Below are 129942 nucleotides of genomic sequence, written 5' to 3' on the forward strand. Positions count from 1 at the left end.
GGTCACTGAGGAAGCCCAGGTAGGGATGGGAACATGAGACAAGAAGGAGCTCTACCAGGGGCACCAGCAAGCAGTTGGGCATCTGGGTTCCTCTCTGAGACAGCCTCTGGTCCCACCCCAGGGATTTATATTTGTGTTTTCTGTGTCTGATACTTAAGGGTTCTCAAGATTCTTAAGCCCTTAGGGTGTGTAGGTAGATACTGAGGCATTTACAAAATAACAGATTGTGTGATCCTGTGGGAAAATAAGAATAGAAAGGTTAGCAAACTGAAGAAGCAAAATTAAGTCACAGAGACAACTAACATTTGGGTTAAAAACAAAAAAGCCTTACCCACTTGCATGGAGCATATCCATACATGTTTTTTGGGTTTTTTTAAGAGTCAGAGAGAGGGATAGACAGGGACAGACAGACAGGAATGGAGAGATGAGAAGCATCAATCATCAGTTTTTCCTTGCGCATTGCGACACCTTAGTTGTTCATTGATTGCTTTTTCACATGTGCCTTGACCGCGGGCCTACAGCAGACTGAATAACCCCTTGCTCGAGCCAGCGACCTTGGGTCCAAGCTGGTGAGCTTTTGCTCAAACCAGATGAGCCCACGCTCAAGCTGGCAACCTTGGGTTCTCAAACCTGGGTCCTCAGCATCCCAGTCCGACGCTCTATCCACTGCGCCACTGCCTGGTCAGGCTCTACATGTTTTTAAAAAGAGGGTCATATTACCTAAACTCTGCTGCAGCCCTACTTCGTTTTGCCCCATGAAACACTTTAATTTCATAAACATGGAATCGATTTTCTTTTAAAACTTAACAACATTGTGGACCGTCTAATCTACGCAGATGTCTACTAATTCACTTTGGGTTGTTCCATGATAGGGTGGATCACACTTTTTTTTTTGAGAGAGAGGCAGGAACATGGAGCTGTTCCTGTATGTGCCCTGACTGGGGAATCGAACCGGCAACCTCCACACTCTGAGACAATTCTCCAACCAACCAAACTATCCTGCCAGGGTTCAATTTTTATTGATTTTTAGAGACGACAGAGGAAGGGAGAGCGAAAGGAGGAGGAAAGGAAGCATTTGTTCCACTCACTCATGCATTTCTTGGTTGCTTCTTGTTTGTGTCCTGACCAGGAATTGAACCTGCAATCTTGTCATTTCTGGAGGATGCTCTTAAGTAACTGAGCTAACCGGCCAGGGCTCATAGTTACTTTTCTTGTTAACTCTTCACCCTTCATCCAGGGTGGATGATCCGAGTTTAGTAACCAGTCCCCTCTAATGGGACATTGGAGTTTCTTCTCGTGTTACAGTTACACATGATGTTTCCAAATCTAATTTTTACCTAGTGGATCTCAACTGAGAGTGATTTTGATCTCAACTCAGGGACACTGCGCAGGGTCCAGGAGACATTCCTGATGATTATGACTCTAGGTGGGTGCTATTGCTGTCAAGTGGACAGAAGCTAGGGATGCAGCTAAACATACAGCTGAACATTCCACAGGACACTGTCCTTATAACAAAGACTGATCAGGCCCCAGAAGCCAACTGTGCCAGGGTCGAGAATCTCTGCACCCATACCGTTCAGCCTTTTGGGACATGAGTCTCTAGAAGGGTCTTCTTTGTGGCACAAAGTAGTTAGTTTCCTTTGCTTCAAACTGTCTCCTTTTCTCTTTTAACCTTCAGGAGAGCTGCATCCTTCCTTTTGTAATGTTCCATATGTACAGTGTTAAAAATTATTTTTTATTGATTTTAGAGAGAGAGGAAGGGAAAGAGAGAAAGAAACATTGATTTGTTGCTCCACTTATTTATGCATTCATTGGTTGATTCCTGTATGTACCCTGACCGGGGATCGAACCCACAACCTTGATGTATTGGGATGATGTTCTAACCAACCAAGTTACCTGGGTATATTTGTGTGTGTGTGTGTGTGTGTGTGTGTGTGTGTGTGTGTTTTAGGTGAGAGGAGGAGAAATAGTGAGGCAGACTCCTGCATGCTCCCCTATTGGGATTTACCCTGCGACCCCATCTGGGGCCAATGCTCGAGTACCTAGCTATTTTCATTGCCTGAGGATATCATGCTCAGACAGAACTATCCTCAGTGCCTGAGGCCATGCACAAACCAATTGAATTACTGGCTGCAGGAGGGGAAGAAGGAGAGAAGGGGGGAGAGAAATAGATGGTCACTTCTCTTGTGTGCCCTGACTGGGAATCGAACCTGGGATGTCCAGATGCCAGATTGACACTCTATCCACTGAGCCACTGGTCAGGGCCTATATAATGTTTTAATGTTATTTCTAATTGAAAAGTGACTCATGTTCATGGAAAAAAACTTCAGTTGGTCCATTGGTTCATTGTCTTAGCTTGCTATGGCTGCAATAACAAATTTCCACAAATTTAGTGACTTAAAACAACGCACATTTATTCTCACGTGTTTCTGGAGGCCAGAAGTCTGAAATCAGTTTCACTGGGCTACTGTCAAGGTGTTACCGGGGCTGGTTCCTTTGGGAGAATCTAGGGGAGATCCAGTGTTCTTGCCTTTTCCAGCTTCTGAGAACTGTTGGCATTCCGTAGCTCATGACCCTTTCCTGTATCACTCTAACCTCTTGCTTCCATCATCACATCTACTTCTTCTGACTTTCATTCCTCTTGTAAGGCCTGTTGTGATTGTTTACATTTAGGGTCCACTCAGAAAATCCAGAATAATTTCCCTGTCATCTGAAGATCCCTTGTAACACCATGTGCAAAATTTCTTTTGCTTTTTTTTTAAATTAAGTGAGAGGTGGAGAGGCAGAGGCACAGACTCCCATATGCTCTCCGACCAGGAAACACTCAGCAAGCCCCCTACTAGGGGATACTCTGCCCATCTGAGGCCACCACTCCATTGCTTGGCAATTAGGCTATTTTTAGCACCTGAGGCGAGGCTGGGGAGCCATCCTCAGTGCCTGGAGGCCAACTTGTTCAAACCATTTGAGCCATGGCTGTGGAAGGGGAAGAGAGAGAGAAGAGGGAGGGAGGGATGGAGAAATAGATGGTTGCTTCTCCTGTGTGCCCTGACCGGAATTGAACCTGGGAACGTCCACACACTGGGTTGACACTCATCACTTAGCCAACCAGCCAGGGCTCTTCTTTTGCTATTTAAAGTAACATTTACATGTTCTGGGCAATAGGACATGTATATCTCGGGAGTGGTTTATTATATAATCTACCCCAATTATCCTTTAGCATAGCTGCAATTGTCTGGCTCCATTTATTATGTATCATAACCTAATTATGGTGAGAAAGAGAAACCACTTGAGGTCTTTTCACAGGGAAGAGGTTAATATAGGAAATTCACAAGGACTCAATCCTGCCCTTGTAGCATGAAAACAGCCACAGACTGAGTTGAATGAATGAATGATTGGTTGTGAGCTAATAAAACTTATAAAAACAAGCAGTGGGTCAGATGTGGCCCAGGGGCTGTAGTTTGCCAAATTCTAGTGCAGAGGAGCAGGACTTGGGTTGGCCCTATAAGACTGATTTTGGTTTTATTTTTTTTAAGATTATATTTATTGATTTAGAGAGAGAAAGAGAGAGGGATTGAGATCAGAGTTGTTTTACTTTAGTTGTCCATTGATTTCTTCTCATATGTGCCTTGACTGGTCAACCCCTGGGTTTTGAACCAGCAACCACAGCATTCCAGGTCAACACTCTGTCCACTGTGCCACCACTGGTCAGGCAGGAATAATTTTGCAGATCTGACTCACCAAGGGAACTTAGGCTCTCCACAATCATAGAAGACTGGAAGTCAAGGGGTCCTCAAAACTTTCAACTTCAGGCACATATCCCATATCTCTGATTCAGGAATAGGATCTACAACTGCATTTCTATACCCACCAAGATTGGCTGGTGGCAGAGTAAAGAGGGGGAGAAACCAAGATCGCTCCAGTTCCTTCTTCCTTCTAAAGCTGGAGGCGCTGGTGGACCCAAACACATGCCCAGCAACATGGAAGTCTGCGAGCATGGCAGCAGCTTTGCAGAAACGGATTGGGTGGGGGCGGGGGCAAGGCTGCTGTCTACCCACCACTTCTTGTTTATTACTGTACAGTATGGGGATGGTAAGAATGACTGTGTAATTGTAGGATGCATAATGCAGTAACTATTATATGTAATTGCAGGATTAAAAGCAGAGTAATTATTATGTAATGTAATTATGTAATGAAATGTAATTTTACGGAGATCACATAATTGTGTTATAACTTCTAGGAAACTGAGTGTGCGTCTTGTTGACATTACCTGAGTGATCTTGCCTTGTTGGCAGGTGGCATGATGAAAGGCATGTATAAATGGGGTGGGATTAGGGTAGACTAAGGGAATGAAATTGAGAGTGGAAGAATAGAGTGAGGCTGAGGCTGAGGGTTTGGGTGAGAGTGGAGGATGGAGTGAGGATGAGGATGGTGCTAGATTTAGCCTAAGGTTGGGAGAAGTGAGAAGTTGAAGAACTGATTAGGTCAAGGAGTTTGGCAAATTATGGTACATGGACCAAATCTGGCCAGCCATCTGTTTTTGTTGTTTGTTTTGTTTTTAAATTGAGGTGAAATTCAGATAAAATAAAATTAGCCACATTCAGGCCCTGGCCGGTTAGCTCAGTGGTAGAGTGTCGGCCTGGCGTGTGGGAGTCCCGGGTTCGATTCCCGGCCAGGGCACACAAGGGAAGCGCCCATCTGCTTCTCCACCCCTCCCCCTCTCCTTCCTCTCTGTCTCTCTCTTCCCCTCCCACAGCCAAGGCTCCATTGGAGCAAAGTTTGCCCGGGCGCTGGGGATGGCTCTGTGGCCTCTGCCTCAGGAGCTAGAATGGCTCTGGTCGTGGCAGAGCGATGCCCCAGATGGGCAGAGCATCGCCCCCTGGTGGGCGTGCCGGGTGGATCCCGGTCGGGCGCATGCGGGAGTCTGTCTGACTGCCTCCCCGTTTCCAACTTCAGAAAAATACAAAAATAAAAAATAAAAAAATAGCCACATTCAAGTGTATGATTTCATGGCATTTTGTATATTTACGTTGTTCCACCATTAGCACTATCCAGTTCCAGAACTTTTTTCACCTTCCCAGATCGAAACTCTGTCCCCATACAACACTCACCATTCATTCCATTTTCTGTCTCTCTCAATCACCTACAGCAGTGGTCCCCAACCCCCAGGCCGCGGACTGGTACGGGTCCATGGGCCATTTGGTACCGGTCCGCAGAGAAAGAATAAATAACTTACATTATTTCCGTTGTATTTATATTTGTCTGATGATGTTTTATTTATTTTTTAAAATGATTTTACTTGGCCCTGGCCAGTTGGCTCAGCGGTAGAGCGTCGGCCTGGCATGCGGGGGACCCGGGTTCGATTCCCAGCCAGGGCACATAGGAGAAGCGCCCATTTGCTTCTCCACCCCCACCCCCTCCTTCCTTTCTGTCTCTCTCTTCCCCTCCCGCAGCCAAGGCTCCATTGGAGCAAAGATGGCCCGGGCACTGGGGATGGCTCCTTGGCCTCTGCCCCAGGCGCTAGAGTGGCTCTGGTCGGGCAGAGCGACGCCCCGGAGGGGCAGAGCATCGCCCCCGGAGGGGCAGAGCATCGCCCCCTGGTGGGCAGAGCGTCGCCCCTGGTGGGCGTGCCGGGTGGATCCCGGTCGGGCGCATGCGGGAGTCTGTCTGACTGTCTCTCCCCGTTTCCAGCTTCAGAAAAATACAAAAAAAACCCCTGATAATTGATGCTTCTCATCTCTCTCCATTCCTATCTGTCTATCCCTCTCTCTGACTCTCTCTCTGTCCCTGTAAAAAAAAAAAATGATTTTACTTATTCATTATAGAGAGGGGACAGAGAGAGAGAGAGAGAGAGAGAGAGAGAGAGAGAAGGGGGTAGGAGCAGGAAGCATCAACTCCCATATGTGCCTTGACCAGGCAAGCCCAGGGTTTTGATCCGGCAACCTCAGTGTTTCCAGGTTGATGCTTTATCCACTGCGCCACCATAGGTCAGGCGATGTTTTATTATTTATTTATTTAATTTTTTTTTGTATTTTTCTGAAGCTGGAAACAGGGAGAGACAGTCAGACTCCCGCATGCGCCCGACCGGGATCCACCCCGCATGCCCACCAGGGGCGAAGCTCTGCCCACCAGGGGGTGATGCTCTGCCCCTCCGGGGCGTCGCGACCAGAGCCACTCTAGTGCCTGGGGCAGAGGCCAAGGAGCCATCCCCAGCGCCCCGGCCATCTTTGCTCCAATGGAGCCTTGGCTGTGGGAGGGGAAGAGAGAGACAGAGAGGAAGGGGGGGGTGGAGAAGCAAATGGGTGCTTCTCCTATGTGCCCTGGCCGGGAATCGAACCCGGGTCCCCCGCATGCCAGGCCGACGCTCTACCGCTGAGCCAACCGGCCAGGGCCAACGATGTTTTATTTTTTTTAAATGACCAGATTCCCTCTGTTACATCCGTCTAAGACTCATTTTTGATGTTTGTCTCGGTCACGTGATACATTTATCTGTCCCACCCTAAAGGCTGGTCCGTGAAACTATTTTCTGACATTAAACCGGTCTGTGGCCCAAAAAAGGTTGGGGACCACTGACCTACAGGGATCACCCTGTAGGAGCCTTATGTAAGTGGAATCATACAGTAGCTTTCCTATTGTGTCTGGCTTATTTCACTCCTCATATAACGTCCTCAATGTTCCTCACAGACAATGCAGAAGTCCACCTGAAGCTGGTCCATAGGTGCAGCTTTGAGACTCAGGGGATCAGAGGAAGATGGTTTATTTCTCACACCATAGCAAACAGCATGTGCCTCGGTCTCCAAGTCTCATGGTGACATGAAGAACCCCACATACTGAGGGACACAGGGCCAAGGGCTGAGTACATTTTGTAGCAAGCAGCAAGCAAGCCAGCTCCCCTCTGTCAGGGAGTGAGCAGTTACACAGAAGTCATGCTGCATGGCCCACCTGTCCTGCTGTGGAAACCACTGGGTATAGGAGAAAAGATAAGTTTTGCAGTCTGGCATAGTTACCAAGAAGATTCAGGGACATTCAGGGCCCCTGGTGGGCTGCCCCTTTTGACATCATGCAGACAGCTGTGGTTCATCTATTTTTTATAGCTGTATAATACTCCCATGTGAAAATACCACGACATCGGGGCTGCTACCAGTCTTTTTGCCCACATGCAGGTCTTGAGGGTGGAATTGCTGAGTGGTGGTCGCCTCTGTGGTTTAGCCACTGTTTGCTCCACTTTTAGTCCTTTTTTCATTTTTATTTACAAATAAAAACATGCATGAAACCCACTCCCAATAGTGGATCATGGCCATGGCCTGGCTCTGGTCACTCAAATACAGAAACAGCCCAGATCTTAGAAGGGGAGTACCTGAATTTACCAAGGAAACCCTGAGCTCCCTGATGTGATGCAGGCTCAAAACAGATATTAAATTCAGCTGTAGAAAAATAGTTTCCATTCTTTGCATCTCCAAGTTAATAAGATGAGATTCTCACCTGCTAAAATAAAACCAAATAAAACAAAAAAATCTCAGTTACCTGACCTGTGGTGGCACAGTGGATAAAGGATTGACCTGGAATGCTGAGGTCGCCAGTTTGAAACCCTGGACCTTGCTGGTCAAGGTACATAAGGGAAGCAACTACTATGAGTTGATGCTTCCCATTTCACTCTCCTCTTCCTTTCTCCCCTCTATCTAAAAATCAATAAATAAAATTAAAAAATTTTTTTTTAATCTCAGGCAAATATGGGGCTAAATAGGTTGAATTTGTGGGAGGGTGTGTTCCTGGCTTTTATGTCCTAACTTGCTTTAGCTAAGGTCAACAGTTGTGCAAAGTCCCACATTCAAATCCTGACCCCGCCACTTCCACAAAACCTCACCTATCTAGGTCTCAGTTTTGCTGCTCTTTGAAATGGGGCAATGCTTGTTGTGGATGAGCTGGTTCATGGGTGGGTAGCATGTTCAACAGCATCTGCACGTAGCAGGTGCTATGTATTTTTGTGTCTCTAGGAATGCAAAGCCACCACCATGCACCTGAGGTTGGGTTTGTTTTTTTTAATGTTTACTGTTAATAAAATATTTTACAGAGACCAAAAAGTCAGAATAGTGCAAAACATCTCAACACCATGCATTCATGACCACTTTTCATTGGTTTTAAACATTTGTTCCAAGTCACATATTTACAGAAAAATGGGGGCATCTGTGCAGATGCTGGACCAATGGGATGGAATTAAAACAAGTTTTGATTTCACATTTGCAATCACATGCTAAGAGAAGGTGTGTAGAGGAAGAACCTCCCTGGACTGCCTGGCAGATTTCATGATCTGAGGGGTGGGGTATGAATCCTTTTCCTCCCTCCCCATCCCCGGGCTGTGTGGTGAGGGATGTATGAGGAAGCTTAGCCTGTGACCTGTGCCTCAGAAGAGCCACTATGGCTGGGCAGGGGTGAGGGGATGGGGGGGTGTCTTACTCAGCATGATCAACTTGATTTCCCTCTTTAAAAAAAAATGGCAAAGAAAAGCAACATGTGTCAGCGAAGATGACTTTGGTCCTTGATAATTCTTAGGAAAGGATGTTCAGGGGGCAGACAGGTCCTGAAATAAACCAAGTCCTCAGCAAGCTCCCCTTCCTCTGCATCCCGACAGCAGAGTTTGGGGCGACTCCAGGATGGTCCTGCTCAACCCTGCCCCTCAGTGCCCCCATCTGCAAGATGAACAGAGCAGGGGATAGGGGTTGGGGTCAGAAAGGTCTCTGAGGTCCCAGCCGAGAGGTTCCAAGGATTTCTAGTTATGTGTTAAGTATTTTTTTGCATCTCTGATGGGTGCATGATAGGTTTCAGGCTCTGGTGCCTGAGTCAGAGAGATCGGGGGGCATAGTCAGGTACCTCCTTGTTTTAGGTAGATCCTTCTAGGTGAGACTGGTGATAGCCAGGAAGAGAGCAGGTCCCTTTTCCTTCTAGGTTCCTAATTTTGACTTTCTCCCCTCTCTGTGTGTCTCCCCATCTCTGAGTCTTTCTCTGTCCCCATTGGGGTGTGATCTCAATCTCCCGATTTCTTCTTTCTCTCTCTCTTCTTCTCTGTGTCCTTACTCTGTGTCTCTGTCCCTTTTGTGGAGGGGGCTGGCTCTGTCCAAGACATCCCTTAATGTCACACCCCTATACTTCATCAGGGGCCCACCCTACTTCCTTTCCCTGATCCTTGGAAAACTGGGGCCTGCTCCTGGCATGAACTGAGGTCCAATACAACCCTGAGACCCTGACAAGGTTCAGAACCCCGGCCACTGCAGGCAAGGTGGTAAAAGTGTAGAGGTGTCATCCAAGGTTGCACACTGCATACACTTGCTGGGTAGTCTTGGGGAAAGCCCTGTTCCTCTCTGAGCCTTCTTGTTCCAATATGGAAACTTCCCGATTTCAAACCCTTCTAGCTCCCTGGATTCCTCTCCTGTCTCTTCCACATCCCCTCTTGTCCTCCCTTCACTCTGTGTCTTGTGACTCAGCCACAGTCTGGCTCAAACACTTCCTGTGTGCTCAGGTCTGTGTGGGAGGGGAAGGTTGATAGGAACGCTTGGTCATGGACAGACACGCATGTGGATGTATGGGCACACACAGATGCTCCCCAAGACATAATTCAACTAGGCATGCCCCTTTTTGACATCCCTGTGTCCAGTCTTGAGAGACCTCAGACTTCAGTCTTGGGAAAATAGAGCCTGTCATAGACACCTGCAGTCCCATAGCTTCTAAGACAGAGGATGGGGATGTCCTAAGGGGGAACAGCGGGGGGGGGGGGATTTTCCTCAGGAGTAGATATTCGTGATGTTTTGAGGGATGAGTAAGGGTTCTCTGGGAAAAGAGGGAGAACATTTCCAAAGCACATGCCCAGGCTGGTGCTGGGGAACCCTACACACACACACACACACACACACACACACACACACACACACACAAACACACACAACGCCCCCCCCCCCCGAGTTTCTGGTCTCTTTCTGTTCTTTCCTCTCTGGAGAATTCTGGAAAAGGAAGAGGTGTGGGGGTGCGGGGCTGATTCCAGAAAATCCCAAATCTCACTTTTTGTTGATAAGAGGTCAAGTTCTGAGGGTATCACCCATGGGATCCCACTGAACCAGCTGAGGGCAGAGGTTTTTCTTGGCAGCCAAAGGTAGGAGGGGGTTAGTTGGAGCCTTGGCCCAGGACCCTCATCCCTTGTAAGGGTTGGGGGAGGTCCCCTGAGGAGGGTTAGCAGCAATGGGGAGCTCTGTCGGGTCATCCGATTTCAGCCCACCCTTGGATGTAGCACATAGGCCAAAGGAAGGGGGGACAAGGCTGGCACTGGAACCCTCAGCAACTCTCTGGGGCTCAGTTTTACCATCTGTCAAATGGGTGGGTTGAACTCTATGATGTGAGGACTGGGCATATTGGGGGTTAAGAGGAGAAAATAACCCATAGAGAAATGTGGGTGCCCCGGAGCTGTTCACCGGGTGCCCATGGTTTGGGGCCCGAGGGCGTGTGCTTTTGAAATCCCATCCTCCTTCCTATTCCCGGTTAGTTTTTGCACAAACATAAAATGGGACTCGGGTCCACTGGGGCAGTCCAATTACCATCCTAATCCCTCCAGTCCCCAGACCACCGTAGGGGGCGCTCGGGAATCCCTTCTCCTTGCCCAAGGCCGCCCCTCGAGGGAGCTGAGAGTTCTATACTTAGCAATTGGTCTTGGGACCCAGGAATTGGGGACCCATCTTATGGCTTTTCCATGGGACAGGAAACGACCAGCGCCACAGGATTTGGCCTCCTCCATTAGGGGTAGGGTTGTCCCATAGGCGCTGTGGGCGTTGCCTCAAGGGAGGGTTGTGGCTTTTTCCTTCCCCGCGCCCTAGGGCGTGGCTTCCCGAGGGAGCGGGGCATCATCCATTCACAATTCCCGAGAGCAGGAAGCTAAGTCCAGGGTGCAGGCACAGAAACCTCTGAGCAAAGCCGAAAGACTCGCCCTCAGACAGGTCCCATCATACAGGACCCGCCCCGCCCCGCGCTCTCCGCGCAAGCGCAGTGATGAGCGCCTGCGCGCCCCGCTTTAGGGCGCAGGCGTGGCACCGCCTTCCTCGGCGGAACGCGTGTCCGACTTGAGTTTGACGAACTCCTTGGCTACCTCGTCGTTGCTGCGCTGCGACAGGATGCGCAGCACAGTGAGGCCTGTGTCGTCCATGTGGATGCGGCGGCCCAGGGGCAGCCAGCAGGCGGCGCTCCCGCGCTGGGCCAGCTCGCGCAACTGCAGCACCGCCAGCCCCACGGTGCGGTCCTCACGTGCAAAGCAGTAGTCTTTGACGCACACCTGCAGTTCGTAGCACTCGGGGCCCGCTTCCGCACTCAGCGTGCTGTGGAGGACCGGGCGTCAGGGCAAGTCCTACCCACCGGCAAGCACAATCGTTCTATTTTCATAAGCTTTCATTCTAGGCCTGCCTGCCCCTGTCCCAAGTGACTGGTCTTACAGCACCTTCGCCCCACACCAGCTGACGACCCCCCCCCCCCCAAAGAATGCCTCTGCCATGTCTCTCTTCCCTCCATTTTGCTCCCCACCCGAAGACGTCCCATCAGCCTGGCCAAATCATGGTCCCTACCCCAAGTGACTCTTCCCCCAGAGTCCCCTGGCTAGGCTATGTCCCCATCACTTTGTGATACCTGGGGTCCACACCCTTAATCGGCTGAGCTGCTGCCTTTATCACCCTGCCACTCCAGAAAGCGCACCCAGACATCCCATTACCAGGCTTCCACCTAAACCCAAGCTCTCCCCTTGACGTGATCCCTCCCCCATGTCTCTAGTCTGCCCTTTTATCCCCTTTTATTCCCACCTGACCCTGCCCTGACTTCTCACCACTGATGTTTCACCATGATTCCGCCCTGCACCCAGGCTACATCCCTAGTGAAGCTGGATTTCTACCCCTCCAGTGACCTGCGCTGCTAGCCCATCAAGAGTCCCTCTCTTTGGTCATGCCCACACCACTTCTTCACTCTCCTCTCTCAGGCTTCACTCCTAGGAAAGCACTCCAGCTCACTCCAGGAGGCATATGTCCGCCACTAGGCCCTGTTCTTGCTCCCAAACATGTGTCAGGTAATCTACTACCCCAGAGTTGCCTGGCCCCTCATCTAACATGAGCGGCCTAGCTGTTGTCCCTCAGGGGCCCCCAACTCTTCCCAGCTCTGATGCCCTCTGCACTTCTGTCCCCCAAGACTAACCCCCAATGTCATCCTGCCCCAGTGAGGTTCACATCTCATCCAAAAATCCAACCATGTGATTCCACCCTCACCTGATCAGATTTATTTGTGTCCCCCAGAGTCTGTCCCTTTCAGACACCTAATGCCTTGATCAAGCTCACACCTGTCCATTAGGAAGCCCTATCCAGATTTGATCCCACCCCCACCCCATATGACACACACCTCCATACCCTGGACCAAACTACACTCCACTTCTGTCCCCCACAGCAGACTCATCCAGGTGACCTGCCCCAACAGACCCGACGAGGTTCGCTGCTGACTCCATGAGTCCCCATCCCGATGCCTCCTTCCCCATCATGACAACACACGCCTCTTAACGACCAGAGTCTCCAGTCCCAGAAATGGACCTGACCAACACATTCCTGTGCTCAGATTTACCCTCTCCCTCATAAACCCTCACCATAATCTTATATTACACTTGATGTCACCCCCCCCAACCTGCCTGTCCCCCAAGGTGGTCAACTCCATCCCAATGGCCTCTTACTGATGTCACTCCTGTACTAAGGTGCCTCCATTCCCACCACCTCCACCTACGACACATTTCTGCACCCAAGAAACATTGGCTCATCACATATCCCTCCTGCCTAGTAGGCTGAGATTAACCCAGTAAATGCCTCCTCCCCGGAACACCCCAGACTCACAACTGAAAGCTCTCATTGTACTTGGGGGCCCAGCTGTTATTCTTGGATTTGGTTGCAAACTTGCGTTTCTTGTCGCTGAGATGGGGCCCAATGATGTTGACTTCGATAAATGGCCGGAAAATGCCAGAAGTCTGCCATTTGAGGTCATTGGCAGCCACCACTATTGGAGGAAGTGGAGGGGAAAATTGGTTAGGTTCCTTCAGTATGGGGCTGTTTTCAAAACCTGTTTGAGAGACTACATTTCCCAGCATGCATCTGTAACCAAGTGTGGCCATGAGACTACATTCTGGCTGATGTAAGAGGAAGTGACGTGTACAACTTTCAGGTTGTGGCTTAAAAGGGAAAGTAATGCCCTAAACTTCTCTTTCCTCTAGGTGCAGACTAGGGATACTGATGTGGGCTGAGTTCTTTGGGATCCTATAGAGCAGTGGTCCCCAACCCTTGGGCTGCGGACCGGTACTGGTCTGTGGGCCATTTGGTACTGGTCCGCAGAGAACATTATTTCCGTTTTATTTATATTTAAGTCTGAACGATGTTTTATTTTTTTTTAAATGACCAGTTTCCTCTGTTATATCCGTCTAAGACTCACTGTCTAAGACTCACTCTTGACGCTTGTCTCAGTCACGTGATACATTTATCCATCCCACCCTAAAGGCCGGTCCGTGAAAATATTTTCGGACATTAAACCGGTCCATGGCCCAAAAAAGGTTGTGGACCACTGCTATAGAGGAGGGAAACACATTAGGGAAAAAAGTGCAACAAAAGATAGCAGGGACCTGGATCCCCAACACAGTGATGCCTCATTGTCAGCTCTAGGCTGTTTGTACAGGAAGTCACCTCAGAGAATAATGTATCTTGTTTAAGCCACTGTTATTCTAGGCTTTGGCTAAAACAGCTTGATCTGTGTTCTAATTGTAAAAATAAAAGCCAACAAAAGGATAACAAAGCTGAGAGGTGGAGGAATTGGAACTGAGTCCTGTAACACTGTTTGCATCCCTGACAGTCATGCCTGAAAAGTGGTTTATTTCTGGAATTTTCAGTTTTATAAAATATATATATATATATTTTTATATTTTTCCAAAGCTGGAAACGGGGAGGCAGTCAGACTCCCGCATGCGCCCAACCGGGATCCACCTGGCATGCCCAGCAGGGGGCGATGCTCTGCCCATATGGGGCGTCGCTCTGTTGCAACCAGAGCCTTTCTAGCGCCTGAGGCAGAGGCCATAGAGCCATCCTCAGCGTCCGGGCCAACCTTGCTCCAGTGGAGCCTTGCCTGCGGGAGGGGAAGAGAGAGACAGAGAGGAAGGAGAGGGGGAGGGGTGGAGAAACAGATGGGCGCTTCTCCTGTGTGCCCTGGCCAGAAATCGAACCCGGGACTCCTGCACGCCAGGCCGATGCTCTACCACTGAGCCAACCGGCCAGGGCCAAAAACAATTTTTTTTTTAAATGTTTGCATCTACTTTTTTTTTTTCTTTTTTCTTTTTATTATTAATTTTGAGAGAGGAGAGGAGAGAGAGAGAGAGAGAGAAGGGGGAGGGAGGAGCTGGAAGCATCAACTCCCATATGTGCCTTGACCAGGCAAGCCCAGGGTTTTGAACCGGCGACCTCAGCGTTTCCAGGTCGACGCTTTATCCACTGCGTCACCACAGGTCAGGCCAAAAACAATTTTTTAATGAAAAAAATTTATCTTGCTTACACCTAGCATTTGGTTTCTATTTCAGAACCTACTCCATCCTGGCTGAGGCACTTCCCCTCCCACCTCAGGCTGCTCACCTTTCACTGTAACCTTCTGTTCACCAGTTCCTGGATGAGTGAAGAGCTCAACATGGACAGAGACTTCACCCACAGGGTCTTCCACACCGGAGCCTGGGTGGGGCAGGGGAGGATGTTTGGTATCAGCTCCATTCTTTTCTACTCACCAGAAGGGACCTGGACCACCTACCACCCATGACATGCTGGCAGCACCAGGTCAACAGCCCTGACAGGGTGGCACTGAGGGTTGACTGGGGTGGTAGGTACTCTTGGGGAGGCTAAGAATCCAGGACTTTGGATTTTGATTGCCTTACTCTGTGACCATGGGCAGATCTCTTAACTTTCTGAGCCTAATGTGTCTGCCTCCGACTTTTCTCTTTTGATTGACAACCATAAAGTCAAAACTCAGTCTTGCACATCATCTCAGTTTCTCCTCTAGGCTACAATGCCACACTCTCCAAGTTCTCATTCTACACACTAGTCACTCCTCACCCTCTTTATCACTTCCTCCACCTCTGTCAATCCTCAAACTGTTGGGCACCCTATACTTCAGTCCTCGACCCCTTTCTTTGTCTTTACTTCTTCTCTAAGTACTGGAACATTAGAAGATCCTACCAGCTCTACCTTCAAAATACATCCAGAATCACAACCACCTCCCTGGCCTCCATCTTGACCCAGCCCCCATCACCACACTACTAGACTATTGCAGTAGACTCCTCCCTGTCTTCCTGATTCCTCCTCTGAGCTTCTCTCAGTACACCAGTTAGAGAAACCCTTGTAAGTCAGATCACATACCTCCTTTGCTCAAAACCTTCCCATCTCACTCTGAAGTAATTAAGTCCTTTTTGAAATCTGCAGTGTCCCTCCTGATATGTCTCACTATCACCTCTCCTGTCTCCCCTACCTCCACTGTCACCCTTGCTAACTCTGCTCCAGCCACATAAAAGAGGATTTCTTCTTTTATTTCCCTGCCCCCACACTATTCGTCTTCTAATAGACAATCTCTAGTTTCCATTGAGAAACGCTCCACCCTCACTTCAGACCTTTGGCTCCATTCCACACATCAGGTATGGCTAAATGAACCATGGCTGCTTATTCAGAGCATTCCCTGCCCATGGCTGCAGTGATTGGCTGAGGATGGTCATGTGACTCAAGCTGGGCTGGTAGGAGTTGGTCCTGGGACTTTGGCTGTAACTTTTAGGGAAGAGTCTCGCTGGTGCTAAGCTGGCAAGGCTGTTTCTGTCCAATGAGGAGAGACGCCACCCCACAGAGGTCTCGGCAGAGACCAGTAACCAGTGGCATTGTCAAAGACTTTGGATCCAGCTATTTTTAATGCCAGCCCAACCCCTAATCTTTTACTTCCAAGGTCAACAAATTCCCTTGCCTGCTTAGGTCAGGGTAAAATGCACTTCTGTTTCCGGCCTGCACAAGCATCCTAATTGGTTTTGATGAGGATCACTGAAGGGCAGCTTAAAAGCTGCTGTCCCTATCCTGTCCCTCCTTCTATGACTCTGGGAAGAGCAACCTGTGGGACCTGGGGACCTGTGACTGCCAGCATGCCCACCAGGCCCCTCCCCAGCTCCCCAGGGAGCTCCCCACGCCTGGAGCACCCCATGCATGGAGGAGGAACAGGAGGAAAGTTGGGAGTGGGGGTGGGGAAGGAGAATGGGTCAGTCCAAGGTTGATCCAGGTCACTTGTGCTGGGCAGGAAGTTAATGAGGCTCAGGGGGCATAAAAGCCTGCAGACCCCTAGCACCCCAGTACTGGAGCGTGCTACCCCAGACCACTCTCCTTATCATCTCAGGCTCTCATCCCCCCAACACCAATCACATGCTCAGCCTCACCTCCCCATCCATCCCAGGCTGATGCTTCATTGCAAGCTCAATCCGGGCCAGACTGAGGGTGCCAGGGGGCAGTCGGACAGTGGTGGGAGAGGGGAGGGTTCAGACCAAGGCCAAAGCTAGTAAGAAGGGGGAGGGGGCAGTGCTGGGCACCCCACTCCTGTGGTTTGCTGGCTCCAAGAGGAAGGGTCTTTCCTAGGCCCCTCTGTGTTTCTCCCAACACCCACCCTCCTCCTTAAGTTCCGGGATCCCCCGCATGGGAAGATTCCTTGGGCAAGTGGCTTCTCCTTTGAGACGCAGCATACTCATTTATGGAATGATGGACCCCCTTGTGTGGCAATTAGAAGGAATCTTTGCAAGAATCCTTGAGAAGTGCTTGGCACAAGGGCTGGCTTGTAGTTAGAGCCTGAAAAATAAGTTTTCTACATTTGGAAAAGTGATATCAAGTATAATAAAAATAATAACTAAAAATTGCTATGAGCTATTAAATGTCAGAAACTGCTCTAAATTTAATTCACTGCATCCTATGAATTAAGAACTTTGATTATCTTCAGCTTAGAAATGAGAAAAACTGAGGCTCAGAGGGGCCGACCCTTGCCCTAGGTGTCTAGCCACAAAGCTGGGATCTGGCATAAGAGATGCACTTAGGGAGAAACGTATGAGGACTCTAATCAGTTCTCCTCCCCACATGGAACCAGCAAGCTGTCCTTCCCCTTGTCCACCTTGGCCCCGCAGCCACAGCCGGGCCAGCCCGGACATGGTCTGGGGCTGTGGAGGTGGAAGGACGGGCCTTTTACTAGCCGGGGCTGGGAAGGGCGCAGGCACCAGGCACCGGACACCGGGCGCGGGCGGGCAGCGGAGGCACGTACCCTTCTCAGGATAAATGTCTTCACTAAGGGTAAACCTAGTCCCTTTTCCACCATGGACTAATCGTGGGGAAGGGGGGAGAAAGGAGGGAAGGAGGGGCAGAGACGAGCAATCCAGGGGCGAGGATGGAGGGGCGAGTGTGCGTGGGGGGAGCAGGGGAGGCGCGGAGGGGTCGGTGAGTGAGAGGGAGGAGAGACAAGAGAGAGAGAAACGTCAGCTGCAGACGGACAGACAGACAGCCTCCCGCTCCAGGGGACACCAAGGACACTAAAAGCAGCAGTGTAGACTGGGCACGAAGCTGAGAGTAGAGGCCTGACGCCTAAGGAGGGCAGCCTCGGGCTTACTGGGGTGGGGGAAGGTGGCCCCGAGTGGCCGCAGGGCTTTGCTCCCCCTACTCCAGCCTCCCGCTCCACTGTTGGAATTAGGCCTGGGTCAGCGGCCAAACTTCTCTCCCTTGGTTGCACTCTTTGAGCCAATTTTGAAAAGGAGAGGGCCCCGAGGAGGGGAACTAGGACCCTGGAGTCCTGTCCGTGGTGGTGAGTTCAGAGAGAGGAACAAGAGACAAAGTCAAAAGAAGAGAGATTTTGACAAATGGCAACTTCCTCTCCCTACACCCTCTCCAGGTTGGGGCCTCTTTCATCCCTGGGGCTGTCAATCATTCCTGAGCTCCAGACTTTACAGAAGTACCTCCCCAGGAGTCCTCAACTCTTTTGCCAGAGGTACCTCCCCAGAAGCTGCCAATCACTCATTGGCCACATGACGTCATAAGTCCCGCCCATGCCAGAGCTGTCAATCACTCATTCCCTAGCAGTCTCAGAGGTCCCGCCCCTAAATCTGTCAATTAAGCCGTCAGATTGCTACCCTAGAATCTGTCAATTAAGCCGTCAGATTGCTACCCTAGAATCTGTCAATCATCTTCGTCCTTGACCGCAAAGAGGTCCCTCCCCAGAGTTTTTAATCACTTCCTGGCCCTGTGATGTCATAGATTTTCCTAGCCGTCAATCATCTCCCAACCCGATGACGTCAAAGATCCCACTCCCATAAGCTGTGGTTCACTCATTGTCCTGTGACATCAAGCAGCTCAAGGAGCTGTCAATTCACCATGATGTCACAGAGATGAGTCAATGGTAGCTCGAGGCTGGGCTGGGCTATCACTGAGGGTGGCTGTTCTCCTGGAGCTACCCTGCTGCCCACCTTACCCTGGGCCGCCTGTGTCTGGACGAAGGTCTTAATGAGCAGATCAGTGGCCTGCGTGTAGAGGGACAGGGCATAGCGCAGGGACTGCAGGTCCGGGCTCTTCTCCAAGAAGGTCTTCTTGAGGCCCACACCACCCGCATGAAAGTATTGCTGTGGGCACAGGGTGGGGGAGGTGAGGTGAGAGGCACCCCTTACCAGCTCATCATGGTGGGCCCTCATGCCCTGTCCCCCATCCCTCTGCCCTCTATAATGATGCACTGGATGATCCAGTGGTCTCCAAAACACCCAAGTTGGGTGCTGCTACTCCCCCACCTCCACTCCTGTCCCAAACCCTCCAGTGAGCTCCCAGTGCCCTCAGAATAACACTCATGCCTCCAGCTCCTCCCTACACCCATTGTGGCAATAACCCTGCAACCTCCCTGATTTCTCTTCAACTGTCTTCCCTAGAACGTGCCAGCCTCAGGGCCTTTGCACTTACTATGCTCACTAGTGGTGAGGCCCTCTCTGCCCTCACCCTTGCCCTCTTTCTTACTTGGCTTATTGTCTTTCTTTGATTAAGGTTATTAGGAGGCTTCCTTGAACATCCCTCTTTCATATGTTATCAGCTCCATTTCAGAAAACATTTTTTTCAGGGTAGTTTTCATGCTTTTCATTTCATGGAGTCCACAGCCCCTTTCATGCCTCCATGCTCTTGTATGGGCTGGGCTCCTGCCTAGAGTGCTGTTTGCTTTGCCTTGTGAACTCTATGCATTTCTCAAAACTAGCCTGCCACATGTCTTCTTCTAGAAAGTCTGACACTCCCTCCCTGGGCTGCCCCAGCTCCCTTCCTCCTCTCTACTGCAACCTGATCCCATAGGGCTGGGAATGCTTGTATCCAACTGTGCCCTCCAGCCTAGGGCTCCTCAGCGCCTTGCTAGAGGGTCATCAGGGAGTGTTTATAAATTGAGTGAATTAAGGTGGGTTTGAACTTAGGTCCGTGTCCACACCATCCACATCTTCTGCTTGTCCCATCTGGAATGGGCAAGGGTGGGATCTCTCACCTTGATGGTATCCAGGGCCAGCTCAACAACAGCGCACTGCTTTGGGGTCAAGCTCTTGGCTTCCTCTCGAACCATGTGGTCCTGGAAGGATAGAGAGAGGGGCCAGGTGGGCAGAGCAGGATCTTCATTAGGGGCTTGTCAATCTATGATACCAATCCCTGTAAAACTGAGGAGTAGAATAGTGGGTCTGCCTTTTCACTATTGTGTCCTCAGCACCCAGCATGTGACTGGCACACAACAGGTAGTCAATAAATACTTGTTGAATAAATCACTTGTGCCCTTGATCAAACTGTATCTGAAGCTGAACCACGTTCATCTTTTCAACACACCAGAGCAAATTTGGCTTAAATCAGTCTGAGTAGGATTTCTGTCTCTTGCACCTGCAAAGTATGTCATTATTCTGGGACTTCTCTCCAAGAAATCCCCCCCACCCAGATCTCCTGCCCCCACCCTGGCCTCACCTTGAGTTTAGACAGCTGACCCAGCTCCTTGGCTGCATTGAAGATCATCTGGGTTCCCTGCAGGTAACAACAGACACAGCCAAGTAAGGGTATGGGTCCTCCAGCCCAGTCCCCATACCCCTGCTGACAGCCTAGCCTTGGATGTCTTCTTGGTTCTTGTCCAAAGGCTCTGGGCAGGGCAATGGTTGTGGCCCAGAGACAGAGGTCTGAGACCTCCCAGAAAATGCTGAGGAAGTGGTAATGACTTTGTCCCCAGAAATCCCAGTCCTGTGGGAATGCTATCCACCCTCCCACCTCCGCCATGACTCCAGGATTGTGGGAGAGAGGAGAAAAACAGAGAGAGAGAGAGCAGGCTAAGAGGAGCAGTGGGTGGAGGGAGCCCCAGATGATGTTTGTGGGCATGGGTGGGCCTTGCCAGTCCAAAGTCAGGGGTCTTGAAGAAACCATGGGAGGGGCTGGCTCTAGTGAAACCTCCATTCTCCACAGGACAATTCACTCTTTGGGAGGAGTTCCCCAGTAATCTCAGGGAACTGTTAATCTGATCTTTTAAAGGAAGAATCCTCTCAACAACATACACCTCAAAATACCCATCCTCTACTCCCTCCTCCCCAAAAAGGCACCAGCAAGATAATGTCCTGGTTATAGTTTCAACAAGTTTAGTGGGTCTGGATTCAAATCCCAACTCTGCTGTGTGGCCCTGGCTAAGTTGCTCAACCTCTCTGAGCCTCAGTTTTGCCATTTAGATGAGGAAAATCATATCCACTTCAAGGTTTAGCTGGGACTAAGTGTGTCTTTGTTCAAAGTTTACTGTTATTAGCACTTGGTCTCAAGGTCATGTGCTGAGGGACACAGGGTCTGGGCCTGGAAGTCCTGTGTCCTACCACCTCTATCACTGTGCTGGATGACTTGAAGTATGTCCCAGACCCTTTCTGGGCCTGAGTTTCATCCCCTGGCTAACAGGGGCACCCTCCTGTGAAATTGGGTGGGGCAGAATATCTATGAAATAAGGAGTCCTGCATTACTGGGTCCTGGGGCACTCTGGGGGTCGTGGGTGGGGCTGGGCAGGAGGAAGCCATTTATAGCTGGGAGAGTTAGAATTATGTGGACAATCTACCAGCTGGCCTGTGGAAGCGGTTAGCCTGCCACTACTAGTGTTATCATCCTGGCTGTCCCTACTCTTCTCATTCCTGGTCTGCAATTCCCTGAGGCTGTAACGGGGCACAGTTACTCAGGAGCCCATCTGTTTGGACCTCAGTTTCCCTTGCCACCCCTCCTCCCTACCTGCTGCAACTCCCACCCCACCCGCCACCCCTCACAAGCAAGCCAGACAGACAGAGGAAAAAGAGACCGACAAACAGGTTCACAGAAAGCCCCAGATGGCACGAACCACAGAGGTAGAAGGAGGCATGGGGGTGAGGTTGGGGGTGGGGGAGAGTCAGACAGACAATGAGAGGTCGGTCTTACATCTGAGTGGCTTGGCAGTTTCACCCTGCCCTGTGAAGAGAATCAGGGGGAGGTCAGAGTTCAGGTGCCAGCTGGGAGAATAGTCAGTGAAACTTCCCTGCCCCCACAAAGCACAGTCCCACTCCCCAGCCCACAAACTCCCCCCCAGATCCTGGGTCTAATGCTGAGCCCTTCCCCAACTAGACACAAGTCACTAGTGAGGGCTTGGGGCCAGACTCCCGGACCGCCATCCAGGAGTCAAGAACCAGCCCATCACCTTGGGACAGACGCCCCATCCCACAGTCAGCCTGCCCTGGGATGGGGCACTTTGGAGAGGGGGATAAAGGAGACAGAACTCGAGGTTTATTGTCCCCCAACTCCCAAGACCTCAACCTGGCAGGCTTGACTCCAAAAGAAATGTGCTAACAGGTATTACAAATTCAGTCAGCATAAAGACCCAAACCCAGACACATCCATAACTGTGCAGAAAGTTTATGCATACACACATCCAAATTGACATACAAAGACACAGACACATGCAGAACTCACACACTATAATATACACGTGCACCTGTGTGCACAATCACACACATAAACCTGCACACTCTCCCCCAACACGATGCATGTGTACAGCACCTGGCACGTTGAAGATGCCCTCGAAAACGCTGAATGACTGAGTAGAAAATTACTACAATCTATGTTCATAAAGTGGAGACCCCACTTGTATGCACACAGGTGTGATAGCTCTTGCCCGAGCGCACAGCAAGGGCAACTCTTCATGTGTTACTACAGCTCCCATCTCTTTACAACAATCAACCATTAGAACAAAAAAATCCACATAAAAACAACATGTGTCACAGTCCAGGCAGTGGTTTACTATCTAGGCCCTTCTTGAAGCTACAGAATTTTAGCTGAGCACAGGGCTGGGATAAGCCCTTTGGGTGCTGTGAGACGGCAAGAGCTGTATGTACACACAATAGCACACACACACACACACTACAACCATGTCTCTGTGGAATCACCACATGTCTGAATTCTGGTTTTGTGGGACTTGGTTAGGACCTCCACCGCCTCTACTTGTGACCCTCAGCTGACCTTCCCACCCATGCACATGGACACACACATGCACACACATGCCCAGACACCAGAGCTTGGGACCTCAGCACCAACAAGGCCCTCATTACCTTTTCTAATCCCTTGCCATGTTTTCTCAAGAGGGTGCCCTGCAGAGACAATGTCACAGGGTGATCAACCTGGCAAGCCATGTGGGGCGGGAACCCAGGGTGATCACACATTTACTTATGGGAACAGGGACAAGGGGCATCTGCACTGCATGGGGGGGGGAGGAAGACACCTGGTGACAGTTGCAAAGAGATGTATGTGTGTCTTAATGATCAATTCTTAAAATGTATGAGTCAGAAAGACAGGAAAGAGAGGAGAAATAGAAATACAGAGCCAGAGAGAAAGGAGAGAAATTGCTGCCAAAACATAATCCATTTACATTTAATGTATATATCAGGCTTTTTGTTCTTGGGTAAACAGGAAAGCAAACAGGCTCCATATTCAGACACACTTGAATTTGAATCCTGACTCTGGCATCTATTTACCATATGGCCTTGAGCAAGTGACTCCTCCTTTTTGAGTCTCAGCTTTCCTCATCTGCAAAATGGGAATAATATCCACCTTGCTCAAAATGTTGTCATGAAGACAAGCTGAAACTGCAGCTAAGAGAAGGTCTAGCATACAGGGAATCACCAAGCAACATAAACTCCCTTAGCTCCCTGCCCACAAATGCATCGTCTGTGGTTGGGTATGTTGCCAAAGACACACACTGAGCCACTAAGAAATAAATGAGATCTTGTAAACTTTTGACAAGATTAAATAATCTTGTAATTGCCTTGTCTTTCTCACAAAGGAGGGCAGATCTGAAGTGGTTTTACTGATTTCTTCCCTGGTGTGTCTTAATATTACCCCACCACCACCAAAACAACAATACTAGTTCTAATTTAGTGAACACTGCCTCAGCTAGTCATGGAGATGAGCACTTTAATGCATCATTTCACTTGGTTCTGACAATAACACACAGACAGTTGTTACAATTAACTGCTTTTTCCAGACAAAGAAACAGAAGTTGGGAGGTGAAGTGACTTTCCAAGATCATAGAGAGAGAGAGAGAAAGAGATGACTGGGCTGGGATTTGATGCCAATCTGCCTGACACCAAAGTCACAATGCCATCTCCCACCTAGGTGCTAGCGTGTGTGTCTGTATGTGCAGCAGGAGTGGGGTGGGCAGGAGTGGTGGAGGGCCTGCACTGAGCAGCTGAGTAGGGTCCCAGGTGGTGGACCCAAAAGGGGAGATCAGAGGGACTGTGTTGACTTTGAACCTCCTAGGTTCTAGGAGAGACCTAGATACCCTAATGGCATCTGAGCATGGAAAAGGCGGGTGTCCCACCTAAAGGACTGGAATAAACATGAAGGGGCTAGGTCTGGGCTTTGGGAACCTGGAGGCACTACCTCCATACTTATGGTGGGAGCGTGGCCTCCCTCCCGGCCCCGCCCCCTCTCCATGCCCCACCCCAGACAGACACAGGCACATCTAGGCAGGAAGTGGGACAGTGGGAGGGACAGTGGGTGAGGATGGGGCACTGGGTGGGGGGCTGCAGCCATGAGGTTGGCCGAGTCCAGACACAGAGCGGATGGACAGACAGACGGACAGAAGAGCCTCTACTTACGATCATCTGTCAGCCGTGATGGGGGCCGGGTGGTAGGGAGGGGGGAATAAGTCACCATGAGTCTCCCAGGAAGGCAAGAGAGAGGACGGAGAGGGCACCGAAGGGCGAACCCCGCGCCCCTGCCCAGCATGGAGGAGGCGGGGTCTGCCGCCAGAGGTCTGAGCCTCCTACACCATTGTTGCCTCTTGGGGGCAGCCCCCCACGGGCTCCCCCTAACCCCACCCTCTCCAAGCTTCCCACATCCACCCAGGAGTGCCCTCCCACTCTGTGCTGAGCCATCAACTCACATACCAAGGCTGTCTAGGGCCCTAACGCCTTCAGAGAGGGACTCACAACCAGCCACAACCCTCCACAGATGTCATGGTACCCTTGTTCCCATTCTGCAACCTGATCCCTGGGATCACCATCTCTGAGCTGTTCCCAAAAGGGTCCCAGATGGACAGTCCTTGTCTCCGGATGTCTGCAGACTTGTGCTTGACATCTCTGACATTGGATGCTCTCAGGGACCTCTACCCTACCTCTGGAAGATCTCTGTTCTATTCATCTTTGATCTTTGAAGTTCATGACCCTCTTGATTGACCCCCCAAGAGTCTCTGATAAACTCACTGACTCCTATGACCTCTGTGCCCCATGGGTGGCCTTGAGCCCCAAGCTGACCTATTTTCTGGGTAATCTCTGACCTTTGGATGATCGTGACTCATGTGACCCTAGTCACTTAGATGTCATTTGACTCTACTTGACCTCTTTGACCTTTGAGTAACTGACCCCTGAGTGACCTCTTTGACCCTTTGATGACTTTTGACCCACATGTAACCTCTCTGATCTTGGGCCTCATTGACCCCTGGTGGCTTCTATGACCTTTGGGTGACCTGTGTGCCTGGATGGCCTTGGAACCCCAATGCCCCTGGCATCAAGTTCTCTGGGCTCCCACAATGGAGGTGGCCCAGGCATCCCCTCTGACCCCTGTGGGCCTCACCGTCTGGTCAGTGAGGGGAGGCAGGACGATGGTCTTCTCCATAGTGTTCATGACCAGCTTCCATAGCTCCTTCAGTACCCTCTTCAGCACCGTCTTCTCGCAGATTTTGGCAAAGAGAGTCAGGCTGAGGGTGAGGGGCATGTCTGAGAGAGGGCCCAGCTGGCCCTGACATGTGGAACCAGGCCCTTCCCCTCAACATACAAACAAGGTGGGAAAGCATCCCATGGACATGCAAGAGGTCACAGAACCCTGTCTGGTCTGATGGAGCTCCAATGTGTGACACATGTGGAGAGCAAATGGTGCTGGATAGCTCAGCGGGTGGACAGGAGGGAGCCTCAGGTCTGCGAGGAAGGCCTGGGCCTTAGCAGGAGGGCAGTGGGGAGCCATGGAGTGTTCAAGAGAGCAAAATAGACAGACTTAACTGATAGAAAAGACAGAACGGGGATAAATTGGATTAGAAGGCTGCATGGGACCCAGGGACTGTGAGGTTGCTGGGGCCATGCTCCAGAGGGAGGGGAGGGGAAAGGTGGAAAGAGGGCTGACTTAAGAGGGAAAACAACAAAGAATTTGTGATTGGATGTTTGAGGGCAATGCCTACTATGATTCATCTAGCAACTGCCCCCATCTATCAAACCATCCCTCCTCTAACTTTCTTTAATGCCCCTTCCATCTCTTCTTCTTTCCTTCCTTCCTCCTTCCCTCGCTTCCTCCCTTCCTTTCTTCCATATACCCAACCATCCAACATCCATCACTCATCCTTCCTTCTTCCTCTCCCTCCCTCCCTTCCATCCATCCTTCCATCTATACTTCTTTTCATTTATCTTTACTCTTATCCATCCACCTAGTTGTTCATCTATCCAAATACTTACCCAACTATCCATCCATCCATCTATCCACTTGTCCATCCATCCATCCATTTGTCATCTAGCCTTCTAGCATTTATCTTTTAATTGACCCATCTATCCACCTGCCCAACCTTTATGTCATCTATTCATCGAACTGTCATTCATTTATCCATACAAATTTTTGTATGAATAATACTCACCAATCCCTCTACTTATTTACCCACCTATCTTCCCATCCCTTCATTGCCTCTACCTACCCACCTATCTAAACCATTCAACCACCACCCAGCAATCATGCCCAAATGTTCTCTCCAGGCGAGGCCTCAGTCTTTGAGGCCCCACCCATGGTCCCTCCTTTGCCAGCCCAGTCCACCTGGCCTGACTCACTTGCTGTCCAGCAGGTCCATGATGGGCTGCAGCACGTTGTCAGCATCTTGGGCCACACTGCTGCAGGCACTGGCTGGCACATTGCCTGTGCCCTTCACCTGGCTAAGGATGTCACCCATCTGTTTGACACACTCCTCAATGTGAGGCTGGAAGCTGGGGGCATAAAGGGGAAGAGCTCAGATCAGACTTCTGGACTCTGGAGGATGGGCCAGATGAGGCCATAATGCTGAGCTGTAGACATTTATCTTTTATCATCAGCATCTGGGCGCCATGGCATATAACTGAGGGGGGCATTAATAATAGCAGAATTGGGCATCAGGCTAAGACATTTACCTGTGTTGTCCATTTCATTACACAGACCTACTCAGGTACTATCATTATTATCATCCTCATTTTACAGATGAATCAACTAAAGCTTAGAAGTTCAGCGACTCCCCCAAGGCCACACAGCTAGTAAGCAGTGAAGCCATGAATGAACTCAGCTTCATCTAACTCCATGTAGTTCGCTACTACATCTGTTGACCTCTGGATGCCCCAGGCTCAGAGGTCTGGGGGCGGCCCCCTCCCCATGTTCCCAGCCCTGGAGGTGTCCTCACCTGGTAGCAAACACATGGCTGAGCTCATCCAAGACATTGTTAAGTTTCACCTGGAGCTCTTTCAAGATGTCACTGGCCTCAGCATCCAGCTGAGAAAGGGGGAGGGTCAGGTCAGGTTAACAGAGCATCTGCATGTCTGGGGCATTTTCCCACCCAGCCAGGGAAAGGGACCCCAAGGGGCTGGAGAGAAACAGAAACAGGCAGTATACCTTTTGCTTGGGTTTAAGGGAGTGGCTGAGCTGGAATTCATGCAGGTTTAGGGCCTATAGGGATGGGGGTGGCACCCTGCCTGGCCCCACCTCACCTCCTTCCCTCCCATGGCTTCGAACATCTTCTCTAGCTGAACTCGCAGTTGCTGAGTGTTATTCATGAGGATGCAGGGCTGGAGATGGGAACATAGTGGGGCGTCAGAGCTCAGGATCCCTCCCAAAGTCCCCTCATCCACCACCAGGGATCCTGGATGGTTTCAGGGTCTAAGTCTGAAGAAAGCTGGGGTCCCACAAGGTTGTCTAAGAATGGAAGACAGCATTTGGGATCAGTTTCCTGGACAGTCTCTGCGGTCTGGCAGAGGGAAGGAGGACCCAAGTAAGTGGGCTGGGCCTCTAAGAGTAGCAGGAAGGGGAGTTCTTGTCATATACCCATGTTCTACATGGCATCAAAGCTCTTCATGCTCACATACATGCACCCTGAAGGCTTTATTTGCAACAACCTTTTACCTCCAGATCCCCCAGACATACACAGTCAGACACACACAGACACAGGGCTCAGAGCCCAGGGAAGAATGGAACCCTGAGAATTCAGAATGGGTTTGGGAAGGAGGACAGGGGCCCCTGCAGGTCACCACTTTCTCCTTCTCCTTGGAGCAGTAGGAGGCGAAATCCTTGATGATGATGTCCGCATACTGGAGGAGCACATTACTGATAGTCTGGGTAGGACATAGAGAGAAGTTGAGAGGAGGGGCTGGAGCTGGGTAGGCCCATCAAGAGATCAATAGGAGGGGCTCAAACCCACTTTAGTGCCTAAGATGGACCACTGGGCTGGGCGAATTCTCTACCCAGGATGACCATCACAATCAAGGGAGACACTACCACATGAAGACAATTATTTTATGTAATCTCAGCTCTTTTTCAGAGCAATTAATTATATTGACCCAGCCCCAACCACAGATGTTACCTGATCTCAAACCAAATATCAATTCATTTCTGCATTCCCCTGTTTCAACCCAACCTAAAGCAAATCCAATTGAACCCAACCCAGGTCCAATGATCTGAACCTCCAAACTCACCTCAGGGTCCACTTAAATTCTATATAAACTCCAGCACTCATTCTAATACCAAATCAAATCCCAATCCTAACAGTAATTCTAAACCCAACTCCAACCTCAACTGCATTCCCAACCTTAAACCCAGCTCCAAATTCAACTTCAACTTTAACTACAACCCTGACCCCAACCCCAACCTCAACTCAAATGCTGTCCCCAACCACATCTCTAACTTCTGGAAGAACGAACCTCAGCAGTGACTTCAATCCCAACCTCAAACCCAGTGATGTCACCAGTTGCAACTTCTACCTCAAACTTAACCCGGTCTTCAATCCTGACCTCAACTTCAACCCAAGCCCTGGTCCCAACCTCAACTCCAATCTCAATGACATCACCAACATCAAACTCAACTCAAACCCCAACCACAAATTCTAACAACTCTAATCTCAATAACATCATCAACTCTAACCTCAACCTAATTCTGTCCCCAACCACAACTCCAACCTCTATGACATGACCAACTCCAACACAGTGGTTTGGGTTGTTGTTTTTCATAGAACTAAACCCCAACCTCAATCCTGATGATATCACCAACCCCAACTTTGACCTCAATTCCAACCTCAACCCCAACTATGACCCTGACCCCAATCCCAACCTCAACTCCACCCTAATCTTGATCTTATTTCAACCCCACCCCTCACCGGGACCCCATCTATGAGTTCACCTACAGTCCCCCACCTTGGCAAACCGCCTCATATAGTGTCCCACGATCTGGGGGTCAGGGCACTCAAGCTTCTTGATGATCTCAAAGCTCTGGTTAAGCTGGGAGAAGACATCAACCACGGAGCAGGAGAACAGGGCATGCTCTGAGGTCTGCTGGAACTGCAGGGTTGGGGAGGCCAGGAGAGAGGACAGGGGTCAGAGCCAGACAATCCAGAGTCCAACCCTTCTACTCTCCATGAGGATAACTAGAGACCAACTGCCTTTGGGTGAGATAGATAGTATATAAGGTTGATTTAAAGCCAGACACAGAGATCACTAGGTAGGTAGGTGGGGTCAGGCTTGATAAACTCACATTCATTTGTTGAATGAACAAGACTTTAAACACTGTAAACAAGACAAGATTGCGGATACCATAAAGAGACTGGCCTCATCCCAAGGGCAGTTTTTGCCCCCAGTGGACTCCAGAGGGAGTGAATCCACTGTGGGCAGATTGGGTGGTTGGTGGTGGGTCAGCCTTCTCACCCCATCCTTCTTGTCTCGCTCCAGAGCCCCATGCAGGAAATCTCGGGATACCTCCTCATTCTCGTCCAGCCACTGGATGACAAAGGGCTCAAACCACCTGGAATGGAGAGTCGAAATGGGGCCCTGCAATCTCTTGTCCCCATAATTCTCTGCTTGAACTTACCCTGTGGACTTAGGTGGTCACTCCTCTGATCCCTTCCCCTACTAGGCCTTGGCCACTTCACCTATGAAATGGACCAAGTGACTACTGACAGAGCAAGGCCCAGTCTTGTGGGAATCCTGGTTGATAAACTACCCATGGGCAAGTAGGTTTACTCTCTGAGATCTCCATGCAGCATATAGTAGGTCCTCAGTAAATGGTGGTCACCAACCCACTCTTCATCACAGTTTGTGAGTCAGCCATTCCAAGTTCAAGTCCGGGCTCTGTACTTTACTGAATATCACCTTGGGTAAACGCTTCACCATCTATCCTCTAGTTCTTCATCCACAAAGTAGGACTTGTGATGTTCCCATCTTATAGAATTATCAAAAGTATTAAATGAGACAAGACCTGTGGTGCTGCTAGCAGAGTTCCTGATACTTAAGATTATTAATGGTTTGCTATAGGAGTCCATAGGCCAATGACTAAGAATGAAGAACAATGGATTTGAACTCCACCTGTGCTCCTGATATGCAAGGAACCCTGAGTTAGTGAGTCCTCCTCTTTGGGCCTCCATCTAGTATCAGCATTATAGTTCTGGCTTGGGTTCTGGGCAGGGTGCTTACGCAGGGTACTCGGGCACTCGGTCCTTGAAAGTGGGAAGCTCTGCCACATACTCATTGTAGAGCCACTTGACCTTGAAGTGGAGGTTCATGTAGTCAGCACTCTTGCACAAGCGATGCTTGTCATGCTCTGGAGAGGGGAATAGGGGGATGGCTCAGCTGGGAGGATCTGCTACTCTCTGTCTCAGCAGTGCCCATTCTGGCCATCATTAGTGTTTGAACTCAGGCATAAAGGTACAGGGCACTCTCGTTCTTGGAGAAGACACTGAGGCACAGCTATCTGCTGTAGCCAGGCTGGGAGACTTGGAGCTGGGGGACTCACCCTCCATGGCATACTTCATATCTTGGGCAAACAGGTTCCACATCACTTCAGCACTGATTTTACCTACATTCAGCTCCTGGGGAAACCTGGCAAAAGTCATGGAAGTATGAAAACTCGGCAGCCAGAAGCCAGATGGCACAAGCTGCTTTGACCTTCCCAGCCAAAGCATAGTTCAGGACAGGCAGAGGCATCTGTATTCAAGCCCCCTCATAACCACTAACTTGCTGTGTGACTCTGCACTGAGGTCCTGCTTCTCCTGAGCCTCCACTCATATATCCCTCCACCCCGCCACCCATTAATTTACCCCCCTCTCCATTCATTTACCCATCCATCTATCCACCTGTCCTTCCATTTCTCCCTTCATTTGCCATCCATGCATCAATGCATCTATCCATCCTTTTATTTTCCCACCCACTCTTCCACCAATCTAGCCACCTATTCATCCATCTACCCACCTATTCATCTATCCATCTATCTATCTATCTATCCCTCCATTCAACCACCTGTCCATCAATTCATTTAAACATATATCCATTCCTTTATCCACGTGTTCATACTTCCACCATTTTATCCATTCACCCTCCTATCCATCCAGTCATTTATCCATTTATGTATCCATCCATACACACATCCATTCCTTTATCCACCCACTCATTCTTCTACCAATCTATTCATCCATCCATTCATCCCTGTATCCATGCATCCATTCATCCATCCATGCGTCCGTCCATCTAAAGCCCCTAATTGTAAATCCATATCTAAGTAACCAACAGAGCATGGCATCTCAGAGTTAGGGGCCCCTTTACCATTAACCTTAGGGAATAATAAGACACAATAGCTCATTCAGCTAACAGAGATGACGATTATACAGACATATAAATCCACAAACCAAAACTGTGCACACATTCATATACAATTACACAATACACAATATTGTATATTGAAGTTCATTCTACAATTGTACACACATACACAAACACACATATCACAACTATATACAAAATTATGTTCACACATGTAAGAGATAATGCAATTTAAATATAAAAAATTTAGAAGAGTATTTTGCACATAGTTTGTACTAGGACATATTATCTATGTTATTTATGAACCTACACACATAAAAAATTATATACATGTGCATGTTTTCACACAATACATATAAAATACATGTCTGATTGCACTAGTAATTGTGTACATACACACATTGTTATGTTTATGCTTGCAAATTATGCCATACTTCATGCAGGCACAACTACACCCACATTTGCTCCCACATACACAACACTTTACGTGTAATTAGACATGATTGCCTTTACACATAAGACACAAAATTGTGTACACACATACACAATGACCTCTAGATAATTAACTACATACACACACAACTCACTGGTTGAGGCAGGGAGTGTAGGAATTCTTGTCTTCCTCGATGATGGACACTATAAGAGTGATCAGTTTGGACCAGAAGTCAAGGTTCTTGATGCTGGGTCCCTGTTCCTCTGGGGGAACTTCTCCCTTCTTGGCCTGGATGGAGCAGTGGAGATATTGGCCACAAAGGGTCCAGGGTTGGGGTCTTCAGTCAGTTCCTTATTGAGGTGCAGGAGGTTGGTGAGGAATGGGACCCATTAACCTGTGTGGTTTAGGTGGGAAGTCTGCATGGAAAGGGACTGGATTCATATAAACTGGTTCAAGCAAAATCAATCGAGCCACTGGCTGTGGGAGGGGAAGAAGGTGAGAAGGAGAAGAAGGAAGGGAAGAGAAGCAGATGGTTGCTTCTCCTGTGTGCCCTGAACGGGAATCAAACCTGGGACGTCCACATGCTAGGCTGATATTCTATCCACTGAGCCACCGCCCAGGGCCGCCAAGAGCAATTTTAACTTAAGTCAATTGAATAAAAATAAATGGAACTAAACTGATTATAGTTGAACTAAACTCAATTTAACCCACTTTACCTCAACCTAATTCAATTAAGAGCAACTTGATTTCAACTCAAATGAATGTAAATGAACAGAATGAAATAAAATCTAATTTGGCTTATGTGTTATTTCCTATCAGAAGCCTACACTAAGGTATAGGCCACCTCAGGCTAATCACCCTGGTTTGTAAATTTCTAATTTATACATCTTTCCCTCCTAATAGAGCATAAGCTTCTTAAAAGCTTTTTGATAACCCTGGGACACTATGTGCGTAGATAAACACAAGTTGAAAGACTGAAAATAAATTGAGTTGAAATGACCAAAACTGAACTCTACTAAAAAAATTCAATTCAACTCAGCATTTGCCGAACAGTGATTCAATTCCAGGCCTACTGTATTATGCCAAACTCAACTAAGTTTAACTAAAACAGAATTTTTTGAGTACCTATTGGGTATTGGGTGCTAAGCATATAACTATATTTTATCAAAAGCTTGTATCTTGGCCCTGGCCAGTTGGCTCAGTGGTAGAGCGTCGGCCTGGCGTGCGGGAGTCCTAGGTTCGATTCCCAGTCAGGGCACACAGGAGAAGTGCCCATCTGCTTCTCCGCCCCTCCCCCTCTCCTTCCTCTCTCTCTCTTCCCCTCCTACAGCCGAGGCTCCATTGGAGCAAAGTTGGCCCGGGCCCTGAGGATGGCTTCATGGCCTCTGCCTCAGGCGCTAGAATGGCTCTGGGCGCAACAGAGCAACGCCCTAGATGGGCAGAGCATTGCCCCCTGGTGGGCATGCCGGGTGGATCCCGGTCGGGCGCATGCGGGAGTCTGTCTGACTGCCTCCCTGTTTCCAACTTCAGAAAATACAAAAAAAAAAAAAAGCTTGTATCTCATTGAAATCTCTTTCTCAATCCTGAGATGTAGATTAATGACCTAATCTTACAGAGAGATATACTGAGGCTCAGAACAGTTAAATCACTTGGGAAGAAGCAGATCTGGGACTCAGGGTAGGGCCTATGGTGTCTACTTCTCCCTCATCTGGAGTCCTTACAGGGTCTGTCTGGTACTCTCGACTGTAGAGTTCATGACAGTTGTTGAAGATGTACTCATAAGTAGAATTGAGGCAGGCTTTCACGCAATCCTTCACCACCTGGCTGGCTCGGGGTGGGCTCTGGAGTTCTTGCACCTGAAGGAGGAAGATGGGCATGGATGGGTCAAGCTGGGATAAGAGGTGCCCAGGAAGTGACTGCAAATGGTTCTGGGTTTAAGGAAATGTTGCAGCAGTATAAAAACAGAGCGTCACTGAGAAAGGGCACTGCTCTCCAGGAGAAATGCTACTTGGTTAGGAGTTCAAGGTCTGAAGAATCCTTCTGGAGAGCTAATGGGACTTGGTCCCCTTTCCTACCTTCATCCGAAAGAAAGTGATGCTGGTGAGAAGGTCCACAGTGGATTTGAGGTCCTGGAGTCTCTCGGGGCTGCTGGCTGGGAAATTATTCTGTTGGAAGGGACAAGAGTGGGGGAGTTATGGCAGAAGGTTAGGAGAGGATGGGAGACAGTGTTTTAGGGAAGATATAAGAGACCCTAAGTTTCAGGAGGTGGGTTGAGGGGATCAATGAAAGCACTGGGAGGTCTTCTTGGATGCACTAAGTAGGTTAGGAAGGTGTTGCTTACATATATGTACATGTTAGAGGTACATATTCTGCATGTTAAGATGGGTCCTTCCGTATGCATTGCCTCCTAGAAGCTGTCCCCTCTGGGAACACGTGTGTGGGTTTAAGCAAGTCATCACGCATTCACTGCTCACCCGATACATGGAGAGGTCAATCCTCAGGGAATTATGCAATTGGTCCAGAAGCTTCACAAATCGCTCTTTCTGGAGAAGTAGAAGAGAAGGATGGATGGAAGCAGGGACTTGGGCCTCAAGTGTAGCAGTGAAAGGTGGCTGTCATAAGGCTGAAAGCTTACTACACAGTAAGAGTATCCCATCCAATACTGAACACACCCCTCTAACATCTGTTTCCATTCCACGGAAGGGTAAACTAAGGCTCAGAAAGACATGACTGGTGTAAAGTCACACAGCAAATCAAGTCCAAATTGGAAATGCAGGAGCTGCACAGGGTTTCACCAGCACAGGTTTGGGTTTTCCCTCATCCCGCAGCCCCTGGGACTGACCCCAAAGTTGGAGGCTGCAAAGCGGTCGGAGGCAGACACGTTGGTGGAGGCGGTGGTATGCGCATAATAGGCATTGATGTTGGCAAGCAGGGTGCTCATGACGGCAGGCACCCCAGGACACATGTACTTGGAGGAGAGGCAGGCAAAGTGGCTGGTGGAAGGGAATGGGAAGCACTGAGCCTGGTGTCCAGCCAGGACAGGCTGCAACTAACTTCCCGTGCCCAGATGCCCCTAAGACAGCATCATGAGTGACTCTTCCCAACCTCCCAAGTGTTCCCTTACCATCTGCATGATTCTGTCCTCTGAGTTTTTCTCTGTCTCCTCTTTGGGTTGCCCTATCTCTGTCTCTAACTCCAGTTCTCATCACTGTCACTGCAGCCCCTAGCATTGGCACTTTCCTAAGCTCTAGTGCAGGCATCCCCAAACTACGGCCCATGGGCTGCATGTGGCCCTCTGAGGCCATTTACCCGGCCCCCGCCACACTTCCAGAAGGGGCACCTCTTTTATTGGTGGTCAGTGAGAGGAGCACTGTATGTGGCGGCCCTCCAATGGTCTGAGGGACAGTGAACTGGCCCCCTGCTCTAGTGAAATTATATAACACCCACCATGCCAACTTCCTCTTTGAATTTTTTTCCTTTGAACCCCTTCAATCCCAGATCTGCCAGTATCCACTTGGTGACTCGCTTCCCCAGTTTCCTGCACCTTATCCTGACATCCACCCCCGCCTACAGGCTCACGTCATGGCTTGGTAGATGGACTCGACGCCATAGCGCATGGCAAATTCATCCACAATCTCCTGGGCTGTCTCATCATAGTAAACCTTCCAGGCATCATCACCCTTGGCATCTGGGATCTTCACAACCCCATTGTTCTGCACATCAGTCACAAAGTGGAATAGGTTCTGCCAACAAAAGGAAGAAAGTGTCAGAGAGTGCAAGGGGGCACAAGGGGCTAGGTTTAGGGCAGTTTACATTATCCACGCATTTGCTTATTCATTAATTAATTCATCTACTCTTTCATCCATCCAGCTACCCAAAATTTCATCTATCCTTTATCCAGTCTTCCAATAACTCATTCACCTATCCACCCATCCACCTATATATTCACAATCTGCTGCCTATGCGTCCATGCATTCACGCACCCATCCATTCAACTATCTCAAAATTCACCCATCTGCTAATCAATTTATCCTTCTAATAATTCAACCACACATCCATCCATCCATCCTATACATTTACCTACAATTTAATCAGTCTACCCAACAATTCACCCTTTTACCCAAACAACCATGAATCTACCTATCCATCATCCATCTGTTGACACATTTATTCATCCATCTACTTGTCTAACTACTCCAAAATTCACCCATTACACCTCTATACTTTTAAGAATTAAACCATATATCCATCCACCCATCCTTCCTTCCACTCATTTACCCATATATCTATCTGTTTATCCACCCACCCTTCCAACTAGGCCCAAATTTATTTATTCTTCCTCCTAGTAATTCAACCACATACCCATCTATTTATTCCATCTACTGCATACAACTTAATCTGTCCATCCAATAATTCACCCATTTGCCCATTCAATTATCTACCCCATTAATTTATATATCCATCCATCCATCCATCCATCCATCCATTCATCCATCATCTATTTGTCCATCCATCTATCCAACGTCCCCCAAATTCCCTATCCATTCATCTCCAATAGTTCCACTGATTTGAGTGAGAGAGAAGGAGAAAGAGAAAAGTATCAACTCATTTCATTTAGTTGTGTACTCATTGATTGCTTCCCCAATGTGCCCTGATCAGTGGTGGAACCTGTCAGTTTGATGCTTTATCCACTGAACCACCTGGCTAGAGCCTGTTCATCCATTATTTCTTTCTATTTATTTATTTATTTGAGAGGCAAGGAGAGATAGACAGGAACATCAAACTGTTCCTGTCTGTGCCATGACCAGGGAATCGAACCAACAACTTTTGTACTCTAGAACAACGCTCCAATCAACCGAGCTATCTGACCAGGGCTTAATTTTTATTGATTTTTTTTTAAGAGAGACAGAGAGAGGAAGGGAGAGAGAGAGGAGGGGGAAGGGAAGCATTTATTTGTTGTTCTACTCAGCTGTGCTTTCCTTGGGTGCTTCTCATGTGTGCCCTGACCAGGGCTCAAACTCACAACCTTGTTGTTTCGGGAGGACACTCTTAATCTTAATCGACTTAGAAAATCGGCCAGGGCTTCATTCGTTCTTTATTCACTCATGACTCACTCATCTATTTAGACATTTATTCATGCAACAAACTGAGTTCTCTCCAGGAGCCCCCATGTAGCTGGAAGAGATAGATGCAGACACAAACAGCCCAACCTTGAGTGTTCAGGGATGGAAGAGATGGAAGACCTGAAACTAGACGGTGAGTCTTCCTGGAGGTCAGGGAAGGCTTCCTAGAAAATGGGGCCCTGAAGCTGGCCCTTGTTGAATGAGGAGGAGTTTTCCAGGCAGAGAGGATGGCTTGGAGGACAGCCTCAGAACCCAAGATAGTGTGGATGGTGTGGCAGAAAAGAGACAGGAGGAGCTGGGGCAGGCAGACATGGCAAATGGAGGCAATGTGGGAGATCCCTGTGAGCTTTGAAGGCAGAGTGGAGCCTCACCTCGTGCAGACAGGTATATTGGACATGGTAGGGGGCCACCTTCTCCTCGCCTTTGATCTCCACACTGATGTGTAGCCGGATGGCGCCTGACACAGCAGATTTGTCAGTCCGCTTGTCTGCAGGGCAGAAAGGGTTGGCAATATCAGAACTTCCCGATCTAGCCTTGGGTTGTTCTAATGTATGCATGACTGTTGCCATCCTAGACTCGCCAAAATTAAAGCCCGGGTATCTCTTCTCACACTGGCTCCCTTAACTTGCGTCTCTCCTATTAGACTAGAATGCCTTGGGCCCTATCTCTCCTTTCAAAGTAGGATGCCAGACCTTGTTTCCTCACTCATATTAAATTCCTGGGCCTGCATCTCCATCTTTATTTTTTATTTATTTAGTTTTAAAGATTTTACTTATTGATCTTAGAGAGAGGAGAGAGAGAAAGTGGGGGGAAGGGTGGGAAGCATCAACTCATAGTAGTTGCTTCTTGTAGTGCCTTTACCAGGCAAGCCCAGGTTTGTTTGGGTTTTTTTTTCAGGGACATAGAGAGAGTCAGAAAGAGGGATAGATAGGGACAGACAGACAGGAACGGAGAGAGATGAGAACCATCAATCATCAGTTTTTCGTTGTGACACCTTAGTTGTTCATTGATTGCTTTCTCATATGTGTCTTGACCGCGGGCCTTCAGCAGACCAGGGGTCGAGAACCTTTTTGGCTGAGAGAGCCATGAATGCCACATATTTTAATATGTAATTCTGTGAGAGCCATACAATGACCCATGTACGTTACACATTATCCAATAAAAATTTGGTGTTGTCCCAGAGGACAGCTGTGATTGGCTCCAGCCACCAGCAACCATGAACATGAGCAGTAGGAAATGAATGGATTGTAATACATGAGAATGTTTTATATTTTTAACGTTATTATTTTTTTTTATTAAAGATTTGTCTGCGAGCCAGATGCAACCATCAAAAGAGCCACATCTGGCTCGCGAGCCATAGGTTCCCGACCCCTGGAGTAACCCCTTGCTCGAGCCAGCGACCTTGGGTCCAAGCTGATGAGCTTTTTGCTCAAGCCAGATGAGCCTGTGCTTAAGCTAGCGACCTCAAGGTCTCAATCCTGGGTCCTCCACATCCCAGTTCGACACTCTATCCACTGCACCACTGCCTGGTCAGGCCAAGCCCAGGGTTTTGAACCAGTGACATCAGTGTTCCAGATTTATGCTTCATCCACTGAGCCACCACAGGTCAGGCAGCATCTCCCTCTTTAGACTAGAAGCCCTAAGTACTGCTTCTCCCCTAGACTGAACTCCCAGGCCCTGCCTCCCCAATCAGATCAAGCTCCCCAGAGCCTACTCGTCTTGTTAAACAGGCTTCCTGGGTCTGTGTCTCTCTCCTGAGACTAAGATCCCCAAGTCTTACTTCCTGCATCCCCCATCAGAATGGGATATCTAGATTTCTTCCAACTCAACTGAGGAAGTTCCTAGACTCTGCTCACTCCTCTCAGACTGGGTTTTTCCTACACCTTCATGCTGAGTTCATAGATACTGCATCCCCTATCAGATTGGGCTCACAGATTCTACTCTTCCTAAACAGGGTTCTTGAGTCTGTAGCTCACTTCTCAGATTAGGGTGCCCAAACTATACCTCCTCTTTTAGATTGGATTCTTCTTCTTCTTCTTCTTTTTAAATTGATTTTAGCAAGAGAGGAAGGGAGAGAAAGAGAGACAGGAACACTGATCTGTTCCTATATGTACCCTGACGAGGGATTGAACCAGCAACCTCTGTGCTTCAGGACAATGTTCTAACAACTGAGCTATCCAGCCAGAGCTTAGACTGGATTCTTAAAGTTTATGCTTTCTTCTTAGGTTGGATTCCTGGGTCTGTGGCTCTCTCCTCAAAATAGAATCCCCAGGTCTTATTTCCTGCCTCCACCGTGAGAAGTTGGGTTGTGTCCCTCCCTCCGGGAGGTGGATTTAATGGTGGGCGCACTGGGGGCGTGCTCAGGGCCCCGACTTCTGAAGGGCCCTGCAAAACCCAAACTTTACACTTTTTTCTAATAACACCAAGTTTGGTTTCATATGTGCTGTTTTAACATTAATAGTACATAATATTTATTTATTTTAAAATATGGTTAGCATGTATTTTTATTTTCCCTGTCTCTCTCTCTCTCTCTCTCTCTTTTTTAAGGGATCCAATATTTTCTTCTGCACCTGGGGCCTCAACCGACCTTAATCCACCTCTGTCCCTCCCCCCCTTCCCAAGCCAGACTAAGAATTTCCTAGGTTCTGTTCATCCTCTCAGTTGAGGTACTTCCTGCCACCATCAGACTGTGCTCATAGACTGCCTCCTTAGCCAGATTGGGGCCCACAGACCTGCCTCCTCCATCAGATTTGGCTTCTAAACTGACTCCTCCTGACACTGTCTATCTCCCCTCCAACTGGGTTCCCACTTTGGCTGACTCCCTGATGCTCCCCCCTGCCCCCAGCAGATACCCCCTTGCTTACCCAGGTTGTACCACACATCCATCTCGCCACTGAGTGTCCGCACCTCGATGATAGTCTGCCCCAAGAAGTCGTCGGACTCTCTCTTGAACCGCTGCTTCACACGGGATTTGATATCATCATCTTCATCCCAGACACGCACCTTGATTCGATCTGAGGAGTTGTGACATTCACTACAGGGGAGAGATGGGAGCAAGGGTCGGGCAGTTTGCTTGGGCTGGTATTGGAGCCCCTTCTGGCTGCCCCAGCAGGGAGTTCTGCATGGAATACCAGGGACCCAACCAGGCACTTACAAATGGAAGTTCTCCTCCCACACAGGGTTCAGGTTTCCATAGATGGTTTTTGTCCGTTTCTTGGTCTTCCCAACCTGGACGGTGACATAGGGGTCACTGGATCCCGTCTTGTCCTTTGCCTGCAAGCCCTGAGCACAGACCACTGGAAGACACATAGGACAAATACAAATGTGGCTCAAGGAAGGAGGTATGCTGATTACAGTCACTGCCAGCGGCTCTAAGCTGCTTGCTGGACATTCCTGTGATTTGGCCTGAGGGCTAGGTCGGGCCACTGGAGCCTAAGGGCGCACTGGCCTTGCTAGAGAGTTAACACCCAGGGAATCCTCAGCCAATGAAAGAGCCCCAGGGGCACCTCTGAGGTTGGGACATTCTCAGGTGTGTGCTCTACACTGTGCCCCTGAAGTTCCCTGGTAGGACTGCGCCTCCATTGATTACAAAGTCACCTGCTCACTGGTGCCCACCTGCAGGGCACCTTTCCTCTTGCTACTAGATTTCTGTCTCCACCCCCCCACCGGGGCTTCCTGAGATCACCTCCTGGACACCCGCCTGCCCTGAAATCACCATGGAGTCTGTCTCCTGGAAAATCCAAGTGAGGTTGGGCATGAATAAACACCACAAGGGCCCTGTTCCTAGGATAGGACCACTCTGCAGGGGGAGCTCAATCCTGTCCTCCAGTGGTCCCAGGGTGGGGACTGAGCTTCATGTATCCATAGCATTGCTCCATCTCTTCCAGTTTCACTTCCAAACTCATACAGTGCTTCCTGGGATAACCTCTCAGATAAACGATGTGCCCTCAACTCCTTTTCTTGCTATCTCATTCTAGGGGCACTAATCAAGGCGCACCCAGATAGAATGTCATGCACATACGTTTGCAAGCATACATGTCCACCTGTGGGCATAAGCGCACACATACATGGACATGGGAAAGACATGGATATGCTCAAGTATGCGCAGCAAAGGGAAGTAAGGGCCTGGAGGTTTGAGAAGAAGAGACCAGATGGCCACCCTGCGGGCCTCACCAGTAATGCTGATCTTGGCCGACCACTTGGAAGTGCCATCCAACACGCTCTGCTTGACGGCCTTCATCTGCTGTGTGTGCGCAGCCTTGGACACAGCGAAGATCTCCTGGATGAGCTCGAAGATCTCAGGTTTGTTGCGCTCCCGGATCTTCATGCGGTCCTTGAGCACCATGATGATGTTCTGCGTCCGGTCCTCAGCCCCGTGCTTGGAGCTCTTTTCCGCCGCCCCTGCGGAAGCGGATAGCTGGCACTGACCAGGGAGCATGCCTCACCGGAGCCAGCACCCTGACTCCCACTCCAGAGCTCCCTCAGCGACTGCCAAGGGCACTTTAAGCTATGGGTGTTCATGTGAATCACCCCAAAAGCTAGAATTTCCTACTTATTCTCTGAATTACCCCTCCAACCAGGTTTTTACTCTTCAGAACCCACCCCCTCTGAGTCCCCTGCCCTCTCCAAGATTCCACCTCTTCTCTGACATGTTTCCTCCACTATGAGCATCCTTCCTGCTCTGAGCTAACTCTAACCCATTTTTCTCCAGGGGGATGAATGCATCTCGTTAACTGCCCCACTCTTACAGTTAAGCCGGTGTCTGAGTCCCGTCCCGCCCTTCCTCACCTCTGGCACACTTCCTTTCACCTTCTTGTACCTACACCAAAAGGAGCTCCTCCCCATAACCCCGCCCCCTTTCGTGTGGGAGGAGCCTCAACTCGCAGACGCTTCAGCGCCCTCTTCATGCCCCGCCCATCTCGCCATGTCCGGCTGGTTCTTGCCCCGCCCGTCCTGACAACTCACAGCCCCACCCCTTTGTCCCTGCCCAAGCCCACGCCAGGGCTCACGCTGCAGGCAGTCGGCGTTGAGCAGGTCCTGGCACTTCTCGTGGCACTTGACGCCACACTCGGTGCAGCGCATGCCCTGCCGAGCGATGCCCCACAGCAGCCCCTCGCACTCGTAGCAGTAGGTGGGCGTGGTGGCCGTCCACACCTCGAAGTTGTGCGGCGTCGTGCAAGAAATGGGGTAGATTAAGGCTTGTAGGGTCTTCTTGTAAACGTGGTTTTTCTGCGGGGAAGGAGGGCGTGAGGCATGGGACGCAGGGCCTCACCTGCGGGCCCTGTCCTGCCGTACCCTTACCCTGTGAAGACTATAGTCCAGTCCCAGTCCCTCCCCCACTCCTACGCTGTTGGAATCTACAGGTTCCTGTGTACAGAGGAACCTGACCCGATGCTGAGCTATCCAACCCTGGAGAGTAGGGAATGCCTGTCTCTGCCACACCCTTTCCCTCTTCCTCCAGAAGCCCCCAGCTAAGCCCACCTGACAACCCCACGCACCAGCTCCTCGTTGTTCAAAGTGCTGGAGGCCAAGGCTGATGTGATGCCAGCTTTTCTGGACTGGACCAGGGACTAAGGCAGGGAAAACACCAAGGGAGTCATGGGGTTGATTTGACACCCATGGGATTGTCACCAAGAGCAGAATCCACAGCCAAGGTTTGGGGCCACCAGCCGCAGGGTCAAGCCAAAGTCACAATGAACAGGACACATGTCACAGCAGCAGGAGCAGAACCAGAAAAGAATTGGGAAATGACAGGCTCAGATTTAGAAGTGATCCTGGAAGGTGAGCAACCCTACACCCCTAACTTACCCCACCCCCTCACCACCATGGGCCAGACTTGGCCATGGTCACCAGCCACACTATGAACCAAGGCAGGTATTCACCTGCTTTCTTCCCCACCCATGAACTGTATGACATGGCAAAATTCTCTCCTCAGAACCCATGGTTTGGGGGCCAATTGGAAGATCCCAGTGGAGGGGTCTGGGAAGGACTCAGGGGCCCAGGTTACCATCACTCACTCACCATAGCCTGAAGTGTCCATGCAGCACATAGGGCAAAAATCAGATTACATTAGTCTCAGAGAACACCTTGCCAGCCCACAGCTCTGCCATGGGCAGTTGTACAGGTTGAGCACTGGGGGAAGGGAGGGCCCAGGCACTTACCAGGTCACTCACGAGTGGGATGGGCTTCCTCTTGCGAATGTCAGGCATGCTGTCAATGATGATGAGACCACCCCCTGGGCTGCAAGACACACACAAGGATGTCAAAGGCCCAGGGAAGTCCCCCTTTCTCCTACAGACATTACCTGAGGCTGCAGCAAGACACGTGATTTCCCTAGATATTAAGAATTTAATGGTATCCCCCCAAAAGGTACATTCAAATCCTAATCCCCAGGTCTTCAAATTATGACCTATTTGGAAATAGGGTTATTGCAGAGGTAATTAGTTAAATTAGGTCATACTAGAGTAGGGTGGGCCCCTATGCAACATGACAAATGTCTTTTTTTTTTTTCTTTACAGAGACAGAGAGAGAGATAGACAGGGACAGACAGGCAGGAATGGAGAGATGAGAAGCATCAATCATTAGTTTTTCGTTGCGCATTGCAACACTTTAGTTGTTCATTGATTGCTTTCTCATATGTGCCTTGACCATGGGCCTTCAGCAGACTGAGTAACCCCTTGCTCGAGCCAGTGACCTTGGGTCCAAGCTGGTGGGCTTTTGCTCAAACCAGATGAGCCCACACTCAAACTGGTGACCTCAGGGTCTCGAACCTGGGTCCTGGGCATCCCATTCTGATGCTCTATCTACTGCGCCACCGCCTGGTCAGGCAATAAATGTCTTTTTAAGAAGAGAAACACACAACCAGAAGACAGTGGTGCGACAATGAAGGTAGAGAGATTGGAGTGACACATTTACAAACCAAGGAATACTAAGGATTGCCAACAACTACCAGAAGCTGGAAAGGCAAGGAAGGAATTCTACCTTACAGGTATCAAGGGAGTGTGGCTCTGCTCACACCTTAATCTTGGACTTTAGGCCTCCAGAACAGTGAGAGAATAAATTTCTGTTGTTTAAAGCCTTCTGTTTGTGGTCATTTGTCACAGGGACCCTGGGAAATGAAGACACTGGTCCTCAACTTCCTCATCTGGGAGATGGGGAGATGAGGCAGGTGTCCATGTTTAATGAAAATTTGAATTAAGGCAAATCTAAATAATATATAAAAATACTGATGAAACCTTTCTTTATGCTCAAAATTAGAAACATATGTGTCTGTTGAAAATTTATACTGGAAGGAGTGACTTCAACTCCCATGGGCAACTGTGTTTGTGTTCCTGTCTTCTGGCAGTTTTGCAGTAGCTGGAGGATTGAATGAGCACTGCAACAGATGCCATGGTAGCCTGTCTGAATTCTCTTTACTGAGAGGTGTATTCATCCCAGAGAAGGGTCAGCTGTGGCTCCTCTCCGGAAGGTTCTCACTGGCCAGTGAGAGAGATGCTTGGCAGCCAATGACTCTTGGGCAAGCTCTGGGATACAATTCATGCTCTAGTGCCCCCTGCAGAATCTGGCAGAGCCTGTCCCTGCCTGACCAGGCAGTGGCGCAGTGGATAGAGCGTCTGACTGGGATGCGGAGGACCCAAGTTCGAGACCCCGAGGTAGCCAGCTTGAGCGCGGGCTCATCTGGTTTGAGCAAAGCTCACCAGCTTGGACCCAAGGTCAGTGGCTTGAGCAAGGGGTTACTCGGTCTGCTGAAGGCCCACAGTCAATGTACATATGAGAAAGCAATCAATGAACAACTATGGTGTCGCAACAAAAAAACTGATGATTGATGCTTCTCATTTCTCTCCCTTCCTGTCTGTCTGTCCCTATCTATCTCTCTCTCTAACTCTCTCTGTGTCTCTGTAAAAAAAATAAATTAAAATAAATAAATTAAAAAACAAACAACAAAAAACCCCCACATCCCTGTTCAAGCGACTTCCCAGGCCTGATCCTGCCTGCCACACAGGTGTCTACTGAGAGATTCCTCCATCAATCTTTCACACAGGAAGCCCCATCTCAGTTCCTGCTTTTGGGGCTCCCCACTCAAACACACCTGCTTGTCTGGGAACCACAGCTCCTGCCTCTGTTTGCAAAGGACCTACAAAGGAAGGAGGTCACTCTCCTGCTGCTATTTTAAAAGAGTAATGTAATTTAAAAATATCTTTTGCATCCTTCCATCCAAATGCTAAAAAACCCAAACAAACAAACAATCAACAAAATGCCTGAAAATCAGTAGCTTAAGAAGTCAGATGTGATAAATTGCTCTATTTAAGACCAAATGACTATTGTTAATGAAAGTGTCAGCAGCTGTAGTAACAATCTGGGAGATTTATTTTTTTGTATTTTTCTGAAGCTGGAAACGGGGAGGCAGTCAGACAGACTCCCGCATGCCCCGACTGGGATCCACCCAGCATGCCCACCAGGGGGTGATGTTCTGCCCATTTGGGGTGTTGCTCTGTTGCGATCAGAGCCAGTCTAGCGCCTGAGGCAGAGGCCACAGAGCCATCCTCAGCGCCCGGGCCATCTTTGTTCCAATGGAGCCTCGGCTGCGGGAGGGGAAGAGAGAGACAGAGAGGAAGGAGAGCGGGAGGGGTGGAGAAGCATATGGGCACTTCTCCTGTGTGCCCTGGCCGGGAATCAAACCTGGGACTTCCACACACCAGGCCGACGCTCTACCACTGAGCCAACCGGCCAGGGCCACAATCTGGGAGATTTAAAAGCAGAATTAAAGTAAAAAGTGCACTACAGTGTGGCAGATGGGCAGTTCAGGCAAAGGGGTTTCTCCTTTATCTCACGTTTATTTCTAGGGGGAAGCACTTTTGAGTTATGTGAGTGGCTTGGGCAAGGCATTTACCTGTCTGGACGCAGTGTCCCCATCTGTAAAACAGAGTAGTTTCTCCTACCACAGGTTTGTTGTGAGGGTTCAACATTTTACTTATTTTTGGTTCCTGAGTGCCTTATGACAGTGGTTCCATTATTTTGCCCATGCCCAATCTGTGCCCTGTTTAAATGGAACCTCTTCCTACGCTCACTGGGCTGAGACTATGGTGCAAACCAGCCTCAACTCTAGGTTCAAAACTTTCTCCCACCCCCAAAGCTCCACTACTCACCCGCCTTTGAACCATAGGGATTTGGACATCTCTCCTTCTCCCCGGGCCTGTGGAATAGATAGACAGATGTGGTCAGTGTCACTGTCCCTCCCCAAGGCTAGTCAGGCTCCACACCTACTTCTGTCTCCCCTTTGGGCTGGAAGTCAGGAAATCTGGGTCCTAGTTCTCACTGTGTGTCCTTAGGGAGTTCACTGGGTTTCTCTGGGTCTCAGCTTTTCCATCTGTAAAATGGGGAGAGAGGAACTCCTCTCTGCCACTAACATTAGTGGATGTTAGTCTTCCCATCTGTCAAACCTGGGGATGTGTTAGCATCATTCCAACAAGAGCTTATGTTATGCCTCTTGCCTGACCAGGCGGTGGCGCAGTGGATAGAGCGTCAGACTGGGATGCAGAGGACCCAGGTTCGAGACCTCGAGGTCGCCAGCTTGAGTGCAGGCTCATCTGGTTTGAGCAAAAGCTCACCAGCTTGGACCCAAGGTCGCTGGCTTGAGCAAGGGGTTACTTGGTCTGCTGAAGGCCTGTGGTCAAGGCACATATGAGAAAGCAATCAATGAACAACTAAGGGAGGGGTCCCCAAACTTTTTACACAGGGGGCCAGTTCACTGTCCCTCAGACTGTTAGGTGGCCGGACTATAAAAAAAACTATGAACAAATCCCTATGCACACTGCATATATCTTATTTTAAAGTAAAAAACCAAAACGGGAACAAATACAATATTTAAAATAAAGAACAAGTAAATTTAAGTCAACAAACTGACCAGTATTTCAATGGGAACTATGGGCCTGCTTTTGGCTAATGAGATGGCCAATGTCTGGCTCCATATTTGTCACTGCTAGCCGTAACAAGTGATATGACGAGCTTCCGGAGCTGTGACACGTGCGTCCCGTGTCACCAGAAGTAGTACTGTATGTGAGCGACCCCACTCTTTGCGGCACCGCCACATACTGTGCTCCTCTCACTGACCACCAATGAAAGAAGTGTGGTTAGGGGCCGATAAATGGCCTCAGGGGGCCGCATGCAGTCCGCGGGCCGTAGTTTGGGGACCCCTGAACTAAGGTCTCGCAACAAAAAACTGATGATTGATGCTTCTTATCTCTCTCCATTCCTGTCTATCTGTCTCTGTCTATCTCTCTCTCTGTTCCTGTAAAAAAGAAAAAAGAGCTTATGCTTCTATAGTCTCCTGGGATTCTCAGGGGCTGGTTTAAATACTTATAAGAATTTATCTTTTTTGTTGTTGTTGTTGTTGCTTCACTTATTCATGCTGTCATTGGTTGATTTTAGTATATACCCTGACTGGGGATCGAACCTGCAACCTCTGCATGTGGGAACAACACTAACCAACTAACCAGGACCAAAACTATTTTAGTCTTTAAATTCTCTCTAACACAAATACCAATTTACTATTACTACATAGATTCCTATCTGCATACCAATAATCACTAAAACATTTATCTATGTATTACAAATTTTGTGATTATTGTTTATATATTAGTTTGCGAGAGCTATCATCACTAAGTATCACAGGCTGGGTGACTTAAACAGTTCTGGAGGCCAGAAGTCTGGAATCTAGTTGTTTCACAGTTCTGGAGGCCAGAAGTCTGGAATCTAGTTGTTTCACAGTTCTGGAGGCCAGAAGTCTGGAATCTAGTTGTCAGAATTTATCATTTCTTAAACTCCCTGGAGCCTCACCTGCTTGTCTGTACCACCTGTTTGCATGTTCTCTCACCTTCTGAACCCAACCAGTCTCCATTTATCATTCAGTTCTCAGTGTAGACCCATACAATTAAAAGTGGTGTGGGTGGAGGCAGGCTGGGAATAACTCTTCTGAAATATTATTGAAGGATGTTGAATACTTTAAGTGTCACCTCTACAAATCCCAAAGAACCTGTCCACATTTATTTTTCTTATCATATCACTAGTTCTATTATAAGGGTAGTAGCAGCTGTTTTTTCATTTAATTTGCTGATGTCATGAAAGGTATTCAATAGACTTTTCATTGTATATTCTTTTCTACCTTTTGAATTTGGAACCATATACATATAATATTTAGTGAAAAAATAAAATTCTTTTTTAAAACTGATAAGAAATGTAATCTGAAATTTCTGTGGCTCTGATATTGGATAGTTGAAGACTTTGGGAATGTGATTAGGATCTCCTCTTGCCAGCCTCACCCAAATTTGGAAGGACCCCTGGGTAATAACACTGCTCTGACTCTAGCCCAGAGAGGGTTGAATGACTGAAGGAATAAGTAAATGGTCTCAATACTGCTGCCCATCTGAACAGTCATCACCCCGACCCTGACACTAATTGTATCTTTCACTGAATTTCTTCTCTGATATTGACCCAACCTCAGACCTTTTCCCAACTCTGACACTGACACCCAATATGATCCCAGGCACTAATCTTGTCCCTTAATATCAATTCTAACCCTGATTTCTGACCTCTGACTGCTGCCTTATTCCTGAACTCTACCCCTATTTCTAACCTCTATCCCTGTCCATGAGCTTGTCCCCTGATATGGCTGTAGACATGAGCTAGCTCCGGGTTACAGCTCACCTCTCTTTACCTGCTTGGATATACCAGGTTGGTGTAGGGGAAGCTGGGCTGGGTCTTGGTGTGAGAGATAGGGCAGGCAGGTGTGGGTGAGGCCAGGAATGGTGGAGCCAGTGCAAGGGAAGAAGAGAGTGGGGCCTAGGGACCTCGTTGGTATGGGTGGAGCCATGGAAGTTACCAGGTTGTACAGAGGCATAGGCATGGTGGATGGACTAGGGAAGTGGGCATGGTGAAGCTGCCCATGGGGTGTGGCATTGACTGGCATGGGTGGGGCCATGAAAAGGACGAGGGTGGTGGGGACATTAGAGGAATGGGGAAGAAGCGAGTGTGGCTAGTCTGGACATGGACATGGGTAGGTCATGGGTATGAGTTAGCCAGGGCTCCACTCACCTCCTGCAGCTGCAGCCGCACTTTGTTGAAGGCTCGTAGCCAGTTGGCCTTGGCCCTCAACGTGGAGTCCTGACCCTCTTGGCCTTCCTCATCTTCTTGTGGCCTAAAACTGAGGCAAGGGGCATCCTGAGACTCCAGGGCCAGCTCTCCCTCCACCCTCTGCCCTATGAGTGACACCTGGCTCATCAGAGACACTATGACCCACCTGCACCTCTTCTGACCTGTCTCAGTGCCCTGCCTCCTTTCCACATGCCCATCACCTCTCTGACACTTCAGGTCACTGGCTCCTACTCCATCCTCCTGGCCATCTGGCCCTCTGTAATCCTATCTGTGCAAGGTCCTCCCAATGCATTTGTGACTTCTCCGACTCCAGCAAGCTGTCCAGCCCCTCACAACCTCTAAGCCTCCTTCATGACCCAGTTTGACTCCCTCTGACCCCACTGAACCTCTTCTGACCACCAGACCCATATTGATATTTTCAATAAACCCATGCTCCTGTGACAACTCCCCACCTCCCCCAATTCCCCAGGTCCATGTTAACTCCATCATGGCACCAGTGATCCCTGTCTACGGTGACCTTGTGGTCACTGTGGGCCCCCGGGGCCCCCTCTCATTACCTCTCCTCAGCTTTTGGGGGCTCAGCCTCGGGCACTCGCTCAGCTGCAGGCACCTCCTCAGGCAAGACTGGCTCAGGGAACACCTTCGCCACAGCAGGGGCGTCAGCGGGCATGGCTGGAGCCTTGTCCTCTTCAGGGGCAGCTGGCAGAAGACTGACGTGCTTGAAGTCCTTGGGTTCAGCCACAGCTGCCTCTTGGTGCTCAACGTAGCCATGAATGTCTTCAGGCACCTCCTCTTCTTCCTCCAGCTCCTCTTCATCCTCAGGCAGCTCTTCCTCCTCCTCCTCCAGGAAGTCCTCCAGGTCCTCATCCAGCTCCTCATCCAGCTCCTCATCCAGCTCATCTTCATCCTGGTCCCAATGGGGTGAGTCCTTGTGGTAGCTGACTGAGCTGTGGCAGGAATGGTAGGAGTCCCGGTCCCGCTCGTCCTCCATCTCAGAGCCCTGTAGGCTCTGCTCATCTGGGTCAAAGTCCTCACTCAGCTGTGAGCTGCCCTGGCTCAGCTCCCCTGAGGAGGCATAACGGCTGCTGCCTGTGGGGCTGATGGGACAGATGGGGCTCAGGGGCTGTGTCCCAACATCCACTCCTGTCCCCAACAGTCCCATGGAATCCTCCTAGGCTCCTTAGTGCCCTTGGAATAAGACTCATGCTATGCCCTGCATCCCTATGTGGCCCAAACCCTCCAACCTCCTACCTTAGTCTCCCTCTCTGTCCCTCTCTTACTCCCCTTGCTCTAGTCATGTTGGCCTCCTTGCCATTCTGCCAACATCCTAAACTTGTGTTCACTTCCCAGTCTTTGCACTTGCTGTGCCCTCTGCCAGGAACACCCCTTTTTGCTTGATTCTCTTCCCACCTCTGTTACTAAATGTTTTACCGTGGATATGTTATTTCATTTCCTTTGGAGCTAAAAAAAATAGAGGCTAGAATAGATACTCAGTGTTTTTAAAAGTTCTTTCCAAAATATTTCATCTATAAACTATCCAAGCTTTCTATGGTATATATAAAGTATAGAAAAATTCAGAATAGAAGTTGTTCAAATACCTGCATTGGTATTGGTTGATGCTAAAGTTTGAGTAGAAAGTTTTTCTCCAAATTATGTTTTACCCAAACTCTTTAAAGTTCACATTGTCCAATAGAAATTTCAGCAAGGATGGAAATGTTTTCTAACTAAGTACTTTACAAATATTCAACATGTTTACCATCATGTTTGTTATTATTCTGTTCCGAAGCCAGGACTGGGGTGATCAGGTCAATGAGGAGGGATGTAGGCTCGCGTTTCAGCCTCCCAGGCTCAAGGACCAGCACCCTGCACTGGGCAGTGGTTGGCCCACTTGGGCTGGGGACCCTCACCTATTGGGCAGGTTTAGGAACAGCCCACTTCAAAGGAGTGTTGATGATGGCTGGACAGAGTAAGGGCAGCTCTCAAATCACTGTGCCCATACTTGCTGGTGAGGAACACAGGGTCCACGGCTACCAGGAGGGCTAGGCGAGACCCCCCTGAAACCACCAGATAGTTACTTGCTGGAATTTTTCCAATGTCACTATGCCTCACATCTCCCACTAATAGTCATCTGTTCCTCCACCCACTCCCTCCCTTCCCAGTTTGAGAGTACATGGGGACCAGTGGCTTTTTAAAGGAGTATAACAAGCCCCTATATTTCAGGAGGATCTCTCTGGGGCCTCTGGAATTTTCTCTTCATCAGCCAAACCATACCCAAGTTTCTCACTCTTGTGGAATTTTTTTTGCAAAATTTTAGGTGAAGCAAGGGCTTTATTGCCCTACAAGAAAGTATGAATGCTGCATTTCTAGACCTACTTACCTGTACCCCCTGCTCCTTCCAGCCCCCTACCCCTCTCTTCATACCAGGAGACAGGACTGGGGACACACACACACACACACACACACACACACACACAGACTTCAGTTCCATAGTGGCTACCTGAGGGCCTGCGGCTCAGAGAAATCCTCATAACTGTGCATGGAGTCACTGTAGGATTCGCGGGAACCCAGGGGTGGTGGGCGAACAGAATACTGGTGGACCGAAGCATTGGGCTGGGATGTAGTATAATAGGGTGGTGGGATGCTGTTGCTTGTCTCACTGCGATAGTCACTGTCACGATCATCCACTGCACTGTCAGGGTCATCATCTGGAAGAGAAAGGAGGTGAGGGGAAAGAATGAGGAGGAAAGGGAGGGAAAAAGAGAAAGAGAGAGAGAGAGAGAACACAGTGGGGGCCAAAGCAGTATCTCAGACTCCGGGAATCTTCATTGGCTGCTAACCCAAGAAGAGTAAGCCTTATCAGAATGAATAAAGGATATTGGGTCATGTAAATAGAGGTACAAGCTTTAGAATAAAGGAGGTGAAAACCTTGCTCTGCCTATGTGGGTCAAAAATGGACCTAGAGTCTGGGGTCTAGGGTAGGTCCTACAGTGTGAGGACAGTGGCAAATTGGAGGATGTGCTTCAGCTCAAACATAAGAATAGACATTTCTGAAGTCCATAATCTCTAAAAACAAAATGGTATTTTTGTTCTCATCAGGCAGTGAGCTTTCCATAACAGGATTCATGCAAACACTCAAAGAAGTTGGGGGAAGATCAGGAGAACACATTGGAGTACAAATGCCCTTTAATCCCCAACAGTTCTTGCTATCTGAGAATGGAGATGCCAGATCTGAACCCACATGAATGGGAACACAGAAGGGGCTCTGACAAGGTGCCATCTATCTCAAAAAGGATTAGATCCTTAGGTTGGCAAGACCAACACAGACCCCGAATCTATCACTAAACTGGAACAGGGTAGAGTTGCCAAACTTCAGGTGTTACATAAGAATTAAAGGATGTTTTATTTAGTTTGGTTTGTCTTCCCTAGTTAAAAGAAAACAGCTTTCCTTTCTAGTAAAAAGAAAATAGCATCAAGCAATGTTAGATTATTGTGGGACAGACTGTGAAAACAAAAGAACACTATACCCCTGATTGGGTGGCCCAACAATTTACTGGTGATTTCTTTTTTTATTCTGGTGTTTTTTCCAAAGTTAGAAGCTGGAAGGCAGTCAAACAGATTCCCGCATGCGCCCGGCCGGGACCCACCCGCCATGCCCACAAGGGGGCGATGCTCTGCCCATTTGGGGCGTTGCCTTGCTGCAATTGGAGCCATTCTAGCTCCTGAAGCCAAGGCCACGGAACCATCCTCAGTGCCCCGGCCAACTTTGCTCCAATGGAGCCTTGGCTACAGGAGGGGAAGAGAGAGATAGACAGAAAGGAGAGGGGGAAGGGTGGAGAAGCAGATTGGTGCTTCTCCTGTGTGTCCTGTCTGGGAATTGAACCCAGGACTTCCACACACTGGGCCAACACTCTACCGCAGAGCCAACTGGCCAGGGCTAATTTACTGGTGATTTTAAACACCATGGAGGTGGCTTGCCCCTTTTTATGCTTTTAAGTATTTTTGTTCATTTCCCAGATGTTTGTCTATTTTTCTTTGTTATTTTAACCTTTTACTTCTTTTCCACCTAATTGTGTGTTTCTATATATTCAACAAATGGTCTAATTTTTTTAAATGTGGTAAATTTTAAAACTCAATTTATACTTTACATAAAATGCTATTTGATTCATTCCCTAAGTTATTTTGCCTTTAGAAAAACCTTAATTATTTTCAGCTAGAGAAGCTGGTCCTACCAACGTATCTAGTTTCCTGGTTTCTTGTCTGACTTGGGCCACTATGACCTACAAGCTTTTTGTCCTGTCCCCATCATATACTTCATGCTGTCAGCACTGATGCTGTGTAGACAGAGGCAGATGCAAATTTCCACGACTTAGATTTGTGGGTTTCAGGGTGAAACTGTAATCCTATAAATGCCTAAAGTCGGGGATCTGAAACCTGGATGATCCACCTGAACAATTTACCAATGACACCAAATTGCCCTTCTGACCAACTGGTTTTCTACCCAATTATCTGGGTCTTTGGCCAAATTGGCGTTCTTTTTACCAAATTGTCCTTGACCAAGCCAAGATTTTTTCAAACAAATCACATGAGGCTGTGTATAAATTTTATGTGTTCACCCAATTATTTTTTTCTGATAATTTTTTTTGTGTGTGTGTGTGTGACAGAAACAGAGAGACAGAGAGAGGGACAGATAGGGACAGACAGACAGGAAGGGAGAGAGATGAGAAGCATCAATTCTTTGTTGCGGCACCTTAGTTGTTCATTGATTGCTTTCTCATATGTGCTTTGACTGGGGGGGAGAGCGGGGGGGGGGGCTACAGCAGACCAAGTGGTCCCTTGCTCAAGCCAACGACCTTGGGCTCAAGCTGGTGAGCTTTGTTCAAACCAGATGAGCCCACGCTCAAGCTGGCGACCTCGGAGTCTCGAACCTGGGTCCTCTGCATCCAGTCCGATGTTCTATCCACTGCACCACTGCCTGGTAAGAGAATTTTTTAAGTTTTCTAATAATTTGTCTGGTATTTTTTTAGGGGCAAATTGCTTTTGATTGTGTTCTTTCTGTTTTTACCCAGACTTTGCTTTCTGATCAAATTGCTGCTTCTGACTTTCAGACTCTTGTGTCCTGACAAAAGGGTCTGCTTTTGCCTCAATGGTCTTTGCTCTTCACCCAATTATCAGCTTAAGCCAAATTTGTTTTAACAAAAAAATTGTTTTTGATGGTATTGTTTGTGGCACACTGGTTGTTACCAAGTCTTCTTGTTTTACCAATGCCTATTCTGGCCAAATTGATTTCTGACGGACTTATTTCTGAAAAATTGTTTTGGACCAAAGTATGTGTAAACAGTTTCCCTGGTCCTAGAGGGAGGTGGGAGTGGAGCGCGTCCACCAGGGGACAGATGGGGTTGAAGGGTCCCCCAACAGGACAAGGTGATAAGGAAGCTCTTCCTTAGGGAGGAAAATGGGCATCCAAATTAGGGGGATGGCTTGTCTCCTTCCCCTAAGAGGAAATTGGGGGCATGTATGTGAGGGGGCTTTGGAGCTGAGGTCTCTGAAATGATACCTGCCTGGGAACCCTGCTCTGCTGCTCTGTCTGAGACCCTCTTTCTCCCCACCCGCTGCCCCCTGAGAGATGTTTTCAGGTGGAGGAGGGAGCTGGGAAGACAAAGAGGAAGGAGTCACAGGAGAGGACATGAGGTTATACACAGAGAGTAGGGGGAAGGGGTCACAGCGCCCAGCTGGAGACAGGCAGGTCTCCTGTCTAAATGCCTGTCACTCCCAGCTAAATCCTTCCAACCCAATGGCAGTGCCTACGCCCCACCAGACAGAGCAGCTAGAGAAGGTGTTAATGGTCAGGGGGCAAAGGGGTACAAAAGGGGTCCTGCCAGTCCTCTGGCCCCAATGTGCCAGCCACGGGCTCCTCACTTCCCTGCATGGCGGGGTGAGGGTCTCAGTGTTGCCAAAGCGCCCCCTCCCCGTGGCCTCCCAGAACATCAAGCTGAGTACTTACTCTGCTGCTCACCCCAGCCAAAATAATTCCAGTTGCCTACAAAGAGAAGGGGCAGAGATAATAAAAGGGAGCAAGCAGGGGGACACAGGAGGGAAGCTCCCCATCCTCATACTCCCCATCTCCTTCTCCCACCCAGGGCCCCGATCACCTCCTAAACTGAGGAGCTTCCCCAAGTATCATTTGAACCACTGACAGTTGTTCTGCCTTCACTCACCACCTTGGGAGGAAGGCAGGATCTCTTCATTTTTTTTGAGGAGGCCACAGGCTCAACCAGGAAGTAACAAAGGGGACATTTAGGACAAGGGTTTTCCAACTCTGAAGTCTGGGGTCAGCACTCCCCTTCCTCTCCCCTATTTCATGCATAAGGAAAGAAATATTGAATTGGAAGTCCTAAATTTTGAAAGACCCTTGTTGGGTGGGTTTTTTTTTTTATCATTATGCTCATTGTATAGGTTAAGAAACAAGGCTCAGAGTGGTAAGATGAGCAGCCTAAAGTCACACAGCCTCTGAGCTTCAGGGCCAGGAAGAGAACCACATCTCCCTCCGTAGCTCCTAGTACTTGGCATTGTGGGAAAATGCCTTGGACTAGAATTCTAACTCCTCTGAGCACTGGCTGACTCCTCCATAAAATGGGAGTAATGAAACATTCCCAACATGACTTGGAGGTAAATGCTGAGAGGTGGGTCTCCAATCTCAAATTGAGCCCACCCTTCACTTCAGTCCACCTGCCCAGGTACTCTTTGTCATCTGCTTCCACCTCCACCTTGCCTGGCCCTTTCCCCGCTGCAATCTTCAATGACCCCATTCATGAGGGAGGGGCTTATAATTCCTTCTGGGAAGTGATGACTCCTGCCAGGCAGGGAAGTCAAGAGACCTTCTCAGTAACATACCCCAAATTAGGGCAGAACAGGGTCCCCCAACAGCAGTTCCCTAGCACCTTTCCCACTAGATTTCATCATCACCATCCTGGGCATAAGCAGGGTGGAAAACAGGTACAGGGGAGACCATGAAAGAGGAGGAAAGGGGGACAAGGAAGCAGATGGAACAGGAAAAGGAGGTTGAAGTGTGGGGTGGGACAAAATGTCATAGGTTCGGTTTCTGCCCTGGGACTCTGTGATTTGTCACTTTGTGATTTGTCACTCTGTGATTTGCCAGCCACCGGGCTCCTCACTTCCCTGCATGGCGGGGTGAGGGTCTCAGTGTTCCTCCCCATTCCAGGAAACTCAGAAGGAACTTTTAGGAAAGAGACATATCTCTTTGTCCCGTGGAGACCTAGTCTGGGTACATCTTGAGTGTTCATAGAACCAAGGAACAGAAACAATCTTGCAAACTCCAGCCTTGATGGAGGGGCAGTGGGCAGAGGAACATGATGGTCACCAGCATTAATAGATGCAGTGCAGTAGAAAGAGTCCCACGGACCTAGGTTCACATCCTGGCTTTGCTGCCTGCCATGTGTGTGACCTTAGGCAAGTTGCTTCTCTTCCTGGACCTGAGTTTCTTTATCTAAGAAAATGGGCAGTTGAAACTACCTTTGTCTATTGTACATGCATCTGTTGAACAAGTGTTGGTAGGACAGTTAGTATCTGTCTACCCCCTCTGACTGTGGGCTTCAGGGGCCTGTGTTGGCCCACAAAAGAGGTCCTCATCTAGGATTTGATTAATGGAATTAAAGAGTCTGGAAAATGTTTTTTAAGGCTCTAGATATCCTGGGCCCCCTCAAAGTGAAGGGCTATCAGAAGCCCTGTCTCAAAGAAAGTAACTCCAGTGATCAGAGAGGAACACTGGCAGGCCTATGGCCACATAGCAAGGCAGAACTCAAACTCAAATCCCAGATCTTTTCTTCTTTCTACACTGTGAACAGATACTGTCCACTCTTAGGATCCATGTCTCTGGAGGGGAGCTGACCTGTCACACACAACAGCCATGGGGTAAGGAAGGGATGCCAGGAAAGAAATCAAGAGGTACTTACAACATTGGTTGCTGGGGACAGGGAGAGGCTTGTCTTGTTCATCTTGGAATGAATACTGAGGGGAGGGAAGAAAAGAGAGTTCATCTCAGAGGGAGCCAGAGGCCAGGGGACCAGGATGGTCCTCTGTTGTGTTCCATCCTGACTCCCCCCTGGCTCCAAAATCCTCTCCTTCTAGAGAAGGATATAGATGTTCAGAGTGGAAGAGAGATATGCACAGAGATAGTGAGAAACAGATGTAGAAAAGAGAGAGAGAGAGAGAGAGAGAGAGAGAGAGAGAGAGAGATGAGAAAAAAATAACAGAAAGAAAAGAGAGAGAGAGCCTGACAAGGCAGTGGTGCAGTGGACAGAGTGTTGGACTGGGACACAGAGGACCCAGGTCCGAAACCCCGAGGTCACCAGTTTGAGCGCAAGCTCATCCAGCTTGAGCACAGGGTCACTGGCTTGAGCCCAAGGTTGCTGGCTTAAAAAAGGGGTCATTCAGTCTGCTGTAGCCCCACAGTCAAGGCACATATGAGAAAGCAATCAATAAACAACTAAGGTGTTGCAATGAGGAATTGATGCTTCTCATCTCTCTCTGTTCCTGTCTGTCTGTCCCTATCTGTCCCTCTCTCTGACTCTCTCTCTGTCTCTTTCAATAAATTAAAAAAAAAGAAAGAAAAGAGGGAGAGAGAGACACAGAGAAATGAGATTGGACAAAAATTACTCACATGTGAGTACTGCCCCCTTGCACTCTGGGGATACAGAGCCAAGAATGAGAAGAAGGGTAGGGATGGCATGGAAGAATGGAGGTACAAGGGCTAAGGCTAGTGGGGGAGAACTTTTAAGAAAGTCTGAAAGTGCGACTTGAGGGATTGAGGGGTGTGGGGTAGAGAGAGGGTCTGAGGACTGCTTCAGGGCCCCTGCATGTCCTTGAGGGTATTTAGCAAATGCAGACCTTGAGTCCACTGAAGTCGTCATTACATTATTAGTAGACTGTATGTTCCTGGCTGACATCCTGCTTGAAGACTGGACCACATGAGTCACTGACTTAGTTGTGCTACAAAGTTAGAGACACAGAGATGGGGAAAGACAAGCGAGAAGAAACAGAGACAAAAAGCAAAAGATATGGGGAGAGAAAGAGCCACAGATACAGTAAGAAGTAAAGCCACAGAAAGAAGTAAAGAGTCCCCAACCTTGTCAATACTCACCTCATCCTGGTCCCGCATGGCATTCAGCTGCTCCAACTTCTTGGCCCAGTAACGCGCCTCCTCCTCAGGAATGTCTAGAAGGGAGCCATGGCTGTGAGCCTGGAAGCCCCTGCCTGCCCCTCACCATCCGCCCCTGCACCCTGCAGGCCTGCTGGTCTGGTCTCCAGTGAGTAGGGGGACAGGTGGTGCCCCTGATCCCTGCCTGCCCAGCACTGCCTTGAGGATGGATGGAGAATGGAAGGGGAGAGGCACCAATGGTGGAGGAATTCTTGGAAGGATGATGTGGGAAAACCAAGTTGCTTCCAGGAAAGGAGGAGTGGCCTCTTTGTGTCTCTGCCTTTGTTTATCTCTATTGTCTTTCTTTGTCTCTGTTTTTTTTTTGTCTCTTTGCCTCTGTCTGTCTCCCTTCTTTTTTTTTTTTTTTTTTTTTGTATTTTTCTGAAGCTGGAAACGGGGAGAGACAGTCAGACAGACTCCCGCATGCGCCCGACCAGGATCCACCCGGCACACCCATCAGGGGCGATGCTCTGCCCACCAGGGGGCGATACTCTGCCCCTCCAGGGGCGTCGCTCTGCCGCGACCAGAGCTACTCTAGCGCCTGGGGCAGAGGCCAAGGAGCCATCCCCAGCGCCCGGGCCATCTTTGCTCCAATGGAGCCTTGGCTGCGGGAGGGGAAGAGAGAGACAGAGAGGAAAGAGGGGGGGGGGTGGAGAAGCAAATGGGCGCTTCTCCTATGTGCCCTGGCCGGGAATCGAACCCGGGTCCCCCACACGCCAGGCCGACGCTCTACCGCTGAGCCAACCGGCCAGGGCCTCCCTTCTAACCCCAGCTCACCCCTACAGCAGAATATCTCACCAAGGACCAGCCAGGACAGCTCAGACCTGAGTCTCATAGGTCAAGAAGCATTTGCTACTCATTGGTGACCTGTAGGAGCTCTGTACACGGCAGGTGCATATCTCAGCTGACTCGCCAAACCCAGAAAACTCCTCTAGGGAGGGGGAAACTTGTCCTCAGAATAAGGATTCTATGGACCTACTTAGGACTGGCCATTCTCTTAGGACTGGACAAGGATCCTGCGCCCCCCACACTCACCCAAGGGCAGCTCAAAGCGGGTGTCAAGCAGGATGCGGTGGAAGGTGGGGTCCTTGGTGCCACAGATTTCACTGTCTGCCATGATGACCTGAGAGTCCAGGGTCAGCCACTCTCCAGGGCCTTCCTGGGTATAGGGAGGAATGACAGGGTCAGGGTCCCTAATGAAGCAAGGTGGATCAGGCATCTGCTCACATGAGATGTCATCCTCACCCCATTGCACGCAAGGGCAAGGGCCGCACTCCCACTTTGCATATGAGGAAACTGAGACTCAGAGTGAAGGTCCCAGTACAGGGCAACATAACGGGTCTAGGGAAGTCAGAGTCAAGGACCCAGAGAGAGGGCCCTGTGGGGTCAGCAGGGATAGTCCTAGCATTACACAACCACTCCTCATCCCCGATAGGATTTACGCAGCCCTAGCTTCATAGAAAAGCCCTGATGCCCCACAATCCAGTAAGAAAGCCCCTCACTTTCAGGGACATCAGCCCTTCAGCCAGTGGGGTCCACTCTGAACCTCAGTTTTTTCATCTCAAATGAGAATGATGTTTTGTGAAATTTGCTTTCTGAAACCCCAGCGAGAGGCTAGTAGGGGTGAAAGCAGTAGTCCAGGGTCCTCTGCACGGGCCATTGCTGTCACAGGTAACCAGGCATTCCTCACATTCAGAGGGTTTCACTGAGGAAATTTTGGGTCATCCTCGGTGTTTCCTTTTGGACTCACTTGCCTAGACTATTGTACTAATTTCTTCCCTCTCCATTCATTCATTAAAATAATGAACCCTTTGTGGCTCCTCCTCTATGCCTACCCCATGCTGGGAAATTTTAGGACCCTCAAGAAGCCCCCAAGAAGTTTACAGTCACAAGAGACAGAGGTTGACATAAACAACTCCTCCTGTGAGGTTAGGGTGAAGTCAGAGGGAGGGAGGAGGACCGAGGGGTCCAGGAGGGAGTTTGGAAGGGCTTTCTGGAGGATAGGTCATGGGAACTGAACTTAGAAAGTGATGGAAGGAACTCTGGAAACTCAAGAAACAGCATATGTGAAGTTTAAGAGGCCTTCTTTGGGGCCTATAAAGGGTGAAGTTTGGGATTTGGAGGGAGATGAGGCTAGCAGTGTGGGTAGGTGCCATCAAGAAGGGCTCCCAAAGGAGGTAGGGAAGGAAGGCAGGAAAGGGTCTTGGGGTAATTAAATGCTCCTGGGCTCAGCATGGAGGGGATGGAGTAGAGGGGGAAACTTCAGGCTAGGGGGCCAGTGTTATTGTCTAGTACTTTCAGGACTGGTATAGCCTCCTCCGGCACAAAGTGTTAATTGCTCACAATATCCCTTCCCCTCTCTTCCCCAGGAATGAATACATTTTTAGCTGGCCCTGGGCTTGCAGCTTAATAGTACATTTCCCAGACTTCCTTGCAGCTAGATAGGCCCACATGACTAAGTTCTGGCCAATGGGATGAGAGTGAATACCAAAAGCAACCTTCAGATATAGCCCTTAACTTGGAGGGCAAACTTTCTCCCTTGCCACTTTTCCCTCCCCAATGGGAATGCAAATGTAATGGTGATTCTCTAGCAGCCATCCTGGGCCATGAGGTAGAGCATATGGGAAGAAAGAGCAAATAAGATGGAAAGAGTTTAGACCCTGGTGACCTTGGAGCTATCACTGCGAACCCAGACGTTTACATGAACAGTGTCAAGGGACAGAGATAAATGTGCATCTTGTTTAGGCAACTGGCTTCTGTGCCCCTCCCAGGCACTCCTCCCCAACCCTCAGCCCACCACTCACTTCATTGGACTGGCGGATTGTCTGCAGAGGGATCCACACGGTGCCCACCATCGTGTCCCAGATGAGACCCTTGTTCCACACCTCTACTGTCAGCCCTAAATCTAGGCGGTTAATCTCACTGTGGAGAAAAAGGAGGGAACAGGAAAGGGCAGAAATAAGGGAATGGAGATTCAGAAAAGTCAGTTCACTCACCTTAGAATGTATGGCCAACTGGAATTCAAACCCAGGCCTGGGTGAGTCCTAGCCAGGAAGGTAGCACAGGGGTTCTTGTTTTACAGGTGGGAAACTGAGGCTAGAGGGCTAAATTACATGCTCAGCATCTCACAGTCAAACCAGGATTACAAGCTGGGATGGAGAATAGGACAGATATCACATACCTCCTGTAGCCCACTTGCCTGGTCCTCCTCAAGCCCTTAGACTCTGAGAATGTAGCTAAGTGAGGAAGATGTCTGAATACCTTTATGGCTCCCTATAATCCCAAGATAAGGGTGACTCCATCCTTCATAGTATCATTTCTAAGCAGTCACCTGGGAGCACCCCTGAGCATATGAATGATTCTATCCCTGAGCACTTTCCCTGCAGGCTCCACTCTAGACATAGGCAGATTCTGGCAGCAACCTAGTGAATGTCCAACTTGCTGAATTTACCAACATGCCAAAGATTTATCTTAAGGAGTGTTCTCCTTGAATATATCTGTTGACTATGACTTGGCCATTCAGTGACTGGCTTTCAGGGAGTTAGGGACTACCTTATCCCTCTTCTACATATTCCCAAGAACTGTAGGGCCAGCTCTTCTCTCCCTCCCCCAGATACTCCTCTGCTCCAGGATCCTAACTGGGTTTTCTCATTGCCTCCACCACGGACAGTCTCCAGCCAGACTTTACTCAGGGGTTGAGGTCTGAGTGGGTCCAAATCCCAGCTCTGCCAGGTACAGGCTGTATGATACTGAGCAGGTGGCTTAGCTTTTCTGGCCCTCTGTCTCCTCATCTATAAAGTGAGGATTATAGTCGCATCCTCCATCCCAAGGCTGTGGGCAACTGATTTAATCAAAGCCTTAGCAGAGAGTATGGCACATGCTCCCAGTAGGCGGGACGTAATATGAGGCCTTGATGGTCATAGGTCAAAAGGAAGATCCAGGTCATGAATTCATTCAGTGATTAGGCAAATATTTATTGAGTGCTGAGACCTGTACTTGGCATGGAGGTCAGAATAGTTACAGAGATGACCAGGACCTATATTCCTAGAGCTCAAAGTCTGGGGTCAGGGGCCATAAATATGTTCAAAATTCACACAAATGACTAAAATAACAATTGGTAGCAAAACATGAAATACTTTCAGTTGCAGTTTGGGGTAGTGGTCAGGGAGGGCTTCCCTAAGGAAGTGATATAACTGAGACAGGAAGAAAAAGAAAGAGCCTGCTGTAAGGGGGAGAGAAGAACAAGTACAAAGATCCTGGGGTAGGAGCAAGCTGGTCATGTTGGAGGAACCTTGCAGAGGTGGTTGGGGCTGAGGCAGGTGAACCAGAAAAGAATGAGGGAGATACTAGTGAAGAGTCACAGGGACCAGGCCTCCTCGGGGGCTGTGGAAGCAGTGTGGGTTTTATTCTGAGGTTGATGAGTTATGGGCAAGTTTGGAGAGTCACAGGATGTGATTTGCAGTTTTTAAAAATATCCTTCTGGCTGCCTGGAGAACAGATTGCGGGAGGCAGATTGCAGCAGGAGGCCAGGGCGGAGGCTGTGGCACTGGGGACTTGGCTGGTGACACCGGAGATAAAGGGAAGTGACTGGATTTGGGGAGTGCTTTGGAGGCAAAGCTAATGACTGAAAATAAGGCAGAAGGAGAGGAAAGGGAGACCCAGATGACACTCAGGTGTTTGGCTATGCCCCGTGGGACCAGCAAGGTGCCAGGGGGTGAGGCTGTAAAGGACCAATCAGACTCACAACATGAAGTCCTGTTCCCAGCTGGGCTGGCTGCCCCGCACAGCGATGGTTGTGCTCTTGACATTCTGCACTTTCAGGGTCACATATGTGTTGAATTTCTCTGTGGTGATGAGAGCAAGGGTTAGCACAGGGGCTCAGGCACTTCTGGTGCCCCTTTCTAAACTCTAGACAACCTGCTGTGATCCCCAGTGTTGTGTGTGCCAGGTCCAACATACTGCTCTGCTTCTGTGTGTCCCCCTCCCCTCCAGGCCAGCTCCCAATGTTTCCCTTATGCCCAGTCCCTCAGAGCACAAGAGAGGGCCCTTGGTGCAGGGTGACATGGGGTTTGGAGATTCCTAATTCTGCTGCTTAAAAATAGTCCAACAGCCTTTATTTTTAGCTGGAAAGATTGATTCCCCAGATGGGAACAAAGGTGACTATAAGAAACTCCTTCACCTCTCTGAGCCTCACTTTCCCCACCTGTAGCCTGATCTGAGTCCCCACCTTATCTCTTAGAATCCTGGGAAGGGCCATTAGTTCAGGGTGAGCCCCACCCACCCGGGGTTTTCAGGGGATGGCTGAGAAGATTGCTGGGACCACAGGCCATGTCTGATATTTCCCATGAGGTTTAGCACACAGAGCCCAAGTCCCCCATCAATGTCGTAGAACTCCTTCCCAGTCTCTCCAAGAGATGGATAGACAGACATACAACACAGGACAGGACAGGTATAGAGGCCACTTACCTTGGGCGCCATCAAACTTGGCTTTTTTGACTGTGGAGAGAGACAGAGATAGGGAAGGGAGATGGGGAGAGAGGTGGGGAGGAGAGAGACAGAGGCACAGAGAGAGACACCAAAATAGAGATATAATGAGAGAGAGAGAGAGAGAGAGGAGAGAGGCACAGAAAGAAACAGAGAAGACAGAGACAAGGATAGAGAGCAAAAGAGACAGAGGCAGAGACCAAACAGGAAAGAAAAAAGAGATAAAGACACAGGTGAAATTAGAGTCAAAGACAAGGAGAGGAGGGAGGCAGGGATAAGAGGGAGAGAGAGAAGCCATCAGACAGATGAGCAGAGGCAGACCTAAGGGGTGGAAGGAATCTGGGCCCTGGGGCAATCCCTGTCCCTCCTCCCTCCCTATCAAATTTCCCTGAAGTGTCTCCCATCCAGCTATGCCTTTACCCTCAATTGAACAAGATTCAAAAGGACATGGGCAGGTGGCAGAAAATACCTCCCACAGGAAGCCCTCCAGGATTGCCACAGGGGAGAAAGGGAAAGGGGAGGGAGGAGAGACAATTTCCAACAATCCAGTCCGCCTGTCAAGCTAGTAAGACTTCTCCCACAGTTGTCCAGTCCAGTCTGTCCTACCAAACACTCCTAAGGTTTGGGGTTCAATATTCAAAGGGGACTGAAGAAGGTAAAACAGGACATCCCAGTCCTGGCTGGGAAGTTATTAGAGTTTGTCCAGTCCCACTCAGCTGTGAAAGGTTTAACCTGAATACATATGTCAGGGTCCCATGTGGTCCAGTCTCCAGAGTTTACTTAACCCAGAGCCCTAAGTGATTCAAAGCAATTTCACTACTCACTGGCTTTCCTCACAGGATATTAAACTTTTTCTTTCAACATCTCTTGCATCCTGAGGCTGCCCCCAACATCTTTCTCTATCATTCTCTCTCCACCTCCACCTAAAACCTGTTATCAAACTGAGCCTCTCTCCTCTTTCCACACTTCTCTTTTCATATTAATGTTTTTGCTTGGGGAAGCAATACATGCACATTTTACAAAATCAAACTAGTAAAAAAAATACACAATAAGAATAAGGTTCTTTTTACCCCAGCCCTCACTCTCCCTCCTAGGTGCAGTCAACATTGCCAGGTACTGGAGACAGATAGTCTGATGTCAGCAATCACGAGCACATGTGCATTATTTCATTTCCTAAACAAACAGTAGCATTCTACACCCTCTGTAGAACCTTTGTGTTTTTCAGTATGTCTTAAAGAATGTGTGCAAGCAAGTTGAAAAATAAATTCTTAGTAACAGAATTGTGGTTCTACTCTTCTTTTTTAAGAGTCTAATTTTGCCTTTTTCTGAGCAAATGCAAACAGTCTCCCATATTGTTCATATCTCTGTTTCCATCACTTGAATTTCTGTCATGCAAAAGCAGTTGAATAGAGCCAGTGAAAAGAGAACTCCCATGAAGGGCAGAAGTAGGGTTGTTCAAAACACTTGCCAGTACACACTGCTCTTGTTGGGGGTAGGGTGCAGTGCTGGGATTGACCCACAGAAGTACTGAGGGAGCTCCCTAGAGATGCAGAGCAAGAGAGGGAATGAGTGCCTTTCCATGACTCCAAAAGACAGACTTTAAATGCATATGGTTGGGCATCATACCCTAACCCCACCTGGATTTGGGTTTGAAAGGTAGAGTGACCATGGAGCCCTTGGCTGGGCATTGGGAGAGGTAAGCACCAGTTCAGTGTGGAGTCAGGTTCAATTTACCATGCTGTGTGATCCTAGGCAAGTGATCCCCCTTCTCTGGGTTTTCATCTCTATCTCATTTCAACATAGTCTCTCCCTGTTTTTCTAGATCTGGCTCTCTCTCTCTCTCTCTTTATCTCTATCTTTGTGTGTGTGTCCATCCTTCTGTATCCACTTGTATTTTCTGTCTCTTGCCCCCCCCATGCAAAATCAGTCACCATGTCCTATCTTCCTCATCTTTCCACTCAAGGCACATGACTGCTTGGTGCAAAGGCCCCTCTCTTGGATGCATGCTGCCCCATCCCATTGGCCCCCTCCTATACCCAGCTTACAAGGAGCTTGCCCACCCAGCCCCTTGCCCTAGGGCCTGAGGACTGTGCTCAGGGGCACTTAGGACTGTGTGCACTAGGAGCTCCAGGCTTCCGGCTTCCCTCCTTGGGGGAGCTCCAGCTTGCAAACCTGATGACTCTGTGAAGAAGGAGGTGCAGAGGCAGAGTTGGGAAGAATTGTGGGAGAAACACAGACAGGGGCTGAGAAAGGCATACACACAGAAGGGCCAACACAGGGAGAGAAAGGAAAAGGAGGAAGAAGGTAGTAGAGATAAGTCATGAAAGTCAGAGACAGACAGAGACACAGAGAGATAGAAAGAGAGAGACAGGTAGATTTCCAGTAGGGAGGGCAGAAAGGGGAGTGAATGAGCAGAATTGAGAAAGAAGAGTTGGACAGAGGAAGCTGAGGAGAGTAGGTGCCATGTCCTGGGGGGATCAAGGGGCTTACTGGGGTCTAGTCTGACCTGGCCTGGGCTCCACCCTGAAGTCCTGCTGTGTCTCCTTTTTACAAATCTGAGACAGGGCTCAGAGAGGGGGCCAGTCATCCAAAGTCTGTCCTCCATCCTCTTCTGGTTGGGGGTTAGCAGTATATGATGTCTTTCCATCCCTCCTCCCATTGTTTCTCTCTACTTCTGCATTGTCTTTCTGTCTCCTGCATCCCCTTCTCCCTCTGTCTCTGTCTGTCTTGTCTCCACTCCTTTCCTCCACACACTTTCCTGCTCCTTAAGCCTCTGAGGACCAGAGTACAATGGGTTCAGTTGGGGTCCACCAGCAGTGGGAGACTGCTGAGGGATCCGGGTTTGACAGCTGAGGCCAGGCACAGGCCCGGAGGCCCCTTCAGGAAGTGTAGGATAAAGATGTCAATATATGTTCTTTGTGGGGACTCAGAGAAAGGAGGAGGGACTCAGGGTGGGAAAGGGGGATCAGGAAAGAATGGGGGATCAGGGAAGAAGGCTTAGAGTGAGGAAGAGGACTCATGGGGTAGGAAGCTTATAACAGGGTATGAGATGGAGAAAGGAGGGGAGAGGACTGAAAGAAGGAGGCTCCTGGCGTGGGAAGGGGTGCCGGAAGTGGGAGGGGCACAGAGAGCTGGGTCATATTTGGAAAGAGGTTAGGAGAGAAGAGGGTTCGGAGGAAGGAGGGAGTTCAGGAAATGGCCGCATGGCCTCCCGCGTGAACTGCTGGTCACACACATCATAAGGCTATTTATAACGTGGTAGTAGAGGGTGTGGGCCAAGCGACCACTGGGAGTGGCGGGTGGGAGCGGTGCCCACTGCTGGCCCCTCTGACACACTATAGAGAGTCACCGCATCAGGCCGGGTCAGCAGCCTGCGCCTTGGCCTCCGCAGTCCCTGGGGACCCTATCAGCGCTGACTGATTAATGTGGTTGCACAGGCAAGATGCTGGCTTCGGCCGAATGGGTGAAGTCAAGAGCAGGGGCTCGGAACTCCCATAGGCGCGGCCAAGCTCTGGACTTCAGTTTCTCCATCTGGGAAATGGCGAGAGGTAAAGCTTTTTTCCTCTTCCTTTCCTCTTCCCTTCTTTTCCTTCCTTTTCTCTTTCATCTTCATCATTATTAGGATCAGCATTATACTATGGTAACTGCTACTATTATTAATAATATCATTACTGTTTTTATCTGTTGGGTTTTAAATGTGTCTAAATGTGTTCTAATTGAGATGAACGCCGGTCTTGGGGCACTTGGTCCATGACCTGCCAAGGCTTGGGGGTGAGGTGGGGAGTAGAGGATTTCAACCCTCAAGGGAAGCATTTGAATGCCCCCTTCCATTACAGGACATGCTTACCAGTGTCAGAAGAGACTACAAGAGGGGAAGGGTGGGGGAAGGGAAGCCTAGAGAATTCAGAAATAAATTCTGGAATGTTTGGTAGTTTTATATGTGATGTGATGGTGGACAAGCTCTTTAAAGACACTGTTACTCTTGTCTTTACATCTTGTCTTGTAAAGACATCTTGTCTTTACATCTGGGAGAGAGGACTTTTCACTTACTAACCACAGAAATATGCCAGAGCCTCCGGTGTAAAAAGCACACTTTACCAGGCACCACTTAGAACTAGGCCTGGCGTATACCACGTGCTCATTAAACAGTGTAAAAATGAAGAAGTGATGTCATTTCCTCTTCCCGTAGCTTTGCTGAGAGACCCGGCCAGGCTGCGCAGCGCTGCCCAAAGTTCGAAACTCACTGCGTGCCCCCAACCCTCATTGCTGTCTAGGGTGCTGAACCCGCCGCCTCCCCTAGCTGTTGACTACAAGGAAGTCGCCATCCGTGCGCTGTCCACGGTGCTGATTCCGTGGTCTCGGCCCGTGTACTTCCAAAGAACTTGGCACCTCTTTTGCCACCTGTATACTCCTGAGTCCTCCTCAGGTCTGAGAGCGCAGTGAGCTCTCAGGAAACGTCTGCACCACGGACTACCTTCGAGAAAACTTTTAGATCCCATTAATAAAAACTTTATCATTGATTTTTTTTTCTGTCTTTGGCTGACACTTATTAAACTTTTCCACAGAAGAAGTATTGTGCCAACAGCTTTGTGTGCCTTATCTCATTGGATAATTCCAGCAAACCTAGGCAGTGGGTGCTATTAGTGTGCCCATTTTACAGATGGGAACATTGAGGAATGAAGAGTGTATAGAACTTACCAGGAAGTGGTGGATTTAGTAATTCAAACCCAGACCTGCTTGACTCAGGATGTCCTGGTTGGCACCTCACAGAGGAAACCCACTGTATGTGGGAAGAGAGTGAAGTCCAGGTTATGGAAGAAGCAAAGATTGCAGCCCTGAAGATGAATCAGAACCAACTCTAATTGGCATCCTATTAGGATGGTGATGGCAAAGAGGCAAATGCACACCACTCCCAGCTGGTGGTAACAAAAACAGGGAGCCATGAGCAGAGGGATTTGTGAAGGCTTCCTGGGAGAGGGGCAGGAGAATCGCCATGATGAATGGGGAGATTATGACATGTCTATTTACTGAGTGGATGAAGAAAGAAGGCAATCCAAGATAGATTTTCACCCCATGGGAGTGAGACTTGAGTGTCTCCCAGGTCCTGGAAGCTGAGAACCTTTACCCCCCACTCCCAGTAGACTGTGGAGTCAGGCAGCTATACCTCTGACTCTGTGGCACTAGGCAAGACATTGATCCTCCCTAAGCCTCAGTTTTCCTCATCTACAAAATGGTTTGCTGTAAGGAATAAAGAGAGCAATAAGCATAAAAGTCTTCAACATTGCCTGTAGAATGCTGAATAAATGGTGGTTCTTTTTGATATTATTATTAGTTGTGAGGCAAATTCATTCTTACACACATTTTCTAATTTGTACACAAAATTCATTCATCAAATATTTATGGAACCTTTAAAACATTGAGTAGCCTGGAAAAATGCCATGAGGCACATAGGGAGGTCTAGAATTGAATCTACACTACCACGATATTGCATGAGTTGTTTCCTCCACACAGAATACCATCTCCCTTCTTCTTAGCGCCCCCTCATCTTCTGAGACCAGAAAAATGGTTGTGAGAATATCAGGTTAGGCTTCCCAGAGAAAGAGAACCTTGGATGCACCCCTCCTGGGCTCCTCAGCCTTTCCTTTTTCTTCCCACTCTGACCCCACCAACATGAGACCAGAAGTAAGGCTGGGTCCTCAGACCCAGGAACAGTGCCAGACACATTGTAGATGCTCAAATAATGCTTGGTGAGTAAATATATGAATGACTGCATGAACGAATCAGGCAGTACTTGGAATTTTCAACCTCAGGACTCTGCTAAGACCTAGCAAGTGAATTGTGAGGGGCAGCAATGGGACTCCACATAAGGAAATGAGGGGGCAGAGGCAAGGCCTATACAGGGTGGTTTCCCATGTGTTGGTGTGAGGTAAATTTGCATTTATGTGTGCTTACATGTGTATTTGTTTGTGTTACCAGGGCAGGCAGGTATGTGCACATGGGTGTGTATGGGAATGCATGGAGGGACATCTGCTCAATGCAGTATCTGAATGCAGGTGAGGGTCAGCATGTATGCACTGGGGACTAGGGTATGACTGCATTTGGAATATGCTGGTATGGGTGAGCTTAGGTATGCATGGGTTTGCAGGTGATGTGTCGGGCAGAAACACACGTTGGTGTGTGTGTGAGAGATGCAGTTTTATGGCATATGTATTTGTTTACTTGCATGTATGTACACAGTTGTGCATAGCTATATATACATAGGCATGTGTCTGAGTGCATCATCATTCACCTGTTCAAAGGGGCTGATTTGAGTGTTCAGACAAGTGTTATAATGTGTGTATACATATAACTTGGCATGTGCTGCTGTATACAGATATATGTTCTTAGAGATTTGGTATCCTAGCATGTATATATGGGCACATGCCTGCATGTTAGGGCATGAGCAGATTTTTGAGACATGGATATTGTAAATATACATCAAAAACATGTGGATGCATGTGTGTTTGTAAGTACACACACTTACATTGCAGGGGCCATGTTTGGGGCCGCAGATTGTGTTTTGTATACATGTATGTTCGTGTGTTCACACGGTCATATGAACGTGCACATTTGTCCACGTGTGCAGGCACAGGCATGTGGTTTTTATAGGGCCTGGGCAGGTCCTGAAGTATGGTTCCTGGTTGGGTGGTCAGGTATTTCCTCAATTCCAAGGATGAGCTCGGATCCATAGAAAGCCCTGCCAGCCCAGCTTTACTGCTGCCTGCCTCCTCTCCATCTCATCCTCCCCCTAGATTGTCCTGGTCCCACTGAGTCACCCCACCCCTCCTACCATTTCTCCCTCTTCCCACTTTTCTCAGTTTTCCCCTCAGCTTCTTCCAGCATCATGCTGCTCCCCTTTACACCTCAGGATTTTACCCACCCCACCTCACTCCCAGTCTTACCCCCCCAGGAAACCCCCTCCACTCTGCTGGTGACTCCCTCCCAGTAAGTTCCACAGAATCATCCAACACAATTCTTCCCCCAAGCATTCGTTTCAGGAAGACTCACCCTTCCTACTGCCCACTTCTTCACACCACCCCCTCATCCCAGTCTCCAGTTTGTGTCAACTAGGATGAGATCCTCCCCCTCTTCTTTAACTAAGCAAACCTTCCAGAAGAACCGAACTCGGAGGATGTGAGGCAGGGTAAGATGGGGGTAGGAAGAAGAGAGTCAGTCAGGAGCACCCACGTAGGCTCCTTCCTCTAGTGTCAGCTCTCCTAACCTTCTCACCTCCCACCCCACCTCTCCCCAAGTGCTAGGCAACTTAGAAGATGGGAGAGACCAATAGGGGACTTGGTTCTTCACCTCCCCTTCCCCTTAGGGAAGTTGGTGGAAGTTGCATGAGTGGGTCCCCTCCACCTCTCCACTCCCCTAACTCCATTGGCCAAGAATTGGATGAGTAGACTTTGATCTTGTGGGCCCTTCTGCCACTACCAGCCCCGCCCATCGGGAACGAGCTTAAGGAAATAAAGCCCCTGTTCCTTTAAGAACACCCGCGTTCACGCCAGCCCAGCCCCGCGCGATCTGCACACGGAAAGAGACGCGGCGGGGAGCAGGAGGGCGGGGCTAGGTTTGTGAATGGAGCAGCAGAGTGGGAGGGCTGGAAGAGGGAGGGGCGGCGGGGACATTTCCAGGCCTGGGCCTGCCCACCCGGGTCTAGGCTGCGGTTCAGCTCTCTCTCACGAAGACACACATACATGTACACATACACACGCACACCCCCCGCTACCTAAGATGTCTTGAAGCCTAACATTGCATACTTGGCTGATACACCTCTTCCCACACGCCAGCACGGGGATGGTCATGCCCCTCCCGCATCTCTTTCCCTCCTCCACTCCAGTGCAGAGCATAGGTCTGGGCGTGGGCCTCAGTATACAGATGGCGTTCTGGCCCCAGAATAGCTCCATCCTACCTCTCCTTCCCTCCCTTAGGCACAGAGTGGGTGAGGTGAGGATGGGCCCGGAGCGGTGCACTGGGACGCTGCACAGCCAAGAGGTTGGCTCCCTGCAGAAAAGGCCGAATATGCGTTTCGAAGTGCTGAAAGGGGTGGGAAGCCAGAGAAGCTCTCCGCCGATTCTCTTTTTCAGTTAACTGAAAAAGCGCCCCAAGACCCCCCAATCACAGACCTCTCGGGACGTGGGGATGGGTCTCTCCAGCCCCTTCCCTGTCGTCTCCGCACGCAGTGCTGTGGGATTACTAGAGCTCGCGGTTGTCTTAATTGTTGAACCCCCTTACCCAAATCGTACACGCTCCTTCTCCTGCACTCCTCTTCGAATCCTGAAGTCAGTCGTGTCGGTAAGGACCCGCAGCCTAGCTCACAGCATAGGACTTCTTCCAAGTATCCCGCAGGACTCGTTCGCACTACCCAGCTCAGGCCCTTCCCCATCGACCTCCTAATAACCTAGGCTACCTATCGCCCGGTCTAGACCGTTCCCAGATCCCTGCCGGCATCCACACGAGTCTCCGCGTACAGCCATGACCCCAGGAGCTCCGGCAGCGGCCACCGGAACTCCCCTGAGAGCCCAGCTGCGTCTACACCGACCAGGCACCCTGACACGTCTGCAGGGACTACCCCTTCCAAAGTCCAGCCGCGCGTACTCCGCTCAAACCCTTCCACCACCAGGACCACAGCCGCATCCCCGGCCAGTCAGGTCCACTCCGGTTTCCGCCCCGCAGCCTGGTCTCTTACCTCCAACGCAAAGCAGAGACATGTCTCCGGGGTCGCCAGCGGACCGGCTTGGTCAGGTGGGGCTCAGAGGCCAGCAGGCTGGTGCATGGCCGGGGCTACCGCCAGCGCTCGGCTCACGCCGGGGCCCGGCCTCCGCCGCCGGCCATCTTGGTTCAGCACCGGGGGCGCGGACAGCTCCTGACGCGATGCTTACGCGAGTCCGGCGGGCGGAGCCCCGGGGACGCCTGATGGGGCGGAGGCGCCACGGGTGGGGGCGTAGTGCCGGGAGGTGGAAGGCTTTAAAGAGCCTGAGCCAGGAGTTGGCTCCCCAAGCAGAGTGATTGAGAGCGGTCTTCTACACGCAGGTGCTTGTCTAGTTCTCGTCTCTCCTTGAGTCGTTCTGTGGGTTCGCTGTCCCTATTCTCCCTGAGTATCTCTATTCCTTTGTCTCTACATCTCCGTCTCTGCCTGTTTTTCTGTTTCTTTGTCTCCATGGGTCTCTCTGTTTTTATGAATCTTTGTCCTCATGTTTTTCTCCATCATATGTCTCCCTCTGAACCTCCTTCTCTCCACTCTGTGTCTCTGCCATGGCCTAAGTCTCTTTCTCTGTGTCTCTGTTTTACTCTCTCTGAGCCACATAGCCTGTGGATCTTTGTACACAATTGGACTGGATCCCATCCTTCACTCTCTTGTGTAACTGGAAAACTCTTATTCATCTATCACTTCCCAGTTTGAAAATACCCCCCACTAGGAAGCCTTCCCTGGTTCCCCCAAACTAAGTCTTTACTTTCTGGAGGCTCCAGACCCCACCCTCTGGTTGAGCCTTGACCCCAGCACAGCTCTGTTCATTACCCCTTCCCACACATCTGGCTGTGCAATTCCATGTGGGCCAGTGCCCTGAAAACCTGTTTACTGTATGTCTCCAGTGCCTAGAATAGTGCCAGAGGTCGTGGGTGTAATGCATATATTTTTCACTATCATACAATATTCCTTCAAAAAAAGTACACCATTGGTTATTTATCTGCCAGTTAGTGGACATTAAGATTGTTTCCACTGTGGGTCTATTACAACCAAAGATTGTATGACCATTTTCAGAAATATAGGCCAGTGAACATGGGTAAGGATGGCTGATCACAGGACACCCACATACTCAGCTTCACTAGATGACATCAAATTGCTTTTCCATGTTGCTCCAGCAGTTTTCACTGAACCAGAATATAATCATTCAGTTACTCCACGTCCTTGCTAACGCTTTGAGTTGTCCAGATTTAACTTTCTTTCTTTCTTTCTTTTTTTACATATTTTACTTAGTGATTTTACAGAGGGATGGGGGGACAGGGAGCAAGAAGTAAGAAGTATCAACTCCAATGCTGGGATTCAGCTGGTTCGGCAGAACCAATACATAATTTCTTGTTGAGTTTGGTGAACCGGTTGTTAAATTGGCACTTGTAATCAGGGTTCTCTCTAAGGTGGGTTCCTGGCAGCTGCCCAATGTGGAAATCACAAATTTACATTCCTTACTCGTTTTAAATGTTCATCTATGCAACAGCGTATTCTAAGCACTCGTAGTAGTGTTCATTCTGTTCATAGGTGAAATAAATTGCAAGTGAGGACACCAATTGAAAAGCAATATGGAAATATCTTAAATAACAGTTTTATTATTTTTTGTCAGGTATTATTTAATATTTTTTCATTAATATTTTTAAACTCTTTCATATAATCTAGTTTTGTGTACCTCTTTTATTGTTCTTATTTAAGTATTAAATGTGTGAAATAATAAACTACCTTTCAGTATATAGTTTTTTTATACCTAAAACGGTCATTAGGACAGAGAACCGGTTGTTAAATTATTTGAATCCCACCACTGATCAACTCATAGTTGCTTCAGTTTAGTTGCTCATTAATTGATTGCTTGTTATATGTGCCTTGATTGATCATGAAGTGGAACTTTTTAATGAGAATATTGGTTTCTTCTTAGGGTGAAATGCCTGTTCATGTCTTTTATTCATTTTTTAAAAAATTTTACTCTTTTCCTATTGTTTTTGTAGTTCTTTATCTGTATTAGATACAAATGCTTTGTTATTTTCATGTTTGTAAAAAGTCTTCAAAATTCTGGTCTGTTTTTATTCTATTCACGGTGCCATTTTCTGAACAGAAGTTCTTAATTTTTAAAATAACCTTTTTTATTGTAGAAAAATGTTATATATACAGAAAGGTTACAGTTACAGAACTGTAAAGGTATAGGGCACTCCTGTAAATCCTTCATCTAGCTTCCCCTGTTAACATCTTACATGAGGTTATAAGGTACATATGTCAGAATAAAAATATTAGCATAGGCACTTATTATTAACTAAATAGCAGAATTTATATCTCATCAGTGTTTCATCTTTCTAGTCCAGAATTCAATCCAGAACCTACATTGCATTTGGTTGTTTTATCCTCTTGTTGCCTTGCTCTGTGGATTTTTTTCATTTTTCCTAATTTTTTATCACTTTGACACTTTTGAAAAGTACTGGTCAGGTATTTTGTAGAAAGTCCCTTGATTTGGGTTTATCTGATATACTTTTTTAAATTTTTTGTCAGAGAGAGAGAGTCAGGGACATAGAGAGACAGATAGGGACAGACAGACAAGAGGGAGAGAGATGAGAAGCATCCATTTTTCGTTGCGGCACCTTAGTTGTTCACTGATTGTTTTCTCATATGTGCCTTGACCAGGGGGCTACAGCAGAGCAAGTGACCCCTTGCTCAAGCCAGTGACCTTGGGCTCAAACCAGCGACCTTGGGCTTCAAGCCAGCGATCTTTGGGCTCAAGCTAGTGACCATGGGGTCACGTCTATGATCCCATGCTCAAGCCAGCAACCCTGTGCTCAAGCTGGTGAGCCTGTACTCAAGCTGAATAAGCCCGTGCTCAAGCCGGGGACCTCGAGATTTCAAACCTGGGTCCTCCGTGTCCCAGTCCAATGCTCTATCAACTGTGCCACTGCCTGGTCAAGCTGATATTTTCTTATTATTAGACTGAGGCTATAGAGTGTTGGGGGAAGATCACAGAGATGAGGGGGTCACATCATACAGGGGGTCCCTGATTTCCACATGACATCACAGGTGATGTTAACTTTGATCACCCGGGTAAAGTGCTGCCTGCCAGTTTTATCCACTGTAAGTTACTATTTTTTCCCTTGCCCTATTCTGTTCCTTGTAAGCAAATTTCTAAACCCAGCCCACTGAGTTTAGGAGAAGGAATTGTGCTCTACTTCCTGGAGCAGGAGTTTCTACAAAGCTCTTAATTTTAAAAAGATTAATTGATTTTAGGCCCTGGCCGATTGGCTCAGCGGTAGAGCGTCGGCCTGGTGTGCGGGGGACCCGGGTTCGATTCCGGCCAGGGCACATAGGATAAGTGCCCATTTGCTTCTCCACCCCCCCCTCCTTCCTCTCTGTCTCTCTCTTCCCCTCCCGCAGTCAAGGCTCCATTGGAGCAAAGATGGCCCGGGCGCTGGGGATGGCTCCTTGGCCTCTGCCCCAGGCGCTAGAGTGGCTCTGGTCACCGCAGAGCGACGCCCCAGAGGGGCAGAGCATCGCCCCCTGATGGGCAGAGCGTGGCCCCTGGTGGGCGTGCCGGGTGGATCCCTGTCGGGCGCATGCGGGAGTCGGTCTGACTGTCTCTCCCCATTTCCAGCTTCAGAAAGAACATTAAAAAAAAAAAAAAAGATTAATTGATTTTAGAGAGAGAGGATGGGGAGGGAGAGACCAAGAAACATTGATCTGTTTCCGTATGTATCCTGACTAGGAATTGAACCTGCAACCTTTGCATATTGGGATGACGCTCTAACCAACTGAGCTACCCGGCCAGGGCTTACAAAGTTATTTTATTATTATTATTATTATTTTGTATTTTTCTGAAGCTGGAAATGGGGAGAGACAGTCAGACAGACTCCCGCGTGCGCCCGACCGGGATCCACCCGGCACGCCCACCAGGGGGCGACGCTCTGCCCACCAAGGGGTGATGCTCTGCCCCTCCGGGGCGTCGCTCTGTCGCGACCAGAGTCACTCTAGCGCCTGGGGCAGAGGCCAAGGAGCCATCCCCAGCGCCCGGGCCATCTTTGCTCCAATGGAGCCTCGGCTGTGGGAGGGGAAGAGAGAGACAGAGAGGAAGGAGAGGGGGAGGGGTGGAGAAGCAGATGGGCGCTTCTTCTGTGTGCCCTGGCTGGGAATCGAACCTGGGACTTCTGCACGCCAGGCCGATGCTCTACTACTGAGCCAACCGGCCAGGGCCACAAAGTTCTTAATGAATTTTTTTATTGCTGTAAAATACACATAAGAAAATTTACCATTTTAACCATTTTAAAGTGTACAATTCAGTGGCATTTAGCACATTTACAATATTGGGCAACCACCACTTCTATGTAGTACTAAAATATTTCCATCACCCCAAAAGAAAACCCCATCACCAAGTCAGTCACTCCCCAACCCTTCTCCCCTAGCTCCTAGCAACTGTTAATCTGCTTTTTGTCTCGGGATTTAATATTAAATTCTTCAACTTGATCAATCTTTTCCTTTGCAGTACTCACACTGTGTCTTGTTTAAGGAATTCTTGCTTGCCCCAGCTTCATAAAGACATTTTCAGAGCATCTTCTACATTTTTGGAGCTTTGTTATTTACAGTCAAATCTTAATCTCTCTTGGAACTGATTTGAGAGTATGGAGTAAGATAAAGTCCAATTGCATATTTGTTCCATGGGACGATCCATTGTCCCAATACTCTTTCATAAAACTGTCACAAAGGAAGTTTTCATATGCCTACTTAACCATGGGCACAAACCAGCTAAAATGTATGCAGGGCTGCAGGATGTCTATTCCCTCTGGGGATCTGTTCTGGCTTTCTCTTCTGTCCCAGGCCATCTCTCCATGTTCTAAACCAGTCACCTGATTTATCCTCCTTCTGGAGTGTGTGGCTGTTCTTCCACTTTTTCTAAGTTTGTTCGGCTCTATGGAGAAACCTGGTTAAGATTTGGATTGGAATTGCACTGAACTTAAAAATCAAATAGGGAGACGCTTCGTTCACTCGCTCGCTGCTGGGGTTGGAGGTTATAGCGAGGGTCTCGCGCACCAGTGGACTAGTGGAGAAAGATGGCTGTGGAGTCTCGTGTCACCCAGGAGGAAATTAAGAAGGAGCCGGAGAAACCAATCGACCGGGAAAAGACGTGCCCGCTGCTGCTGCGCGTCTTCACCACCAACAACGGGCGCCATCACCGCATGGACGAGTTCTCCCGGGGGAACGTGCCGTCCAGCGAACTGCAGATCTACACCTGGATGGATGCAACCTTGAAAGAACTGACTAGTTTAGTAAAAGAAGTCTACCCAGAAGCTAGAAAGAAAGGCACACACTTTAATTTTGCAATTGTTTTTACGGATATTAAAAGACCTGGCTATCGCGTCAAGGAGATTGGCAGCACCATGTCCGGGAGGAAGGGCACTGATGATTCCATGACCCTGCAGTCACAGAAGTTTCAGATAGGAGATTATCTGGACATAGCCATCACCCCTCCGAATCGGGCACCACCTTCTTCAGGGCGCATGAGGCCATATTAAATTTTATTGACTATTTCATGAGTTTATTTTTCATTCAATTACATAAAACAAATTTATGCTTTTTCCTCCCCTTGTTATTGCCATTAAGCCTTTAAACTAAACAAATTTTAATACTTTTATTTAGGAGTTAGGTTTGGTTGTGCTGTGGTATGAATATTAACAGAAAGCCCGTGTTTCAAGTCATTCTGTAAAATATGAAGTGCTCTTAGCATCCTGTGTAAAACTGCTGTTAAATATACGTGTGCAATCAAAAAAAAAAAATCAAATAGGGAAAATCAGCCTCTTTTGTGATATTGAATCTTCCAAAGTGTGAATATGATGAACCCTTCCATTTATCTTTCAGTGAGGCTTGCAATTTTCCCATAAAAATCCTGCACATCTTTGTTTTTCAGATTTATTTCTAAATGTTTTGTCTATTTTACACTATGGATAAATGGCTTTAAAATTTTTTATTGATTGATTTTAGAAAGAGAGGAGGAAAGAGAGACAGAGAGAGAAAGAGAGAAACATCAATGTGTTGTTCCACTCATTTATGCATTCATTGGTTGATTCTTGTATGTGCCCTGACTGGGAATTGAACCCCAATCTTGATGTATTGGGACAATGCTCTAACCAATTAAACAACAGTTTATCACAAGGTCATGTCTATGAGAGCTCAAAAAAGCAACCCAGCCCTGGCTGGTTGGCTCAGCGGTAGAGCGTCGGCCTGGCGTGCGGAGGTCCTGGGTTTGATTCCCGGCCAGGGCACACAGGAGAAGCGCCCATCTGCTTCTCCACCCCTCCCCCTCTCCTTCCTCTCTGTCTCTCTCTTCCCCTCCCGCAGCCAAGGCTCCATTGGAGCAAAGATGGCCCAGGCGCTGGGGATGGCTCCTTGGCCTCTGCCCCAGGCGCTAGAGTGGCTCTGGTCGCGGCAGAGCGATGCCCCGGAGGGGCAGAGCATCACCCCCTGGTGGGCAGAGCTTCCCCCATGGTGGGCGTGCCGGGTGGATCTGGTCGGGCGCATGCGGGAGTCTGTCTGACTGTCTCTCCCCGTTTCCAACTTCAGAAAAATACAAAACAAACAAACAAACAAACAAAAAAACAAGCCAGATGAGCCCGTGCTTAATCCAGATAAGCCCACTCTCAAGCCGGTGACCTCAAGGTTTTTAAACTGGGTCCTCGGTGTCCCAGGTCGATGCTCTATCCACTGCACCACCGCCTGGTCAGGCTGCTTTTCTATTTAAAGTGACAGAAGGGGAGCCTGACCAGGTGGTGGCACGGTGGATAGAACGTTGGACTGGAACACAGGACCCAGGTTTGAAACCCCAAGGTCGCCGGCTTGAGCCCAAGGTCACTGGCTTGAGCAAGGGGTCACTCACTTTGCTGTAGCCCCTCCCCCCAGTCAAGGTAAACATAGGAGAAAGCAGTCAATGAACAACTACGGCTTGACCTGTGGTGGTGCAGTGGATAAAGCGTCAACCTGGAATGCTGAGGTTGCTGGTTCAAAACCCTAGGCTTGCTTGGTCAAGGCACATATGGGAGTTGATGCTTCCTGCTCCTGCCCACTTTCTCTCTCTCTCTCTCCTCTCTAAAATGAATAAATAAATTTTAAAAAAACGAACAACTACGGTGCCACAACAAAGAATTGATGCTTTTCATCTCTATCTCTTCCTGTCTTTTTGTTCCTCTCTCTGTCTCTCTCTGTCCCTGACACAAAAAAAGGGAGAGGAGGGGAGACAGACTCCCACATACACCCTGACCACAATCTACCTGGCACAACCCCCCCACACACATATCTGGGGCCGGTGCTCAAATCAATGGAGCTATCCTCAGAGCCTGAAGACAATGTTTGAACCAATGGAGACACTCTCTGTGACAGGAGAAGAGATAGAGAAGGGGGAGAGGGTACGGAAGAGAAGCAGATGGTCACTTCTCATGTGTGCCCTGACCAGGATGGAACCCACAATATCCACATGCCGGCGGGTGTTCTATCCACTGAACCAACCAGCCAAGGGCCAGGTCCAATGAATGTCAAAGTGCCAGTGCCCCATTTAGTCCCACCAACAGTATGCTTATTCAAAAACTATTTGAAATTTCTCATCTCTCTACTTGATTATACTATGCTGCCTCCATCTTTCCCTTGCCTGTCCTTTTCTGTGGCTCCCTCCTTCCCTTGCTCTCCTCTCTATGCATCTATTTACATTCATGTCTTTTGCAGACCTTCTCAGACTCTCTGACTTTTCATCTCTCTTCTCTCTTGGCTTCTGATACTTTGTTCTCTCTCTACCATCTTATGATATCCACAGAGAAAAGTCATTGAAAGGAAAGTGATGAGAAATGGTGCACAACTGATGAAAAGTATAACACACAGACACACACACTTATGAATAGAAATACACCCCACCACCACAAAATCCTCTCGGACATTCCCAGGGACCTCCTGGCCATTCCCAGGGTCCTCACTCTTATCAAAATTTGCCCATCCCAGCCCTGGCCAGTTGGCTCATTGGTAGAGTGTCGGCCTGGCATGCAGGAGTCCCAGGTTTGATTCCCAGCCAGGGCACACAGGAGAAGCGCCCATCTGCCTCTCCACCCTTCCCCCTCTCCTTCCTCTCTGTCTCTCTCTTCCCCTTCCACAGCCAAGGCTCCATTGGAGCAAAGTTGGCCCGGGTTCTGAGGGTGGCTCTATGGCCTCTGCCTCAGGCGCTAGAATGGCTCTGGTTGCAACAGAGCGAAGCCCCAGATGGGCAGAGCATCGTCCCCTGGTGGGCGTGCCAGGTGGATCCCAGTCGGGTGCATGTGGGAGTCTGTCTGCCTCCCCATTTCCAGCTTCAGAAAATACAAAAAAAAAAAAAAAAAAAAAAAGGAAAGAAAAAATTTGCCCATCCCTCATGCCAAGAGCAGCTATGAAGACATCTGGGCTTTGGATAAGAAGGTTCCCACTCCACAGCCTCTGCTGAATTCAGCTTTGTAATGGAGAGTGAGCAGAGCTTATGCTAGAAGCCTCAACACAGGACAACCCTGATTGGTTTTCAAATAAGTTTCTAATCTTTTCTGAGTACATCGGATGTTTCTGGCACTATGGAGGCTCCGTGGAAGGGACAGATATGAATCAGATGTCAATCAATTTGTTCAACAAAAACTGTCTGGGGCCAGACTGTAGACAGAAGGTAAATTGCCACCTGGTTTCCAGAACCAAAACCAAGTCATCAGCCTGACCAGGTGGTGGTGCAGTGGATAGAGGGTCGATTGGGATGTGGAGAATCCAGGTTCGAGACCCCAACGTCATCAGCTTGAGCACGGGCTCATCTGGTTTGAGCAAGGCTCACCAGCTTGAGCCCAAGATGCTGGCTCGAGCAAGGGGTCACTCAGTCTGCCTTAGCCCCCTGGTCAAGGCACATATGAAAAATTAATCAATGAACAACTAAGGAACCACAACGAAGAATTGATGTTTCTCATCTTTCTCCCTTTCTGTCTGTCTGTCCCTCTCTCTGACTCTCTCTGTCTCTGCCACAAAAATAAATAAATAAATAAACACCAAGTCATCAAACCGAGGGTCCACCCTCCACATGTTTGTTCATCCCCAACTCTAGTTACTGTTATCAGGAAACAAGTAATGGTGAGTGCAGGAAACATAGAATTCAGAGCCTTTGGGACTGCAATAGGCTCCCCTCTCCTTTTGGCAGTGCTATTGTTGATGGCCTTGTCCTGGATGCTGGGTGGGGTGGAGAAGTATTGAAGAAAAGGAAATAGGACATGAGCTTCTCATGGTTGGAGAGGGAAAGAGTACTCACGTGGTTCCTAAAGGCCTACTCTGTGCTTGGCAATGTGCTGAGGGCCTGACATATGCTATCTCCCTTAAGAACAGTCTCTAAGGTCAGGGATGACTAAGGACAGGAGGGGGACTGGGAAGTGAGGGAGGAGGCTCTGATTGGAATGTTAGGAAAGGATTCCAAGAAAAAATGAAGCTGGAGAATGATGAGGTTTTGATAAGCATGGTGGAACTTGGAGGAAGGGCATTCCTGGCAGAGGGCTAATGCTCTGGGCTGGACCTCCTAATGGACCTATCTGTGGCCCTCAGGCCAGCAGTGAAGAAGAGAAATTGATTAAAACAATCTTGGTTTATCGCCTAATAGAATGAGGGTTAAAAAATAATTGTCTCCTACAGAACAAATGGTACAAGGGCAGCACTGACCCCTTGCAAATTTTGGAACTTGACCTGCAGGGCTGAAAAGTAAAGCAATTGGATTGGCCAGGGGAAGGCTGATAATTAAAAAAAGCTATTGAATTAGCCAAGAGGCTAAGATGGGGTGGGTCATATTGGGGGGAAGGGACAGGGTAGGTTTAGAATGATTGGGGGGTTCTCTGGGTTTGGAGGTACAGTCTCAGCCCAAAGTCCCCAGGGTGACCAACAAGGACAGCATTGGGTCAGTGGGTAATCCCAGGGTTGAGAGCAGCCTGGAGCCAGAGACACTCTGGAAGCAAGTTAACTTACTTTACAAACGTCTTCAGTGTGCCATGCCCTGGACAGAACTTTACAAATATTCGTTTGTTTAAAATAATCAATTTTATAGTAGGTTTACAGTTGTACTTTCTTTCAAATAAAATAATAAATAGAAATACAACTGAGAGCAAAAACATCAAGTCAGGCACCACAGATCACACAGTAGGCAAATGTCAGAACTGGGATTTGAACCCAGGCAGCCCAACTGGATCCCTTAGCCCCACATATGTTTCTAGGTTGACGCTTTATCCACTACACCACCACAGGTCAGGCCTATTGTGTTTTATTTTTAAAGCAAGGGCTTACTCTCAACAATTATTGGGCTCTTCCTGTGTACCTTTATGTGCCATCTCTCCAGGTTTGTACCATCATTTTCATTTTACAACTGAGGAAACTGAGGCACAAAGAAATGGCGCTGGGAGCAAAGGTGGGGCTATGTCCAACATGAGAATCCCAGGAGCATGTGAAGCTTATCTACCATTAGACCCAAGTACAGCTCAGGAGAGCGACCAGTGGGAACTCGAAACCTTTGCTCTCTCCGATCACCATGCCACTGCTGTTCTTGATGCCACTGCTGTTCTTAGCCAAGCCTCTTAATGCCCCAGCTCAGGGTTGCACCTTCATTCATGGCACCCCTCTGAGTCCTCCTTCCTTACTCAGACTGGCTGGAGACACCATGGACTCACGCCCAGTCTGACGAGAGGGCTGAGAAGCCTCCACAAAAGGGCCTCAATGATATTATCTTTGACAGAGGGAAACCAACAAATCAGAGAAGCACAGGCATTTGCCCAAACTGAGCAGGCAGTAAGAAGCACAGCTATACTTGAACCCAAGCCTTCAGCCTCTCATGCCTCCAGGACTACCATTAAGACACTGTCAAGCAAGGCTATGTGAGCCCTTTGGTGTTTGGGAATCCCAAGCATTCAAGGGTCTTATAAAAACATTTGAAACCCAAGATACACACATTTTGGGTCCAGAATGCAAAAGGAGAACAGCAATGTCAAGGTGAATCCACATTTAATTACTTTCAGGAACAGGATGTCAACTTATCGGGATTAACATCAATAGAAACAGGACTGGGGGTGGATATGTTCTTCCTGGGAAGACCCCAGACAGATCACAGCCAGCCATCTCTTTAAGAGAGCTACCTGTAGCCAGTCAATTTCCAAAGCAAAATAATAAGTTATAAGAATAACTAACTGGCCCTGGCCGGTAGCTCAGTTAGTTAGTGTCCTCCCAATATGCTAAAGTTGCAGAATAGATCCCTGGTCAGGTACATACAAGAATCAACCAATGAATGTATAAATAAGTGGAACAACAAATCGCTGTTTCTCTCTTTCTGCCTTCCTCTCCCTAAAAATAATCAAATAAAAAATAAAAAAGTCCTGGCAGGATGGCATGGTTGGTTGGAGCATTGTCTCGATACGTAGAGTTTGCCAGTTCAATCCCTGGTCAGGGCACATACAGGAAGAGATGGATGTTTCTCTTTCTCTCTCCTTTTCTCTCTCTAAAATCAATCAATAATAATAATAATAATAAAAGAATAATTTTAACTGGCGAGCAGTTAACACGTGCAGGGGCTGGTTCAAGCTCAGCGTGTTTTAACTCAAGTAACCCCCACAGCGACCCTACTAAGTGGAGGCGATGGGGAAACTGAGGCACCAGGATATCGCACAGTTGGAGAAGGTCTGCGTCCTTGACCTCTCTGTTGTCTTCAGCCTTGTGTTTCACGGCCGGGACTTTAGTGCGATGGAGATGCAGTTACTGAGGTGATTTTTTTGGCTTGGTTCGGGTCTCGATGTCGGGACACGGTGTTACCTGGGGGTCCACTTCTGGCCCGAGTGTGAAGCCGGGTAGGGATCCATCTTGGTCCCTTCCAACCCCCACAACAACACCGAAAACCACCCTAGCAAATTGTCTTCTCTTGATCTAGAGACTAGACACCCAGAGAGGGATGTAGCTCCGCCTCTGACCACGCCCCTATGGCAGCCTCTGATTGGACCATCTGTCAGCCAATAAGAGGGCGCACATAGAAAGCTTCACCCACAAGGCCCTTCTTGCTCGGTGATTCGCCAATCCTCTGTCTCCCCACCTTCCTCACATCTTCCTCCAGACTAGGCCTCCCTGGACTCCTTGAATTACTACGACACACTTCATCGGCTGGCCTTTGCACACGCTGTGCCCACCGCCAGAAATATTCTTTCCTCTGTCTTCTGTATAAACTGCTTTCTCTCTTGGCCCTCCTCTTGCAAACTTTCCGGACCCCCTAGGCTGGTGGAGACTTCCCTCTGGGCCCTCAGCACCCCGTGATCTTTTCATACCAGTTTTCTCTGTCTCTCAATCAGGCAGCAAGCTCCTGAGAAGCCAGGATGGGGTCTCAGAAAACATTGTCTCCCCTATGCCTGGCATATAGTAGGTGCTCAAGAAATACATTTAGAGTGGAATAATTAATGAATTAATTTGGTATCAAAGATTGGAGAAATCTCAGCCCTCTGAAGAGCACTGAAGGCGGGACCGGTCTCCCCTGACACTGGCCCAGCACAGGGTCTGCCACACAATAGGCGCTCCAATACACCTATGTGGAAAGGAAGAGGGAAAGGACTCACGTCATTTATGAGAATGACGTGCTCAATGGTGGCTCATCGTTTCATTTAATGGTCTTCTGCAGCCCCGCAGTCCTACCCCGGTCTAGCTTGCCACTTCCCTCCCCACTCACCGCCCTTAAGGCGGGTTTAGGGCGTGGCCTGGAGGAGAGAAAGAGGCGGAACCTGTGTCCTAAGCAACTATTGGGTGTCGATAGTGCTGTCTTGTCCGATACTTGACGCGACCTGAGTGGATGTAGGGGAGAGCAAAGGAAATCGCCGTTTCTGTAGGTGTTTTTGCTTTAGTTGGGGAGTGCGGGAGGGACTGAGGGTTCCGAAGAGGAATGGATTATAAACAAACAAAATACAGCCTTGCTTCACTCACCGCCCAAACTGCATCCTGACGGTTTTACAGAATGAACTGCTTGCAAGCCGGCGCTCACCCGGGGCCACGCCTCTCCCAGCTCTCTTTCCTTTGCTCCTTAGAGTGGTGTTTAAGAGCCCAGCCCCTAAAACAGATGGCATCTGAACTCAAATCCTGGGTCTGCCACGTGCCGTCTGTGTGATCTTGGGCACATGATTTACCCCTCTCTCGTCCTCAGTTTCCCCACCTGTGCAATGGAATGGGTAGTTACATGTGTTAATCTTGTAAAAATGCTTGAAACCAGTTCACAGTTGTTTTTACGGTTTAATTTTCATGCTCCTTCTGCTCCTTCAACTTCCATGGCCCCCCTTGGCCCACACAGTAGAATCCACACCCTTTCCTGTGACCCAAGAGGCCCTGAATGGTCCAGCTCCCACCAACCTCCCCATCACACCATCTAACTACTCTGTGGTCTTCTTGTAGTCTTCAAATACAACCAGTCTGTTCTGTCTTCAGGACCTTTGCACATGTTTTTTCCTCTGCAAGTGAAGCTCTTTTTTCTCCAGGTGCTTGTCCTTGCACTGTCCCATGTTTGTGCTCAGTTCTTCCTCCTCTCAGGTCTGACTGAAGTGTTGCTTTCCCTGGGAATTCCTATTGGATCTCTCTAGGTCTGGTTGGGACACCATATTATTCACAGATTTCCATTTATTTCAAATGCATGGATCTCCATCCACAGACAACAAATTAAAGTTCTCTATCATCATACAACCAGGCCTATGGGGAAGTTAATCCTTGGTATGTTTTTTCTCCCATATATATCACCTGTGGAAACTGAGGGTCCACTGCTGGGAGGTGGCTTGTAGCAGGTACAAACATCTTTTTGAGGCAGAACCATGATATCTTGACTTCATTTAACCCAGGCAATGTATTTCATGACAAAAACATTCAGTAGCAGCCGTTTGTGCTCTGGGATAGCAAATTGGAGCCACATGTTCATCCCAGTAGATCACTTGCTGGTCCCCTAAAGAGTCCCCATGTTCCTTCACTCAGGACTCCTCCAGCCCCTACCTTTCTTTTTTTTTTTTTTTTTCTTTTTTTTTTTTTTTTGACAGACAGAGAGAGTCAGAGAGAGGGATAGATAGGGACAGACAGACAGAAGGGAGATGAAAAGCATCAATTCTTCATTGTAGCACTTTCGTTGTTCATTAATTGCTTCCTCATATGTGCCTTGACCAGGGGGCTATAGTAGACTGAGTAACCCCTTGCTCAAGCCAGCAACCTTGGGCTCAAGCTGGTGAGCCTTGCTCAAACCAAATGAGCCTGTGCTCAAGCTGGCGACCTTGCGGTTTTGAACCTGGGTCCTCTGCATCCCAGTCTGACGCTCTATCCACTGCACCACTGCCTGGTCAGGCCAGCTCCTACCTTTCCTTCCAGCCCATCCATGACCCCTTAGGGATCTGTGTCCTGATCTCCTTGGGACCAAGTTGGGGTAAGTTGGCACAGAGATGTGGCGGGAGGTGTTTATCAAATTAATGAATGCATCATCCTCCTAATGAACTCCTGTGTACCCTTCAAAAGCCCAATCCTACTATCCCTTTTTCAGGATGTTTTTCCTCTCTCCCCAGAGAGAACCCTTATTCCCCACTCTTCCAGCTCCAGAACTTACCCTCTAGTCTAGCCCTAACAGGCTAGGGATATCTGTAGCTAGCTCTTCTTCCTGAAAACTGGGGTCTTCTTGGGGACCTGGACTAAGAAAGATTGTCAGAAGTGTTGAATGAATGGAATGCCTGTTGCAAGGCCTGCAGTCAGATGCTTTGAATTCACATCCTGGCCAAGGTGCTAGACACTGAATCTGTCCCCTGACCTCTCTGAACTTCATTTTTTCATTAATTAAATGTTTACTCAGGCCTGGGCCCCAAGTTGTTGCAAGGATGAAATGAGTTAACACATATGGCCGTGGGGGCCTCTGGCTCCCTCCTGTCCTATTCAGAAAGTGAGACAACCCAAGACCAACACCTATGTTCCCCTCTCCTGCACCCAGAATGTGTTATTGCCAACACATATGCTTAATGGATGTTAATCAACAGGGTTGATGAGAGAAGTGGCAGAAGGAGGAAATAAAAGTGAATATTTAAAAGGCTGAACCCTAAATACTGATAAGGACATGGGATGGCATGGTGTAATGCCAGTGATTGAGGCCAGGCAGATCCACATTGGATTTGAACAGACAGTAGAGAAATTGTGGAGCCAGAAAGCATCGAACCATTTCCATTTAAGAGTCTCACAATGGCTGACAAGCAAACTGGCAGGGAAAACCACTTCTCAGGCAAATGAACAACAAAAGGGCTCCTCACAGTGGTGGATAGGCAATCCACAATCCACCATCTGCTGCCCTGGGGGCAAGCACCCATAGCCTTACATAGACTATACACATGCAGCGCTGCCAGGTGCTCACGCACTAATCAAGCAAAGTGCTTGCAGCTGGTAAACCAGGGAGCAAGCCTAACACAATTGTTTTCTCAACACATGGCCTTCTTCATGGGCCACTTGGGGAAACAGCCTAGTCATTTCTCAACCCCTGACCCAGCCATTCCACCTCTGAGCACTTACTGGGAGGAAAGGGGGTATATTCATCAAAAGATATGTGCAAAAAGGCTTTAAAAACATTTATCCACAACAATGAAAAGACTGGGAAATAACCCAATGTCCACAAACAGGTGAAGTGGAAAAATAGTGAATAATTGATACCCAGTTTTACAATAAGAAAAAAAAATACTATAGTATTTGCAAGGATGTGGAGAGATTGGAACTTCATACACTGCTGGTGGGAATGTAAAATGGTGCAGTTGCTGTGTATGGGGCAGTTATGTTAGGCTTGCTTGTGGGTTTAGCAGCTGCAAGCACTTTGCTTGATTAGTGTGTGAGCATGTGGCAGACGCACATGTGCATAGCCTATATAAGGCTATGGGTGCTTCCCCTGGGGATCAATTCTCTCAGATTGCTCTCCTGCCACCCTGAGCTGCAGTTTTCCTTGCTCCCTTGTTCTTACTGCTAGTAGCAGATTTTTCTTTGTTTATTAGCTCTTTCCCTTTTATTATTTGCTTACCTGTCCTTGTGAGCCTGCAATAACCGGGTATGGCCCGACGCTTTCTGGCTGTGAAGTTTTTCTACTGTCTGTCCAAATCCAATGTGAACCTGCCTGGCCTTAGCCACTGGCATTACACTATGGAAGTAGGTCAGCAGTTTTTCAAAAAGCTAAACATGAAATTACCATATGACCCAGCAATTATTCCACTGCTAGGTATAGATTGAAGAGAATGGAAAGCTGGTACTCATCAAAAACTTGTACACAAATGTTCATAGAAGCTCTATTCACAATAGCAAAATGATGGAAACAACCCAAATATTCACCAATGGATGAATGGATAAACACAATGTGTGGATCCACACCCATACAAAGGAATACAACATGAGTAAACCTTAAAAAGCTTATACTGAAAAAAAAAAAGAAAAAAAAAAAGATTATACTGAGTGAAGGAAGCCAGACAGAAATGGCGATACATTGTATGAAATGTCCAGGACAGAAAAATCCACAGGGACAGAAAGTACCGTATTTCCCCATGTATAAGACCCACCCTATTTCAAAAAATTTGGGGCCTAAAAACTGTGTGTGGCTTATACAGTGGTTGTAGTTTTTTTACTTGTATTTCCCATTTTTTTACACAAATGAGGAGTTGTATGAATTTTATGATGAGTAAAACTTGAGTTCAATAATTTTATGAAATACATTTTTTTTTCTTCAAATTTTGGGCCCCAAAATTAAGGTGTGTTTTACACACGGAAGCGTCTTATACATGGGGGATTATGCTAGATTAGGGGTTGCTGTGGCTGGAGGGGGGATGGGGAGTGACTGTTAATGGGGACAAGGTCTCCTTTTTTTTAATTAATTAATTTATTTGTTACAGAGAGAGGGATAGATAGGGACAGACAGACAGGAACGGAGAGAGATGAGAAGCATCAATCATCAGTTTTTCATTGGGACTCCTTAGTTGTTCATTGATTGCTTTCCCATATGTGCCTTGACAAGGGACCTTCAGCAGACCGAGTAACCCCTTGCTGGAGCCAGCGACCTTGGGTCCAAGCTGGTGAGCATTTTTTTTTTTTCCCCTCAAGCCAGATGAGCCCGTGCTCAAGCTGGCGAGCTCGGGGTCTTGAACCTGGGTCCTTCCGCATCCCAGTCCAATGCTCTATCCACTGCGCCACCGCCTGGTCAGGCACAAGGTCTCCTTTTAAGGGGATTGTAATGCCAGTGGCTGGTGGCTGAGGCCAGGCAGATCCACATTGAATTTGGGCAGACGGTTATAATGCCAGTGGCCGAGGCCAGGCAGGTTCACACTGGATTCAGGCAGACGGTAGAGAAACTGCGGAGCCGGAAAGGATTGGGCCATTCTATTTAATAAAGTCTCACAATGGCAGACAAACACATAGGCAGGGGAAACTACCTCTCAGGAAAACAAACAGCAAAATGGCCCCTCACAGCAGTGAGCAGGCAATCCACGCATCTGCCATCCCTCTGAGTGCAAGCACCCATAGCCTTATACAAGCCATACACATGTGGCGCAGCCTCGTGCTCATGAACTAATCAGGCCAAGGGCTTGCAACCGGTAAACTAGCAAGCAAGCCTAACACAGCTACCCCACATTCCACCCCTTTAGAGTTGTTTGCTTCACAATCTACATGAGAGGAAACAGAGACTTACAGCAACAGCAAAAGTTACACAATAATTACAAAGGTGCCCTTCACAGTGTCTCCCTGAGCACTTTGCCCAGGGTGTCACCTGCAGGCCCACCTCTAACTCCCTACCCCATGGCAGGTAGGAGGGCCTGTATAGTCCAGGGCTGTGTCCATGGAAACCATAAAGTGTTCTTGGTGCATCTCTGCAACTGGATGAGAACCACTGCAGGAAGGCCTCCACAGGTGCCACGGCCACCTCCATCAGGGTTTCTCATAATACTGTCCATGAGTTTCTCATACTACTGTCCATCCATCAAGAGAGTCAGTGCACCCTCTGGTCGCAGTCCAAGGGTCAGTCCACGATAAGACAGCCCAGCTGTCTGTGCAAATCACCAAAGTAAAGGTGCATTACAGGCAACTAGCCATACAGCGCTTTATTAATGTGGGAGACTGCAAGTTGGCAAAGGCCTTGCAGTTTAGGACTTTGCCAAAGGCCAAATTCTTCCCCCACACCTCCATATTGGCTATGAAGCTGAATATTTGCGCTCATCCCATTCCCCCACTTCACTTGCTTGCTTAAGTTGCTAGAAGCAATTTACACACCCTTCCTCTCACCATTTGTTTATTCTGATGTTGGTTGATTTCTGTTATGGGGGTTGGAGGGTTTCCTGCACTGGGGGAATTCTTGGGTTGCCTTGGAGATATGTGACTATCTTATTGGAGACTTCCTTATTTGCATATTGCTCTGCCCTATAAATAAAGCAGGTATGGGGGTGGAGATGCTTTTTGCAAGCTATCTTTGCGTTGCAAAGAGACCTCCTGATCCCATCTTTTTTTCTCTTTGAGCTTATTTTCTTCATTCCGCCCTTCCCAATCAGGACCTGGAATTACTAGCTACACTGGTTCACGGCATTAACAGACCTCAGCACCTTTGTATAGCGTGCTGTCTGTTGCTACAAGCCCCATCCAAACCCCTCAACAAGCTCACAGCACCCGGCAAAGTCAAACACATTCAAGGCCTGTGTCACCTTAACAGTTCTCTTAGCTGCTGCTGCTGTAAAAAGAAAGCACTTATTACCATCTAATGCCAATACCTGCTGCACATTAGAAGGAGACCAGTGGATTGCCAATTTCACATGGGGCCTCAGGCCCCTGTCCATCCTTATCGGACAGGTCCCTCACCCTTCTCCCTATACAAACTGGAACAGCAGGTCTTGGGGGTCCTCCTCTCCTTCAGTAGTCTCCATCATATAATCTTGAAACTGTGCTGCCCATGCACCAACCATTTTATTGGTAGCTGCTGGGCCGTTCAACTCAGCAGCTGGAATCTCTGTCCTGGTTTAAGCTGTTGCCAAAGCTCCAAAAGAACCTTATTAGTCGCCTGACCAGTGGTGGTGCAGTGGGATAAAGCTTCAACCTGGAATGCTGAGGTCGCCTGTTCAATACCCTGGGCTTGCCTGGTCAAGGCACATATGGGAGTTGATGCTTCCTGCTCCTCCCTTTCTCTCTCTCTCTCTCTCTCTCTCCTCTCTGAAAATTGAATAAATAAAATCTTTAAAAAAAAAAAAAAAAAAAAGAACCTTATTAGGCTTGCCATCCAATTTCTCCCTATCTGCGCCAGCCACAATTAAGTGTACTCACATCTGTGTTCGGGTAACTTTCACAGGCCATTCCTCTTAGTCGGAGGGGCAGCACGGGCAGCAGCCCTCACAGCTTTGTGATTCTGTTCTACCTCCAGCTCCCCAAAATCTGCTACCATCTGTGTATCTGTGTTGATGGGCTGTCCCACATATGGGCCTTGGATCGCCACTAGTGACCCAAAAAGGTCTGATAGGGCACTGCAGAGGATAAGATCCCGCATCTGGCCATAAACACTTCCTCATCTGGTCCATGGGACCCTGGGTGGAAAACAGCATTCTTCATACCTAGTTCCTGAAGGACCTTTGCTAACTCACTATAGCACTGACACTGACTCACTGCCCCCAACAAGCCCCCAGCATTCTGCCAGACCATATAAATGGCATCCACTCTAATAGGGTATGGTTTCCTGGGTTGTCATGGCAGGTCTGAAGACACTGCCTCTAGGAGAAGTGTGTGGTAATGACAGACAATTTCTCCATCTCTGTTCTGGAGAGCATGATGCCATCCACTCCTATGTGCCACCACCTCAGTAGCCAGGCTGCCAGCAGCTCCATGGGTTTCTGCCTGAATTGTGCCCCCAACTTCATCAGCTGTGCCTGGATATAGGGCTGGACCACAGAGTGCTTCAGTATCTGTGGACGAGGCTGTGGTTGCCCCAGAGGGACTCTTTGCTGCTGGGATTTTACCTTCTTGGCTACAACTGACTGGGCTCTGAATCTGCAAACAGAAGAGGAGGAGTTGGAAACACCTGCTCCTGCTGACTCAGAGCCACCTGCCGGCAGGACTGCAGCTCTGTTTTCCACATCCGTTTTGGCTCCTGTGGCTGCCAGCTCTCAGCCTGAAGCTGACTCTTGAGCTCTTGAACCTGCAGCTGTTTCTCCAACAGCTATTATTGTCAACATTCAGCTTCCAAGGCAAACTGCAGCTGGTGAACCCACAATTCCTTCTTCAGAGACTGCTCCAGTTCCAGGTGCCATTGGTGTTCAGCCTGCACCTCTCACTGCAACTCTCTGACCGGTAAGCCTTCTTCCCCAGCGCTCACTCCAGTTCATGCCATTGCTGGTTTTCAGCCTGCAGTCTGACTGGCAGTTCTTAGATCTGCAGCTCTTTTTCCAGTGACCATTCTAGCTTGTGCCATTGTTGCTGCTCAGGCTGAAGCTCACCCAGGAGCTCTCGACCTCAGGCCACCTTTTGCACAGAGCTCTTGATTTCCTCTGGCAGTGCTATAAAAAACACCCAGCCTACGGCCCCCAAAAGGACATCCATGGGGAGCCATATGCTGGAGAACAGCAACCACTCATCTACCCCACCCTTCAAGGGTGTCAGTGACTCCATACCAATCTGCTCCAAATCCTACCCATTATGCCAGATGTAATGCTGGTGGTTGAGGCCAGGCAGGTTCCCACTGAATTCAAGCAGACAGTAGAGGAACGGCAGAGTTAGAAAGTGTCTGGCCAAACCTGTTTATTGGAGGCTCGCAAAGACAGGCCAGTGAATAAACAACAAAGGGAAAAAGCTAATAAACAAAGGAAAACCTGCTATTTGCAGTAAGGTCAAGGGAGCAAGAAAAATGTCGCCTCTCAGTGGCAGGATCTCTGTTCAGGGGAAGCACCCATAGCCTTATATAGGCTATGTTCACGTGCCTCTGCCACATGTTCACACCCTAATCAAGCAAAGTGCTTGCAGCCGGTAAACCTGCAAGCAAGCCTAACACAGCTGCCCCATAAAACCCCACTCCTGACATTGGTGAACATGATGAAGCCCATGTTGAAATGAGAAAAATATTACCAGGGGAAGAAAATGAGAATGTCCAGCAATCCTGAGAACCCAGGGTTCTGTTTTCCTCACAAATGCCATTACCTTGACCCCTGGTAACTTTGAAACAGGCACGAGGCTGGGCATGGACAAAGATAAAAGGGCAATGACCTGTGTCCAATTACTGTGATTTCAGAAATGGTCCCCAGATGCTTCTTCATCTCTGGAGAGATATTGCCCACTCCCCAAACCATATTCTTCAGCCTGGGGACACTCTGGGATAGGAAAAATGTCAGGGCTTCAGAGTACTAAGAATATCAGAGGTCTATGGGGGTACTCTTCCCTCCTAATCAGACTCTGGTAGAGACACATCTTGACAAATCAGGGTCCTTTAAGACCAATTAGAATGAATAACTCACATCCTTGAGCAGAAGGAAAAATAGAAACTTCAGTCAGAAGGTCCTGAATTTGAGTCCTGACCGAATCAATAAATACACATGAAGGAATAAATGATTGATTGAATGAATGAATGAATGGTGGGCCAATGGGCTTTTCATCCTTATTCCACAAGCCTTTATCATACACTGTCCAGATGTCCAGCCTTGCCTGCACAAGGCCAGGGCCCTAAAGAGGCCTTAACCTGGTCTGCTTTCCAGCAAGCTCCTATCCTAGTGGGGGAGACAGAGCCTGGCACAAACATTCCTACTCTCATTATTGCTCAGAGCAATAATTTAAAAAATTATCTGGACAGATAACTCAGTTGGTTGGAGTATTGTCCAGAAGTGCAGAGGTTGCCAGTTTGATCCCCAGTCAGGGCACATACAGGAACAGCTCAATGTTCCTATCTCTCTTTCTCTCTCTCCCTGCATGAGCAGCCAAGATAGAGGGAGGGGTACCAAGGAGGAGAAGTTGGAATAGAGGAAGTATGCTAGGGCCAAAAAGAGAGAGAAGAAGAAGTAGATTGCCAGAACGTTAGATGACATGTGGCCAGTGACTACTACATGTTGACCAGGGAGGAAGTTGGGCTAAACAATTCAGATAATAAAGCAAAGGCCAAATAATTCTGCTTCCCAGATCTTTTCATTTGTCTTGATTTCTTTTGTATACCTCCAAGAGACAGGGAGCTCACTCCCAAGGAAGATAGCATGGGCATGGACAGCTGTTAAAATGTTTGATGAAACTTAATTTTTCAAGTAGTGGCTGCCAAAGGTAAAAGGGATGAATAAGATTGTTTGGGGAGGGAGTTGGGCAGTCAGTCCCTGCCACAGGCTGAATCTGGAATCAGGCCCACCTGAGTTTGAATCTCTTCTCTACCATTTATCTGCCTGAAATTACTTTAATAACGGCATCTACCTCATAGGTGTTGGTGCATTTATTCAATGAGTTAATGGAATAAAATGCCTGGCACACAGCAAATGCAGAAGTGTTTTGCTCTGCTCCAGGTCCAGCGTGCTTAAACACACTCTACTTTGCTAACTTTAAAAACACTCTTCACATGCTCTAGCCCTACCACCCACACCTGGCAAACTCTGACACATTTCTCAAAGCCCTAGGTATAAGGGCTTTTCTCTGTTCAAGCCCCGAACTAGGAAGCTGGGAATATCTGGAATTGGTTCTGATTGGGCCTACTGTGATCTGATGCGAACTCCCTGAGGACAGGGATTCTGATTGGCATGTAGTAGGCATGCAGTCATAGCTTGATGAATGGATGGATGAATGGATGAGAGAGAGAGAGAGAGAGGGGGGTGGGGGGGCCGGGGTACCAAGCGAAGACCCAAATCTCGGCAGGACTTCAAAGGGCCTGTAGGGAGCAGATAACCCGCGGGAGGAGGACTTCCGGGTGGAATCATCAGCTCTTCCTGTACGGCCCCTTTAGGGGGCGGGGCCAGTAGGGCGGGCTCCTGCCGCATCAGGGCGGTGCGAAGATGGCGGTAGCGGTTGCTGAGGCGGCAGCTGTAGCAGCCGGGCCCTGGGCAGCTGAGGCGCCGAGCTCGCTGTTGCTCGTGGTGGGTGGCGAGTGTAGCTGCCCCGGACTGTTGAACTACGTGCTGGAGGAGCTCGAACGAGGTGGGGCAGGGGTGAGGCAGCCAGGCCCGGGGGTCGGGGGTAGAGTGGAGGCCCGGAGGGTGGGGCAGCTGGGGCGGGAGTTGGCTGAATTCAAGGAGCTGGGGCCCCTGGGGGGAGAGGGGCGGTGGCCTGGGCAGGGAGATTCGGGTGCCGGGGGTTCAGATTCCCTCACCACCATTAGGCGGACGGCACAGGCGGAGGCCGTGCGTGTCCGGCTTGGGCTGGGCTGCTCTGCCCCAACCCAAGTGCAGACAGCGTAGGGAACACGGCCCAGCTTTGGGATCCGCACGATTGGGCAAAACAGGTGATGGCTTAGCTTCCGCCTGCCGGGCCTGCTAAGAGAAGAGCGGCGTCACCTCGAATCCCTGGGTCTTAATAGTTTGGATGCCCTGAAAGGAGGAGCAGAGATGGAGAGGCTGAGCCGGGAGCCCCAGGGCCCACTTTCCGTGGATCCGCTAGGAGCTGCTAATTGGGGTGTGGGCGGGTGCGTCCTACCCATGGGATTTGGCACCAGGAGAGGTGAGTCATAGGTGCACCCGCAAGGTTTAATTCACCTGCATCCACTTGGCACACCGGCTCGCGTGGTGCACCCACACTGTGGTTGGAGGACATTCATCTCTCCAATCTGCAGGGACGTGGGTCCATTGCCTGTCAAGTGAAATGGCAGCACATGCAGTTCACATGCTTGGAGAATGTTCTCTTCGCAGGGCACAGGGTGGGAAAGACTGCTGTCACAGGGTTAACAGTGTGTGTGAAAGGGGGTGGACCCAAGGTGAGTGAGGAGATGGAACCAGTTTTAAAATTGCATGGTGTTGGGAGGGCGCAGAAGGATGCAAAGGGTTTAGCAGACCTGAAAGGGGAGGCCGACAATGGGAACAGCTGGTGCCATGGCCCAGCGGTGGGAATGTTCCTGGTAGAGGGGAGGAGCAGTGAGACCGGTGTTGGGGGTGGGGCAGATGCTGGAGGGGAGGAGATGACTGAGATGATCAAGATGTGGGGGCAGGGTGAGGGGAGGGGGCTAATTTCCCATCTCGATTTCCCTCCCCTGACTAGGCCTCAGGTCCTGGGACATTGACCCTAGCATCTGCAGCCTGGATGAGCAGCTCAAGGTCTTTGTGTCCCGACACTCGGCCACCTTCTCCAGCATTGTGAAAGGTGAGGCTGGGGACCCCTTGTGCCCTAGCTGCTCCCTTTTATGTTCATTGGGCAAGTGTTCTCTGAATCCCTAAACAGTAATAATACATCTGAGATCTGCTGAGTAGGGGGCAGGGGTGAGAGTGGGCCCTGACCCAGAATTAGCTCCCTTGGTCATCAACAGCCCACAAGGCAGTACTCATGTTTTTGTCCCCATTTGACAGATGAGTCAGCTGAGGTGTGGGGGACAGGGAGTTTTTGACAAAGTGGCTTTTTGGAGAAGTATCTAGGCTGCTGTGTTAGGTTGAGGGAAGGGCCTAGGCAAAGGGACAGGGCATCTGGAAAGTGAGAGGTGGCTGGGTGGCCTAGAGGATGGTGTATGGGCTTCATGTGGCAGAGAATATGTTTGGTTCATGGCCATGACCCCTGCACAAGGTCACAGGGTCAGCTATATAGCAGCTACTCAGTAGATGGGGAGCTGAGAAAAGAGCAAAATCTAGGGGGGGAGTTAGGATGCTTGAGCCAGCCCCACATAGCCTGTGACTCCCTAGGGATTCTGTGATACTCTGGACTAACAGAATGCTGAGCAAGGTCTGGGTGTAGCCTGCAGCTTCCCCACCCGAGCCAGCCTTTTGAGTCACCTCCAGGCTGCTGTGGGAGGGGAAGGAAGTGACCCGTCACCTCATTGTCCCAGCAGTTCTGGGTAGCTTCCTGACCGCTCATGGGATGGGGTACTGGAAATCCTGTTTGGCCTGTGTGACCTCAGTGGCCACTTCCCCTCTCTCTGCCTTGGTTTCCCTATCTAGATAGGGCAATATCCAAGTGTGTGATAAGAAGCACATGATAAACTAATAAAGGCTTACTAGCTGTGAAGGGTCCTTGCCTCTAGCCTCTGGGCCTGATGCTGTATATTGGAAGCACATCTGGGGTCCATGGGCCAGACTAGACATGGGAACCCAGAATCAGCCTCACTCCTCTTTTGTGGCTCAGGAGGTCTCCCTGTCCTTGCCTTCCTCCTGTTGCCACTCATTCAACCCCACCTGCCACTTCCCCATCCTCCCACAGGATGGGCCGCAAGGCCCATGTTGTTCCCTCCCTGGGCTCAGGCTCCTTGCCTATAAAATGGGGGTGACGATGGCATACCCCACAGGGCTGACAGCTGTGAATTGGGCCTCATTAGCAGTGGTGGCCTTGTGGTTACTGCTGTTTCCAATGGGAGGCCTGCTGAGGTAGGCTTATTGTTCTTACCTCAATCTGCCCTGTGACACTGCCATTTAGGCCAGGCCTGCCTGGCTGGGGTTCCCAGGAAACAGATCCTGGAGGGGCTTGTAGCTGCCTGGGGTCATACAGGGAGGCAGAGTTTAAGCCCAGACAGCCTGACCCTGCGCACATGGCCCAGCTCCAAACTAACAGGGTCCAATTCCCCCGCAGGCCAGCGCAGCCTGCACCACCGAGGAGACACTCTGGATACCCTCGTCCTCCTGAACCCATCAGACAAGTCCCTATGTGATGAGGTAGGAACCAGTTAGCTTCTAGAGGGAGTGGGCTGCAGAGAGGGATGCCAGGTCCTGGGGGACAAAGAGGTAAACTCCCTCCCCATCCTGCTTCCCCTGGCACTGAGTCCTGGCTCGTTCCCATCAGGCTGTGTGGCCCCCAGTGACTTGCTGTCTGGAGCCCATTCCCTCATCCTGATCTCTTGTGTCCCTGACTTTGTGCTGCCTGAAATCCTCTTCTTAGCACCCAGCAACAGTGCCCTCTTCCCCAAGAAGCCTTCCCCACCCACCATGGCTCCAGCTACAATTTATTCCCTCACCATAGGTGATGATGGAAGCAGATGGAATCAGAAAGGCTAGAGTTTAAGAGGAAAGAATGGGATTAGGAAGGTCTAGAGGTAGGAAGTGGGAAGGCGAGACCTGATTGATCTTTGCATTTTTTGTGTATTCTCTGCCTGGGCCGTAGTAGTTGTATGAATTGACTTCTTATTCTAGCTTGTGAATATCTCTGTTCTTCACCCACATATCTATGAGATAGATGAACAAGATGGTGCCCCAGGGCATCCCTGTAGAGAACTCAAAATGCTCCCTCAAGGGGCTCAAGAGAGAGAGCTAGCCCCATGGCGTTGGGTCTAGGCCACAGGGAGAGGTGGACTTGAGGACACTCTGAAGAAATATATAGAGGAGGGAGCACTGGAGCTAAGCTTTGTAGGATGATCAGGAGTTTTGGGGGCGGGGGCAGCAGGAGGCCTGGAGGCTGCATTCTCAGCTTCTAGTTAAGTAACAGCCTGTCTGTGGGGTAGGGACAGAAGTGGGGGGGATTATATGTAGATTTGGGGTTGGAGGCCACCCCAAAGGGGGATGCTAGTTATGGCACTGTACAGAATAGGGCTTTTAACTGTCTCCCCCTCCTTCAGCTCCGGAACCTACTCCTGGACCCTGCCCCTCATAAGCTTCTGGTGCTGGCTGGGCCCTGCTTAGAGGAGACAGGGGAACTGCTTCTTCAGACTGGGGGCTTCTCACCCCACCACTTCCTCCAGGTCCTGGGGGACAAAGAGGTAAACTCCCTCCCCATCCTGCCTCCCCTGGCACTGAGTCCTGGCTTGTTCCCATCAGGCTGTGTGGCCCCCAGTGACCTGATGTCTAGAACCCCATTCCATCTTACCTCTGTGGAAGGATGGTAGTGACATGTGTTTCTCCTATTGTCAGGGCACAATCCCATCATTCACTACAGAGTGTGCTTCAAGGGTGGGCCTGTGGATTAGCAGACATCCCAGAGGCCTCAAGTGGCACCCCAGATTCCATTCGGGAGTCCTTAGTCAGATGGGGCAGATGAGCAAAAAAACTCTGAAAACCATTTGTTCACATTGCTGTGAATGATATAACCATGGTGAGAGAAGAGACAGTGAGAGGGCAGGGAAAGCCTCCCTGGAGGGAACAGCAAGTGCAAAGGCCCTGAGGCAAAGAGAATGAGAAAAGGCAAGAGAGAGAGAGGAGGGCAAGGAGTACCTCAGGACTGGGGAAGGATTGGGTTTTTGTCCTGAGGGTGGCAAGTGACTCTTGCAGACCTAGGAGGCAAGACAGGTATCCTTGCCCAGCTTTCCCAAGTTGCTAGGTGTTGCCTGGCTCCAGGTGACCCCTTAACCATTTTCCCCCTCTGCAGATCAGGGATCTCTTGGCTTCTATGCCCCAACATGCAGACCTGCCCAAGCTCACCATCACCTGCCCAACCTTCGGCAACTGGGCCCAACTGGCACATGAAGTGCCTGGCCTCCAGGGTGTGCTCTGGCTGCAGCTGAACCCACCAGTGCAGCGGCTGGCCTGTGAGGGCCTACGTGAGTTCCTGGAGTATGTGGCTGAATCACTGGAACTACCATCCCCCTTCGAGCTGCTTGAGCCACCATCGTCTGTGGGCTTCCTCAGGCTCGCCCGGCCTTGCTGCTACATCTTTCCTGGTGGCCTTGGGGATGCCGCCTTCTTCGCTGTCAATGGTTTCACCATGTTGGTCAATGGTGGCTCAAACCCCAAGTCGAGTTTCTGGAAGCTGGTGCGGCACCTGGACCGGGTGGATGCTGTGCTGGTGACACACGCTGGTGCCGACAGCCTGCCAGGCCTCAACAGTCTGCTGCGGCGCAAGCTGGCAGAGTGTGAGGAGGCTGCGGCCGGTGAAGGCTCTGGGGACGACAGGCTGCGCAGGCTTATCTCCCCGGGCTTGGGCGTCGTGTTCCTCAATGCCCGTGGGGCCACCTCTCGTCTGGTGCGTGGTGAGGATGAGGCGGAGCTGGCCCGGAGCCTGCTGGCTCGGCTGGGCATAGAACCCCTACCGCTGAGCCGTGGACCGATGCCAGCTGAGCCCACTGTGCTCTTCCAGAAAATGGGTGTCGGCCGGCTGGACATGTACGTGCTGCACCCACCCTCAGCTGGTGTTGAGTGCACATTGGCTTCTGTGTGTGCCCTGCTGGTGTGGCATCCCACAGGCCCCACCGAGAAGGTCGTGCGTGTGCTGTTCCCTGGCTGCACACCACCTGCCCGCCTCCTGGACAGCCTGGTCCGCCTGCAACACTTAGGATTCTTGCGAGAACCTGTGGTGACTCCCCAAGACTTGACAGGGCCTCGGCGCACCCAGAGCAAGGAAAGTGTGAGCTCCCGGGATAGCTTGAGGAGAGAGGGCCGAACTATAGTGCCTTCCAGGCCTGCCCAGGAGCGCCCTGGGGTGGCCCGGAATGAGCCACCACGGGCTGAAGCCCCTCGCAGAGCTGAGAAGGAAGCTAGGCACCTCCGGGAGGTGAAGAAGAACCCCAAGCCAAGTGCCCCTCGGACCCAGCCCAGAGAGTTGCTTCGGGCATCCTCCACTGTGGTTGGCAGCAAGAAGACGAGTGCCCAGGCAGCCCCCAAGCCCCGAAGAGCACCCAACAATCATCGCTCAGGCTCAGGTGTCCCATTGGCAGGGAATGGGCCCTGCAGCCCCCCTAGATTCCGGTGTGGAGAGGCCAGCCCCCCCACAGAGGTCTGCAGCTCCCCCGTCCCACAGCTGGTGGCCACACCCAGCCAAGGGAGCAGCCTGGAGCTGGGGCTGAGCTCCACAGGGAAGGACAGTGGCAGCTTAAAGACTCAGGAGCAGCTGGTGGCCAGTGGCACCCTCCCACCATGTACCCCACCAGCTGAAGCCCACCAGGGCCCCGCTCAGGGCAGTAGGCGGCTGTCACTGAGCCCACTGAGGGGTGGGGAGGCAGGGCCGGATGCCTCCCCCACAGTGACCACACCTTCCCTGCCCGCTGAGGTGGGCTCCCCACATTCTACAGAGGTAGATGAGTCCCTGTCTGTCTCCTTTGAGCAGGTGCTGCCACCACCCCCTGTTCCCATGAGTGAGGCAGGGCTGAGCCTCCAATTTCGAGGCCCCCGGGTACGGCGCTCAGCCTCCCCGCATGATGTGGACCTGTGCTTAGTGTCACCCTGTGAGTTTGAGCACCGCAAGGCCATGCCCCTGGCACCAGCCCCCACATCCCCTGGCAGCTCCAATGACAGCAGTGTCCGATCCCAGGAGCCAGCAGGTGCTCTGAGGGCTGAGGAGACTCCACCCACGTCTGTCAGTGAGTCCCTGCCAACACTGTCTGACTCTGACCCCCTGCCTGCTGCCCCTGGCACTGCAGACTCAGATGAAGACATGGAGGGTTTTGGGGTCTCTCGTCACAACCCACTACCCGACCCCCTCAAGGTCCCCCCACCATTGCCCACCCCACCTGGCATCTGCATGGTGGACCCCGAGCTGCTGCCCCCCGAACAGGCCCGGCTGACAGAGAACCTTGGCCGTACCCGGAAGTCCCTGGTTCGCCCCACCTCCAGCACAGCCACCTCCAAACCCACTCCAGTAATCTCTGCCAAAACCAAGGGGCTGGCTGGTGGGAACCGGGCCAGTCGGCCACTCAGCGCCCGGAGTGAGTCCAGTGACAAGGGAGGTCAGACACTCCTGTCCAGAAAGTCCTCAGTCACCAAGACGACCACTAGAGGCCCATCCGGTAAGTACCTGGGGCTTGGGTTACCAGCCCAAGTCCTGTCTATAATGCTGTATGGCCTTAGTCACACCTGCCACCGTCTCTGGGCCTCAGTTTCCTCTATAAAATGGAAGGTCTGGCCTTACTGTTTAATTGACAATTCCCAGTTGCTCAAGCAGTGCTGTCAGTGGAAACAGACAGTGAGCACATCTGTCATCATGGATTTGCTGGTAGCCACAGTACCACAATGAATGAAAAGAAACAGGTGAAATTAATAGTAATCATTTTACTTAATCATTTATGTCAGGGTTCTTAAGACCAGGTCCAGGTTGAAGATTGGCTGAGAGGGCCTGACTCTAGTCGTGGCTGCAGTGTGAGAGGACACAGAGCAGGACCTGCAAAGGGAAAATACATGGAGGGAGTTGGGCTCCTACCTCCTTGTTCCTGACCCTATCCCCGGGCATTCCTGGAGAACCAGGCACAAACTTCTAGAGTCCTCTCCCAGTGGATTCATACACCATTTATTTAATTCCTGAGCAACAAGCTGTGATGACACAGGAGAAGTGGCCTCTACTGGGGGCCCATAGACTCAGCCACAGGATTTTGGTTGGGAGCTGGTCACATCAATACCTCTGCCTGGCTTGTATGATAGTTCAGACTCAGAAAGGAGAAAGCCAGCCTAAGCCACATTGCTGTACAAATGGTATATAGACTTGGCAAGCCACCCTTGTCATTTACAGAACATTGGGAGCCCTTCTGAAATCTGTTCCCAGTTGTCACTGGCAGCCAGTCTGGTAAACAGGCCTTCCTTAAGGAGAGCAGTCTCAAGCTTGTTGTGCTGACCTTCTTTTCCAGTTTTCCTTAATTGATGAGAGATACAGAACATGAAATTTACCATCCTAGCCTTTTTTTTTTTTTTACAGGGACAAAGAGAGGGATAGATAGGGACAGACAGGAACGGAGAGAGATGAGAAATATCAGTCATCAGTTTTTCATTGCGACACCTTAGTTGTTCATTGATTGCTTTCTCGTATATGCCTTGACCACAGCCTTCAGCAGACCGAGTGACCCCTTGCTCAAGCCAGCGACCTTGGGTCCAAGCTGGTGAGCTTTGCTCAAACAAGATGAGCCCACACTCAAGCTGGCGACCTCGGGGTCTCGAACCTGGGTCCTCTGCATCGCAGTCCAACTTAGCCATTATTCAGTAGCAGTAAATAAATTCACATTGTTGTGCAGTCATCACCACCATCCATCTCCGGAACTCCCTTCACCTTGCAAAACTGAAACTGTCCCCATTAAACACTAACTTCCTGTTCCCTCCTCCCCTCAGTCCTTGGCAGCCACCATCCTTTCTGTCTCTGAATTGGACCCCTCTAGGGACCTAATATAAATGGAATCATAGTATTTATCCTTTTGATTTATTTCACTTAGCAATGTCCTCATGGTTCATCCATGTTGTAGCATGGGTCAGATTTTCTTTTTTTTCTTTTTTGTATTTTTCTGAAGCTGGAAATGGTGAGGCAGTCAGACACTCCCACATGCGCCCGACCAGGATCCACCCGGCACGCCCACCAGGGGGCGATGCTCTGCCGCAATCAGAGCCATTCTAGCGCCTGAGGCAGAGGCCACAGAGCCATCCTCAAGCGCCGGGGCAAACTTTGCTCCATTGGAGCCTTGGCTGCGGGAGGGGAAGTGAGAGACAGAGAGGAAGGAGAGGGGGAGGGGTGGAGAAGCAGATGGGCACTTCTCCTGTGTGCCCTGGCCGGGAATCAAACCCGGGACTTCTGCACACCAGGCCGACATTCTACCACTGAGCCAACCGGCCAGGACAGATTTTCTCTTTTTAAGGCTAAATAATGGCTTCGGTCAGTTAAGAGCATCATCCCGAAACAACAAGGTTGCAAGTTCGATCCCTGGCACATATGGAAACAACCAAAAAATGCCTGACTGAGTGAAACAACCTTTGCTTCCCTTCCCCCTCACTTCTCTCTTCCTTCCTCTCTCTGTCTCTCTAAAAAAAATTAAATTAAAAAATCAGGCCCTGGCTGGTTGGTTCAATGAATGGAGTGTCAACCCAATGTATGGATGTCCCAGGTTCAATTTTCGGTCAGGGCACAGGAGAAGTGACCATTTGTTGCTTTTCCCCTCCCTCTCCCCCTTTTCTCCCTCATCCCATCCCAAAGCCAGTGGCTTGATTGGTTCGAGTGTCACCTCAGGTGCTGAGGATAGCTTGGCTGGTCTGAGCACGTCAACCTCAGGTGCTAAAAATATCTTGGTTGATTTGAGCAATGGCCTCAGACAGGGGTTGCTGGGTGAATCCCAGTCATGACGCATGCGGAACCTGTCTCACTGTCTCCCTTTCTCTCACATGAAAAGAAAGCTATCCAGGCTGATAGCTCAGGAGCATGGAGATTGCTGGTTCGATTCCCTGGTCAAGACACATACAGGAGCAGCTCGATGTTCCTTTTCCTGTCTCTCAAAAAAATAAAATAAAATAAATGATTGAATAACATTCTATTGTATAAATGGACTGGCCACATTTTATTTGTTCATAGACAGTTGCTTCTACCTTTTGGCTGCTATAAATAATGTGGCTGTGAACATGAACAAACAAACATCTCTTTTAAGACCCTGCTTTAAATTCTTTGAGATAAATACAGAAGTGGAATTGCTGGATTATGTGATAATTCTGTTTAATTTTTTTGAGGAACCTCCATATTGCTTTCCACAGGGACTGCACCATTGTACATTCTTTTTTTTTTTCAAAGTTGGAAACGGGGAGGCAGTCAGACAGACTCCCGCATGCGCCCGACAGGGATCCACCCGGCATGCCCACCAGGGGGCGATGCTCCGCCCATCTGGGCCGTTGCTCTGTTGCATCCAGAGCCATTCTAGCGCCTGAGGCAGAGGCCATAGAGCCATCCTCAGCACCCGGGCCATCTTTGCTCCAATGGAGCCTTGGCTGCAGGAGGGGAAGAGAGAGACAGAGACGAAGGAGAGGGGGATGGGTGGAGAAGCAGATGGGCGCTTCTCCTGTGTGCCCTGGCAGGGAATCGAACCTGGGACTCCTGCACGCCAGGCCGATGCTCTACCACTGAGCCAACCGGCCAGGGCCCCGTTGTACATTCTTACCAACAGTATACAAGGGTTCTGGCCCTGGCTGGTTGGCTCAGTGGCAGAGCGTTGGCCCAGCGTGTGGATGTCCCAGCTTTGATTCCTGGTCAGGGCACACAGGAGAAGTGCCCATCTGCTTCTCCACTCCTCCCCCTCTCGCTTCTCTCTCTCTCTCTCTCTCTCTCTCTCTCTCTTTCCCCCACCTCTCCTCTCCTCCTGTAGCCATGGCTCAATTAGAGTGAGTTGGCCCTGGCAACTGAGGACAGCTCCATGGCCTCCGCCTCAGGCGCTAAAAAATGGCTCGGGTTGCAACTGAGCGAGAGTCCCAGATGGGCAGAGCATCACCCCCTAGTGGGCTTGCCAGGTGGATCCTGGTCTGGGCGTTTGTGGGAGTCTGTCTCTGCCTCCCCTCCTCTCACTAAATAAGAAAACAAACAGAAAAAAACAATATACAAGGGTTCCAATTTCTCCACATCCTCATCACTTATTTTCTACATTTAAGAAAAATATTTTTTAACTCGGAGTGCACATTCCCAATGGCTGCTGGGCAGGCCTCCTCCATACAGGCTGCTCTGGGTTTTTGTTGTTGTTGTTTTTTTTTTTTGGTTTTTTTTTACAGAGACAGAGAGAGATAGTCAGAGAGAGGGATAGACAGGGACAGACAGACAGGAACAGAGAGATGAGAAGCATCAATCATTAGTTTTTCATTGCGCATTGCGACACCTTAGTTGTTTATTGATTGCTTTCTCATATGTGCCTTGACCGCGGGCCTTCAGCAGACTGAGTAACCCCTTGCTTGAGCCAGGGACCTTGGGTTCAAGCTGGTGAACCCAAGATGAGCCCGCACTCAAGCTGGCAACCTTGGGGTCTCGAACCTGGGTCCTCGGCATCCCAGTCCGACGCTCTATCCACTGCGCCACCACCTGGTCAGGCTGTTGTTGTTTTTTTGTGTGTGTTTTTTTTTGCATTTTTCTGAAGCTGGAAACAGGGAGAGACAGTCAGACAGACTCCCGCATGCGCCCGACCGGGATCCACCCGGCACGCCCACCAGGGGGCGATGCTCTGCCCATCCTGGGCGTCGCCATGTTGCGACCAGAGCCACTCTAGCGCCTGGGGCAGAGGCCACAGAGCCATCCCCAGCGCCCGGGCCATCTTTGCTCCAATGGAGCCTTGGCTGCGGGAGGGGAAGAGAGAGACAGAGAGGAAGGCGTGGCGGAGGGGTGGAGAAGCAAATGGGCGCTTCTCCTGTGTGCCCTGGCCGGGAATCGAACCCGGGTCCTCCGCACGCTAGTGTTGTTGTTTTTTAATAACAGAATTTATTACACAGTTAAGTTACAGGAACATTGGGTTGGAGCGGAAGGTGACCCCACAGTCTATACCTATAACCTCAGCTGCTAGACGGTTGTTAGAGAAAATGATTTATGGTATAGCTGAACTACTAATGACCGACAGGACAGAGGGACCATACCTCCTGGTGCTTTTATGATGGATAACACCAGCACTGAGTTTGATATTTATCTTGGTTGCTATGCCATTCTGGCCTTTTGCTGAGACGACTTTGTGGTTACATTGTGTAAACTTACAGGACACAACGAATCATTAACTGAGGCTCTGGGGGGGTGTGGAGACTCCTTAGGTCAGGTTCAGAACATGGAAATTCGAAATAAATCAAGAAGCACACAAAGATGGAGTCAGCTTTGTTTACATCTATAACTATACAGAGAAAGTTTTGGAAGCTGCCATACATACCAAATAGAGGGTTTTAGACTCATGATGAAAAAGGTGAGATTAACACAGGATCTGAACTGTTTACAGACTATGTACAGTTAATATTTCATTGCTTCAAATAAAATGTAGAAGCCTTACAACTATATAGATCCTCCCCCCCATTTTATATTCTAATTGTTGTGAATTATGTGGACATACATTGAAAACCTGACCAAATACTGGTACAGTTTTGCTCCCAGTAGTTACACATATTTAAAAAATCTTAAGAGGGAACACTTTTTTTTGTAGCTATCCTGACAGTTATGAAGGGATATCTCATGATTTTGATTTGCATTTCCCTGATGATGATTGATGTTGAGCATCTTTTCATCTGCCTGTTGGCCATTTTTTTATCTTTAGAGAAATATCTACTAAGTCCTTTGCTCATTTTTAATAGGCCTGTGTATGGTTTTCTTCTTGGGTTGTGAGAGTTCTCTTTGTATTCTGGATGTGAATTCCTTGTCAGATAATTTGCAGTGTTTTCTCCCATTCTGTGGCTTGCCTTTTTACTCTGTTGATAGTGTCCTTTGATGCACAAAAGCATTTGCATTTTTTTTAAGTGAGAGGAGGGGAGATAGACAGACTCCTGAATGCGCCTTGACCAGGATCCACTTGGCAGTGCTTAATCAACTGAGCTATCCTTAGTGCCTGAGGCCAATGCTCAGAAGAACTGAGCTGTCCTCAGCACCCAGGGCTGATGCTCCAATGGAGCCACTGGCTGCAAGAGGGGAAAAGAGAGAGAAGGGGAAGAGGGAGGGAAAGAGAAACATATGGTCGCTTCTCCTGTGAGCCCTGACCTGGGATTGAAGCCAGGATATCCCACACCTGGCCAATGCTCAATCCACTGAGCCAACCAGCCAGGGCCAATTATTACTTTTTTAAACATAAAGTCCATTTTTTCTTTTTTCTTTTGTCGCTTATGTTTTTGGTGTCATATCCAAGAAATCATTGCCAAATCTAATGTCATGAAGTTTTGCCTTATGTTTTCTTCTAAGAGTTTTATGGTTTTAGCTTTTAAATTATCTCTTTGGTCAATTTTGAGTTAATTTCTAAATATAGTGCTAAACAAGGGTTTACACAGGCCCTGGCCAGGTTTCTAAGTAGATAAAGTATCTACTTGGTGCACCAGAGGTCATGGGTTCGACCCCCAGTCAGGGAATGTATAAGAAGCAATCAATGAGTAATCTTTCCAAAGAACCAGCTTTTGGGTTCGTTGCTTCTATTTTGCTTTTCTTTCTTTTTCCCTCCTTTCCTTCCTTTCCTTCCTCCCTCCCTCCCACCCTTTCTTTTTTTAAGCGAGAAAGACACAGGAAGGAAGAGAAATGAGAAGCATCAAATCATAGTTATGACACCTTAGTTGTTCATTGCTTGCTTCTCATATGTGCTTTGACCAGGGAGCTCCAGCTGAGCCACTGTCCCTTTGCTAAAGCCAGGGACCTTGGGCTCAAGCCAGCAACCTTGGGCTTCAAATCAGCAACCTTTGGGCTCAAGCCAGCAACTATGGGATCCTGTCTGATCCCCAGCTCAAGCCAGTGACCCTGTGCTCAAGTTGGTGAGTGCGTCCTGAAGTCAGCCACCTCAAGGTTTCAAACCTGAGTACTCAGCATCCCGGATCGACACTCTATCTACTGTGCCACCACCTAGTCAGGCTTCTATGTTGGTTTTCTGTTCGCTATTTTATTGGTCTTGCTCTATATTTTCTTTCTTTTGCTAGCTTTGGATTTACTTTGTTCTTCTTTTTCTAGTTTCTTAATTTGTAAAGTTAGGTTGTTGATTTGAGATACTCTTTTTTGTTTGTTTGTTGTTTGTTTGTTTTTTTACAGAGACAGAGAGAGTCAGAGAGAGGGATAGACAGGGACAGACAGGAATGGAGAGATGAGAAGCATCAATCATTAGTTTTTCGTTGCGCATTGTGACACCTTAGTTGTTCATTGATTGCTTTCTCATATGTGCCTTGACCGCGGGCCTTCAGCAGACAGAGTGACCCCTTGCTCGAGCCAGCAACCTTGGGTCGAAGCTGGTGAGCTTTTGCTCAAACCAGATGAGCCCGCGCTCAAGCTGGTGACCTCAGGGTCTCGAACCTGGGTCCTCAGCATCCCAGTCCGACACTCTATCCACTGTGCCATCGCCTGGTCAGGCAAGATACTGTTTTTTTTATATAAGCTTTTAAAGTGTAATTTTATGGCTGTGAACTTCCCCTTTAGCACCATTTTCTCTCAGAAATTCTATGTCTTTGCTTTCAAAAGTTGGGTTATAATATGTCTCAGTGTGAGTCTCTGAGTTTGTTCTGCTTGGGGTCCATTAAACATCTGCTTGGATGTTTATGTCCATGTCTTTTATTAAATATGGGAAATTTTGATCTATTTTTCTTTTTTTATTTTTTAATACTCTTTCTGCTCCTTTTGAATCCAGAAAGAAAATGACCCTCAGGTTTGGATGCCTGTTGCCCTGAAAACCAATTACATTACACAGGTGCTGATGAGAAGGAAAGAGATTTATTCAAGTGCCGGCCACTTGAGAAGATGGGAGAACTTCTGTCCTTAAAATGGTGGCGCAGTGGATAGAGCGTTGGACTGGGATGTGGAGGACCCAGGTTCGAGACCTCGAGGTCGCCAGCTTGAGTGCAGGCTCATCTGGTTTGAGCAAAGCTCACAAGCTTGGACCCAAGGTCGCTGGCTCGAGCAAGGGGTCACTCGGTCTGCTATAGCCTCACGGTCAAGGCACATATGAGAAAGCAATCAATGAACAACTAAGGAACCACAACAAAGAATTGATATTCTCATCTCCCTCCCTTCCTGTCTGTCTGTCCCTATCTGTCTCTCTTTCTGACTCTGTCTCTGCCACAAAAAACAACAAACAAAAAACACATCTCCCTCTCTTGATGCAGGCAGGGATTTTTATAAGTAGGGGAAGGAGAGGGTCTGAGGAGTCATTCTTCTCATTATTTATTATTTTTAAATAAATAATTTTTTTTCTAGAGAGAGATTTTATTTGTTGATTTTATATTGTTGATTTTAGAGATTTATATTTTTGATTTTAGAGTGAGGAAAAAGAGAAATGGGAGGAAGAGCAGGAAAACACCAACTCATAGTACCATATTTCCCCATGTATAAGACATTCCCGTGTATAAGATTCGCCTTAATTTTGGGGCCCGAAATTTGGAAAAAATGTATTACATAAAGTTATTGAACTCAAGTTTTATTCATCATAAAGTTCGTACAACTCTTCATCACTGTCAAAACTCTCATCCATTAGCTTATCCTCATCTGTATCTGATGACGAATCACCGTCTTCATATATTGCCTCATCCTTAGTTCTATTTATGGCATTTGAAATGCCACACTTCTACAACCACTGTAAAAGACGTACCCAATATTTAGACCTCAAAGTTTGGGGGGGAAAGGGGCATCTTATACATGGTGAAATACAGGTAGTTGCTTCTACTTGCTATATGTGCCTTGACCAGGCAAGCCCAGGAATTTGAACTGGTGACCACAGCATTCCAGGTCAATACCCTATCTACTGTGCCACCACAGGCCAGGCCATTCTTCTCATTCTGATGTTAACACCTGATGTTCATCAGCCAGAGGAGAACAGGCCTTTTTTAACTGTAACAAGAACCTAGCCAGAGGTGAAAGTACGGGATTGACTATTTGCTTTTGATTTGTTACAGAACACATAATTGTGACTATTAAACTAGTAATATTGAGTCATAGTTATAAGAGCCACAGACTGGATTTAACAATTTATAGAAATTCTTTTATAAATTGACTTTGTTAGTATGTTCTTTTTTTAGAGAGAGAGATGGGAAAGGCGGAGGAGAGATGAGAAACATCAACTTGTAGTTGCTTCAGTTCAGTGGGGTTTTTTTGTTTTTGTTTTTAGTGAGAGAGAGACAGTGAGACAGAGAGAGGAACAGGTAGGGACAGACAGACAGGAAGGGAGAGAGGTAAGAAGCATTAATTCTTCGTTGTGTCACCTTAGTTGTTCATTGATTGCTTTCTCATATATGCCTTGACCGGGGCTCCAGCTGAGCCAGTGACCCCTTGGGCTCAAGCCAGTGACCTTGGGCTTCAAGCCAGCGACCTTTGGGCTCAAGCCAGCGACCTTGGGCTCAAGCCAGTGACCTTGGGCTTCAAGCCAGCGACCTCTGGGCTCAAGCCAGCAACCTTAGGATCATGTCAGTGATTGAGCTCTCAAGCTGACGAGCTCGTGCTCTTCCTGGTGACCTCAGGGTTTCAAATCGGAGCCCTCAGTGTCCCGGGCCAATGTTCAATCCACTGCACTGCCACTGGTCAGGCTATTAGTACATTCTTATTTAGCTCTATTTTATGGCTAGTTAGACTAATATCAGTAAATCAGTAACATAGCATACTTATAGCTGGTTACAATTCCCTACTGTGAATTTTTAGCTCCATTTCCATGGAGCTATTGTTGTTTTTCTAATTTTCCAGGGAAGTGGAAAACTTAGGCCTGTTGTAAAGCAAAATCTTGTGAATTAAAAGTAGGCTTAGGGCCCTGGCCATTTGGCTTAGCGGTAGAGTGTCGGCCCGGCGTGTGGAAGTCCTGGGTTCTATTCCCAGCCAGGGCACATAGGAGAAGTGCCCATCTGCTTCTCCACCCTTCCCCCTCTCCTTTCTCTGTCTCTCTCTTCCCCTCCCACAGCCAAGGCTCCATTGGAGCAAAAAGTTGGCCCAGGCGCTGAGGACAGCTCTATGGCCTCCGCCTCAGGCGCTAGAATGGCTCTGCTGAAGCAGAGCAACGGCCCAGATGGGCAGAGCATTACCCTCTAGTGGGCATGCCAGGTGGATTCTGGTTGGGCACATGCGGAGTCTGTCTGACTGCCTCCCCACTTCTAACTTTGGAAAAATACCAAAAAAATAAATAAATAAATAAAGTAGGCTTATTTTCCAGTGGTACATGTCGAACAGAGATGCAGTTACCTGTACAAATAAAACAGGTTATAAAAAGCTTTAGAGAGCCCTATCCGGTTAGCTCAGAGAGCATCATCCTGAAATGCCAAGGTTTCGGGTTTGATCCGTGGTCAAGGCACATATGGAAAGCAACCACTGAATGTACAATTAAGTGGAACAACAAATTAATCATTTCTCCCTTTCCCTCTTCCCTTTCTTCTGTCTCTCTAAAATCAATTAAAGCTTTAGCCAGGCGTCCCCAAACTACGGCCCGCGGGCCACAATGCGGCCCCCTGAGGCCATTTATCCAGCCCCCACTGCACTTCTGGAAGGGGCACCTCTTTCATTGGTGGTCAGTGAGAGGACCACTGTATTTGGCAGCCCTCCAATGGTCTGAGGGACAGTGAACTGGCCCCCTGTGTAAAAAGTTTGGAGACCCCTGCTTTAGGCAGATAAAGACAAGTAGAATTAAACACATGTGAGTCAGTCCCAATTAAGGGTCCTTCCAAGTATGGACTGGAATCCCTGTGTTATCCATGTGAATAGACTTGTAAACTGTCTCTAGTCCCTGTGTGCTCCAGATCTTTAGTAGGACTTTACCTTCCAATTGGGGTGGATGGAGAAGCTCACTGTTTCTTCTGCTTGGAAGAAAAGCAAGCAGTGACGAGCTGATGGATCTTTCTTATTTGCAGTTTGACTATCTTTGGTGATGTTATCAAGTACTTGGGTAATTTCTGTGTGGTTTACATAGCATTAGTTACTGAGGCAGTTTTCAAGTTTATGTCATGTCTTTCAGCTGAAGTTTTCAATTGCAGAGCTCAGAAAAAGTTTTAATTTTCAGTAATTTTAAGTTACAGAATGGGAGAAAAATAAAATCTTAGTTCAGAGGTTGTAGCCGAATCATTCAAGAAAACTAGAAAAATTCAGGATCCAGTTTAGTTTCTGATGTTAATAACTGTGTTATAAATGCTATTGAAAAACATAATTTCTTCCCTAAAATCCCCCTCATTTATATTAAAGATAGTCAAATTAAGACAATTTACTGCATTAAGTCTAGTTTCAATTTGGCCTGATTATTTGCATAAACACACAAGAATAGTAATTGATCATATAGGCTTTTTCAAATCTGCTTTACTAGAATCTCACAAGGAGTCTTTAGATTGGGTCCTACTGGCCCTTCCAGGCAAATAATCAAGCCCTACTGTTGCCATCAGGCTTTGCCTGTAGAGCCTATAGATCATTAAGTCATTGAGATTCCCAAAGATTTCTTAAGGTTCCTCTCTTTGCCATCTTTCAGGAAAGCAACCTTCTCCCTTACATGGAAAGACTGCCATGAACCACATGAATAATCAAGGTACTGGGCTATTTTCTTTTTTTTTTCTTTTTTCTTTTTTTTTTCTGCAGTTGGAAATGGGGAGGCAGTCAGACAGACTCCCACATGCGCCCGACTGTGATCCACCCAGCCTGCCCACCAGGGGGCGATGCTCTGCCCATCCGGGGCGTCGCTTTGTTGCAACTAGAGCCATTCTAGCGCCTGAGGCAGAGACCACAGAGCCATCCTCAGCGCCCGGGCCAACTTTGTTCCAATGGAGCCTTGGCTGCGGGAGGGGAAGAGAGAGACAGAGAGGAATGAGAGGGGGAGGGGTGGAGAAGCAGATGGGTGCTTCTCCTGTGTGCCCTGGCCGGGAATTGAACCCGGGATTCCTGCACGCCAGGCCGACGCTCTACCACTGAGCCAACCAGCCAGGGCCGGCACCGGGCTATTTTCTATTGGACTCTTATCAGCTTCAGAAGTCAGTCTCAATTCCTTAAGGCTTTCTGATAATATCCAGGTTCTGAAAGGATCAAATATGGAAAAAATATAAATGTCTCAATATTGATTTTTTGGTTTTTTTAGTGAGAGAGAAAAAGAGAGAGATGAGAAGCATTAACTCCTAGTTGTGTTGCTTTAATAGTTCATTGATTGCTTTCTTATACATGCCTTGACCCAGGGGGCTCCAGCAAAGTGAGTGACCCTTGCTCAAGCCAGCGACCCTGCACTCAAGCCAATTTCCTTATATCTGGAAAACAAAAAGATTTTAGAATCAACAATATTTTGAAAAGTCAGAATAGGCCCTGGCTGGCCAGTTGGCTCTGTGTTAGAACGTTGGCCCAGTGTGTCGATGTCTGAGGTTTGATTCCTGGTCAGGGCACACAGGAGAAGTGACCATTTCCTTCTGCATCCCCTCCTCATCCCTCTTCTCTCTTTCTTTCTCTCTCTTCTCCTTCCACAGCCATGGCTCGATTGGTTTGGGTGTATGGGCCTCAGGAGCTAAGGATGGTTCCATGGAGCCTGACTCCACCTCAGGCACCGAAAATAGCTTGGTTGTGAGCATGACCCCAGATGGGCAGAGTATTATTAGCCTCAGCTAGGGGTTGCTAGGTGAATGGGCGGCCACAGACAGGGGTGCATGTAGGAGTCTATTTTCCCTTCTCTCACTTGTAAAAAAAGGGAAACAAAAAGAAAAGTCAGAATAATAATTATTCTTAGTTCATTCAATCCCATATAATCTACTTTATTTATTCTGATTATTTCCCAGTATTTTCATAAATCTGTTTATTTTTCAGAATTTTATACATTTTTTTTTTTTTAACAGAGACAGAGAGAGAGTCAGAGAGGGATAGACAGGGACAGACAGACAGGAACAGAGAGATGAGAAGCATCAATCATTAGTTTTTCGTTGCACTTTGCGACACCTTAGTTGTTCATTGATTGCTTTCTCCTATGTGCCTTGACCGCGAGCCTTCAGCAGACCCAAGTAACCCCTTGCTTGAGCCAGCTACCTTGGGCTCAAGCTGGTGAGCTTTGCTCAAACCAGATGAGCCTGCGCTCAAGCTGGTGACCTCGGGATCTTGAACCTGGGTCCTTCTGCATCCCAGTCCGACGCTGTATCCACTGAGCCACCGCCTGGTCAGGCAGAATTTTATAAACCTTTATTAAGTCCAAAAATATGGTTTGAATATTTATTCCTGGAAATCCATTCCTGAAAATGTACTATATTTGAAAATGTATCAGAACAAGGCAATGGGTAACTTTAAATGACAAAAACTTAAAATGACATGGTCATAGACCTGATTACAGTGCAGTTGACAAAGGAATTTTAAAAATCATATTGTAAGATAACAATCAGAATTACAAATGAAAGTATATCAGAACTTTGTAGACTCTTGGAGATTTTCACAGAATCTCCAGAACATCAGTTTTAATAATAATATATGTATACAAATAGAAGAAATATGGTCCTGGCTGGATAGCTTGGTTGGTTAGAGCATCATCCTGCTATGCAGAGGTTATAGGTTCAGTCCCCAGTCAGGGCACATACAGGAATAGATTGATGTGTCTGTCTCCCTCCCTCTGCCCCTCTCCTCCTCTCTCACTCTCCCTCTCTCCCTTCTTTTCTTTCTAAAATCAGTAAATAAAGTTTTTTTAAAATGTTTATTTTATTGATTTTTCAGAGAGAGGAAGAGAGAGAGAGAGACAGGAACATTGAGCTGTTCCTGTATGTGCTCTGACTAGGGATCGAATTTTGTGCTTTGGGACGATGCACTAACCAACTGAACTATCTGGCCAGGGCAATAAAAAAGGTTTTTAAAAAAGAATATAGTTATTATTTATTATTGCTATATTTTTACAAAGCTTCCCATGTAATTTCAAGTATATCAAATAAGCCCAATTAATTGAAAATGTCTTTTTATTAAGAGAGAGAACAAATCCTTGAGGTATCACAGGGTCCCACCAGAATAACCCAAAGTCACTTCTGTCTCTCAAAATTTAAACACTAGGAAGGTTGAATAAAGGACTTTTGTTGTATCTGCTCGGCAACTCTTGTTACTGAGACAATTGCCTGACTCCTTTTGACCAATTTTGTATCTAGAACTTATTAAGTGGCTTTAGTATTAAGAAATTAATCAATTTGTTCCCCGCTGTCAGTTGTATCAAGGGGACTTTTGTGGGAAAATAAAAGTTTTTAAAAAAGCAAGGGGAGGCCCTGGCCGGTTGGCTCAGTGGTAGAGTGTCGGCCTGGCGTGCGGAAGTCCCAGGTTTGATTCCCGGCCAGGGCACACAGGAGACGCTCCCATCTGCTTCTCCACCTCTCCCCCTCTCCTTCCTCTGTCTCTCTCTTCCCCTCCCACAGCCAAGGCTCCATTGGAGCAAAGATGGCCCGGGCGCTGGGGATGGCTCCATGGCCTCTGCCTCAGGTGCTAGAGTGGCTCTGGTCACAAGAGAGCGACACCCCGGATGGGCACAGCATCGCCCCCTGGTGGGCGTGCCGGGTGGAGCCCGGTCGGGTGCATGCGGAGGTCTGTCTGACTGCCTCCCCGTTTCCAGCTTCAGAAAAATACAAAAAAAAAACAAAAAAAAAACCAAGGGAGCCTGACCTGGCGGTGGCACAGTGGATAGAGCATCAGACTGGGATGCAGAGGACCCAGGTTCGAAACCCCGAGGTCGCCAGCTTGAGCGCAGGCTCGTCTGGTTTGAGCAAAAGCTCACCAGCTTGGACCCAGGGTCACTGGCTCGAGCAAGGGGTTACTCGGTCTGCTGAAGGCCCATGGTCAAGGCACATATGAGAAAGCAATCAATGAACAACTAAGGTGTTGCAACGCGCAAAGAAAAACTAATGATTGATGCTTCTCATCTCTTTGTTCCTTTCTGTCTATCCCTCTCTCTGTCTCTGTAAAAAAAAAAAAAAAAGCAAGGGGAGGCCCTGGCTGGTTGGCTCAGTGGTAGTGTCGGCCCAGCATGTGAAAGTTCCAGGTTTAAGTCCCAGTCAGGGAACACAAGAGAAGTGATCATCTGCTTCTTCATGCCTCCCTCTCCCCCTTCTCTCTCTCTTTCTCTTTCTCTCTTCCCCTCCCACAGCCATGGCTCCAGATGTTAGAGCAAGTTGGCCCTGGGCACCTACGATGGGTCCATGGCCTCACCTCAGGCACTAAAATATAGCTTGGTTGCCAAGCAATGGAGCAATGGCCTCAGAGGGGCAGAGCATCACCTGGTAGGGGCTAGCCAGGTGGATCCCAGTCAGGGTGTGTGCAGGAGTTTGTCTTTCTGCCTCCCTGCCTCTCAATTTAAAAATTAAAAAAAGGAGCTCTTGGGCCTTTCCATTTATAGTCAAAATCACTATTCCACTCCACTATTTACATGCCTTCCCCTTTTTGTCATTTTTTCCCTATTTATTTATTTATTTATTTTTTGTATTTTTCTGAAGTTGAAAACGGGGAAGCAGTCAGACAGACTCCCGCATGCACCCGACTGGGATCCACCCAACACGCCCACCAGGGGGCGATACTCTGCCCATCTGGGTCGTCGCTCTGTCGCAACCAGAACCACTCTAGTGCCTGAGGCAGAGGCCACAGAGCCATCCTCAGAGCCCTGGCCAACTTTGCTCCAATGGAGCCTTGGCTGTGGGAGGGGAAGAGAGAGACAGAGAGGAATGAGAGGGGGAGGGGTGGAGAAGCAAATGGGCTCTTCTGTGTGCCCTGGCTGAGAATCAAACCTGGGACTTCTGCACGCCAGGCCGACGCTCTACCACTGAGCCAACCGGCCAGGGCCGACATTTCTACTTCTAATATCCTCTCTTCCTGTAATGTGTATGCCCTTTTATATCTCTCACGCCTTTTTTTTTCATATCCTCATTTCTTTCTCTTTGCTCCTTCCTCCTGCACAAACCTTCTGCTACTTATATAGGCCTGTGACTTACATAAACCTTCTGCAGCTTGCCTAGTCCCTCCTTTAAGTCATTTGGAAATAACTATTTTAGAATCATGCATTTTCTATTTTTGTCTGTTAAACAATGTATTTTTATACCTTATATTTTTATTATTAAAACCATGGTTTCTTTTCAGTTGTATTAGATTTCTTTTTTTTTCTTTTTTTTTTTTTTTTTTTCATTTTTCTGAAGCTGGAAACGGGGATAGACAGTCAGACAGACTCCCGCATGCGCCCGACCGGGATCCACCCGGCACGCCCACCAGGGGCGGTGCTCTGCCCCCCAGGGGGCGATGCTCTGCCCATCCTGGGCGTCGCCATATTGCGACCAGAGCCACTCTAGCGCCTGAGGCAGAGGCCACAGAGCCATGCCCAGCGCCCGGGCCATCTTTGCTCCAGTGGAGCCTTGGCTGCGGGAGGGGAAGAGAGAGGCAGAGAGGAAAGCGCGGCGGAGGGGTGGAGAAGCAAATGGGCGCTTTTCCTATGTGCCCTGGCCGGGAATCGAACCCGGGTCCTCCGCACGCTAGGCCGACGCTCTACCGCTGAGCCAACCGGCCAGGGCCCAGTTGTATTAGATTTTTAATTTTTGATACCTTAACCTTCAGTATGACCAAAAGTGGGTAATCAGCATTCTTTAGATTGATACTATTACAAACATATTCATAACTTTCAGAAACAGGTTCTTTGGCCTTAGCCGGTTGACTCAGTGGCTAGAACGTTGGCCCAGCATGTGGAAGTCCCAGGTTTGATTCCCAGTCAGGGCACAAATGAGAAGTAACCATCTGCTTCTCTTCCTGTCTCCCTCTCCCCCTTCTCTCTCTCTTCTTTTGCAGCCAGTAGCTCAGTTGGTCCAAGCGTCAGCCCCACTCACTGAGCTTGGTTGATTCAAGCTTCAGTTCCAGACAGGGGTTGCTGGGTGGATCCCGGGTGGGGAGCATGTGGGAGTGTGTCTCTCTGTCTCCCCTCCTCTCACTTTAAAAAAAGAAAGAAAGAAAGAGGCCCTGGCCGGTTGGCTCAGTGGTAGAGCGTCGGCCTGGCGTGCAGGAGTCCCGGGTTCGATTCCTGGCCAGGGCACACAGGAGAAGCGCCCATCTGCTTCTCCATCCCTCCCCCTCTCCTGGGCATGCCGGGTGGATCCCGGTCGGGCGCATGCAGGAGTCTGTCTGACTGCCTCCCTGTTTCCAACTTCAGAAAAAATACAAAAAATAAATAAATAAATAAATAAAACCAACTCCCTCAAAAAAAAAAAAGAAAGAAAGAAACAGGTTCTGTCTCCTGATCAGAAGGTGGCAGAGTGGCTAGAACATCAACCTGGGACACTGAGGACCCATGTTCGAAACTCTGAGGTCACCAGCTAGAGTGCAGGCTCCCCAGCTTGAGCACAGGGTCGCTGGCTTGAGCACAGGGTCACTGGCTCGTCTGGAGCCCCTCCTCCACCCCCCCATCAAGGCACATATGAGAAAGCATTGAATGAATAACTGAAGTGTCGCAACTACGAGTTGATGCTTCTCATCTCTTTCTCCTTTCCGTCTCTATCTCTCTCTGTCTCTCTTGCTAAACAAACAAAAGAGAGGTTCTTTCATTGACAGACACGTTATATTTTAGAGGACATAACAGATAACAAGAACTTTTCTGTACCTCCAGGCAAAACAAACACATTTTATGTTAATAACTTTAAAAGACATTAATTAAACCGGTAGTAATATTAAATGATTTCTCAGAGCAGCTGATTCTTTAAAAAAATACACTTTGAATAACTTTGTATTTTACCACATATATAAATGGTATTATTAATAGCTGTAGAGAAGGCAAGATTTTTTCCGTTGTCCTTGACAGTTTTTCAAGGAGGCTTGAGGGGAGGGAGGAAGAGATACCACCAAGCAGGGACTATTTGGAGCCGCTTGAATTTTTTAAAAGTGGCACTTGCACATTTTTTTCTTCTTCTTTACATTGAGATCACACTCTCACCCCTTCTCCCACAGCCTGAACAAGGTTTGGGGTGGCATAGTGCCCCTGTTGTTCCTGGGACCAGAGCAGTTCCCAGACCTTTAGGAGGCTTTAAAGTGTTTAAACGACTCCATTTTTCCCCCCTCCCTGAGTTTTCTGTCTGGGAGGGGAATGAGATTTTTTTACTCAGTTTGAACCACCAATTTTTTTCCTGAGTAGAATCCTAATTATGTAACAGCATGAAAACTGGTACATAAAATAGTTTTGATTAGTCATTGACATAGCTATAAGTTAACCAGTCAGCTCGAATATGGCCTATTGGACTCTTTGGTGGAACTGAGACCAAGCCACATGTTTTAAAGCATAAACAAAATTCAAAACAAAGTTCAAACAAACAAGTATTTACAACCAAATTCTCCAAAAGGAGGGACTGAGACACTAATCTTAGAACCTTATCTCACACCAACCAGTATAGCAAATTACCTTTACAAGGTCCAGATAGCTCAGATCCCAAACAGCAAAGACACAGAATTCCCAGTGTGAATAAAATAGCGAGAATTTCAGACTGACTGACAGATAGACAGACAGATTAAAGCTCTCAAACCGAAACCGACTCCTCCTATTTCACAGACCTGAGTACAATTTCAAATACAAACAAGGTAAATCAGAGACTCAAGTATGACACATAAATGAAACCTAATCAAGCCAAATAGCAGAGTTGCTACTTGGCCCCCAAAACTGAAGAGAATGAACACAGAGCACAGCAATTAGCATGGCAAGACCTTATAGAACACATAAACAAGTTCAGGTTCCAAAATTTCATTCTATTTAAGTTTAAATGACTGGTCCTCAAACATTCCAGTTTTAAAGCAACAATGCTCAATATTTAAATATAGGCATGAGACTATTCTATAGAATATATACAGTCAAAAATATACTCTATATACCTTATAGAGTATATACAGCCAAAACAAAACAAACCACCAAGTACTATGACCAAATCTCAGGGTGCCGAGACATTTTTCATGTCACAGAGCCTTGTCACCCACTAGGAGGCGCCTGTGGATTCCTCATGGAATCTGCAAATTATTCCAAAGAACCCCCAAGTGGTGTCAAGGCAAAAAAGGCTTCTGGTTGTGCACACCAGGGACTTTTACCCGGCAGTCTGTCAACTCCCCAAAGTTAGTAGAGGCAGACAGAAAAACAATCAACTCCTCCTGTGCAGGTACTATACAGGCAACTGACTCCCACATGGAGGTACTAGGGTTGAAGTCCTAGAGTCTCGCCTGCCAAAGCTATACTGCAAATGACTCATAGCCCAGTCCTAAATGGCTACAAAATCCCAAATGTCTAAAAAGACCCAAAGTTAGTGATAGAAGACTCCTTGTATGCACACCAGTTTGACTCACCCAGAGGCCTGTTTCCTTTTACCAGCTGGGCATAGCAGGCAACCAGCGCCAAGAGAGTGAAGGACAGTGCCCAAATAAAATCACTTGGTAGCTGCTAGGGATTCCAAAGTTTCTCATGGGTTGATCAGTCACAGGCAGCCTGGGACCCCGTCCGAGATCCAGACACTTACTAGAGGGCCACCTGTCACCAGGAAAACCAGTTATACTACACAGGTGCTGATAAGAAGGAAAGAGGTTTATTCAAGTGCTGGCCATCTGAGAAGATGGGAGGACTCTTGTACTCAAAAACCCATTTCTGGCCTGGCCTGTGGTGACGCAGTGGATCAAACCTCGACGTGGAATGCTGAGGTCGCCGGTTCAAAACCCTGGGCTTGCCTGGTCAAGGCACATATGGAAGTTGATGCTTCCTGCTCCTCCCTCCTTTCTCTCTCTCTCACACACAAACACATATACACACACACTCACTCTCTCCTCTCTAAAATACATAAAAAATAAAAAAATAAAACATTTCCGCCTGACCAGGCGGTGGCACAGTGGACAGGGACATAGAGGACCCGGGTTCGAGACCCTGAGGTCGCTAGCTTGAGTGCAGGCTCATCTGGTTTAAGCAAGGCTCACCAACTTGAGCTCAAAGTCATTGGCTTGAGCAAGGGGTCACTCAGTCTGCTGTAGCCCTCCAGTCGAGGCACATATGAGAAAGCAATCAATGAACTAAGGTGCTGCAATGAAGAATTGATGTTTTTCATCTCTCTCCCTTCCTGTCTGTCTGTCCCTATCTGTCCCTGTCTCTGACCCTGTCTCTGTCGCAAAAAAAAACCCAAACAAAACCATTTTCCTCTCTTGGTGTAGACAGGGATTTTTATAAGGAGGGGAAGGAGGGGACCTAAGGATTCATTCTTCTCATTCTGATGTTCATCAGCCAGAGGAGAACAGGTCTATTAACTGTAACAAAAACTTGGCCAGAGGTGAAAGTACAGGATTGATTATATACTTTGTTTGTGTGTGTGTGTGTGTTTTTCTGAAGCTGGAAACAGGGAGGCAGTCAGACAGACTCCCACATGTGCCCGACCGGGATCCACCCGGCATGCCCACCAGGGGGCGATGCTCTGCCCATCTGGGGCATCGCTCTGCCGCAATCAGAGCCATTCTAGCGCCTGAGGCAGAGGCCACGGAGCCATCCTCAGCGCCCGGGGCCAACTTTGCTCCAGTGGAGCCTCGGCTGCGGGAGGGGAAGAGAGAGACAGAGGAAGGAGAGGGGGAGAGGTGGAGAAGCAGATGGGCGCTTCTCCTGTGTGCCCTGGCTGGGAATCAAACCCAGGACTTCCGCACGCCAGGCCGATGCTCTACCACTGAGCCAACCGGCCAGGGCCTGATTATATACTTTTGATTTGTTATAGAACACATAATTATGTGGCCAACAGTTTTTGCCCCTGGGCCAGATTAGAAAGAAAACTTTTTTCTTTTTTCTTTTTTTTTTTTTTTTTCTGAAGCTGGAAACGGGGAGAGACTCCCGCATGCGCCTGACCGGGATCCACCCGGCATGCCCACCAGGGGCAGGACGCTCTGCCCACCAGGGGGCGATGCTTTTACCAGGGGGCAATGCTCTGCCCCTCTGGGGCGTCGCTCTGCAGCGACCAGAGCCACTCTAGTGCCTGGGGCAGAGGCCAAGGAGCCATCCCCAGCACCCGGGCCATCTAGGCTGCGGGAGGGGAAGAAAGAGACAGAGAGGAAGGAGGGGGGGGTGGAGAAGCAAATGGGCGCTTCTCCTATGTGCCCTGGCTGGGAATCAAACCCGGATCCCCCGCACGCCAGGCCGACGCTCTACCGCTGAGCCAACCGGCCAGGGCCTAGAAAGAAAACTTTTTTCACGGACCAGATGAAATATTAAAATTTTTAAATGTTATATACAAAAACGATTCGTTTAAGTAAACAAAATTTTATTATGTAATTTGTTTATAAATAAATATAAGTAATTTAGTACAACAAATTAACAAAAAAACTAATGTGATGTGTTGAGGTGCTTTGCATTGCCTATTATATTTTTAATATCTGGCTCTATGCTTGTAGTAGCTATTCTTAACACAGCCTCCAAATGTAAATCATTCAATCTCGATCTTGTTGTACTTTTATTCAGATTCATTAAAGAAAAAGTTTGTTCACAAATATAAGTTGAGCTTACTAAATTGAAGTTGAAGATTACTAAATATTCCTTGGCAAGTTTTTTTTAATTTCCATATTTTCCATTATTCAGTTGCTTATAAAAATTGCACAGACGAGTACAAAAGTTGTAAGTCTTTATAATGGAATTTTTTAAAAAAATAAAGTATTGCGAATCCATTCAACCAATTATTGGAAGTTAACCCTAGATTAGTTACACGCGGAATTCTTTTCCGCGTATCACTATCTTCTTAAATATCTCAATTTCCAATAATCAAAGATACTTCCACTTCTGAGTAGCTGAGATTTTAACTTTCATTGTTGTACAATGGTTAGATATTGTAGTTTATGTATAATGATTTAAAGTACTACTTATTTCATTTCCACAGTGCTTCGTGCGGATAATATTAAAAATTTAATCGCGGGCCACATAAACTCATTACGCAGGCCGGATTTGGCCCACAGGCCATATGTTGACCATGCTTGCCCTAGTCCTTAATATCTGGCTCCCAAAAGTGAGGGGAGGAGAGAAGAAGAAATATGCAGTCCTTTAAATCTCACAGAAGTCGCTTCAACTTGAGGGGAGGGACTATAGTAGAGTTGTCCGCTAGGTGGGTAGAGGGATTCCTGGTCCTTCCTACTGCCTCATCCTCCTAGAATCCTCCCACTGTGTTAAAATTTTTTCCTGCATACTATAAAGATGATGCTTCAACATGTAATCAACAAAAGAAATTATTAGATAGTTCCCCTACTCTTTTCCACTCTTAAGTTTTGGGAGCTTAGCATGTATTTGACATTCCAGCTCATGTTGGCTCACACTCACCACTTTTCAGTATTTGGTATCCACTACACTGTGTAGCACAGGACTAGAATTACTTATGGAGGTCAGGCTGGTGAGAAAGCAGTGATAATGACAAGAGTAATAACAACTATAGTTTGTGTTTACTGAGCACTTGCTTGTGGGCTGGGCCTTATTCCAGGAACCCAGGGTAGTCCTGCCCTCCAGGAACTGATGGTTATCTTTGGCTTCTTTTCCTACAAGGCCTGGACTTGGCTCCTGGACACCTTGGTCTCTCAATTCTCTCTCTCTCTCTCTTTTATTTTTAGATGACAGGAGGGGAGATAATGAGGCAGACTCTGGTATGCACCCTGACCAGGATCCACCTGGCAACCCCCGTCTAGGGCCAGTGTTTGAGTACTGAGTTCTTTTCAGTGCCTGAGGCTGATACATTCTAACAGAGCTATCCTCAACACCTAGGACCATGTTCGAACCAATCTTGCCACTGGCTGTGGGAGGAGAAGAGGGAGAGAAGGGGGGTGGAGAAGCAAATGATCATTCCTCCTATGTGCCCTGACCAAAATCAAACTCAAGATGTCCATATGCCAGGCCGATGCTCTATCCACTGAGCCACCAGCCAAGGCCTCTCAATTCTCTTCAAGCCTCAGCGCCCACCTGAGCTATCACCTCTTGTCTTTCTTGGACAGATTCCCAGGGAGGCACCTAATGGACCCCTGTGACCTTTGGCAGATTATCCTAGCACAGGGGTATGGAAGAGGGTGGCTCCCCAGGGCCCATGGGAAAAGCTGGCACCTAGAGGCTGGGAGTCATTTGAGGTTCTATCTGCCAGGTCATTTGGCCTCTTTAGAGAGGCCACAGTCTTGGCCACTCAGGGTTGCCGTGAAACTGTCCTATAGGGTAAACTTCTTAGCTTTGCAGGCCAGACCATATCTGTCCCAAGGTCAGAGCATCTCAGTAAGTAACTGAATCATATTTACAAAAGCAGATGGTCATTGTATTTAGCCTACAGGCCACAGCTTGCTAGCCCTTCTTCTACCCTCATCCTCTTGCCTTTGGTCCCCTCATCTTCTCTTTGCCCCTCAAACTCTACTGCTCCTGTCTCCCTTGTGTTTCCCATACCTACAGTAGCTTTCTCTTCTAGAGGCTGTAAGCAGCATCCTTACCACCACAGTCCCCAGTTTCAAGTGACAGACTCCACTTGCCTAAAGCCAGGGTTTCATTCATTTGCAAATTCCCCTGTAGCTTTTTGGGCCCACACCCTGAGGTGGGCAATGTTTATGATCATAAGACATCAAGCATCTGGCAGGCTTCCTGTGCCCAAGACCCAACCAAGTGATTATGAGTTCATTCATCCCAAAGTGGCAACCTGGTCCCCCTTCCACAGGCTCTGGGTTCAGGGCTGTGAACAAGGCTCTAAGCGCAGCTGCCCCAACTCCATCCAGGCCTTCCTGTCCTGGGTTTCCTTGTAACTCGATCCCTCCCACACCAGCTCTGGCTCCCCATCACCCTTGTAGGCAGGGACTTTGATCTGTCTTGGTCACTACCTTGCTCCCAGGATGTGGTACCCAGGACAACTTGAATAATGTCCCTGAGTAATTGAACAGATGGATGCTGCAGTAGCAGCAGAGCCTTCCAGGCATCAACTGCTTCGGGCTCAACTGCCAAAACTCCCCTCTTTCAGGAAGCCCTCTGCAGATGCCAACTCCTCTGGCTCTGAGGATTTTTGTGTTTGGAGACTGGCAGGGAGGGTCCAGGTACTAAGGTGTCCTGTCCATGCCAGGGAGGGCTTGTCAACCAACCATAAAACAGTGAGATCAGGCCGCCTACTGAGGAGGGAGCCACTCAGAGGTACAAACAGAGCTGAGAGCCTTGTCCCAGGCCTTGAATCTCGGCTCCTCCCCAGTCCTGGGAGCTCATGACTGATCCTATCCCTCTTGCCCACAGGATCAACCAGCAGCCGGCCAGGTGGGTTGGAGGCCTCACCTGGCTCCCCTGTCTATCTTGACCTGGCCTACCTACCCAGCGGAAGTAGTGTCTGCCAGGTGGATGAGGAGTTCTTTCGGAGGGTGCGTGCGCTCTGCTACGTCATCAGCGGCCAGGACCAGCACAAAGAAGAGGGAATGCGGGCTGTTCTGGATGCACTGCTGGCCGGCAAACAGCAGTGGGATCGTGACCTCCAGGTGAATGATTGCTCCAGGGCCTTAGACAGTCTTGGTACAGGGCGGAGTCAGCACCTCCCAGTGTCTTCTTGTTGAACCTACACAGGGGTAGGAATGGGGCTCAGACTCAACTGCGTGGCCAAGGCCACAAGGAAAGGATGCTAATGCAGGAGTCCTCCCCAGCTCTTCCTGTCACATCTATTTCCTCATGCATCTGCGGCAACCTGGGTGGGGATGCAGGGCGGGGCTGGTTCGATCACCTCTTCTGACCCCCAGTTGCTAACTGCTCTGCTGTCATGAGAATTGGCTAGGGAGAACAGGTAGGGTGTGTGGCATCTACACAGTTGAGAAAGAGGGCTGGGGTCCTTCCCAAAGGAAGCCTTGAAACAGCCTTGAAGAGTGAGGCAAGTTTGGGCAGAGGGAAGAGCTTCTGGGTACTGTACCTGGCTACCAGCTCAGCATGTATGTGTGTGGCACTTGCCCTTGCACGCTGCTTACAAAGCCTGGGTGTAGTGCACAGCATGGGCAAAGGCCTGGAGGTGGGAGTGGGCCTCCTGAGTCCAAGTAGCTGGAGGGAGGCCTGTGTGAGCCCGGAGTGGGAAGCATGGAGAGGGGTTCACAGAGTAGTAGCCCTCTTTCCTGGGTTGTAAGAAAGTCCTTTGGGTGCTGTGGGGAACAGAAGGGATTTCAGGGACCAGCTGGCCACTAGCTGCAGACATCCAGGCAAGAGATAAGGGAGGTGGAACATATGTGGTCAGAGAAGGGGCCTCAGCTGCCTAGGGGCTGAGCCACAAGGGCAGAGGATATTCCTCTTCATTGCCTGTCCATTTTTCCTGCCCGCAGGTGACCTTGATCCCCACCTTCGACTCAATGGCCATGCACGAGTGGTATGAGGAGACACATGCCCGGCACCAGGCGCTGGGTATCACGGTGCTGGGCAGTAACAGCACAGTATCCATGCAGGACGAGGCCTTCCCCGCTTGCAAGGTGGAGTTCTAGCCCTGCCCTACCCCACCCTACCCTACTCTACCCCACCCTCAGCCCAATCTGCCACTGTCCTGAGAGTCACTGCATCAGAAATAAACCAAGTGTCCCATTCTACTGTGGCCTCGGTTCCTTCTGCCAACAGGAAACTTGGTGGCACGTGAGACAGTCCTTGCCACCATGTGGGTCCCAGATCAGGCATAGCAGAGGGTGTGCCCCTCCAGTAATGACTGCTGGAATTGGGGCTCACTGCTGACTGCAGTCCTCCAGCCCACCCTGACTACTGTGAAGGACCCACTTTACAGATAGGAGGCAGCTGCCAGACCCCTGCCATATGGACCGATCCATGTCTAAGGTGAGGTTTGAACCCTAGAGACAATGCTCCAAAGCCATAAAATAAAAGCTTCCCTCTCTTCTGGAGAAAAGCCATGCTTGTGCCAGGAGTCACAGCTGGAGGAAGGTCTTAAAGAAGAATCAGAAACCCAAAAGTTGTAAATGCAGTGTCTTGATGAGCCCCCGCCCTTATCACTGCATGTACAGAAATTCCTAGATACAATTTTAGGCCCTGGCCAGATAGCGTCATCCTGATAGCAAAGGTTGCAGGTTTGATCCCCCATCAGGTCATGGCACATACAGGAACAGGTCAATATTTCTCATTCTCTTTTCCTCTCTCTCTAAAATCAGTAAGAATTAAAATATATATATATATATTTTATTATATATTAAAAAATATATATATATATTTTAATTCAGATGAGATGCTATCTGTAATGGGTTGAATGGTGACTCTAAAATACATGTACAAATCCTGGCCATTGATACCTGTGAATGTGACTGGATGTGAAAAAAAGGTCTTTGCAGATGTAATCAAGTGAAGGATCTTGAGATGAAATCATCCTAGATTAGGTTGGTTCTAAATCTAATGTCCAGTGTCCTTATAAGGGACAGGGAGGGAGACCCAGGCCCAGAGGAGAAAGCTATGTGCTGATGGAGGAGGCAGAGATTGAAGTGATGCAGCCATAAGCTGAGGAACACCAGAGCCCCCAGAAGCTGGAGGAAGTGAGGAAGGCTTCTCCCCTAGAGCCTCCTAAAGGAGCCAACCCTGCTCACACTTGGTTTTTTAAGCCCCCACCCCCCATTTGTGATACTTTGTGACAGCAGCTCCAGGACACAAACACCATGAGATGTCCTGAGTTGATCAGCACACTGCTCTTCTCCCTGGAAACAGTGGCCTGAATCCATGTGTGTGGCCACATAGCATTCCCCAGTGTAGACTCCTTTATCTGGCTGTCTAGGCCAATGTCATAGTGTGTTCAGGCTCCTATGACGATACCATGGATTGGGCAGCTTAAACAACAGACACGTAATTCTCACGATCTGGAGGCTGGAGGTCTGAGAACGGGGTGCCAGCATAATTGGGTTCTGGTAAGGGCCTCTTCCTGGCTTGCAGACAGTTGGCTTCTTGCAGTGTCCTCATATCACAGGGTTGTTAGCAAGTTCTCCTTCTTATAAAGACTCTAATCCCATCAGAAGAGCTCCACTCATGGGCTCATCAAACCCTAATGACCTTCCAAAGACCCCATCTCCTAACACCATTTCTTTGGGGATTTGGGCTTCAACATAGGAATGTAGGGGGATACAAGTCAGTCCACAGCAGTCAGGGATCAGAGACAGGGCCAGAGGCAGGTGTAGAGATCTCTCCTTTGATTCTATTTATTTTAGTAACCTGGGGGAGGGGTCTGGGCTGTTGCCGTCAATACTTTGTGGGTGTTTCCCTACCTTTTACATTTTTCATCACCCTCACTCAGCATCCCACCTTGACAGAACTTCCATCACCTAGACAGGAAGAGGGCACATGGCATTGAATCAGGACCAGCTCCTAAAGGCGAAGCATTTCATTGACCAAGCAAGTCATGACTCCCCAGTTCAGGAGCTGAGAGACACTAAGTTCCTCCCTGGTACCTGGAAGGAAAATCAGAAATAATGATGAAAATCAGCTAATGTCCACTGACAGGTTCCCCCACAGAGATTTTTGCTCTGGCCCAGGGTTGGCAAAACAAATTCCATAAAAAGTCAGATTTTTTGGCATTGTGGGCCATACAGTGTGTCCAGACCACTCAATTCTGCTGTTGTAACTCAACAGATGGAAATGGCTACATAACAATAAAATTTTATTTACACAAATAGGCTGAGGGCTAGCACTGGCTAGTTAGCTCAGCCAATTAGAGCATTGTCCCAAAACACCAAGATTGTGGATTTGATTCCTGGTCAGGGCACATATGGAAATGACCAATGAATGCACAGCTAAGTGGAACAACAAGTGAATGCTTCTCTCTTTCTCTTTAAAATCAATAAATAAGAAAAAATTTTAAAAATATAAAAGAGGCTAAGGGCTGTGATTTAGGACATAACTCTGAACCTTTCCAATCTACATGCTAGAAACAGCTTGCAGCTTGGAGTCTTCCTACCACCCCAGCCCCTCTTCCCTTCTTTCTTTCTTCTCTCTCTGTCTCTTCATCCCTCTCCCCAATCTCTTCTGACAGCTATCTGGCCAAGCCTCTGCAGGAGTAGCCACTAAAAATATTCCTG

At 48.7% G+C, this 129942-nt stretch overlaps 3 protein-coding genes across 9 annotated transcripts; 2 read left to right on the forward strand and 1 right to left on the reverse strand.

Annotated features, from left to right (window-relative positions):
• Positions 1–9809: 9809 nt before the first annotated feature.
• On the reverse strand, positions 9810–72695 carry UNC13A (unc-13 homolog A). Of its 6 annotated transcripts, XM_066349562.1 has the most exons (43): positions 72550–72695; positions 63804–63833; positions 63082–63181; positions 61142–61259; positions 59373–59496; positions 58281–58354; positions 57094–57148; positions 55125–55160; positions 51621–51828; positions 49681–50220; positions 49064–49172; positions 46120–46166; positions 43135–43213; positions 42472–42543; positions 41983–42202; positions 41147–41374; positions 40128–40269; positions 39838–40007; positions 37345–37460; positions 35430–35593; positions 34693–34843; positions 34325–34393; positions 33926–34015; positions 33572–33706; positions 32005–32138; positions 30615–30700; positions 30296–30422; positions 29531–29627; positions 29024–29167; positions 27866–27949; positions 27329–27406; positions 27025–27113; positions 26429–26581; positions 25197–25320; positions 22673–22711; positions 21510–21539; positions 20046–20102; positions 19585–19665; positions 18547–18694; positions 17350–17406; positions 14661–14753; positions 12888–13047; positions 9810–11348 (listed from the first exon to the last, which is right to left on the reverse strand). In XM_066349562.1, exons 1-43 carry the CDS (start codon positions 72569–72571, stop codon positions 11048–11050), a joined length of 5181 nt encoding a protein of 1726 aa, XP_066205659.1. In that variant the 5' UTR covers positions 72572–72695; the 3' UTR covers positions 9810–11047. The 6 variants fall into 6 exon arrangements, with proteins under 6 accessions (XP_066205659.1, XP_066205672.1, XP_066205700.1 ...); XM_066349575.1 differs by lacking the exon at positions 17350–17406; XM_066349603.1 differs by lacking the exons at positions 21510–21539; positions 22673–22711.
• A 4881-nt stretch (positions 72696–77576) lies between these two features.
• Positions 77577–78129, forward strand: LOC136389264 (histone deacetylase complex subunit SAP18). The gene has a single exon (XM_066361068.1). The coding sequence runs from the start codon at positions 77652–77654 to the stop codon at positions 78111–78113; it is 462 nt and encodes a 153-aa protein (XP_066217165.1). The 5' UTR covers positions 77577–77651; the 3' UTR covers positions 78114–78129.
• A 17452-nt stretch (positions 78130–95581) lies between these two features.
• On the forward strand, positions 95582–127470 carry MAP1S (microtubule associated protein 1S). 2 transcript variants are annotated; one of them, XM_066349615.1, is made up of 8 exons: positions 95582–95739; positions 96793–96894; positions 98305–98387; positions 99284–99424; positions 100030–102382; positions 113450–113506; positions 126155–126390; positions 127213–127470. In XM_066349615.1, exons 1-8 carry the CDS (start codon positions 95598–95600, stop codon positions 127366–127368), a joined length of 3270 nt encoding a protein of 1089 aa, XP_066205712.1. In that variant the 5' UTR covers positions 95582–95597; the 3' UTR covers positions 127369–127470. The 2 variants fall into 2 exon arrangements, with proteins under 2 accessions (XP_066205712.1, XP_066205722.1); XM_066349625.1 differs by lacking the exon at positions 113450–113506.
• The last annotated feature ends 2472 nt before the right edge of the window (positions 127471–129942 follow it).

This window comes from Saccopteryx leptura, chromosome 1 (assembly GCF_036850995.1).
Source record: "Saccopteryx leptura isolate mSacLep1 chromosome 1, mSacLep1_pri_phased_curated, whole genome shotgun sequence".
NCBI classification, from domain to species: Eukaryota; Metazoa; Chordata; class Mammalia; order Chiroptera; family Emballonuridae; genus Saccopteryx; species Saccopteryx leptura.

Coding starts and splice junctions, on each gene's coding strand:
- UNC13A (XM_066349562.1), bottom strand. CDS start 72,571: ATGTCTCTGCTTTGCGTTGGAG. Junction 59,497..61,141: donor CAATCCGCCAGTCCAATGAA/GTGAGTGGTGGG, acceptor CCCTATACCCAG/GAAGGCCCTGGAGAGTGGCT. Junction 50,221..51,620: donor TCTGAGCCGCAGGCCCTCAG/GTAGCCACTATG, acceptor CTGTCCCATCAG/CCCCACAGGCAGCAGCCGTT.
- LOC136389264 (XM_066361068.1), top strand. CDS start 77,652: ATGGCTGTGGAGTCTCGTGTCACCCAGGAGGAAATTAAGAAGGAGCCG.
- MAP1S (XM_066349615.1), top strand. CDS start 95,598: ATGGCGGTAGCGGTTGCTGAGGCGGCAGCTGTAGCAGCCGGGCCCTGG. Junction 113,507..126,154: donor GAACCACATGAATAATCAAG/GTACTGGGCTAT, acceptor TCTTGCCCACAG/GATCAACCAGCAGCCGGCCA. Junction 126,391..127,212: donor AGTGGGATCGTGACCTCCAG/GTGAATGATTGC, acceptor TCCTGCCCGCAG/GTGACCTTGATCCCCACCTT.